Raw genomic sequence first — 105,686 nt, 5'->3', positions numbered from 1 at the left:
TTCTATTCTCTTCTAAAAGGCAAAAGGTAAAAACAACAAACAAATCTGCTAAAATCAATTTCAGGCATAAAATTATTTTGTAAGTGCAAATGAAATTAAAACAATGATACTTATATCAATCTCAGGAAAGATATTTTTTATTCCCAAATTAATTAGGAGCAACCTTTTTTAAATTCAATTTTATGATTATTATTATTATTATTATTATTATTATTATTATTATTATTATTATTTTACCAAAGCCTTTTCAGTGACCACTTCCGCTCCTTCACCGGACGTGACGCACTAAAGTAAACAGGAGATGTCAGTACACAAAAGTTAACAATACACCATCGAAACTGAGCCGTTTTGAAACAACTATATTTGGTATTTTCTTCATATTGCCTAACACCTTTATGACCGCTGCTGGCTGCGACGTTATTGAAGATAAAACGAGTGAGTTAATGTTTTTGAACTCCTGTCAGTCAGCCTCCGGGAGCTAACGGCTAACAACGCTGCTCGCAGTTATCCGCCTTATGTTTCCGTCTCTCCCGTTCAATATGACTCTATCTGTTCTGACTGGACTGGTTGATGTATTCAGCTTGCAAGATAAATATATTGAGACATTTTTTAATGTCAGTTTGAACTGTTTGCACTGCAGCTGTTAGCTGCCTTGCCTAGCATCCCTTCATTGATCAGCTGTTTCTACCTTAATTCTCTCTCGCCTGTGTTTCACAATAGTAATACAATCTTTTACTTGCTGGGAATGTTTATTCCCACTGGAATTAATCCATTCTGTTGATTTCATCCGAGCAGGTTTTAACGGGACAGCATTGACGCTCTTCTGCAATGTTCACAGACATGGATTATGAACTGGAGGAGGACAAGTTGTGAGTCACAGTTGTGCTTCCCTAGTTTAATAACTCATTCATTTATTTATGTGTGTTTACTATTTGTGAACCAGTGACGAATCAAAGCATGGTAAAACGTCACTAAATTCTCTAAAGTAGCTGTGGAAAGTGTGAAACTGCAACTGGATAATAATTTCTTAGGAAGACATGACCAGCTAAACACTGCAATGCTCAGATTATTGTATTTATTTATTTATTTTTAATTCTTAACAGAGGGATACCAACGGTACCGGGTACTGTGAACCTGAAGAAAGATGCCAATAACCTCATTGGGATCAGCATTGGTGGTGGAGCACAGTACTGTCCCTGCCTCTACATTGTCCAGGTGGGAATATCGTCATTTATAAGGTTTCATTGTTGTTTGTTGTGTACTTTATGGCCATTGTTTTCACCCAATAATTTATCTGTGGAATTTTTGGAGCACTCAAAGAAAACCCACAAAAGCACCAGGAGAGCATTCACACTTCACACGGTGTGCGTGACCGCACTACGATAGCTCTGATGTCTCTTAATTTGCTCTTTAACAAGAATAAATATATTTCCTCAGTTTCTCTGTCTGTCATCAGTACATAATGTGGCAGTTGTTTTCTCACAGGTCTTCGATAACACCCCAGCAGCTTTGGACGGCACGCTGGCGGCAGGCGATGAAATCACGGGTGTGAATGGGAAAACGGTGAAGGGGAAAACCAAGGTGGAGGTGGCCAAGATGATTCAAGCTGTCCAGGTAGGTACGCTCTGAGATTGTAGGCATAGAATGCAGATATAAATTCGTCTAAATCTGGGCTCAATTGCATTCTTAGTTCTTGATTCGATTAAAACAGCAAACACTATCAAAGCCATGTTGATGTGGTAAATTAGATGTTTTACTGGAATGATATTCCACTTTTTGCTTGATCTTTTGGCTTGAAGATGATCTGATTCTTTCATTAATCCCATTAGGACCGGACATACAATGTTTATTGGCTGCAGTTGTTTTGATTTCCTGAAACAAAAGTCAGAGTAGAAACTAAAAATATCTGAAGTTACAAAATTTGGGAAAAAGAAATCTCACCTCGTTTCTGCAGCTGTTTCAGTGAATAACCCAGCAGGTCACGACTAACCCGGGCTGGCCAGCGGTCTGACTGTCTGATTGTACCGTCTTGTCAAACAGTGCCAAAGAGGCCCGGACAATAGCCCCCATAGCTTTTGGTGTCACGTCACCGACGTGCAGCGGCTGTGTTGTTTCTGACATCTTTTGTTCACGCCTCAAAAATGCAATGACTTCCTGCCTGCTGGAATAAAGACGGGGTCAGTTTAGGTATTAAAGGGATTAGAGTGTGTTCAGTGGAAATACTGCCTGTAGATTTCACCTTCAGCGCCATTAAGTTTCAGCATTCTTTATTTTAACACATAAATTATGAGTATTTTTTAAATTTTTATACAAACAAGTAAAACATGTGGGGTTGTTTTTTTTAAAGATGTTTCTTTATTTTAATCATTCTGGTGATTTTATTTGGTTGTGAATTGTTGGATCTCTGGGTTTGTTGTTTTACAGGGAGAAGCAGTAATTCACTACAACAAACTGCAGGCTGACCCAAAGCAGGGAAAGTCTCTGGATATAGGTACCTCTCTCACTTTCCATACGTTCGTCCTGGGCTGCAGTTCAATTCAGTTCAGACAATTTTATGGGCAAATTTTTTTTGTAGTCGCTATTTTTATAACCTTCATCACAGATGGTCACAAATCACCTAAAATGTTCCGGTTAAAGTAGGAATATTGCATTTTAGGGTGTTAGGATTGGTGAAAAAATCTGTATTAAATTTTTTTTTTAAAGCTTTTTCATTTACTATAGTGTAATATTTTTCTTCAATAATTATAACATCTCATATTCAGTGTCAATGAGTGAGTTAAATAAATGTTTGGTGTTTCAGTGCTGAAAAAGGTGAAACATCGCCTGGTGGAGAACATGAGCTCTGGCACAGCAGATGCACTTGGACTCAGTCGAGCCATTTTATGTAACGGTGAGCTCATTAATCTAATCAATGCAAGGTTATCTGCAAGGATGAATTGAGTTTTTCTTCATGTAAACTCGTCATTTTACTTTAAAGACGGACTGGTTAAAAGACTGGAAGAGTTGGAGAAAACAGCAGAACTCTACAAAGGTAAAACAATAACCCAAAGAGACTTGTCATTTTCTCCCAGAAGTGTTTTATGTAAATGTCAGTAATTCTAGTTTAGTGTCAAAACCCTGAATGTCGTCATTAAAGGTCATATTTAGTATCTGAGAACTTTTACAGATACAAAGGAATCTGCTGTTTCAATCTGTTTGAGGTAGTCTCTCATCAACCTTCCATTTTCTTTCAGGGCTGATGGAGCACACGAAGAGACTACTCCGAGCTTTCTTTGAGCTTTCTCAAACGCACAGAGGTCAGTAACTTTACTAGAAAGTTTGAAAAAAAATAAAATAAATGTCTGTTTGCATTTTACCACACTTCCATCTTGACTCAACAGTTGAATATGTCGAGATGTTTTCTGCAGATTTCTATTCTAACATTTGTTCTTGACATGTGTGCTGGAGTTTTGAAGCCTGAAGAAACGAGACGTATTGGAAATTTAACTTGCCAATGAATTCCTTTAACAAACAAGAGTTTCAGGAGTGTTTGTAAAAAAAAACACCCTGTGCAGCCGGGCAACTTCTACATTCAGCATTTGACACCCACAGTTCTGCTGCTCATCCCACAAATGCACATGTCTTACGATTATTGCATAATTTAAAATGGAAAAAAAAAGGATTTCCAATAGTATAAAAGTCCGGATAAGAAGAATTATTTCAACAAATATAAGTTCCTTTTTGTGTTTTTGTAATATGTACAAACTCTCTTTCCTAGTTCTTTTACTCCATTATTCAAAGCTTTACATCAAGATTTAAGAGGCTATATGAACTACTGTACACAACTAAATTAAATTAAAACGAGTTTCATCAGTAGTGTGTGTTCTGTGCACGCAGTTTCCTTTTCCACTCTTTGCCTGAAGCTTGTACTGAGTAGTTTTTCGATGCTTCTCAGCCTTTGGCGATGTCTTTTCCGTCATCGGCGTTCGAGAGCCTCAGGCTGCAGCCAGCGAGGCGTTTGTGAAGTTTGCCGATGCCCACCGCAACATCGAGAAATACGGCATTCAGCTGCTGAAGACCATCAAACCTGTGAGTGAAATTTACCTCCGACTCATTTCACCGAGAATCTCTGTCTTTGATATCTGTATTTCTGTGGTATCTAAGTCAATAGTGACACGTTTTGTTGTGACGTCACATATGTTGTTGTGCAGATGCTCCACGATCTGAACACGTACCTTCACAAGGCCATACCGGACACAAAGCTCACCATCCGCAAGTACCTGGACGTGAAGTTTGAATATCTGGTGAGGCTGCAGCAGCGTGTGGATTTTTCTGGTTCACTGGTGGACTCAGCAGTTTATCAGGGCTACTGTCTGTCAGCAGAATAACAACTTGGTTATTTGTCTTTCAGTCTTACTGCCTGAAGGTGAAGGAAATGGACGATGAGGAATACACCAGCATTGTGAGTCACGAATCAAATCTGTATATGAATCTGTTTCTTCAGTCAATTTGTTACTTTTATACTCGCACTACATGAATATTTCCTCCCTCAGGCAATGGGAGAGCCTCTGTACCGCGTCAGTACCGGTAACTACGAGTACCGTCTGGTGCTCCGGTGTCGGCAGGAGGCTCGAGCTCGCTTCGCCAAAATGAGGAAAGACGTTCTGGAGAAGATCGAGCTGCTGGATCAGAAACATGGTCTGTCTAATATGTGTTGCTCTTCTACTCAGTCTTATTCATTTTTAGTAGTTTGAACGGAGCTTCTAACTGCCTGACGTTACGTTTCCTCTCTCCGCTTCGCCTCCAGTTCAGGACATCGTGTTCCAGCTGCAGCGCTTCGTCTCAGGCATGTCCCACTACTACGACGAGTGCTACGCCGTGCTGAAGGAGGCGGACGTCTTCCCCATCGAAGTCGACCTCTCCCGCACCATGATCAACTACAGCAGCCAGTCGTTCTCGTACGCCGACGACGAGGACGACGAGGACGGAGGGGAAGGAGGAGGAGGAGGCGGCGTTGGCGGAGAGGAAGGAGGGAGCAGCGCAGACAGACAAGCCGAGAACGGCGCCGAGAAACTGATCGACGACGAATGAGAGTGTGGCGTGTTGTTTAAGTTGTTGAAATCAATTGCATTTATTGTCAACACAGCCATCTTTGTGTTGGTATAACAGCTGAAACATTCTCTAAAATATGGTTTATAATTTCTGCTGCTATGAAGCTGAATGCTGGTCTTGGTGGAGTTTTTTTTTTTTTTTACTTTTCTTTTCTTTTCTTTTCTTTTCTTGGGAATATGTCAAATCTACTGCTTTGTGGTTATTTAAATGAATCATTTTACTTTTAGCCGTCTATAAAAAAGAACAAGTCTTGCTTACAGATGTCACTGTTACATAAAGTCATTCCTAAATCAGTAAGAAGACCCAAAGAAACCTATGGAGCATCTTTAATTTAATATAAGAGCTGTAAAATGGGTTTTACTGCTACAGAGAAGGATATATAAGCATACATGGTGTGCCTTCTTTACTCTTTGTATAATGAAGTTGGATTGGTCTTTTATGTTATTCTCTTAGCATAGTACATTATAAATGTTATATGAAGATGTTGACGGTGGAGACTGAGATAATTATAACAACACGGTTTTGCATTTTCACTTTAGTTGTTTATGAAAGAGAAACCTTCATTTTATCAGGCTAACCATACCATACAGTTTCAGGTTATAAATGGTAGTTTTATAGCAATACTGCCTTTCTCACCACTCGACACCATACTAATTCCAGCTGTGGTGTTCATCTCGAAGATGCTGGTTTGATGCAAATACTACATGTATACCCACAAGGGAAATAATCCAAATTCTATATTATTGTGGTATTTGTCTGTTTAACTTAATTTATACTTGTTGTCCATAAATATTTAAAAGTTTGAAGGAGCAGAGCTTATTCTGTTTAACTGTAACTATTTTATGAGGGTTTTTGTCAAATCATCCACTGGAGGGCAGCAACGCATCACATTCCACTTGAATGCAGGACTCGGTGCACTTTGTTGAATGATTTATTTATTTTTTTCTGAATTACATGAAATGGTAATGAAAGGGGTCTACTGCGTGTGTTTATTTCTTTCAGTTTCTAATTCTGCTGCAATTTGAGTTTGATCCATTTATCCTCAAACAGACACTTGATTTATTAAATAAAAAGGTTTGTACTGTGAATAAAAGAAGAATGAATAACCAGAAATATATTTGTCTTCATTGAAATAATAAATATTACTTTTCTTAGTATTCAAATCATATTTACAACATATTGTTGTGCCTTTAAGAAGGCGAGACATCACGTTTACCTCTCGCATAGCCCCAGTGGCCTAATGGATAAGGCACTGGCCTCCTAAGCCAGGGATTGTGGGTTCGAGTCCCATCTGGGGTGAAACTTTTTTTTTTTTTCTCCCAGTTTTGACTAGAAACCACGTTTTCTTAAGAAAAAAACCAAAACACACTAGAACCGGGAAACGACAGAACACTGAAGATTTTAGCGTGTTCTCCAAGTGTCGGCGTATGTATTTTACTTGCTCCACTTTCCTTCGTCGCGCAGCCAATCAGGGAGCGCTCCGCTCTCTCTCGTGACTCTCCTTGTAGCTTTTCCCTCTGCCACTCAACAACACCTCATTTCTTCCTCCTATGCTCTACTTTTACCAATTCCCTGCTCACTGCTGCAATAGTTTGCACTACCTGCATGGTCGCAGGTATGACTTTTCTCAAGAGTCTATTTGCTGTTTTCCTATTCAGCGTGGTTGCGACCTTCGCCTCTGCTCAAAGTAAGTAGGTCGAGTTGGTGAAGTCTTGGGAATTACTGTAATGCTCATATAAGATGGGCCTCAAAAGTGCTGCATGAAGGAGTTTTTATCAGATCGCGTGTTAGTTATTTAAAGACTGCTTTATCTGGATATATATTTTGTCCATCCATTAGATCCTGTCACAGATTTTACTTTCACTTTGTTTCTCATTGTATCTCCACCAACCGACTAATCATATTGGATACTTAGGTGAGACTATTGTAAAATACCTAAATGTCGTTTTATCTTTAATCTTGGGTTCGGTACTTATAGTATATTAGTTTTTTGTTGTTGTTGTTGTTGTTGTTATTCTTATGTCATTAATAGTATCTATATGAATTGCTTTGCCAATTCCAAGAAGCTCATTGTTCATGTTGGAATCTGTCAATGCAAACACTGCACAAGCTTTGGCATGTGTGAAAAAGAGAGAGCACAACTGTGTACAATTTGCAAGGTAATCATATACACATGACTTTATGGCCATTTCTCATTGCAATTCTCAGATTTATCAACAGTGCGTTGTGCCACATTCACATCCATTCAGCTCACATGATTCATCAGGCCTTGGATTTGTAGTTTATTGTTAGATTGTTGGATATTTTATTTGCGCATTTTTGGGTTTCTTTGTTAACATGTTTGAGCATTTTTTAAATAAATTTTCTGTTCCTTGTGGTATTTGCATGACAGATCAAAGGTGAATATGTTGTTTACTCAGCATGCAACAGCACATGGGCAATCAAGATTAACAAAAGTGGATCAGAACTCAGAAATATTCATATGTTATCTACCTCAAATGATTGCTCGGCAGCTTTAGTTAGTTGGCACCTGATTCAATCAAAATGCCTGAAGATGTCAATGATTTAATCTTAGATAGACTTTAGACTTTATTGTCTGCTCCAAGCAGTGACAGACATTTATCTTTGACAAGGACCCAAACAATACAATACAAAACAAATAAGACACAAGTACGGACAAAAAGGAAATGTTAAACAGAAACAGGAAACAGTAGCCGATTTAAAAATGAATATATGTACAGTCCAGTTTCTTATTTCATTTTCTTTAGAGTGGTCATTGCAAGTGTGAGTATCATTTTACAACTGCAGTATTAATTGACCTCACAGTTTACGTGCAATAAAAAGAAAGAAGCAATTACAGAGATGCACCAAGATGGTCCCAGGCAGTTAGTATTTTCTATTATCGGGCTGATAAATATTGCTGGTATTCTTGTGTCTTTAGAGCCACTAATTCAATTCAATTCAGTTCAATTTCTGTGTCCTCATTTTTGACTTTGTGTCTCTTTACAACTGTGATTTTCTCAGAGTTGACGGCAGCAACTGTGTATTGGGATGCGCAACACAAAACTGTCCTGCTGAAGGAGGGCGTGCTGGAGGTGGAGGGCGACGCTTACGGCTACCTGAACAACACCCTGTCCACGACAGGCTGGAGCATCTTAGAGATCCGTGCTGGATATGGAAAAACCCCTGAAGCTGATGATATCACTTTCTTTCTGGCTGGTTACATAGAAGGTTTCCTCACTGCACAGTAGGTGTAAAAAAACTGTGAAATCAAAGAAAGATAGATAATAAATTTAACAGTTTGTAACATGGTAAAAACATAAATGCAAGTCTTATTCTCTTAATTCATTCATCCAGTTGTCACACTTTCGGTTCCTCTGAAGGCAAATGATGGACCACTTCGCCAACATGTACCCGCAGCTGATTCACGACCCGAAGGTCCTCGGCCCGGTGCAGAATTTCATGACGTGAGTCGGTTCCCTTTTCCATGGAAAACTTTAAAATCACAGCAGCAGCATTGTCCATGATAGAAATCACACAACACTCTTAGTGTCTTTCATTTCCGCTTCCTTCCTTTTTTTTTAAACCATGATGCATCAGTTCAAATAGCAGAACTAACCACATTGAACGATTTGTGTTTTTTTTTTACTTACGATTTTACAAAGAATTGGAGAAAGTCAATGTATTCTTGTGTATCTCAGTTTCAGGCTTTGTTTTTTGTGTATAAAGTGAATAAGTAAACGGGATGTGTCGCTTCAGGAAACAGGACTCGTGGGTCAGACAGCAGGTGAAACTCAACCAGAGCTCCGATCCACTGTGGAAGCACGCCGGCTTCATCGTGGCTCAGATGGACGGATTACAGGCCGGAGTGGCAGATTGGGCCAAAAAACAGGGAAAAAAGGTCAAATCCTCGCAAGAAACATAACAGCAGTCACAAAATAGTCTGAACATAGTGTAACTCCATGTTGTTGCTGTTGCTGTTGAGTTTGACTGCAGTAATCTTGTTTTATTTTTCCGTTCACCGGCTGTTTATCTGCTCTCCTTCCCAACAGCCGCTGTCGCAGTTTGCCATCCAGTTCCTAAACGCCGTGGGAGACCTGCTGGATCTGATCCCAGCCATCGTCCGAGAATCCAACCCTCCGCTCAGAGACTTCAAGCGTCCAGGGATGGGGCACTGCTCCGCGCTCATCAAGGTCCGAGACCAAAACCTGTTTGTGCCGATCAGGGTTCAGAGCTCGACATAGGGAACGAGAGCAGCACGCTGAGGGAGGGATGTAGAAGAGCAATTTCAAAGATCTACTGCGAGGAAAATGAGCAATGCATCACTAACTTCAGCTGCAAACACATTGAAGATGTGAGACGTGAAAGAAGCTCTTGATGATGAATGAAAGATGAATTTTCTGTCTCCAAATGTTCACAAGAAAATCCACGTTAAAAGTTAATAATCCAGATATTAATTAAGATTTCTTTATCAAGTTTATATTTTCCTCCTGCCACAGGATTGTCATGTTAAGTCGAGTTTTTTTCATCCACCTTGTGGTGGCGGGTTTATCCTCCTCAGATGCTGCCGGGCTTCGAGAACCTCCTGTTCGCTCACTCCAGCTGGTACACCTACGCTGCCACCATGCGGATCTACAAGCACTGGGACTTTCGTGTCACTGAGCCCCACACGGCGACTGGAAAACTGTCTTTCAGCAGCTACCCAGGTGTGACAACAGTGGCTGCACAGACAATGTGCATTGACTTGAGTGCAATCGCAAAACGGGAGCTTGACACTGTCCAAAGTCCAAACCTTCATCAGTTGTGTCTTTCAGTACCGAGACTTATCTCTTCTCTTATCCTCACTGTTTTCTTGTGTCTTCAGGCTTCCTGGTGTCCCTGGACGACTTCTACCTCCTGGGCAGCGGTCTGATGATGACCCAGACAACCAACAACGTCTTCAACTCCTCCCTTTTCGACACCATCACACCCAACAGCCTGCTGGCGTGGCAGAGAGTCAGGTTGGCTCACAGTTTGGCACACACCGGCGCAGAATGGGCCAAAACCTTCTCCATGCACAACTCTGGTGAGTGGAACCATTAATGTACAGCACCGCAGCCTCCTCGCTGTGGAGGAAATATCAAACGCACCGTCAGTGTTTTTTCAACCAGATGAATCCATCTTCCCCCCGTCCACATGTCGAAGTGCCCTTGAGCAAGACACTGAACCCCTTTAAACCTAAAACCCATGGAAAGCACCCAGCACACTGCTGTTGTTTCAGTTCCTGAATATATTTTCACTGTTTCCCTGTACATGTTGCACTTGCTCTTATTTACTTCCTCAATATACTCATGAGTTTGAGTATAATCTGGTACCTCAAAGACTCAGATGTGATTATCAAACTAGAGAAGTGTCGTTGCAGTTTGTCCTACGGGCCTTTCTCAATTTTGTTATTACATTTCACGAGATGAAAAAAGAAAGCGACTATAGCACGTCACACACACACACACAAAAATGTTGGTTACTTCACAACTGCAGTTAGATCATACACACGCTCTAAGTTGAAAAATTGACTGAATAAGGTCAATGTCCTATTGCAAATTAGAAGCAAAGTAAAAAAAAAAAATTTGATTGAAAGCCATTTAGTCCACAGATCACTGTGCCTTTTCACCAACTCACCACTTCTTCCTCCATCTCCCCGTCAAGAGGCAGTTTTGTGGATCATCAGGCGATATTGCTGGATTGTTTTTGAGACATATGTCTGATGTTAGGTGCAATGAAATATAAATACACATTGAACTGAATGTCATTAACTGGCTTTAGGCACCTACAACAACCAGTACATGTTGTTGGACCGGAGCAAAGTGAAGCTGGGTCACAGCATTGACGACGGTGCGCTGACCGTGGTGGAGCAGATCCCAGGTTTGGTGGAGTATTCCGACCAGACGCAAGCTCTGCGCAGAGGTAACGGTTCGATGTCTTCCTACCCGCCGATATCCACCGTATCAGTTAGTTTGTATCGCAGCCCTTGTGGCTACAGCTGCAGCGTACACATGGCCTGTTTGTTTACTTGTGTGTTCAAGGACTGGGCTCACGTTTATTAAGAGGTTACACACCCTGATAGACGATGACTAGAGTTGTGTGCTTAAAGGTGGAGACAAGAAAATTCACAGTTAACCTAATATGCTCTGGATTGTAGCTTTAGTCTCCCAAACACCAAGAAAGACAGGTATAACAGCGACATTTTAATAAGAGTACATTCAAAATAATACCGCTTCAATGAGTTGTGTTTAATGTTTATTCAATTTTCCGAGTGGATTGACTGAACATGATCTTGGAACACAAGATTCACCAGTGTTGAAGAAAACGTAACAATTCAATAGGGACTTTAGAGCACTAAGATGTATTTTCTAGAATCGTCTTTCTTTGTTTTAGGTTATATCCTCAATTATCATTGGTGCAGAAATACTTTTAATACGTGAGTTTTTTAGGTTGTGCTGTCCACTCTTCATTTGAACAGGCTATTGGCCGTCCTACAACGTCCCTTTCCACCCGAAGATCTACCTTCTGAGTGGTTATGGAGAAATGTGGAAGGAGCACGGCGATGACTTCTCGTACGATCTCTGTCCCAGAGCCAAGATCTTCCGGCGTGACCAGGGAGACGTCAAAGACCTGGACTCCCTCAAGCGCATTATGAGATTCAACGGTTAGCGCGCGTTAAGCGATCGACAGATCGACATATTTTGTTTCACCTTTGCAGGGAACTTCTTCCCAACACATAATGTATAACGCCTGTTGAGATGCACAAGTATTCCTAATGCCAGCGTGCAGTCCTTTCATGTTGGGGTTGTTATATCTTATGACGCGATATCGGTTTCTTGTTTTCAGACTACAAGAAAGATCCGTACTCCCAAGGTGACCCCTGCAAGACTATTTGCTGCCGTGATGATCTGAAATCAGAGCGGCCTTCGCCAGGAGGATGCTACGACACTAAGGTAGTCCTTGTTTACTCCGTTAAATAAAGTAAATAAAAAAATAATAAAAAACAGCTTTAATGCAAAAGCAGCCAAATCCCTAATGAGCTATTATTCCTTTTATTAATTTATATTTCGCAGCGTCAGCTGCAAAATATATTCTATTCAGTCATTTAGCGTCTTAAAATCCTTCCTCTTTTGTACGTTGTTTTCCTTCCAGGTGACAGACTTTCACATGGCTGGGGACTTCCGTGCGGAGGCGGTGAACGGGCCGACGACGCAGGACGGCCTCCCGCCGTTTGTTTGGGACCGATTCATTAACATCACTCACCAGGGCCTGCCGAAGTTCTACAACTTCTCCTTTGTGACGATGGAGCCTCTTCTCTTTGCACCATGAACTGTGTGTGCATTTGGGCCTAAAGAAAAAAAAAGACTGGCTTATTGTTTTAATTCATTTTGACTGAAAAAAATACGATTTTATCAAAGATTTTATCAAACATATTTTACTCAGGGTGTCGTCATGATTTATGTTGAGTACAAGAATTGGATTGTGTGGTCCTTTGTGCCTTTTAACGCTGACAGCCACTTTATGGTTTAATAAAATGCAAAAATCAATCCACAAAATCAGTGTGCGTGCCATTGTACAGAATTACTAGTTTTTGTGTGTGTGTTTGAAATGAAAGCGATCGGTGCAACGTCATCCTCAGGGCTCTAAATCTTCTCTGGTGGTGTAATTTTCAGTGCATGTGCTTCTTGAATTGTGCAAAATAAAAATATGTGGTTTGTTTTTATTACAGTTATTGTCGTAACTTTTCTTTCATCGTGAAATTATTCAGCCTATCGTTGAAGGATTAAACATGTTTCAGTAATATTCAGCTAATTCTTCTTTATGTGGACACATCCAGGTCTCCCGAAAGGCAAATCATGAGGTTCGAAGCTGATGTGTCAAGGTTACATACATTCACAGACAGGAAAATTATAATTATAGTTAATTTTGTGAGTATATATTCAGAGTTTCAATGTAAGTATGTGTTATGCATCAGTAAATCATAGTGCTCACCTCCTGGGAGTGATTTCATCTTCCAGTGAGGATGTAACGATGCACTGCCATCTTATGGCCAGATGGAGGACACTTATTATTTATAAATTTGGGATCATGTGATTATTGTGGTGAAAGGGAGAAAGCAATGATCCCATACTGCATGTCTGTCAGAAGTCCTTTAAAGGAGGCAGGCAGCTTTAAAAAGCCTTTGATTTCCATTGAATAAAGTGATTTAAACACGTGAGAATGAAATCTCGCCTCCCTTCATTCTTTTTCAAATTTCCTTTTCACAAAATGTTGATCAAAGACATTGACACTGCAGGCACCTTCTAGAGTTTCCCTGTGGAAACAAGTTGGACATAAATTTGAAATAAATTAATATTCAGGGAGAAGAATTAGAGGCAAATTAGTCAAAAACAGAAAGAGAGAGATGAAGAGAGAGAGAGAGAGATACTGAGAAGGAGGCGAGACAAGAAGCTGAATTGCTTAATTGGAGTCACTCCATCGACATTACAGACCAACTCTTGTGTTTTTCGTCAAGCCAGTTTTTTCTTTCACTGAGTGTTCGTCTGCTCGACCAGCTGGCCAGCTCTTGGAGAAACTTCCAGAGGAAGGTAAGTAGGTTTATTTTATATCAAATACATTAGTATAGTGATGGGGGGGGGGGGGCAAAGGACCAAAAAATATTATTTTGGTAATGCACAGAAGACTTAAAGAGAAACATAAATAAATTATAAAGTTTTCATAAAAATGATTCTGTAATGTGAACAGAAGTGACTTTTAAAACCAAAAACATGAACACCATTGTTTTTTTTTAAACAAATGCCAACAGCAGATGAGGATCTATCTGTCTCATTGAAAATGTTTTTAATTTAATATGACAATTTTCATTGAGAGTGTTGACCGTCATTTCTGTGGCTTATTGTGCTGAACTGTGAGAGCTTATTATTTGCTTGTTACTATTATGTCACAATAATAACAATTATTGTTTTTAAATGTTTTCTTTAAGATATACTTTCAAGATTTTGTGGTGACAACAGAAGCATACGGTTATGTATATGACCTAAACATATATCAGTCGCTTGTTTAAAAAGACCTTGAAACGAAAGTTGACATTTTCTTACATTAGTTCATTGGACATCTGGAATCCGGGCTTATCTTAATAAAATCGTTTCAATCAAACGCTAAAGACGTGAACCTTGAACATATTCTGTAGTGTTACATTTATTAAATTGTTATATACAGTGCTCATACTCATAGTCAAGATATTTCAATCACAAGACGGCTCTCGTTGCAGATCTGCCATCTTTTAGACGCAATTCGAGTATTGAATGACATACAGAGCGGCAGCCACGTGGGAATGATTGGATCGGATGGGACAAATTTGATTCTCAAAAATCGTGTTTCACTGACTGCTAATCACAAGAATGCCGAGATTAAGTTTTGAACGGAGACTAAGTGCCTTCACGTGAAAGCAGATGGGCTTGGTTAGCAGCCATTACGGCGGCGGGCCTGCGCTGCTGCTCCGTCCAGGGGGTATTGTCTCGTACAGAGGTAAAATCTGGATGCCATTCATGCTCGCCATATTAGCACACAAAGAGACCCGTGTCTCTGCCATAAATCACATAATCAAATTACTGACTCCGCTAATGTGAGAAAGGTTGGGCATCATGTGGAGAAAACATAAAGAGAAGATGAGAAAGTGAACGACTTGTGTCTTATGTGAAATACTGTAAATTGTTTTTCACGTGCTCTCGATAACGCCAAATATCCGCGACCGATACTTTCTTCTTTCTTATCCTCCTTCTCTATCAAGAGTCTCTCTATTTGACAGGATGAGCCTTCTCAGCTACCCTGTTCCCGATCTAGACGCCACCTTACAGGAAGTGGGTCGTGTTCTGCAGCTCACCCTGGGACCCGACCTTTACCCAGAGTTCAAAGCTGCGCTGCACCAACAGCGGGGGCTTCTTGAAGAGGCCCAGCAGAAATTTACAAGCCACGCTGAGGGCCAGGAGAACTGGGTGACCAACCAGTTCAAGAGAGGCTTGTTGTCTTGTGCGGACCCCTTGCCCACCTCCACAGCCCTCCCCGTTGTTCTTCTCCCATCGAAGACAGAGAAATGCTCGCAGCTTGGAAGGGCCGCCGCTCTGCTCTGGGCAGCGGCAAGGCTGTACAGCGAGCCTCTCTTGCTGGAGGGCGACGTTCCGATGGAGCACACACAGCAGTCCGAAGTATTTGCTGCCAGCCGCATTCCTGGCAAAGGTCAAGATGAAATTAAGGTGAGAACACTGACAAGAGCGGAATGTTTTCTTCAATTTGAGTCAATTTGGTTAACCTCTGTTTGATCGAGGGTGAATCCTGAATGATCCTCTTTGATCTCTCATTCATTTGAAACTTCTTCAAATCTCTAACGCTCTCTTAACTAGGTCTACCCAGACAGCCTCCATGCTGTCATTACCTGTGCTGCCGGAGTGTTCCCTGTTGACATCCTGTGGCGTCCGAGCACCGGAGGGCCGGTTTCTGCTCGATCGTTCATCGACATCCACAACCAGCTGGCTCAGGTGATGGATCAGCCCAATGCAGAAAAAAACAACGATCCGTCTGCCATTTGTTGTCTCTCGGCCCTGGAGCGCAACACCTGGGCTGATATTCGGGAAAAGATCCTCGAGCGCGGAGGAGCGGCAGTAACATCACTGGGGCTGATGGAGAGCGCCGTGTTGACCCTCTGTCTGGAAGACTGCGACGCCCCCGCTGAGCTGGCCGACGTCCTGAACGCCGTGAGGCTGGGGGGCAGAGGTGACGGTCCATATCTGAGATACTACGATAAGGTACATCGCTCTCATACACAAATACTAAACCCAACCACAGTAGGAGCAGGTTAACGATCATTTTACAACAGGTTTTTCTCAAAAAAACATCTCATAATTTCCATTGGTTCAATGTGAATTAAAGTTTTTTATTTTATTTTATTTTATTTATTTATTTATTTTATCTTTCAATGTGAATTTTAAACGCCACTGCACGGACAAATACAGTCTACAAGACATTGTAACATGATCTAGATTGTTTCATTCAATGAATTCATGGACTATGTAAGAAATAGATCAATCAGTAATCAGTTTTTTATATACGTATTCATTTCACAAAGTTATTTCCCCCAATACAATACAAAATTCATTGAATTAACAGCCAGGTACTGTAAGTATATATATATATATATATATATATATATATATATATATATATATAAAGCTTTTTACAACATTTATTTTCTGTTTGTTTTTGACAGGTGGTGAACCTGGTGGTGTTCAAAGACAGCACGGCTGGGATGGTGTTTGAGCACAGCGCTGTGGATGGGATGGTCGCCGCGCTTGTGACTGAACGCATGTACCATCTATCTGAGACTGCTGATATAAATCTAGTCCAGAAGGACAAAGAAAATATGACCAAGTGGGCCACCGTAAACAATGTTACCTCTGCTTGCCCGAGTCCTTTACCTTTCCCTTTGCAAGGAGAACATTTGCCCCAACAGGGGCGGGATCTGAAAGAAACACATCCAGTTCTCACCTTTGATGTGTCTTCCTATCCTGATGTCTTTTCTACGCTCAGGAGCCAGAGGGGCCTGTATGATGCCTGGGTTAACTTCTCCTTGCAGCTCTCCCTCAGACAGACTCTCGGAGAATCTGCCGCTTGTCACATGCTAGTCACACCGACCCACATGCGCCACTACAAACATGGTCGCTGTGATCCTACATACTCACTTACCACACAGTCTCATAAGTTAGTAGGGGCCCTGGCATCCTGCTTTAGTCCAGGGAACACAATCCAGTACACTACTGACCTACTGCGGTTGTTCCATGTGGCCTTTTTGGAGCATAAAAACCTCATAAAAAAGACCAAAAATGGTCAAGGTGTTGGTCCCCACCTCGCTGCCCTGCGTCAATCTTTGCCATCTGACAGTCCACTGAAAACGTTCCTCGACCCGTTTGGATGTCCATCAGTGTATCTCACAGGCACGGATCTGATGGAGGGTGTGGAATGTGGTGTAGGAAATGTCTATGCTCAAAATCAGCTGGCTGTGAGCTATCTGGGAAAGAAAGACAAGGTCCGCATTGTTCTGAACGGAAAAGGCAGCTTTGTTCTTACGCTGGAGAAGCTTAAAGAAAATCTCCAGGTAAATCTAAAGTTAGTGATGCTTCTTGCTGTACGATATGCCATTGCAAGCCAAATGGGCGCCCTGGAGTGTTTACTCCAACAAGGTGAAATGGAGAAAATGAATGGAGAGATGGTTTACTGCCCAGAGAGCCCATTCGATGGCAGATGTGCTGATGACTCTTCCTCGAACCAAAACCTGGACTACATGCTCATAATTCATGGTGGTGCTGGAGAGGACATGATGCTGAATCCCAAAGTGATAGAGGTCATTGAGTTTGCTTTACAAACAGCCTTGACCCTTGGGTCCCAAGTGCTCCAGCAAGGTGGGAAAAGTCTGGATGCAGTTCAGCGATCAGTGGAGGCTCTAGAGGACTGCTTCCTGTTTAATGCAGGTAAAGGTTCTGTGTTAAACAAGGATGGTAAAAATGAAATGGAGGCAACCATTGTAGATGGTACTACAGCCAGGTCCGGATCGGTTGCTTGTGTGCAAAGAATTAAGAATCCCATAAAGGCAGCCAGATGTGTCATGGAGAACAGCTCACATTCACTGATGGTGGGAGATGGAGCTGAGGAATTTCTGCTGGAGTTGGAGAAGAAGGAGAAACCCGTTGGGGCTGAATATTTCTACACTGAACTACGTCACAAAGAGCTAATTGCAAAACTTAGTGGTGGAAGTACTTCAACAAACAATCACCCACAAACAGTTGGTGCTGTGGCGGTGGATTGTTTTAATAGCTTGGCTGCTGCATCCTCCACAGGTGGATTGGTAGGAAAGCTGAAGGGACGAGTTGGGGATACAGCAGTAGTAGGAGCAGGAATATATGCAGATGACAATCTAGCTATTACCTGCTCTGGAGACGGAGATGTTTTTCTGAGGAACACAGTTGCACAGAAAATAGCAAGTTTGTACTATCTCAAAGGTCACAGCCTCAGGCAAGCATGTAGGGAAGTGATGAATGAAAATCTGAAAGGGGTCTGTGCAGGTGTTATTGCTGTGGACACTAAAGGTGATGCAGTCATAGAAACGAATGCTGGTGTGATGTCTGTCGCCTCAGTGCTTAAAGGCATTTCCCGAGTTGAGGTCCTCAGACCTCTCAATGACATCTCTAATGTCATTTGGGAAACAGATGAACTGGTTGCATATCTAGATCCCAATCCCTGGATCCCTGGGTCCACCATTCTGACAAGAAAGACGCTGAGTGGTCTAAGCAGCATCTTCCAGTTGGCTTCTCCTGATTTTGTTGCTCTGCTTAAAGCTGCAAGAGCTGTGTCAAAATTACTTTGTGAGAGGCTCGGGGTGCAACGCTGTGCTTTGGTCTTCAATCCATTGCCTGACGAGCCAGCTCAAATCAGACTCCTCCCGCTTCATGGCCTTGAGCCAAAGTGGCAACCCCATCTTGCTGGAGATGAGGAATTCCATGCCTACAATCCTGGCTACTGCACCTCAAAAAGTGGCCAACGCTGGAGTGATGAAGCACTGACCCAAATACAGGCCAAGATCAGAACTGCATTGCCAACATCCAATGCACCCTATTGCTTTGACTTCTTTGGGGACCCCTCAGATGAGAACCTGTTCAGTCGTATTGTGCGCGGCGAGCAGAAACAGTGGAGGGTGTGGGAAGACAACAGGCATGTGGCTTTCCTCACACCGTACCCAAATAGTCCTGGACTAACAGTGGTTGTGCCACGCAAACCACTGACTAGTGACATATTCAAACTGGACGAGTCTGACTTCACAGCACTGATCTTAGCCACCTACAAAGTTGCACGACTGCTTGAAGAGGGAATGAAAGCTTTGGATGTTGCCTTGATCTTTGAGGGCTTTGAGATTGATTATGCGCATGCCAAGCTGATGCCACTGGTATCTTCACCTGATGGCACTAAACCTGCCAAGCTGGAGTTAGAATGTGTTGACAGCTACCCTGGATACGTGTCATCCCTGAATGGCCCAGCAGCTGAACCCGAAGCTCTCAAAAACATCCACTTGAAAATCACCCAGTGCAGGTCTCCTCATTCATGGGAAGACCCACAATCTCACCCGAGACTTGCTATCAAGAGCCAGTGGTACCGGAACCTGTTTCAGATACAGAACACCCTTTTCCACAGTACAGTGGATTATTTCAAGAGTTCCTGCCAGTACTCCTATGCTCTGACCCCACTCACCACAGACACAATCTCCTCCCCAATGGGCCTGGGATCTGACTCCGAACCTGTTTCTGTGAGCCTACTGGGACAGGATGTCTACCTGGCTGACTCCATGCAATTTGTTCTTGAATACTTTCTGCGCTTCCAGGACAATCTCCCTGGTGCGTATTACATATCTCCCAGCTTTCGGGGAGAAGATCCTGATGCCACGCATTTGAACCAGTTCTACCATGTTGAGTGTGAGTTGTTGGGTGACATGGACCGAGCAATTTCCGTGGCAGAGGGATACTTGGCTCATCTCACCAAGTCTATGTTGAAGAATCACTCAGAAATAATCCTGAACACTGCCGGGACACTGACACATGTCACTGCTCTGTTGGGCAAACTGGGTGGAAAAACCACGCTACCGAAAGTCTCTCTAGACCAGGCCGTTCCCATGATGCCCTCTGCTGATTGCTTAGAGTGGGTACAAGATGGCCAGCCGCACTTTGGCAGAAAGCTAACTCGCAAAGGAGAACACGTTTTAATGGAGAGATATGGGGGTGCTGTTTGGCTGACTGAGATGGACCACCTCGGCGTCCCCTTCTACCAGGCATACGTGGAAGGCAGTGGGCGAAGCAAAGCCAAAGCTGCTGACCTTTTACTGGGGTTGGGTGAGACAGTTGGTCTCGGTGAACGCCATTCGATGCCTGAAATGGTGCAAGAGGCCCTCAGACACCACGCCGTGCCAGAGCAGTCCTACAAATGGTACATTAACATGCGCCAGGTGAAACCGCTTCTCACCAGCGGTTGGGGCATGGGCACAGAGCGCTACCTGTGTTGGCTGCTTCAGCACAATGATGTCAGAGACATACAGATCATACCCAGGATGAAAGGTGTGAAGTACATGCCTTGATGGAATGCTATGGACAACGAACTACAAACTCTGATCAATCTTGGGGTTCCTTACAATTCTTTAAACGTATATATCCATGAAATGACAAAATGGTTCTTTTGTAACGGATTGATTAATTTTTCTAGTAAATTTTCACCAACTCCTCATTAATAAAGTACCTAGAACCTTGAACCTTGAAATATTGCAGTATGCTATAGACATTTATCAAACAAAAACAAAAACAACCACAAAAAAATGTCAAAGGTGGCACAATATACAGGTCAATACAGGACAATTATGACTGTTCAAAAAAATGTTCTTGGTTTTTTTAATGACTGTTCATAGAAAATGTGATTCATGCGTGGTTTCATTTTTATTGTTTTAGTTTTACAATATTTTCTTTCCACCCTTAATGGTTAAAGTGAAAACAACACAAGAAGTAAAGCAAAGTTTATTCTGACTTATGTTTATTTCTTCGTTTCTAGAATAAAGGTGATTATTTGTGTGGAGCAAAGCATTCTTTGCAGGGCATAAATAACTTGGTTTTAAGATCCTTTTTTAATCCTAACATGTTGTATTCAGTTATACAAGTATTTTTTTTTTCTCACATTTTCTATCTATATTTCATTTTTACTACAGTCATAGGGTCATATAGATATTGTTTCTTTGCTGTTTTAACTATGCAAAAAATGTGACAACGCCAAAAGAGTTTTTAAAAAGTCTAATGATACCTGTTCTCAGCAGATGTAAATTTGAATCATATCACAACACTGTGTGAGATCAACTGTCATGTTCACTCAATAAATGTTTTATGGTGTAACAGAAAAAAACATCTCTTTGTTGTTTGTTTGTTGTTGTTGTTTTTAAATACATTTAGTATTCATACATTATCTATTACTGTTGAAATGATAAAATAAAAAAATACCTCAAAATGTATCCCAAAAGTGACTTAATGTTTTGTTTTGTTTTTCTTAGGACCTTAAAGTCACAATTAGGTCCCCATAAACAGAAACGTGGGACCACTTCCCGCCAGACCCAGAAGTTCCAATTCTTTTTAATCAATTGTCACACAGTCAAACTCATATAGATCCCTTTATGAAAAGCAAAATGCATTAAATTAAACTGTAACTCTGATAAGAAAAGAAAAACCTGATTATCTGTTAGTTGGGCTTTGGCTTCCAGAGGTAAATCATTGTTTACAGTTGGAAAAGATCAGCTACTCAAAACAAAACAGATTTAATACTTTTTTTTTTAAATATATTTCGCAACAGTTCATTGACTATATGCAAAACTTTCAATATTCCATGATTGAATGAGTCATTAGTGGTTGCCCTCCTCCGCTACTCCACAAACCAGTTTGTCTTTGTTTATGATTTGTGTTTCTGTCCACATAATAAAAATGCCAACCATATGTAAAATATTCGAGAAAAAAAAGAAAAGAAAAAAAGAATAAAAGCCACCTAAAAAAATGTATTTTTAAAAATAATCATGACTTTATTCTCAGAAATCTGACTTTTAAATCAAAACTGAGATTTTGCTTTGCACACATCTCTTTTTCTAGGTGGCCCCAGTGCTTTTGTTTTTTTAAAGGTACAATAATTTCTTAATTTTTTAAATTGACCCTAATTTTAATTTTAATTTTTCTTTTTGTTTTGCCCCACGTCCACTTACCCGCTTTTTAATAAGAATAAGAATAAGAATAAGAATAAGAATAAGAATAAGAATAAGAATAAGAATAAGAATAAGAATAAGAATAAGAATATGTATATGCCGAAAACGATCACACAAATCGGACCCGGAAGTGATACATACGTCAATGGTTTCATTTCCGGGTGTCACTGTGGTACCTGACCCCGGCTGGAGCTGGGCTGTTTTCTGATCTCAGCACTAAATCTTTGGCCTCCTTTCTGAAACGTATGGGGTTTATTTTACGTTTATATGTTTCTTCTATTTGTGTCACTGTTTCTCTGCTGTTTTAATTATCATGTCTACTCCGCAAAGATGTCTTAAAGTAAGGTCAGCGCCTTCTGAGGCTAACAGCTAGTTAGCTCGTTCAGGAGATGTGTGACTCTCCGTCGAGCCAGCCATTTTCTACAGAGCACTGAACCACGTCGGTTTACATAGTTGTTTTTTAGACATTGTCAGTGAAATTGTCTCTTTAGCGTGCTGTGGGTTGAAGTAAAAGACGATCCACGACATTTAACCGTGATTTTTGTTAATGTGTTCTATAGTAAGGGGTTCCCACTGCACCACATGTGTACCCAACAACACACTGCGGAAGGATCGGCTCATTTTCTTCCCTTTAAATGTGACCTTCATCTCCTACCTATAGGTTTTCAAGATAGAAATGACACACATGCAGTTCATGTGACAATGGATTAACCTGCCAGTCTCTTGTGTAGATTGTAGCAACAATGTCAACACGCCCTAAGAGATTCTTGTTTGACTGGCTTGTTTCATTCCTCCAGATAATGTGTTGTTACAGTAATAATCCTCTGTAACTAAGTATGATTGGTTTGTTTATGTTTGAGCTGTACGTTCTCATAAGAGCTGCACAGTTTTAGTTAAAAATGCCATGTGTTTGACTTGAGATAAACAAACACTGGAGTATATGGTGTGCTTTGGAATTTGCACTTCCAGATATCCGTGCTCTTTATTTTTTTCTAATCAATTGCAACTGTCCTGCATTTTGTGTGTGCGCGTGCGTGTGTGATCCCTTATCCGCTTGCAGCAAGAAAAATAAGATTTGGTCTCAAAACAGTCTAGTGTACTCAGGCTCTATCTGATTGACCACAGGGGATGACATGCATGAATGAAAACATATAATTCATTCCAGTTCAGCCCATCGTATGTATACTGTGAATGTTTTAATGCAATGACAACAGTGTTTTGATATATCCAGTTGTGTTTATTTGGTTATTTAGCACAATATTACGACTCTTAGCTGTCTTAAGGAGCTTTACACTCCTAGTCACAGTAATGCTCACACTCACACTAATGGTGATGGCTATCGTGCATGTCACCCACACGCCATTAGGAGCAACCCGATCTTGGTCTTAAACCTTACAAAGGAATATATGATCCAGTCTTCCATTTTCTTGATGCTTTAATTACTCAATAAGCACAGATATATCATATAAGTGCTGTGTCATCCTGAGAGGTGCTTTTACTCTGGTGGAATAACATCAATCCATCCGTCTCAAAGCTTTGGTTTTCTTTCCTTTTGCCCAGTTGTCAGGGTGTACCCCCTCCTCATGTGCGATCCCTGATGGGCAGCTGGTCTCGCAGCGCTGTGCTGGAGCTCTACAGGGCGTTGCTCCGTGCAGGGCGTCATCTTCAGTACACAGACCGCAATTACTACCGTCGGGCTGTGGCACGCGAGTTCCGGCGCTGCCAGGCCCTGACGGTGCCCGAGGACAAAGAGGACGCGTTGAAGAGGGGGCAGTTCTTCCTCAGCAGCCGACTCGGTGGGCTTATGTAGGAGGAAGGGCTCAGCGGGCCGTCCGGTGGTGGGTTAAAGGTCGTTTGGAGGTGTATGTCCCAGGTGGGTCTTCAAATGAGTCTAATGTTATTAGACTTGAGCTATTCCTTAGAGGATGACGTGGAGGAGTCAATGCTTGTTTTGTGCTTTTCCAACAGTCACATTGGTTACTAAACACATGTTGAAGCCTCTGGGCTCAGCAGTGTGCTCTTCCACTCAATTTCTTCTTTGTCTCTTTTCAGTTGAAGGATGGCGGGGGTGAACGGAGACCGTAAAGGAAAGAAGGACGACAATGGGATCGGAACAGCCATTGACTTCATGCTCTCCAATGCCAAGCTTGTGCTGGGAGTGGGAGGGGCAGCCATGCTTGGCATTGCAACACTCGCTATGAAAAGAGTACGTATAAAGACATGAGTCGCTGTATTTTTCAGGCACGATGAAAGCTAAAATAGGCAAACTTTGTGCAGATGTATGATCGTGCCGTAAGCGCTCCCACCAGCCCCACCAAGATGGAGCAGACGGGGAAGAGGAGCTGGGAGGAGCCGGCCTGGATGGGCTCGTCACCGAGGGTGTTGAATCACAACATAAAGTCCACAGTGAGCCGCTCGATGCAGAATTTACCCACTTCTGCACACACCTTTGAACCAGGTAACTAAAACATACTACTCAGTGAAATGATTTACATTTTGAATGTTTTTTTTTCCACTTTTGCCATGACACTATTTGGTGTTGTTAAACAGTTTTAAAGGTTATACTCTTTCAGACATCTGGATTTTTTTTATCTGTTAACAGACGGTCTGCTTGGAGGATTCTTGCTCTTCCTTTACAGTGGGTGTCGGCTTTTTGTAGTGTAGATACCCCACTGCTTAGCATTAGTGAAATATGATTTAGTTGAACCTTAATGTCTTAGCCGATACTTTATAACAGGGGTGTCAAACTCATTTTTCTTCCAGGGCCGGGCCATTAAATAATGGCATTATAATGTATAGACAACTAGAACTCTGAATTCTGTCTTTGTTTGAGTGCAACAAAGTATTAATCCATCAAATTTAAGAAACTATCCTTTTATAACACGACAAACTGAAATTTGAATAAAAGAAATTCCATTTCTACAATATTCTGCCTCAGTTCACCGTGTGCTTTACAATTTACAGATCAGAGTGGATTTTTATTTCACTATTTACATCTTCAATGGCGTGAAACATTCAGCCTCATGTCGCTAGAACTCAAAAATGTAATAAGACCAGTCCAAGTGTCTGCAACCTGTGGTTCTTCAGCCCCTCTGTAGGAGTTCCCCGAATCCTCCAGAAAATTCTATGTAAATGATCATTTTTCTTTTCTTTTTATTATTTTATGAATATGGCACATTGTTCTTCTAAAATAGTCTAATCTGCTGACTAAAAACTGTTAAATAAGACAAAACTGCTAAAAACAGGTGGAATTACAGAAAACAGATAAAATGGCAAAAACTGTTCTATTAGGAAATGCTCAGCAGCTAAAATAGTCAAGATGCTTAAAAAATCTGCTAAATTGTAACAATTAAATTTTGTGAATTACATTTTTTTGTTTTTTCTTCATCGCAGATCTTAAGCATGTTTTGCGGCTCAAAATCTAGAAACTTCTTTAATGTAGACACGTCAACATCTGTGCATTAATCCTGATCAGCTGGACGGACTCGCCACGTAAGACAAACTAAAGAGGAAAGAAAATAAGTTAAACCCGTGTGCCAAATCAATTTATTGCAGGTGATGTCATAATTTCCTCTTGCGAGCCTAATTAGAGTCTCTGGCCGTATGTTTGACACCCCTGCTGTAGAAAACCCTGTCGATGTTACTTTTTAAAACCTGATAAGTTCAGAACCCTAAAGCTCCTAAACTACTTGTATCTTTTGAACTCCTCGATGCTTTTGTTTGTCGTCAGACTGCCTGCGGAGGGCCGTGGGTCGATCTGCTGTGGGAGCGAGCGGTGCCACTCAGTCGGACATGCTGCGGGCCCGAATGCGTCTGTCTCTGCAAGAACACCTGTGGGACTTTTACCAAAATAACGTGGACATCCCTGCGGAGGAGCAGGCGGTGGCCAGGAGGGCGGCGCTGGACATCTGTGCGGAGCTGAGAGTGTTTCTTCATGCCAAGTTGCCCGACATGCCCCTCAGAGAGATGTACCTCAGTGGGAGTCTGTATGACGACCTTCAGGTAGCAGGTTTCACCCATTTTAGTTTTCTCTTCCTCGTAAAGAAATAGAAACTGACAAATAGTGATTTTTTCTCTCTTTCTATTCTCAGGTGGTGACAGCTGACCACGCCCAGTTGATGGTGCCTCTTATCCTGGAGAAGAATCTGTGGTCGTCCGTCCCGGGCGAAGACACCATCATGAATGTCCCAGGGTTCTGGCTTATCCGCAGAGAGAACCTGGAATATTTTCCACGGAACAGCAGCTACTGGGACCGCTGCATGGTGGGAGGTTACCTCTCCCCGAAGTCAGTCCTGGAGGTTTTCGACAAGCTCGTCGCCGGCTCCATCAACTGGCCCGCCATCGGGAGCGTCCTCGATTACATCATCCGCCCCGTCGTCCCCTCAGAAACCCTGACCCTGGAGGTGCAGTACGAGACGGACCGCAAGCTGTACGTGGACTTCCTGCCTCTGCTCGTGATGGAGGACGGGACCTCGCTGATCGCCAAGCCGCACCGGCTCGCCGCCGAGCGCCACGAAAACCTGTGGCGGCAGAGCTTCCGCGTGGCCGAGACGGCGAAACTGCGCGCGCTAGATCAGGAGGACGGAGGCTGCCGTTGCGCCTGCCTTAAAGTGGCCAAGGCCATGTGCAAGCTCAACCCCGCCCTTCACCGGCTCAACAGCAGCCAGCTCACCAACACCATCCTGTTGCTCAGTGAAAAAGAAGGCGACTGGACACAGGAGGCGCTGGCGGACCGCTTCCTCCAGCTGCTGCGAGCACTAGTGGGACACCTAGAGGCCGGGAGGCTGCCGTGTGCCCTCAGTCCTAAAGTCAACCTGTTCTGTGAGCTTACGGAGCAGGAAGTGGACGAGCTGGGGTACACGCTCTACTCCGCCCTCTCAGACCCAGAGGGCCTCCTGAGAACTGCACTACCACAGCCCTCCAATCTCTGACGTGGTGCACCGCTCAGAAACATCAACTCTGATCGGGGTTACCGAAACAAAAACGCATCATCTGCATGAAAATATCCTCTCTGTCAACACACACACACACACACACACACACACACACACACACACACACACACACACACACACACACACACACACACACACACACACACACACACACACACACACACACACACACACACACACACACACACACACACACACACACACACACACACACACACACACACACACACACACACACACACACAGACAGTCTTGAGTCTTCATGCCTCAGTTGGAACATCAGTGAAATCACCCAAATACGACTTTTAATCTCAGACATAAGCGTCAGTGTGTCCGAGCTACCTGGAGCCAGTGTATTAATGAAGTTACGAGTCGGAAAGATTTTTACCGTCCCGTCAATTAAAATGGACAGAGTCGCCTCGTTTGGTGAGATCCATACATAAAGTGAAATCTGCCACATTTGAATTCCTCTTAGAGAGTTTGAGAAAATCTGATGCAGTTCAGGGTTGTCGGTGCTGTCGGTGCTGACGGTGCTGCGGTGCTGGGTCCACTCCACTGCACCAAGAGCCACGTAAAGCTGATTGTGTGTGTACGCCAAGCTAAGTGTTAATACATCTGCAATCAGGACTCAACATCTTTGAATTGCACGGGTGACCCAAGTGTCTCTTCATTCCCTCTTTTTTTTTATATATATATATATATATATATATATATATATATATATATATATATACCTGAAAGTGCTTCATTTCTGCGAGAAATCTTCATTAATACAGTGGCTGAGTGTATAATGTTCGCGTTACATGTTACCAGGGTGGAAATGAAAACAAATGTGTGTTTGGAATGTCTGCAACTTGCATGTGCCGCCTACTCTGGAAAACAAACCCATGAATTTACACCGACCTGAAAGTTCATGAGTGTTTCTGATTTCAGATGAATTGACCTGATGTAAAGTGAAACATCTACTATAAACATGCTCGCATACCGTATGAGGGGAAAAGGTGTTTGGTTTGATGAAATTCCACCTTAAGCAAGAGCGACATTCTAGAAAATCTATGTGACGTTTTAAATACAAGAGCTGCTCTTTGTGTTCGGTTAAGAAACTCATCTAAATACTCTTATTGCTTTTGTGCACAGGTCTGGCGCGCTCATCCTATTTATTTTTTTATTTCTCAAACCTGCTCTATGACAGGAGCTTCAAACCAAATGTTTTTGAGTTCAGCTGGTTCGAAGCCTCGGAGCACGACGCTGTGAGAACACGGTCGTCTCCTGGTATTCTGCTTTAATTTCCTGTTTGGATCCTGGTTGAGTTGAGTTAATGCCTTTTATATAAACACAATCATCACGATTGGGCCTGGATCTCTGTAGCTATGACTCTGCAGTTGCACAGACCCGCTGGTACGAATCGGCAGGAGCGTTCCGTTGTCCTCTTTGTTGTATTATTTCCCAGTATTAGTAGCTGTGAGAGTGGAGCCTCTTGCGACCTTGTTTGAGGCTATTTTAACCCCGATTAACTGGCAGTCCGAGTAGCCAGACATGGATTATCCTGAATCACACCGAGCAAAACGGCGAGTCCTGTTTGCACCCCGCTGTCTTTTTGGCTGGGTGATCTATGGCGGCGTTAACGATGAACGGGCTGCTCCTGCCCGTCAGATCTCCAGTGTTTGATAACGAAATTGGAGGCGCTTGTCACTATTACATCGTGACCTAATCAGTGGGATCCACGCACAGATCCTCACTTGTGTCGCAGCGGGCGTCTCTCCGGTAAATTTTCAAAACTCACCCCCTTGATGTTGGTATGGGAAATAATGGCGTGGTTGCTTTTGTTGTCACTTCTTAGCCTTAGAATATCAAAATGCAGTGACCTGGAGCGAGTGTCCCCTCGATGCCCCGCCCACTGTGTGTATAGTGTACATACACAGAGGGATTTGGGTCGTGTGTAGCTGCGTTGTGCGTTCGGTTAAAAAAAAGAAATCATCCAAATAATAATGGAAAAAACAGGTGAATATTTTTGTATTTATTGTACATTTGTAACCAAAAAAAAAGAGCTGATTATTTATTTGCACTGACGTAGTTCAACATGCACTTGTTGCGCTTCACGACGTGCTTCGTCCGTTTCCGCGCATTTCAAGTGTCTTCCTTTGCAGACCTGATTCACGCCACACATTACTTCTGCGCTAACGTAAGGGGAGTCACCGTGCCACATTTGTTTGTTTGTCGTCGTAAAAGAAAAGAGACCCAAAGTAGATCACTACCTCTACCTTGTGGAGTGCAGACGAGCCATACGCTGTGTTGCATGCTATGTACTCTTCTTTTTTCTTTTTCTTTTTTTTTACTTCAGCTCCGGAGTTGGAACAGTGCAGCACTTTGTAATACTTCATAAATAAATAAATGTTGAAACTATATTGTCGTGTTATTTGTGAGCACTCTTAATAAGCCTGTCCACCTAATAAAGATAAAAAATAATTGGGAAACATTTATTCATTGTAATTTCATTCCAGTCAAATTCACATTTGGAATGTGACAAGAAATGTGTCTTTACGGTGTACAAAATCTAGCAATGCTTTTCATTTGCTAGGAATTAACCCCCAAAAAATCCACTGAAATTGTCAAAAGACCAAATTGAAGCACATGCAATGCATAATAATCCTGCCATAAACAATATGAAATGTTAAAGCTGCACAATTACAAAGACAAAAACAAAAGCAGGACAAACAGTCCCTTTGTTCAGTGGCAGACCACATTAAAAACAAAAATCATTATTATTATAAGCCTGGGTTAAATATTCAAACAAATTTAGGAATTCTGAAAGTCATCGAGTGCAACAGAGACATTCTGCTCAGCGTGACTCTTAACTCGATAAGAGAAGCGTTTGATTCAGCGGTCAGTGGTGTACTTGGCGGGGGCGAATCCCACCCGGTCAGCGTTCCTGTCGAACACAGTGTAGTACCTCCCGATAAACACATCCCCCAGGATCCACAGGGGTCCCGCGGGAGGGGGGATATCCATGGCCATGAAGCCTGAAATGCAAATAGTTGTTCCCATCTGAGACTCCTGCACAGGAGTAAAAAAGAAAAGTTAGAAAAAGTAACCTTATTTATCTGAATTAGATAATTGGACGTAACATCTGCAGTTTTTAAACAAATGATTTGAGACACACACAAAAAGACCCAACATATTTCTCCTGCTCTTCCTGTAGATCACTGCCAAATATCTGAAGACTCATTCTGCCATCAAGGGCGTTTCCATATTCAGCATCTAATTGATGCTTTTACCTCTACAACCACCACAGTGCAACCGAACAGCACAATACAACCACACTACAGTACAACCACACCTGTGAGACCAGCCTGTTTTCACATGTTTGACTTGACGCCGCAGGCACGTAATGAATATTCAGCTCATTAATGTTAATATATGCCTCCTTCTCTTTGAAATGTTTCAGTGATGGATTCCCACTGGATGTCTCAGATCTATGTGATTTTAACTCAATAATTAGAGATTTACTCTGATTAATAAAAAAATTTATCGCAGGAAGAGATAAAAACCCGTCTCATTTTCACGATGATTGAATCTATTTCAATGCAGAGTGGACAAAACACATAAATCCCAGAAGAGAGAAACACTCATACAAGAAGATTTACTCCTGCTGCACAAGGTTTTGCTTCCAGTTGTAAAATTTAGTTGGATGTCAAACTTCCTTTATTTTACACAATTAAATTCTTTCTTATAAATGTTGGATCTTTGGCAATGAATGACTTATTAATAGATTTGACTCTCTGACTTTAGTAAGACACAACAAACACCTGAGAGATTTATTGTTATTTAAATTTATCTGGCATTTTTTTACATCATTACATTTATTATATTGATTTTTCTTTTTACAAAACCTTCACATTTTATGAGTCTCAAGCCAGAATTAATAATACTTGTACTCTCTAGTGTGCATTTTAACAACATTTATTTTAATCCTGTTTCCTCGCCCCCCCTGATTTCATGGTATCTTCAAACTGCATGAGAAAACATAGAAGATTTTACATCTTTATTCAAACTGAATGAATACCTTCATTATATAGTCCTCTCCAGTCAGGTTAAACATCCGCCCCCCAATGTTGAAAGAAATCACAGGCAGAGATGGGATCTTCTTACAGTCGATAAAGTACTAGTGGGAACAGGAATGATTCAAAGTAATTCTCTTTCAGTGCAAAAAGAAAACGATGATTGTCTTGTTTTAAACCAGCTTATTTGAACTGTACCTCTCCCATCAGGAGAGGCAGCGCTCCGATGGCTTTCTGCAGCGCTCGGATTTCCTCCGATGGCCCCACGATGAGCGACGTCCCCGTGTCGACGATGGCCTGGCAGCTGGATTTGCACAGGGTCAGCTGGTTGCCGACGGCAACCCTGCGGGGGATGTTAAGAGACGGAGCCGCAAAGGTTCAACCAAGAGACACGAGACGTTGCTGCAGGCACCCTCTTGGTTAAAATGAGACTTTGAGGTTTGGACTTTAGTCAGAGGAATGAAAGTGTGCCGTTTCCATCTTATGAGGTTTAACAATAGTACGTCTCTTTCTTACCCGTCCATATTAATCTGCCAGTAGGCCTTGCGTGTCACATTAACATAGTGCAGGTCTCCGGTGTAGTACTGTGAGTCTGTCCCACCCAACATCAGCTCTCCACCCACTGCGGCCGTCGGGTCCCTTAGATAGTTTCAGAGAAAAACACAAAATACTTAACTGGAGCATCAAAAGGTGAAACTTTTTACAACATTAAAACCATCACAAAGTTTAGTGATAATAGAATTCAGTATGTATTTCACATTGAAAACCTTGTAAAGATATTTCTGAGCGATTCCTGACCCCATATAGTCTCACTGATCAAGGAGAAGAATCAGCCCACAAAGCCGTAAATGCTTTACAGTGGTTTGGGAAGGGCGTATAATTCAACAGACTATTATCTTATACCTCTATATTCTACTTTGGATAGATGGAGGAGTAATCCAATGTTTGCTTTTGACAAATATGTGGCATAGATTAAGACGTATACCAATATCAAGCCCACTGAAAGTATTTTCAATTCCACTGCATCTCTGTTGTCTTGTTTTTTGTTCATTGTACAAACCTGCTTATGTAGAAAGAGAAGATGTTCTGGGGCAGCAGCTTGGCAGCCATGGCCGTGTCAAACACCGGGGTGACATCAGCGACGGATATGGAGGGGTAGGCCATGCCCAGCACGCCATCGAACCGCGCAATGGCGAACGTGATGCCGGGCTGCTTCACCGCCTCACCGAACTGCTGGCCGGGCACAGGCAGGCCGGCGATCTGCAAGTAGGGACAATCTGAAGTGAATCTCATAATGAAATAATTGAAACGGCGTGATCAGCACCACGGAGGAATGCGGTTGAACAAAGAGCTGTGTGACCGGGGGTGTGTGTGTGGGGGGGTTCTTGAACTCACGGAGACAGTGTCCTCGCTGATGAAGCCAGACAAGCTGCCTCGGCCGTACCGGATCGAGAACTCGGTGCCGTTCTGAACATACGTGCTCGACTTCTTGGAGTTGTACCGATGGTGGACCCCTGATGAGAAAAGACTTTTAGTGAGACTAAAAACTGAAAAAAAAGGATAAAAAGGCAATAACATTTAAAGCGACATATTAGTTTTTAACCTTTGAATCATATTTGCTCATAAAATGCTCAAAAACTTTTGCTTATCTATTAAGACTGTGGGTAATCCCCAAATACCACGGAGTATGACCAATACATACCTGTATTGCTTTCTAAAGTGGGCTAATTATAAGTAAAATTACATCATTTATTTAGGGTTAGAGAGGCTGAAAGAGCATTTAACAAAAAATACTGCTTAATTAAATTAATGTAAATCAGTTTTTGATTAAATCCACTCTGGTGATAAATTAAACGTTTTAAAGTACGATAAATACCAAATTAACCGTGTTTAATTTTGACAGAATTCAATGAAATGATGAATAATTTGGTTTTCAGTTGCCATAATGTGGAAATTTAATTAAGTGAGTAAAGTGTGATATCTTTGTAGGAATGGTTTGTAATGCTTTTTTTTCTTCTTTTTTTTACCCCCCACAAAGCTCCTTTCACAACACGGTAAGAAACTCACAGCAAGCCAAATCGAAGAAGGAGCAGTGAATGGAGGGGACCCAGAGGTTGGAGGAACCAGTGTCAAACAGCACAGTGAAGTCCTGCGGGGGCGTGCCAATGCTGATCACGCCGTAGTATTGGGCCTAAGAAAAAACATGGATGAGTGCAATTCCTTATTCATCTGCATCAGCACAGCAACGAATGGCATGCTTTTGTTTACGCAAACTGAGTGTTGACAGAATTGGAAGGGTGTAACTCGTATGTCGCCTGTAGGTGTGTCGGCATTCAGCGTGCAGCATCACGCCTAAATAAAAAGGAATCTGGTGATACCGGTGACATCGAGACAGAGACGGAAGTGGAGCTACTTCTCAGCATGAACAAGGAAATAATGAGTGATCCAATGTTTCGAGTTCAAAATCAGGAGCTTTGTTTCTACATCATTTATAGTGATTTAGAATTCAGATAAGATAAGATCCTGCTGATGCAGGGCCAACATAGTAAAACATGATAGATATTGAAACATGAGAAAGTGAAAAGGGACTAATGAGAAGAGTAACACGAATAATAAATTTACAATGTACACATTATTCATTCAAGAAATTTTTTTATAGATCTTAAAATATTACAGTATCATAAAATGTAAACACACACACATGAAACAATGAGGCGGAAAACACCACAATAGTGCTAATTCTTCACTAAAACATAAAGAGTCATATTTGTTTAATAACCTGCCACATTGTTGGCTCAGTTTGCAACCAGTTAAGGAAGTAAGACATCAAAAAACTGACATGGCAGTGACAGGAACTGATACTTCAGTATATTCTTTTATTTGCATGTATTATTTTATTCCAGCTTAATCAAAATGTACCTTATATAATCTATTTCAGTACTTTTAAACTCATCTACTTCTATTGACCAAGTCTACAAATTTGAATTAATATTCAAAGCCATTATAACCCATTAACATTGTTGCTAGTAAGTTTATTATTTCATTGAAAATCTATTATATCTATATAATGTACATACATTCTCGTTAAAATAAGGTATATGCTTTAAAACATAGATTTTATGCAAGTGAATTGAATCGAATGCCTCATATTTCTATGTTAAGATTTTTGCTCGTGAATGTTTGGTTTTGAGAAAACGTAGACATTTTTATCATGTTTACTCGAAGCCACAACAAAGAAAAACTTATTAAGTTATTATAACACTACTTTACTGTTCCGGTTCTCTCAAGAGGAAATTGGGCTGCATGTGCCCCCTCCTCAATGTATTATCACCCCTGATATAATCCAATGATTGGTGGGGTGATTTCTATCTCTGCCAGGGGTTAAAGTGTCTTTTGCCATGTTACTGGAACCACCCTTTTTTTTTTTTTTAAATCAATGGTAAATAAACTACTGGTACAACTTGTAACAGGAGTTGTACTCTTTTCCGTCCACCTCTGGGAGTCTCCACTGATATCGTGTGAAGACGATAAAAAAAATGAAATGGTAACTTTTGACTCTTTTGCTGGCGTACATACATCCATGAAGTTGGTGAGCCTCTCCACGGGCAGTTTGGGGGAGGGCGCGCTGTCATGAGGTCCGGTGCGCGCGGCCAAAGTCCGCAACTCCTCCAGAGACAACCCGCTGTCGCTCATCAAACGGCGCAGGCTTCTGGTTTTATGAAGCGGAACTCTGCAAAGATAAAAAGAAAAACAAAAAAACAAAACCCAAATCATTAAAGTAAATATTTAGGGTAACTGTACTCGTGCGTCATGCGCTCCAAGTGGAGGGCTTCTTCCTGGTACGGCGCAAAATACGCATGCAATAAGTGCACAAGTCCATGCCATTTACCTGTTCACTGAGTTATAAATGTCATTAAGTGAGAACAGGTGGGTCTTTTAACGACAAAAAAACATTTGACAGTTAAATTGAGAGGAAGAAAATGAACGTAACAAGTTGCAGCGACACCACCTGATGCGCTTTGGTTACCTTATGATGGCGGCGGACTGAGCGACCAGCAGCGCTCCGAGGATGCACAGGAAATATAGTCGTGACATTTTAATGCCCGCTTAAAAACATTTAAAAAAAACAAACTAATTTTGACAACGACCAGCAGTTTAACTGATTTTGGGAGATGTCTGCTTTCATTCGGGTTTTTCCGCTATGTGGCTCTGTGATTGGAGGAGAATGATCATTCATGTCGTCCTCATTGGTGGAAGACTGTGTCCATCATGCTGCATTATAAAGCGGTGGACTGGCAGCCTGAAGGGGTCACGGGTTGAAATGTGACTGTAGGAATGAGAGATAGGGCACAAACTGAGGGACTGTGAAACCTCAGCTGAGTAAACTGTTCAGGAGCAGGAAAAATTCCTCAAACTGTGATGAATACCTTCTATCGGAAGTGGAGTTTCTTTTTTCTTTTTCTTTTTGGCAGAAGTACTTACATTCTGAAGTGAACGTTTAAATACTATTAAAACATATGGAGGCATTGACTAATCCCAGCTAACAATTTGCGGGGGCAGGTAGACCCGGGACAGGTCGCCGGAAAACTGTCTGGCACATTTCTCAAAGGATTTGCTTCTGCTACAGTCGCTTGCCTCACCTCGATCATATGCTGTACCAAATTAAATATGTATCTCATGTCTTTTAATGCGACCGCGCTGACCTGTGGCGCATCCATATTCACTTCTGTGAACAGCGCGCTCGCTGTGACATCACGCCTTCTTCTGCACATGTGGGTCACTTTGGGTCACACTAACACGACAATTTACAAGCACCGATTAATTTCCTCTCATGTGCATGTCTTTAGATTGTATCAGGAAGCTGGATTACCATGATAAATACCCCATGCACACAGGGAGAACATGCCATCTCCACAGAGAATCCTGTGCAGGGTGTCCTCATCCTTTGGTGAACCAGATCACACAATAACTGACTTGGATTATGTTCTCAAGCATGTAGTCGGTTAAGATATACAGCTGGTCATCAAACGTCTGAGACACACCGATGACAAATCACATAGGCAGGCAGCTGCAAACAAAGCATAAACATCCTTATCCAGCCTGTTGGACAACTTTTTCGGTGAACACCCATTAACTCGAAGATACAGACACTGACAATGACTAACATGTGATGAAAGGAAAATTCAGTCCCATGTTATTGCTGCAGAAGACAAGAAAAACTTTGTCCCCTCACGGCACGTTTGATAAACACTGGAGAGTTGGTCACCGCTCATTTATGGTGTGATAATTAGAGGTCTGGCGACTCTTCAAGACACGAGTGTCAATCAGTGTAATTTCCAGCAGACTGACGATAGTTTGTGTTTCCACCCGTCTCTGTGTGCTCATTTGAAAATTAAGCAGAAGGAGAATCCACCCACATGGTTTTCTTGTCCGTCTCTGAAAAAAAAAAAAAAAAATCTCACTCCTTTAGGACCTCGTTGGGTTGTCTGACAGAGAAAAGAATGAGAGGGAGGAGTCGAGTCGGCACCTTTGACACCTGTGCGCTGAGAGAGACTCAGGTATGTCGACCCGTGGGAGATCCTTTGAGCGGTCTCCGCCGCCACGCTCATAGTCAACACCAGCAGAGAACACAGCAGATTCAAAACCAGAGGATGACGGTAAGAACAACTTCTTCCTCTTGTTTGTGACCATATGAGAAACGTGTGTTCATGTATTAGACTCCTCAACCTGATACAGAAAGCATGACACTCCATTTTTCTAAATATTCTGTTATTTAAACTATTGGCTCCTCTGCCGCCTCGATCTCATTCTTATATTTTAGAACCGATTTGCAGAGTTTGATGAAGTGGGCACAATATCTGAACCTGTGTAGTTGATCTTATAACTGACGTTCGGGGCACCACTGAAAAGGAAGTAGATTAAAACAAATTTTATTGTGAAACTAGCGTGCCTTCCCAAAAATATGAAACTGGACAAACCAGTGATGTGACTGGATCAACATGGAATCACATGGTGGCTTTCTGGAAATCATGGCACAATCTCAGTCTACAAACAAAATACTTGTCCACTGATTAAAATTTTAACTGTTCTGACTGGACAGATATATATTCATTGCTTTATTATTGTGGCACATTTCCCACACAAAGGACTGAGAATGTGTTCGTAATACAATTCCAACCACATTTCAGCTGGTTGTTAAAGGATTTCCTCCGTTTGGTACAGTCATGGTTTCTTTTCTTTGAGAGCCAAGGAGGAGTTCTATCACTACCAGGCACAGAACAAACCAACCCACTTGGTGTGTCGCCCTGGAGAAGGACAAACAAAGATGATTTATGGGTTCGACATGGACGTCAGCGTGCGTCTGTATCAACATACTTTCGCAAAGATTCCGATTTGTGACGATTGTTAGACTTCTATTGGTTGAATTGAAAAGTAACATGCAGGTGATATGATGGGATGGGCCATACGTGTTTTAGTTGACCAACTAACAAACAGCAATTTAATTCAAATGTCACTTTTGTCACTTTGAGTGGTGAGATGATAATGTGAGATTTGCTGTGCAAACGAAATTAAAAATGACGTGAAAATGTCTGTTTACATGAAAGCTCCAGGGCTGCAGGACACACAGCCTTTAACACCCTCTCCCTCTGTTTGTTGACACAGATTTTAAATACATCAGTCTAATAAAGACCTGGGTAGAAGATTTTATTATTTACAATTGACTTCCGAGATAACTCTTACATAACCACACGTTTTGCATAATATTCACAGAGACTGTAAAGAGGGCAGTCATTAAATAACACGGATGTTGTTGAGGCATTTTCAAAACGTCGCCACAGTCTTACTCCTGTTGTTTTTAATGTCAATATGATTATATTGTGTTTATATGAAAGAAATCAAACATGTTGTTTACTTCTATATTTACATGTCATTTAAATGTGTCTTCTTATTTTTTTTTTTGCTCATACAATCTGGTTGTCACATCTACAATATATTGTGCTACTTGCATAATTGGTTTTAGTTCATATTTTCAAGCATGCAAGGTGACTTCTATCCACTTACTGAGGGTACTTCAAACTCCAAAAAAGAGGAACCTTGGCTCTGCTTTGAGACACTTGATAGCCTTATAAATTTGATATTCAAAGTATTCCTCCTCTATATGAATAGAAAACAAACTTGTGTAACAAATAAAGTATTACATCATCATTAATCTTAAAACCCAAAAGAACATGTTAAGAGGATTCTCAAGAGCTACACAACGTGCAGCTTGAAACTGTAAAACCATCATATTTAAGCTTGAACAGTCAAATTACAAGCTGTTTCTCTTGGAATATCGAGCTGCTGAGTATGATTTTGGAATAAACTTGCTATTTTAGGAAGAAACAGCTTGTAATGTCACTATTCATGCTTTAATACGATAGATAGATAAAGTGTGTAATCGAGTCCACCTTCCATGTGTGCCAGATTTGCCTACAGTGCTTTGAGCCTCTTATTTGTCCTGATGCCGATTGAGCAACTGATTGTGTGTTATTCTTTTCAGCCCGCTCTAATGGAGGAAAACAAGCCAGACGGTAATACTGAGTCGGTTCCCAGGTCAAAGTTTCTATCGGAAAACCAGTGCAGTGATGGCAACAATAACACGGCAGACTCCTCAGACATAACTGACTCTATTAGAAATGCTCCGGTAAGCTGAGCAGCTGGGAAAGTTTGTCTCTCATGGTAGCTGTTTTTAATCGTATACTTTTATGTGAAATTACAGTTGTTTTTTTCTTTTGTAACTAGACCTCTGAGAGTAATGAGGACCAAACAGAGCAGAGGGGGTCTCCTCCTGTCCGTCTACCTCCCCGGCCACCGGCTCCCAGTGCAGAAGCTGGTAAAAGAAACAGCATTTATGAGAGATCAAACCCAGTCGTGAAGGTGCGTGAAAGGTTTAGGTTCCTTTTTTGTTTTCTTGAACAAACTTAATCACTGAACGAGTGGTCTCTGATCCCTCTCATTGGGAGCGTAATAGAGCTGCTGCTAAGGCATCACATCATATGTAGTGAACTGACGTATTATTCTGTGCAAAGTGCCAGTCAGTTTACATGCACGCTTAGTAGATGCTCAACAAAACCATAGAAACAGGGCGTTTGCATTGATTTATAAACCCCGTGGAGCAACTGTACAGGGTGTAAAAAGTTGTCATGTCAGGGCACAATAAAATTATCCTTGAAGTAATGAATAACACTCTGAAGGTCAATTGTTGTACGACCAGTTCTATGGCCAGAATTTTGATTTCTTTCCTTGTTTCAACCCTAAAGCCATCTGAGGCCTCTGGAATCAACGGGACGATGACGCTTACTGCCAGCAGCTCAGAGGAAAGCTTTTCGTCCATCTATAAAGACCTGGATGAAATGATGGTAAAACTGACAATGGTTCATATGAAAGCATGTTATTGAGTGCATTTTTTTTAAGTGCCCTGCATGTTATCCAATTATTAAATCTCTTATTCTCTCAACTGATCTTGTTTTTATTCTATTCAGGCTGCTCTAAGGGAAGAAACCCAACTGGAGCTTAAATCTCAGGCTGTTCCTCACCAGAGTGACGGCAACAACAACATGGCCGACTCCTCAAAGACAACAGTCGCTGCAAAGAATTCTATGGTGAGCGGAGCAGCCTGAACACTCAGGATGTCTCTCATGGTAGCTGATTTTATTTGCATTCTTTTATATGAATTTACAGTGCTTTGTTTTTTTCTAGACCTCTGAAAGTATTGAGGACCAAACAGAGCAGAGGGGGCTTCCTCCTGGCCGTCCACCTCCCAGGCCACCGGCTCCCAGTGCAGAAGCTGTTAAAAGAAACAGCGTTTATAGAAGATCAAACCCAGCCGTGAAGGTATACGAATGGTTTACTCAACTAATCTTAAATTAAGACACTTTGGTGGACTTACAGTACTTTGTTCTTTTGTACCCAGAGCTCTGAAAGTAATGAGGACCAACCAGAGCAGAGGGGGCTTCATCCTGTCCGTCTCCCTCCCAGACCAACGGCTCCCAGTGCAGGAGCTGTTGGAAGAAACAGTTTTAATGGGGGATCAAATAGTTATCCATCTGTGATGGTGTGTGAATGGTTTACTCAACTATTAGCTTTGTTAGTTTGTAATGATGTGTTTATTTGAACTCTGAGCTTTTACAGTGCTGTCGATGGTAAACATTTCTCACACAGAAGAACAGAATCGTTGCATATGATATGAAAATGATGACGCTGACTAAGAATTTAAGTTTGTAACCCCCCTACTAGTTTCTGTCTGTTTTATGGGTATAATTTGTCTTTCTGTCGCTGCTTCAACCCTAAAGCCATCAGTAGCTACTGGAACCAACAGGACGATGACGCTTAATTCCAACCGTTCAGAGGAAAGCTTTTCGTCCATCTATAAAGACCTGGATGAAATGACGGTAAAACGGACAATAGTCCGTATGACAACATGAACTTGAGCGTATTTCTGATGTGCATGCTGATATCTGCATCAGATTTTGTTTTATTCTTTTCAGGCTGCTCCAACGGAACAAACCCAAGCGGAGGTTAAAGCTCAGTCTGTTCCTCACCAGGGTGATGTCACCAACAACATGGCCGACTCCTCAGACAGAACTGACGAAATAACAGATTCTACAGTAAGCTGAGCAGTCGGAACACGTGGAATGTTTTGTCACTCATTTATATAGATTCACATAACTTTGTTCTTTTATAACTAGACCTCTGAGAGTGATAAGGACCCAACAGAGCAGAGGGGGCTTTGTCCTGTCCGTCTACCTCCCAGACCACCGGCTCCCACTGCAGAGGCTTTTAAAAGAAGCACGATTTATGGGAGATCAAACCCAGCAGTGAAGGTATGTGAATGGTTTTCTCATCTATTAGCTTCATGTATTCATTTAAGATGGCAATTTGTATGTTGACATTTTATTTGACTAATCTTAAATACAGGCACTTTGGTGAATACACGTCACTATTTTCTTGAACAAACACAATAACTAAACAACTGACAGCAAAAGTAAAAAGCCTGAATATTTCTTTCATTCAAATGTCACATTTGTCAGTTTGCACTGCAAGTTAATAGCTTTTTCTAAGATTTCTAACATGTGTTGGGTTTCTGCCTGTTAAAAGCAGCTAGAAATGACTGTGTTGTATGTGGTGCTGTATAAGTCTGATGTGCAATGTATGTGCACAAGATTAAAGAAAAAAAAAAAAAAGTTTATTGACATGTGCCAAATCAGACAAAATGCTGCTCTGGTCCCTGATACTTCTCTTTGCGAGTGTAATGGAGCCACAAACATTAATAGAGACTCACATAGGGCAGCCTCTTGGGCACTATGTCACGCGCAGCGAAGACACAAAAATATTCTGTGTAAAGTCAATTTACAAACACCCTGAAAGGTTTTCTGACAAACAATGAAAACAGTACATGTAAATTCAACCATAAACCCCTGGGCACACCCTGTGAAGGATGTGAGAGGTTGACATGTCAGGGGAAAAAAAGATGTTTGGATATCTATGTGTCAATCAGATCATTTACTTTTATTCTTTTCAGGCTGCTCTGATGAAAGAAGCCCAACCGGAGCTTAAATCTCAGGCTGTTCCTCACCGGAGTGACGGCAACAACAACATGGCCGACTCCTCAGAGATAGCAGTCGCCGCAAAAAACGTAACAGTAAGCTGAGCAGCCTGAACGCTTGGGAATGTTTGTCTCTCATGGTAGCTGATTTTTTATTCTTATTGTTTTAAATAGATTCACAATACTTTTTTTTTCTTTTCTAGACCTCTGAAAGTAATGAGGACCGAACAGAGCAGAGGCTGCTTCATCTTGTCCGTCCTCCTCTCAGGCCACCGGCTCCCAGTGAAGAAGCTGTTAAAAGAAACAGCATTAGTAGGAGATCAAACCCAGCCGTGAAGGTATACAAGTGGTTTACTTGACTTTTCTTCATGTATTCCTGAGTATTCATGTTGAATTTGACTTGATAGAATATGTCAGTTTTGAAACCTTTCACAACTATTTGCCATTCATACATTCTGTATTATTTACACTCATCTGAATGTTTAAGTGCTTTCTTTCTCTGTTTTCACCTGCTAAAGCCCACAGCTCTCACCTCTGGGCAATTATTGCTTGATCGCCGTTCTGGCCCCGAGCGTCCTCTTCCTCCTCAGCGCCCCCCTCTTCCCCCGATTTATTGTGACAGACTGCGGCTGGAAACCCCATATCCTGATGTAAAGTTTATACTCAACAGTTATGAACAGATTAAAACGGTGCTGTTACACTTCTCTGAGATATCCGTGGACTCAGTTCAAAGATTTCTGAGCTGAAATGGAATAACAATACATAAATCACATTTTTCCCCCCACTGCGTTTTTAAGTTTGTTAATTTTATTTATTTATTTTTAACAGAAAGACACAGATGCATCTCAACAAAGCAGATCTTCTTCTGCGAGCTCCATGGAACAAGCTCCTATCTATTCATGTCTTTATGAAGATGCATTGACTTACAGTGCAAATGTAGGTTTCTGAAAGCCATCTCAGTATCAATCCTATTGATATCAGATAATATGTTTTAGCCTTGATGTTCTGTTGCAGCTCCATTCTGTAACCATAAAGCAAAAGTATGACTGCTTGTACCTTTCAGGCCGTGACCAGTCCCGTGCTCCAGCAGCCAGACCTCTTTGACTCTCCCTTGGGGAGTGAACTTTCGCCTCCACGGGTATGAATGCCACTGTAGATCTAATTTACAGGTGATGAAGCTCTCTGGGACATGAGCCAAAAACAGCAACTTAGAGGTGCAGAAAATACAGGGAGTGAACTGGCCTTCAAGGAAAATCTCAGAAAAATTGACTTAAATCATTTATGACTGTATTCAGCACTGTTTTGTCAGCACAGTTTATAGGTGTCTTCAAAAGATCAGAACTTGGGACATTTTGTCAACAAGTCATACGCCTGCCTTCGAATGACAATAGGCGCCAGCTTCCACACCCAAGACCGTATTATGCTGTGTCATAACTATAAAATGCCGTGCTTCCAAATTGAATATTAGCGCAAGTATGTTTCGGATTGTAGTCAGTGATTGTAACATAGAAAATGTTTTTAAAGCAAAACCATGATTAGAACTGAAACGGAACCTATGATGGCGGGTGGTGGATTTTTTTTGTTTTGTTTTGGGGTTTTTTTTTCCATTCAAACACGTCATTCCCTCTGAAATAAGAAGTAGAAAACATTGGTAACGTCACAGGGATGTCGAGCTCAGATAATCCAAATAATCTGAGCACTTTACTGGTGACAGAAGCAGGCAACTTCTAAAAGATGTGCTGCACAACTGGCCAGCAGCTTGTTGAAGAATTTGGCCACCATTCATACTTACCACAGAACAACACGGGTTAGACAGGATATAACCTCCCTACTATTATGGCAAAGGTGATTGAGTAAGATTAACCACGGTGGCACAAGACGAAAAACCTGTAGGATTTCTCAGCTGTCAATAAAGTAAATGGTAAGAATCAAGAACCTCAAATTTCACATGATCACCTTCATTGAGAAGCTTGATTTATCAGAAATACTTTTCTTTGTCTTGTAGATCAGACCACCAAGACCACCTTCGTTCAACCCGCAGTTCTCATTACCTTCAGAGGGCTCTGACTCACTGTACTGTGAGATCGAGTCACCGACCTACGTGGAAATACTCCCAGATGAATCAGAAGAGATGGTGAGAGGGACACCGCAACACACACACACACACACACACACACACACACACACACACACACACACACACACACACACACACACACACACACACACACACACACACACACACACACACACACACACACACACACACATACACACAGACGCAATCACATTTTCAAGTACCAACTGAGGGATTAGATTATAAACCAGACACATGTGTTGTTAATGTGTTTCTACTCGGTTTCTAATAAAATATATGTATATTTTCAGCACATTACTTCTCTGCTGACATGGTTGAGAAAAACGTCAAGTAAGTACATTTTTATTATTTCTATAGTGTGAAAGAAAGAAACACAAATAATGGGTGTTGTTTTTTTAATTGTCCCTTTTGCTAATCATCAGCAATTATCAAGAAATTCTTTCTTATGCAATTTCTATTACAAACACATCTTTTTTTAAGTAACCTGAGTAACATTACAGAAATAATGTTTCTTTGTTGTCATTTCGACAGAAAAAGATTCCATGTCTCCGTCACTGTATGGCCTCAGCATAGATGAAGAAATGAGGTAAGAAAAAAAAAAGTTAACAATTGCAATAATTCATCTTAACTGAGAAGTAGGCCATTTTATTGTGTGGTGGTTAGCACACTTAATTCAAGAAACTGTACCAATTTTTTTATGGGATGTTTTTCCAGGCTCAAATACAGCGCATCAGGATTGGTACATTTTATTGAGCCTGATAAAGATACATCACACAAATGACCTTAATGTGGACAAAAGATAGTAGGGTAAACTTTTTAAGAAACTAAATGTCACGGCATTGGTTACATGTTATTTTTTTTCTTCTTCTTTGGCCCTGTTCAGATCATTTAACCAGAGAGCCGTGAATGTGACGAAGGCCCTGCATCTTTACAACTATCTCATGATAAAGCGCAAAGACAACTTGAAGAAAATCATCTCAGAGTTCATGTTCATTTGTGGGACCCTCGACAAGATCCAGAAGAAGAATAAGACTATGAGCATTGCTGGAGGCACCACAGGTGCCGTTGGAGGGATGACCGCAGTGATGGGAATAGCCTTGGCTCCCGCAACCATCGGCGCCTCACTAGTTGCGACCCTTGTTGGCGCTGGTATGGTCGCTTCTGCTGGAGCAATGGGCGCTCACGCAGCAAAAGCCAACAAGAAGATTGTGGACAGGGTGACTGTCGAGAAACTTCTGCACAACTACAAGGTGAATATTGTCGACCTGGAACTTTGTCTGCACTTCATCCTGGTGGGGATGAATGAGCTGCGACGACATGACATTGCCAGGCTGAACAGGGCAGGAGCAGAACCGGAAGCGGTGAAGATGGCGCATCAGTCGGAGGCCGTTTTCCGGTACAACACAAAAAACAATAGGGGAACGTCCACACCGAACACGTCGGAGAAACTGCTTCTTGCTTTTGCCAAGGAAATGGATCAGTATTTCTCAAAGAAGGATGTGACGCTGAGGAAGTCGACCAAGAGCAAGTTTTCGGGCAGAATTTGCCTGCTGGCTGAAAACCTGCAGGATGAAGTGAATTACCTGAATGACATGTGGGGGATATTTTCCAACTGATTCAAAGCACTCTGAGTGCTTGTGTCTTTGTGTGTGTGTGTGTGTGTGCGTGCCTGCGTGTGTGTGAGAAAGATTTTTTTACATTTTTTTATATCCGTTGATGAGAAAATACATTCTTATTTAATCTTTGATGTTACATTTATATAACTGTATGACAGTATTCAAAGTTGTAGTTCTCCTTCTTATGATTTTAATACAAATAAATGAATTATTGTAAAACAATCCCATGCGGAAAAACATGTCTTCTCTTCTCGCGTGGAATTCGTGGAATGCGGAACCCAAACACTGGCGGAGTGATAATAATGCGAGTCGTCGCGGAAGGATACAGCCACTCCTTTTTGTTTTTTTCGGTCTATAGTCTCGCCGCGCCACAACATGCGCCATTTTCCCTCCTGAGGAGCAAGCAGACCAACAAGTTACAGCATTGTCGGACGTCGCTCGATTCGCCGAAATGGCAGTGTGAAAGTGTGCCGCGACCCAGCAGCAACCCTCAAAACAGTGCATCCAGCCAGTGCACTGAGTCACTTCTAATTCAGCCAACATGTCGTAAGTATTGCTTTATGAATGGTTAGAATGTGGCAACTGTCGGGCCTCCGTGTAACGCCCACCTACCATAATCTTACAATGCCTTAGATTTTTATGTTTTCCGTCAATTTGGGACAGAAAACCATCGATTTTTTTTTTCGACTTTTTTTTTTATACAAAAAAACTAATTTAAGCAGTCATTGAAGTGACGTCACACGCGACATGAAGTGAAACGTTACACTTCGGTTCGCTACATTGTATCTCTTTAAACGTTCTATTGTTTCTCTACATTATATCTATTTTAACGTTATAAAGTAACAAGCCATGTTAGAATGTCACTTCAAACGTCGACGTGGCACTCCTGCGTTTCCGCACGAGGGTCAAGATGGCGACTGTGGGCGAGTGGAGAACAAAAGTGCATTTTTTTTTTTTTATTGGGGAGGGAGGGAGGGAGGGAGGAATGGCAGACTCTTTGACCTCATTAGTCTGACGTCAGAGTCACAAGGCTGGCAGCAGGGAGGAAACCACGTGATGTGCAGCAGGTGCACTGCAGCCATGGGGGCAGTGTTGTTCCACCATGAGAAGATTAGCTTTGAGATCCATAGGCAACAATACAGCATCTATTTGGGAACAACTGTAACACACTTTGAATCACTGATTCCATTTTTGAAATGTTGATGATGGTTTTCACCCTTTGTTTTTTTTTTCCTTGGGTGCAGGTCCTTCGTGGAAACCCTCAGCACTGCTGCTTTCGACAGCATAAAAGAGTTCGCCGCCTCCCTGACGTCGTCGCACACTCCGTTCGTGACCAACAACAGCCACTATGACCATGACGATGACAAGCTCACAGTTTGGCCTGGAAGACATGGAGGCCATCCTCTGGGGGCCTTCCTCTCCCATGGCTGATGCCCTGGACTCCCAGATTTTCCACCCTGATAGAGAAGATCAACAGAACATAGGAGGAACCTCAATTGAGGGGGACACAGCTCCTGTGTCGCCCCTCACCTCCTCATCGCTGTCCTCTTCCTCCTCTCCCCCACCCTTCTATTCTCCTCCGCCCTCGCCGCCGGCCGCCCTCCTCCATGGGGACAAAGTTGGGTCTGAGTCTGACCTGCTCTCCCTTTCGTGGTTAGGTGACCCGGGTCAGCTGAGATACAGCCAGACACTGGCTGGTGACAGCAAAGGTAATGATAAAACACCAACTGAACATACTGGATATTATAGCAGGTTTAGTCTCAGTTAAATCTAATGGATGTTTTGTTTGTTTGTTTCCTCCCCAAAGACATGCTCAGTGACCTCGACTGGATGGCTGAGAGGATGGATCTAAGTGAGTTTGACCTGGACTCTCTGATTGGCTCCTGTAGTCCTCCCGCTGAGTCCCCTGCCTCTCCAGAAGACCTACTGGCCTCCCTAGATTGCCCCATGGAGCTTGAATCTCTCCCACTACCACCTCTCTCAACGCCTGAGTTCCCAAGCCTTTCCTCTGATTCTCTCACAGTCGAACCCCCTCCCTCCCCAGACACAGTCTGCTCTGATCCTGCTGTTCCAGAGCATGAATCATTCATTGATGGGCAAGAGGTTCCTTCCTCTCCTCTGTGTGTCCCGGAGCCACAAGAGGAGCTGGAAATCAAATCTGAGCCTGCTTCTCCAGATCCTCCGCCCCCTGTGGTCGACTCCCCGGTCTACACTCTGGACCTGGGCAGTGAAGTGGACGTGTCGGAGACTGAGGTGAAGCCAGTGGTGGCGGCCGTGGTCCCTCAGCTCCCGAGGATCGTGCTGTCCCTGTCACCAACTCGCATCGTCCTTGTGCTTGCCCCTAAAAATAAAATTGGGCTCACAGCTGCACCGGAGGTCATTCGATGCTCCCCAGCAGCGTCTCCCCCACAAGTGTCCTCCAGAAGCAGACCATACCCAGACCCCAAAGCCAGTCCACCCTCTCCAGCACCAACCTGTTTCAAAGTCAAGGCCCCCCGAGGGGCAGAGAGGGCGGCTCTGAGGATGCCAAAAGACAAAAAGACGAAGAAGATGGAGCAGAATAAAACGGCTGCTACACGTTACCGGCAGAAGAAAAGAGCAGAACATGATGCGATCTCTGAAGAGTATGCAGTGCTGGAGAGGAAGAATGTGGAGTTAACCGAGAAGGCCGAGTCTATGGCCAGGGAGATCGAGTATCTGAAAGAGCTAATGGAGGAGGTCCGCAAGACGAGGCTCCAGAAAGGCCTGACTCCTGACCCCTAGTGGAGGGAGAGAGCTGTAGCAATAGAACGATGATGTAACAAAGTGAGCAGACCAGCTTCTATTTCTGAAATGCAAACGTGTATCAGTATAATATCTTTTCTGCCACACAGCATGTCTTGGATGTACTATCCCACAAAACAAGTGTTTGTCTGACCTCTTCATGCATCTGACTGGTATTAAGTAGAATACTTGTGTTAGGTTTTAGTTACATATAACAAAGTATTTTGCATTCAGTATATGAATGTCTGATGTCTTGTAATTTGTTTTATATATATGGACCTCCAATAACCTTAAAGTTTTAAAATGTGTATATCCAGAATATCTGTATTATCAAGCTCCTAATAAAGTCTAGAACCAAACTGCTGCTGAGCTTTTTCTTGTGTTGATTAGTAATAAAGCTTTATTAGATGGATGTAGTAATAGTAAATTAAACACTATACGTCTTGAAGGGAGAATATAAGACACAATCACAAAAATATCTAATTGGGACAAGTATGAACTGACGGTATTGTGTGGAACCCATCAGATTCACAATGAGGTGGTTGCAAATAATTCAAACAATTAACAGCTTAATATGGACGTGGTCAGGCTTCTCGAGATTTTCACGGTGTTATTGGGGAGAGGATAATGGAGTCCGCCTGACATGCATGCTGTAGATACATGAGTATTCAATCAGACAGTCATGTGATTTTAACAATCTCTTGCGTGCAGAGGAAACAAAGCTATTTTGTCACAGTTGATTAATAACCTGAGATCCTGGAAGAGGGTACAAGAGCACACAATTACCACAGATTTGGGGAGGGGACGGAGGGGGAAAGACTGCTGACCTACGCACAGTTTGAATAATATTACCAAACTAAAGTGTGAGCATTCATCCTCTGACAGATCCTTGGTGGGCATGCTGCAATTGGACCGGGCTTTAGTCCAGATGGCTCAGGGGCAATCCATCCCCCTCTGGAGCCCCGCCAAAGTCAAAATGGTGCAGAGCTAATAGGCAAGAGCATTTTCTTCAGAGCAGAAAGAAAAGGGTGAATACCACCTATCTTGATGACCCCATTTTCTAGCATAATAAGTCCCAGAACACTTAGTAAAAAGAGTAAACTTTTTTTTTTTTTGTACTGCATTGTGGATTGTGTGGATGGTATTCTAGGGCAGGGATGTTAAACATTCAGCTTGTGGACCAAAACCAACTCACCAGAGGGTTCAATCCAACATTTGAAATGACATCGCAAATAATAGAGACTGAATTAAATAATCATCTGCAAAAGCTATTTCAAAATTTGTTGACCAGATTGGTAGTATTGTAGTAAGATTGTCAGAACTCAACCTAACACATGATTGCAGTAAGTTACTGCAGTCCAATCTGAGAAGCAATAGTGATCAGTTCTCATGAGAGAAGAACATTTCAGCTTGTTTGTCACTGATTATGTAAAGTCTATTAGGCATGAACATTTTCAGGATATACTTGTACTTGGCCCAGTTGAAACTCCAGAAATAAAAAGATTTTTTTTTGACGTCCCATGTTCGAGGTTCATTGCTTGTTACGGTGCCACCTACTGTTAAAACCAAGCATTACTGCTTTCTCGAAGACAGGAGTGTCAAACATACTGTAAGTAAGGCCCGTGGGCCATGTCTTTTTTGACAGTGTTACACCCAATCCATGCTTAGAAGCAATAGCCAACAAAATAATGTGAAAGCCCAAAAAAAATACACAACAATATATCCATGTATTTTATTGTTGTCTTATGATGAACAAAGTACTGATGATGCGATCACCATATAAGGACTACACAGTAAGTAAAGTCACTTTGGCTACAGTGAAGTGGTAGAACTTACACAGTGCAAAATGCCTCGCTAAGAGCTTCCAGTGGAACATATTTTATTACTCTGTAAATGTACACCATTTATACAACATATTCACAGGGACTCAAAGACTCCGGATGAACGCCGGAAACATCCTCATATCAAATTTTTAAAGTCATGCTTGTCACATTAAGTGCTGCGGTAGCCTACATCACTAGATGAAGCACAGAGTCGGTAAAACGTAGAGGGAGTGGCGTCTGTTTTTTTCTTTTTTCCGTTGGCTACATCGTTGGTAGAAAATATCATTTTACAGCATGGCAGTGGTATCGGTCGCATATTATGAATGCTCTCAGTGGCACGTAACAGAGCGTGGGTTCTCTTGCCCCCACCCCTCGCATTTTCTCTTTTATTTTTTGCAGCTGTAAAGGTGGCGGGAGGTGATGTTGTATCTGAAATTCACATGTTCAAGCAAGAGTCAGAGGGATAAAGAAGTGTTTGCCTTCAACTCAATAGGCACTCATGTATCTGCATGCGGTGTCTTTAACATGCCTCTGACAGCGGAGTATATATATATATGTAAATAGTTATCTTTTTTCTCTCTCTTTTTTTTTGGGGTTGAAAACATCACTATTGTTGTCAGGAACTGATGTTCAGAGGATGTAGAAAAAGTTTACAGGAGGTAAAAAGCCCCGCGTGAGCTCCAATGGTTCATGAGGTTATGTTGTTTCTGTAGCATGCGAAAGCCTGATGTAGCCGATTGGATGCCATCCTGCAGCAGCAGGGCTGCACTGACGCGTCGATGCTGAGGCACGTAGCTGAGTCTACCTTTGTCAAAGAATACGGCGGTTGCATGACCATAAAACAGCGAAGCAGAGCCAGCGCAGGCTGCTCCGCAGGGATCTGACACTGCACGCGCAATTTCAAATGCAGCCTACCCCCCCCCCCCCCCCCCCCCCCCCCCCTCTATTCAAGCTACGTTTGAGTGTGATTGCACCAGCAGATGGATTTAATGATTTTTTATTTTTTTTTCTCCTCTCGCACAAACCAAAGTGCAAAGACTGACTCTCTCAAAGTTCCCGATAGCCAAAGCAAATACCCTCGGATTGAATTGATATGTGACTCACAAATTCCGTTTTAGCAATTGCATCAATCAGCATGTCTGTAAATGTGCCAGATTTTTGCCCTGGAGGAATCAATTCAATTCCCTGAGCCGAAACCAAATCAAATTTCTAATGCGGAGAACTTTGATATCTCTCATGCGAAGGATAAGAAAATAAACCCCGTGTTTCACATCTGAACTCTTCCAGCACTGACAAACAACTCAAGGCTGTGTGCACTTTTCTGCACTCGTTTGCAAACATTCTGGCACACTGCTCATGATACAGCCATTTCCTTTCACTCGATCCACGAACAACCACGTTCACCGAATTTGCAGCCGACATGTTCTAAACCCTTAAATCTGACAATTGTTTGGTTTGGATTTCACTGGATGTAAAACAAGGCTTCTCAGTGTGGCCTCGGTAAGCAGCAGCTGATGTCTGTGGACATGCTCATGACCTCCACAGTTATTGAGCTATAGTCATTTAAGATGAGTGGTTTTTCCTCCTTGTGGATTTGAGGAGCCTCTTCTAAGTCTCTGAATACGTGAGTATTCATTCACCATTGGTCCAGGCGGAGTAAACGTTAGTTGGCGTAACAGTGAGCTTGGTCTTTTTGAAGTCTCACAACAGAGCTGCTCTTCACGAGACTCCTCTCTCCAAACGCTTTTGTTGTCCCTGAAACTGTTCGGCGCTAGAGAGCGATATCAAGATGAGGTTTAAGTTGCATGAGGTGATGTCTGGGACCTTCAAAGACTCAGAATGAGGAGGAAAAAGAAGGACGACTTTTCTTCTTTATTGCGATCGGGTCACTGAAGCTGGCATCCCCGGCAGTCGTCCTCCGGCTCGGTGTTGTCAGAAGAGTACGAACTTTCCTCGCTCACTGTGAAAAGCAACAAAATAATATGAGTTTGTGACATTTTTTCAGATGAAATAACCAAATCATAGCCCTGTAAGTAAGTCTGCGGGCAGGATTGTTTTTAATGCAAATAACTGTGCACAATCTATATTTCAGCGAAGGAGTGTGACTTACACCACTCTGTCTGTATCGGGAGGAAGGCCTTGTCACCGTTCTCTCTGATCATCTCCTCGATCTTATCCAGCAGGACAGACACACTCCGGTCCTTTCCGGGCGTCTTACTGTCCAGGACGTGGTAATAGTTCCCGCAGTACTCCAGCAGTCTCTGCAGCTCCCTCCCTCCACGGAGGATGTGCTCTTCGATGGGCGTGCGTCCCAGCCAGTCGCCGCAGCTGAACAGCACCATGGTGTGGAGGCAGGCGCTGTCCCCGAACAGAGTCTCTATGTGAGCCAGTAGCGTCCGCCTCTTCCTGGCCGTGAGGGACGACACCACGGGCAACACGAGCAGCAGGGTGTGGGGGCCCGGCCGGAGGAGGGCAGCGCCGCGCTGCGACTCCTGCCGGATGCGCTTCGGGGTTCGTCTGACCGAAAACCAGTCCCAGCCCGGGGTGTCGACGATGGTGACCCGGCGGCCGGACACCAGCGCCTGCCTCCTGAGGCACAGCTCCGTCTCCTGGCCCGACTCAAAGTAGCGACGGCCCAGGATGCAGTTCCCCACGGAGCTTTTCCCGACGCCCTTCCAGCCCAACAGGAGCAACCTCAACTCTGTTGAGAACCAGATCGTTAAAAACAACCTGAACAAAACTTTTAAAACTAAACTGGTTTATTATTATTTTTTCTTCCTCTTGGGAACAGCATGATGACATGTGCACTCATTTCCCCTCCTTCTCTGCATGACTCACTCACTTACACACTCCAGCACACACACACACACACACACACACACACACACACACACACACGGGCGCACGCAGCATGCTCGTATACCTCTGGGAGGTCCTCCGATCATCTGCTCCCTCTGCCGAGCGTGCTCCTCCATCCTCATCCTCTCCTCCTCCAGAGCCCTCCTGGCCTGTTCCTCCTCCAGTAAAATCAACTCATTCACCTCAAAGTACCATCCTGCAGGACAGCAACTGTAAATTATTCACTGAGGCATTTCAAGACAGCTTGGAAACACAAATGGTGAATTGATTAATAATGTAATGGTGATATTATAAAAGCTGGAAGAGTATGTGGGGCATGAAACAAATGACATTTCAGAAAATAACCACAAACCTTGGTTGTCAGTTATCATTTCTTCCACCTTTTCCATCAGCTCAGGTACCTGCGTGTTGTCCTCGGTCTCTTTCCGTGTGTTATCAAAGGCATGGTACCTGCAGGAGAAAAACACTTGAACTAAATTTAGGAATATATTTTGCATTTATACATTAAGGTCAGGAAGCAGATTTATTATATTTTCTCCAGGCCTGTAGGAAGATTAAGAATATTAAACATAGTGACAATGTTTCAGCTTAGGCTTGAGATTGAGAGTTAAGTAGAAAATCATGAGCTAAAATTAGCTGATCTCTGCTTTGCTACTTTGACTGTTCAGGAGAAAAACACAAACGTGAGATTTAGAAAAAGGCAATTCGAGTGGTTTTGCACTTTCTTCACATCCTGGACACAAAATGGGATATTATGAATATCTTTCTATCTTTCCAATTGTTCCTCCACGGAACTGTCACTTGAATGAAGAAGTGAAGCCAATTTAACAGACGTCTGCAGTATTTGCCCCGACTTGCATCTCTTTAACAATTCCTGCACTGTTTCCACTTTTATTGCCTTTACACGTTTCACCAGAAGTCTTAATACATGCGACATCGCTTGAAACACCATCACATTATGCCAGATGGTATAACAGAATCAAAAAATGCCCTCATCAGCTGAAAAAATAGCTGCCACTGATGCAGTTTCCCCACGTTTGTACAGAAAGAGGTGAAAACCTATTCTGCACTTTCTGTCCAACACCGTAATGGTAAACAAGCGAAGGCCTCCTCCAGAAAAGGCATTTCATTACAGAAAATGGTCTCAATTAAATAGCATCAAATAATTCTCAGTGGAATAGGCACACGTTATGTTTATATGAGATGCAGCCTAGGATTTCTTTAGTTGGATTGAGAGCTTCTGATACTGATATATTCTTGCAATAATGCAGAGGTTTAACAACAAATGTATTATTATTATTATCATTATTATTATTATTATTATTAATACAATAATAATAATAATAATTCCAATCTGCTTTGTTTTTACTTATGTGTGAAATATAAAATGAAAAAAATATATATATTACTGCAAGTGGCTCGTTTTGAGAGGTAAAAGGTTTAAGAAATTCCTTCTATGACTTGCAGTTTTTGAGAAAAACAAGCCTCGTAATCAAAGTTATTTGACCGTGATCTATTGCGAAACAAGGCCCTCAAATCCAAGAGGAACTGAATACATTGAGATTGATTAGCGGAAACCGTGCCAACAAAGTTGTACACAAACTAGACAAACCAGAACGGACCTTTGAGAAATCAGAGACAAATTAATTTTTTTTTTTAAAGTTATTGTACCTGCTTCCGCACCGCTCTACTAGCCACTGCAGGGCCTCTCCGGTGTTTGCTATGTGTTCCTCAATAAAAACCCCTTTGGTCAGCTTGTCCACGCCGGTGAAAAGGACCATGGAATACCTCCAGGTCCCTCCACCCAGCGCCCCCAGCTGCTCCTCCGCAGCCCTCCTGTGAGTGTCAGTGAAAGGCTGAGTGACCGACACCACCAGCAGGATGGCGTGGGGTCCGGGAGGGCAGAGGATGGCTCCCATGCACGGCCCCTCGCTGTCGAGGCTTGGCGGGGGCCGCTGCGGCGTGTCTGACTCGGCTCCGGCGTTGTCGTTCTCGTCAGCTTCGGTGCTGTCCTCCGGGTCGGCCGGGATGACCCAAGGCGGTGTGTCAACCACTGTGACCCGCCGGCCGTAGATCTCCGTCTGGCCCACGTTACTGTGGGTGGTTTCGGTCCCGGCGTCGAAGATCTCGTCCCCCAGGATGCTGTTGGCGGTGGAGGTCTTTCCAGACTGGGGCCCGCCCAAGATCAGTAGTCTGCGCTCGGGGGGGTGGCGGCTCCTGGGATCCCCTGCTGTAAAACACATCGATCAGACAATGACTTTCACACACTTTTCTTGACTTATGTTCTAAATTCTGAACATTCTGTCTTGTAGAAGCACCTTTCTGTGTGGAGTTTGCATGTTCTCCCCGTGTGTGCGTGGGTTTCCTCCGGGAGCTCCGGTTTCCTTCCACAGTCCAAAAACATGCATGTGAGGTTAATTGGTGACATTAAATTGTCCATAGGTGTGAACGTGAGCGTGTGCGGCTGTCTGTCTCTCTGTGTTTTTCCCTGTGATGGAATGGAGTGTTCAGGGTGTAGCGACCCTGCTCTCACTCATATTTGCTGGGATTGTCTCCACCACCCTGCACAAGATAAAACAGTGTAGAAGATGGATGGATGGATGGATGGATGGATGGATTGTTTATCCTCTTTTTCTGACTGTTAAATTTGCATCTTTCATATTTTCCCAAAGGCATGCATTCGTCTGTAACCAGCTGTAACATCATGAGCCCTGAATAACACTTATTAGCCCGGGACAAAAGCACCTTTTAACGTGCGCAATATCTCAGGAACAAAGTGAACATGGTGTCCTCAGGGAGTTGGAGGCGGCACAAAAGAAATAACGTAAGAGTCTTTGACCAAAGACCATATTACCAAGTGTACTCTATGACAAGGTAATGGAAGTGTCACTGAAGTGTGTGGAGGGTGAAGGCCTGAAGCTCAAAAGACGTTGAGGTTGCTTTTGGTTGAGAACCCCCTCACAGTGCGTCAGTTTTCATTGTATCTTGAAATACTTAGGCGCAGACAGGCTTTTTCATGGTCATGGTACATGGAACAGCTAATGGATCAAAATTTGATGTTTATCTCCAGAAAGTATGAAGCTGCGTTCAGTTGAGAAACCCTGCTTCTTTTTAAACTTTCAAATGTGTCATGACTTCATCACTGGTGTCAGTCACACGCATGCTTTCATATAATTAGTGTTCCCTGACCACAGTGGTCTCTTCCGACTGGATAATGCACTCAGACATGTCGGCTTGCGGGGATGCAGATAAGATTGTATGTGGTTATCTGTGTGTCTGTGTTTGCTCTGTCGTGGACGGGTGAATTTGGAATGTACCCCACCTCCATCCACACTCAGCCGGGATCGGCTCCAGCCCCTCGTAACCCTGAATTGGATGAAGCAACTTTCAAATTCACCACAACATACACCCAGCAAAGCCTCTGGGATGTGCTGCATACACAAGTTGGATGAGTGGAGCCTCTTCCTCAATATTCTCAGGACTTAAAGGACTTACTTCAAAGGTGTCAGTGCTCGGAGCTTGTCTGATGTAACAGTGGGATTTATTCAGTATTAGACTCTGCTTTACCTTTGACTGATTAGTGTATATGTCATTTTCTCTATTTTCCTCCGACTTCTACTCTCACTCTTTGGATTTCGAAGCCCCCTTCTGCTCATCTGAGCCCCTCGCTACCTCACACCGCTTCTCATTTCACTGCTTTCTCTTTCATTCATATCTTTATCCTCCTCCTGGTCCACTGACTCCCCTCCCAGCATGCCACCTCTTTTGTGTTCTCTGTCCCTCTCCTTTCGCGAAAATTGGGTCAGAGTGAAGGAACCTTGGACTCCTTATAGACAGAATAGCATGAGGACAAAATATGATAGAGTGTGAGAAAACAGTAGAGGAGGACACGCATGTTTTGATCACAGAGGAGCATCAGCATTCAGAGGACGGCAAGGTGGAGTGATGCATGCTGCGTGAGGATGACGCGAGGGGCGAGCATGGAGGCAGGGAGGGAGGTTTATTGATGAATCCCTGTTACTGACTGACTGCTGAGACTTTTCCATGTGTGTGGCTAATCACAGAAAGTTGACACAAGCAACAGTTTCTCCCTATTGTGGTGGGTTTCGTACAAACATGAACCTGCCCGGGCAGTTCACCCCTCCGAGGTTCCTGTGATGAGGTGGACATGGATGATGCTGTGTGGTGTGCAGCCAAGGATTGAAAAAAAAACAAGAAAAAAGAAAAAAGAAAAAAAACAACAACAACTCACTTACCAGTGTCAGAGGCAGAGGACACAGCAGCCATCTTGTGTGTAGAACCTCTGGCTTCCTCCTCCTCCGCCGCCCCCCTCCTCCTTCTCCTTCTCGCCTCCACGGTGGCTTCCTTTTCGTGCTCCTTCAGAGAGAGGCAGGTCCTGAGTGGCGTGCGAAATCCTGGCAGCTGGAATGATTCTTCTCTTTCACTCTAACCCTCATTCTACTGCAGTGGAACTCACTTCTGCCTTCACTCCTGTGTGTGCCCCTGCCTCCCTCTCATACCTCCTGTGCCATTCAGCCCCCCTCTATCTCCCCCCTCTCTCTCTCACACACACCCACACACTCTCTCTCTTTTTGATGTAATCTATATATTCTCCACACCCCCTCTGACACACTCTCTCCTCTTTTCCAACCTTTGCTATGTAGCTTCTCTCCACCTTTCCTCGTCTCGCAGCAATAATCTCTTTGGTATTATCTATCTGTCCGAGCGGAGGGAGAAGATTGTGCAAAGCAGGAGGCTGGAAGCCAGATCCACCCCTGCAGTAGCTTCAGCTCCGGGAAGATGTCTGGTCATTTTCTGAGGCAAAAACAGAGGAAGCTGTTCCTCCCACTCGCCTTGTATCACACAGCGGCAGCAGCAGCAGCACTAACAGCAGCAGGGTGGCACTGTATGCAGACTGCAGTCAGGACAGATAGAAAGATGGATAGACAGAGATTGGAGAGAGAGAGAGAGAGAGAGAGAGAGAGAGAGAGAGAGAGAGAGAGAGAGAGAGAGAGAGAGAGAGAGAGAGAGAGAGGAAGAGAGAGTGGGAGAGAGAGGGAGGAGGAGGAGAGAGAGATCATTCTGTTCTGTTTACAGCTGGCTGTATTCCCCAGCTGCTGCTGCATCATACACAGGCACAACTATTTATATGATGCCTGCATGCAAAGATACATTATGGGGGGGGGGGGGGGGGGGGGGTGCACACTGCGTGAATACATTTAAATATTGATTCAAGACATGAAGCCACAGATTATATAATACAGAAAAAGCTCCTATAAATAGCCGATGACTGTAAGACGATATGTGTCTTGTGCTGTCACCCTCAGTTTGCACTTCTTATGAAGGATACATGATGCGGAGGAGAGAAAAACAGTCATCCTGATGTGTGAGGTCACATTTTGGCTCCTGAACAGATTCATTATGGCCACTTGCGAGATGCGTTCACGGACCATTTGGAAATCACGTAAAAAGAAAAATGCATAAAATTGCACAGACTTTTTGCCCAAAGTACGGACACGGTGAAAACAGTGTGCACTCTGTTGCAGCATTTTAGTGGCTAACACATTAGCATCGAGCTAATACGTGATACTGATGTTTTTGCAGTAGCCTCCTTCCCAGCGTTCGCACACCTCCTGCCGTACAGCCACTGAAAAGGTCGTAAAAGCAGTCCATGTGACGCTACGAGCCGGTGTTTCGGATTAACTGGTTTACCTGTTATCTGGTGGACCGACTTCCTGTAGCGTGCGAATAGAGGTAAATGTAAAAAACCCGACAGCTATTCTGGCGAACGCCTTTTATTCCACATTTACAATAAAGTTTTGAAGCGTTGTCCCTTTTGAGAGTCTTGCTTCAGCATCCTCTGTTTATTGCTGCAACCACTGACGCTAAAGGAAGTCGGTCATCAGTTAGCAAGGAAACCAGTTAATCCGAAACACCGGTTCGAGTTGCGACTTGGGCGCTCGTGAGTGTAGGGGAAGGTGTCTCCTCTCTGAAGTTTCTGTCCCTGCAGGACCCAGAGCCTTGTCCCACAACCATGGAGGGAGCCGACGAGTACATGAAGTATCGCTCGCCGCTGGTTTCCAGATATGCCAGCAAGGAAATGGCCTACAACTTCAGCGACAGGAAGAAATTCACCACCTGGAGGAAGCTGTGGATTTACCTGGCCAAAGCTGAGAAGGTCTGACACCCTGCACGTGTCGCGTGCATTTCATTGTTTGTTTCTAATATTCACACTCCAAACCTTATGTGTAAAGCTTTTTGAAACGGATTGTTCCCCCCCTGACCTTTCGAGAGTCCCTATCAAGTTTCCTGCTCTAAATATAGCGGCGTTATAAGAAGCAGCAGTGTCTGCAGGGCTCGAAAGGTCTTCAGTGTGCAGAGGAGCAGTAATAAAGCTTCACCAGTGTGGGACTGACTTTTCTCAAGATCCACATGACTTTACACGAGTTACCTTTTAGCCAGATAATGCAAGATGAGCTCCTCAAGGAAACTACAGTTGACTGCATGTTTTGTTTTGTTTCCTGAAAGGGCTGAACAGCATATTGGTATAATACTATAATGATAAATTGTTTGTTACCCCATCTTCTGTCTTTATCTATAATGAGTCATTATATACACGTTATGATGATATTTTCCTCGAAATTCCCATTATTTATCATGACAATATTGATCTATTTTTGCACTAAAATACTTGTACCCTTGCAGAAGTTGGGTGACAGGCTTGCTTGTCCAGTATTTGTGTATAACCTAAAGTAAAACTTTGATAAGACGACATAATATAATCCTTTATTTGTTCCACAATGGGGAAATTTGCATTGTTGCAGCAGCAAATGTCTAGTAATAAAAGAGAAGCAAAAGAATGTGAACAATATTAAGTATTGAAAACAACAACATCATAACTGTCAGTATTTTACGTTCTTGCATGATGTTAGTAGTGACTGAAAATATACCAGAGATTGTGTTATCAGTGCACAGAATAACAGATTTGTATATATTGTATAATTGACTAAATGAATGAGTCGCTTCACGTGAACTCTTGCATGCACGTGCACACCAATCAGACCCAATCAGAGTTGGTCTTTATACTTTTCCTGCAAACCGACCTTGGGCTTAAGATTTGAGAAAAGCAGCGAGTGCATCAACAACACGAGACCATTGCACAAAGTTTAGTCGTAATGATGTTTCCAAAACTGGCTGTGCTGTTCATTTTCATGCCCTGCATGGCCTTGGCTATGTATGATCATATTTTCCCTTTACACTTTATAAGGCATCGATGCGAGTCTGTTGTGTTCAGGAGTAAGTGGCAAGTTTGAAAGTTTCTTCCATTGGTCTTATCTGAACTCTGTTAATCTCCCTCAAGACAATTTGCTACCAAGCATTGGCGTTTGTACGTCTACATTTGAAATAGTATTTGAAAGTGCTCGTTATAATAAACTTAGAGAAATAAGGCAGTGAAGCTATTGTCTTGAGCAGGGTTAATTCAATCATTTCAAACGGAAGTCTCATTAATCACATGACTCCTGAGTACTGATGGGAAGGGAAAACAAAACGTCCCAATCTAATCAGGATGGCCAGTGTGTTTTCACGAGGGGATCACGAGACGTTTACAAGGTCACTATTTGTTCTCCGCTCACCCCCCCAAAAAAAATACTTGATAGTTTTACTGTGTTTGCAAAGAGCTACACTTTAGATTAATAAAATAATCCAAAGCAATATTTAAATAATCACATGTCAGCCAGTTAAATTTGAAAAAAGAGCTTTTCTAGTACAAATGTAAAGTGCAATACAAATAAAAGATATTAATATTATTAAATACATTCAGTAGCTTACTTTGTACTGCTAAGAATTGTATTTTTTATGTACCGATAATCGTCATTAACCCTAAATAATCTCTCCTGCTTTATCAGTGAAATATTAGAATTATTATTAACACGCTATTGAAAGTGGTTGAGTGTCCAGCACAGCTGAAATTACATAAAAGTGGACAATGCATCTCTATTATTTATTATACAACAACAAATTAAATCGACTAATGGTAAATCCAGCCTGAAAACATGATGCCTTCTTTTTAATATTAGGACATTTCATCCCTCCGTACTAATAATACGGCGCAATTGGCCAGTAATCAAGCGAAGGACAGTATAACTGTTGTTGAGTTTGCAACCTTTTTTTTTTTACTTGAATAAGTTGTAACTTCTGAAATTTTCTTGTAGTGTCCCTCCTGCTTTTTCTGACCGTGTCCCTGTTTGTTTTTGTCTCGGCCAGGCTTTGGGTCTGCCCATCACCGACTCTCAGATCGTGGAGATGGAGAGCCACGCGGAGGACATCGACTTCGCCATGGCGGCCGAGGAAGAGCGTAAGCTCAGGCACGACGTCATGGCTCACGTCCACACCTTCGCTCACTGCTGCCCCGGCGCCGCCCCCATCATCCACCTGGGAGCGACCTCGTGCTACGTGGGAGACAACACTGTAAAACATCTTCGTTTATTCGCATGGCAGCGGCGCGGCTATTCCTCATGAAATGATTTGCAGAGTGAGCTGAGTGGATTTCATCTTCCTCCCCAGGATCTCATTATGCTGCGCGATGGCTTCGACATCCTCTTGCCTAAGGTGAGGCTCAGCTGTCTGAGAGAAAACACACACGCCCATCCAGTTGTGCTTCTGTTAAACGAGTGGAAATCAGAGCGGCTCTGTATTTTGTGTAAGCCCCAGCTGTTACGTAACAAGTCAGCAATCTCGAACTAATCTGCACAGTGATTTAATTAGCACAGTTTTCACACCGCGCGGAGATTAAAAATCAAACATACATTTTGCATTTCGCACTTGTTCTATTCAATAGAGTTGACAGAGTTTGGTTTGTTCCTCCGCAGCTGGCGAGAGTCATTGACAGGCTGTCGAACTTTGCAGAGAAATACGCTGATCTCCCCACGCTTGGCTTCACACATTACCAGTGAGTTTCAATTCAGTCACACCTCTATATCCTCAATATTTGCACTCTCTCGTCACAATATTAGGTACAACTTCTACATCATCACAAATATGTTATTTTAAACTGAACTGAGGCGATTGTGTGAATTCATTGAGTGTATTTTGGTGTTCTCAAACTATTTTGTGATGATCATGACTCAGCAAGATGGTGCGTCATCCCGCTGGAAGCGGGATGATGCTTTACATTGGAGTTCACCAGCAGCACCCTGGAGGCACGATGGAGCCACAATGTCATTAGATTCTTTTCAAATTCTGACTTTAAAGGTACTGGAGTGTTGCTGCACAAATCGAGACTCATTAAACCAAAATCTAACTATAATTTGATTCACACATTCACAATGTGGCTTTAGTTTCTAGTTCGTATTTGACAGAGGGGGCAAAGGGTGTCATCTTCTGCTACTGCAGTTACTATAAACAAATGTATACATATATAATATATATACTTTATTGATTCCTCTTGGAGAATTATCTGCTTTGAACGCCATCAAACCTTTTATCCCAGAGACGGCTTGTGTGTAAATATGAGAGCAGATCAGAGGTTTGTGAAACACAAGACAACCGTACTGAAAAATAAAGTCACTTAAATTACAGATTTTCTTCACTACCTTATAGTTTGTTTTGTCTAGCAAACATCCAGAGATTCTCCACAAATATATAAAATTTTTACATTTTTGCCTCCTTCCCACGTTTTGCCCAGGCCTGCCCAGCTGACCACGGTCGGTAAGCGAGCCTGTCTGTGGCTGCAGGACTTAGCCATGGATATGAGGAACCTGCAGCGAGCTCGGGATGATCTTCGTTTCCGCGGGGTCAAGGGGACCACTGGAACCCAGGCCAGCTTCCTGCAGCTTTTTCAAGGGGACCATGACAAGGTACAAAGGATCAGATATTAAATCAGCTTTTGGTGGCTGTTCTGTGAGCAGAATACATCTTTGACGGGTGATTTCCTGCCACCAGGTGGAGGAACTGGACAGGATGGTAACTGAAATGGCTGGTTTCAAAAAGTAAGCTCCTCTTTCTCACAATTCAAAATGGAAGAGTTGTGCAGTTTAAATGAACAATAAAATGATTGTCTCACTGCAGCTGCTACAAAATAAGGATGACTGTATTCACCAAGCTGAAGAAACTTTGTCGGGAGGTGTTTTAATGTTATTCTGCTGCTCCCCAGGGCCTACCTGGTGACTGGACAGACGTACAGTCGTAAGGTGGACGTGGACTGTCTGTCCAGTCTCGCCAGTTTAGGAGCGACTGTTCACAAGGTAAAGTCTCAGAGCCGAACTCATGTTGATAAATGCCTCCATCTAGTGGTATTTACTGGAAACTGGTTGATGTTTTTACTCTTGAAAGAAACGAGTCCCTTCCCAACTGTTTTGTTTCAGATCTGTACCGACATCCGTCTGCTGGCGAACCTGAAAGAGATCGAGGAGCCGTTTGAGAAGGAGCAAATCGGTTTGTTGGGCTCCACACAGCTGGATTTCAACCCCACATTCAGAAATGTACAGTAACAAACCGTCTCCCCGCTCCCCATGCAGGGTCCAGCGCCATGCCCTACAAGAGGAACCCCATGCGGGCAGAGCGCTGCTGTAGCTTGGCTCGACACCTGGTGGCGCTGATGGCTGACCCGCTGCAGACGGCGGCTGTCCAGTGGCTGGAGAGGACACTGGACGACAGCGCCAACAGGTCACTCATAATGTCGTGTAACTCCGAGTAGACTCGGTGTAAAGGCACTTGTGTCAGAATACAATTTGCACTATGCAGTGGAGTTTTATTTCTCTTACTTCTTTCTCGTGTGCAGGAGGATCTCGCTCCCCGAGTCCTTCCTGACCGCAGACATCATCCTCAGCACTTTGCAGAACATCACAGAGGGTCTGGTGGTCTACCCCAAAGTCATTGAGAGGCACATCCGCCACGAGCTGCCCTTCATGGCCACAGAGAACATCATCATGGCGATGGTGAAGGCTGGAGGGAACAGACAGGTAGAAAAAAGCCCAACAGTGTGCGAAGACTTGTGAAGAGTCCAGCAGGATTTTTTAATTTTTTTTTGTTGGTTCAGCTTCAAGCGATTGTTCTTGTTTTCAGGACTGCCACGAGAAGATCCGCGTTCTCTCTCAGGAGGCAGCAGCCGTGGTCAAACAGGAGGGCGGTGACAATGACCTGCTGGCTCGAGTCCAGCGAGACCCCTACTTTGCACCCATCCTGGGGCAGCTGGATGCTCTGCTGGACCCCAAGACCTTCATCGGCCGTGCCCCACAGCAGGTAGAGTACCAAGAACAGCCTCATGGTTAACCAGCTTCTCTGCCTCAAGTGGGGTAATTTTTCATTTTAAAACTTTCTTTCTAACCTTTTCTCTTTCCTTCAGGTGACCAGGTTCTTGACTGAAGAAGTACGCCCCCTGCTGGAGCCCTATAAGGCCAAGATGGACGTCAAGATTGAGCTGGAGCTTTAACACTGAGACGCACACATGGTACAGATGTTTGGCCTCTGTGAATAATGTGCTATACCTCAATAAAGAAACTGCTGCAATCATTTCTCTGTATCATTGTTTCATCATTTCTACCTTCAGCATTCAAAACCACAACTGCTAAACTGAGCTAAAATAAAGCAGATTTACAGTTGATTTAGATAATGTCGCAAAACGGTTTTATAATTTAATGATGCTACTCTGAACGGGGTAAAGCATTATTTAAGATAGTTTGATGGGTGATTAAGAACAGCCACAGTTATAAAAGCTAATTTTGGCTTCAAATAGAAATGTTTACAATCTAATAGGATCCAATACATACGTTTAGTCCAAATCTGACAATCTCGAGCAGAATTTCTCTTTTTTTATTGGCATAAAGGTGTAATTTGTAGCAGAACTATTTTACTGGATCACATTGGATTGTGCAAGTGCGGCTAAGGGGCATTGTAAATATAATGTCAATGGTCTAAATGTCACATATCTAGAAGTAAATTCATTTTCATTTATAAATTAGTCATTACTGTGTAAAATAAAGATACAGATAATATGTTGTTGAAAAATTGGATTGAGAGAAATTTGCTTCTCTTCTTTTATTTTGTCTAAATGTTGCTTAAAGTCAATCATGAATAAGTAATAAGTAATGTAATCCTGTCTCTTCCTCCCCAACTGCATCTGGACTCATCTGGACAGACCGGCCTGCACTGTGAGAGTCTCTGACTTCCGGAGTTCCTCCAGCACCATGAGGCCAGCTCTGCTGGGTGAGAAGCTGTTGATACAGGCGGACTGCCACTGAAGGTATGTAATGACAATATCTAAATATGGCACCAGACTCTATAACTCTTACTATAAATAAGCTTTTCTTTACAGTCAAGATCTGAACATACACAATATATTTACCAACCATTAAGCCTTCTACATATTAATATTCACTTGTATGATATCTTACTTGATATTTTAAAATTGTGTTCTGTTCTGTTCAAGCAGTTTGTAGTGCTAACACATGGGGGCACCATTGAACAGTAACTGAACATATTGCTTTTCTCTATAAAGCTATTATCTGTAAGATGGAAAAAGTTTTTTTTGCTTTTCAATGACCTCTTAATATCTAGATATAAAGAGGTTTACACAAACACTAGTTGTAGTGAGATCCTTGATCATTTTTGCAGGGTTTTAGGCCACCATGGGTTCTCTTTTATGTTTGCAGAATCTAGAAGATGATGAGACGAGATGATTTAGCTATCTGTCATCAGATACCGCAGGAGTAGATATGACTAACTCTTACAAACCGCTTCCTAAACGAACCCCCATCCGACACAGTCATTGCCTCCATAATTTATTCTTGTCAAATAAACAAGTGGTATTCTTCTCCTGATGTGACATTTTGGACTCGGTAACTTGGTTTTAATCTCAACGATGTGAAATGAAGTCATGATTCTAGCATCCAAAGTGAATGCCAGGAAAAGTTTGTTCTCCTTCTGCCTCAGTTGCCACCTGTCAGCTGGTTTAATACAATGGAGGATGGGGGCAGAAAGGGAGGATGGTGGTATAAAGGAAATGTTGGGTTAGCAAGAGGAAGGAAAGAGCTTTATGATATAATGTATATGGAGAGACTTGTATTCATGTGCTGCAGTGTTTTCTTGTTTTTTTTCAACCAAAGTTTGACTTGATAGTTTGTTTTTATGCAACGTGATACTTTTCTCCAGTAAGCCTGAGGAGGAGCGCCTGACCAGCAGGGACGCTGCAGAGCGGTGTTGGCAGAGGATCATCTCAGTGATGGGAAAATGCAGCCCTGGTGCTGTGCCAGAATGTTTTTGGAAGATGCCTCCAGTTTAGGCAGAGGTTTTACATTCAGCACAATTTGTCAGGGCTATTTGAGATGGGCAAAACAATGAAGCTCTCTCAGCCGCGCTGACAGTGGGAGCGGCCCCAGGCTTGGCTCCAGCGTGCAAACTCTCTCTCTCTCTCTCTCTCTCATCCAACTCGTGTGTTTATTTAAACGCATCGCTTGGTTGTGATCAACAATTTTTTAAATTTCTTCTTTTTTATTTTTTTCACTGAATCACTGGGGATGTGCTTGAGATGGGAATATTGGGCCTCTGTAGTCCCACTGTGTCCTGACAGCATTCTTTCACATACTCCTCGCTGTGTGATAACCAGAGGGGGGCTTTGATGAGCGGGCACAGTGGATCAGACGGACGGCTTGGAATTTCTATGGGAATTTCTCAAGTGCTGCTCGTAAGCAGTGTTCCTGCTGCCTACACTTGTCATTAAACAATACTGTCTCAGGTCCTGAACATATTTACTGCTGCTGATTTAGGCCTGTTTGCCCACTCTCTGGACTTTTTATACCTTCACTGAAGTTTCTCCAGAAACTGCAGAAAGAAAAGTACCAAGCTCATCTCAGATGCTGGGAATATTTCATGTTATTTCTAAGGCAAGTGCCGTCAGTGACCTCAAGCGTTGAATAAAACAGCAGCCCATACCGAGGAATTCAGAAGAACTTTGGCGCCAAGGCACCATTAACCCTGCTGTTTTCATTAGTGAGTATAAAAGGGGTCCGATAAAGTAATATACCTCATAAAATCACCAGTAGCGACGTGCAAAGAGCGGGAGGCCCTTGATGTAAATGTCAGAAAAAGGTCTAGATCCTCTGTTATAGTTCGGGAGAACATGGTTGGAGCGACGCCCACCGTGTTGGTTTTGACTTTGAGTCAAGAAGGAGGTAATAGCAGACATGCTTTCTTCTCTATATACTGTAATCTCTCCCAACACCTGCTCAGGCTCTTGTCTTTCTTATCCCTTCAACAGCTTTTAAGCAGAAACAAAAGCACTGCTTTCCTATCATGCAGAGGAGCAGTCGCCTCCAAGTCCGCTATCAGACATCGTGTGGCAGCTGTGCAGCCGCTCGGTTTCTCTACGACGGTGCGACCTGTCAGCTCTTATCATCGGAGAGCCAAATCCTGTTCATTTCACAATGAAAGGCCGCTCTATCTGCAGGACGGCAGGATCTGCCCGAGCTGAGAGCTCAGTGGGGACGGGTGATGGTCATGGTGTTAGTGACGGACACAGAAGAAAGATGCGATTGTACAGAAGTGTGAAAACTAGATCAAGATCCAGATCAAGGGACGCAGAGACAGACAGGAGAGTCCCAGCAAGATGGAGTGAGTGATAGCAGAGAGAGAGAATGGGGGGGGTGAGTGGGCACCAGCAGCCGTGATCTCACCCTCCGCTCCTCGCTTTGGCGCGGGCCTCCAGAAAACTGCCCTTTCGCTGAAAAATGCCAAGTGCACCACATTCCACGGGCCACACAAAGGCCCTCCCTCGTCTCAGCTGCACAGGCACAATCAGACAAGGGATAATTATATAATTGGGCTGGCGGGTGCAGACAGAGACCCTCAGATGGTGTGTTGGTGTGTGCCGTATTATGTTACCGGACAATAAGAGTTTGGCGTTATCAGAGGAGGCAGCAGAATGTGTGTGTGTGTGGGGAGGGGGGGGGGGGGGGGGGGGGGGGGGGGGGGGGGGCTCCAGCTGTGGCACTCTGGAACAGATTGTCATGATAGAGAATAACGGGTCAATGCAGTGACCTTCAGATGTGGTGGGACCGGGATTCAGGGTATGCCATGTGTTATGTGAGGAGGTGGGGACTTTTTTTGGGGGCTTCACCGTGCAAATTTTTTAATCTGGCCGAGGTTAAGGAACACAGACAGCAAAGAAAATAAACTGTTTTCATGTATTTGAGAGTGGTAATTTAGTTTATTTAAACTCATTATAATCTTTCTGATAATATTAAACACTGAACTTGGTATTCAGATTTTACGCAATACACAGATCTCTTAACTTTAAGCACAATTTAGTAGATATATTTTTTTGAACAAGTAGTACAATTAGATGACAGAGAAGTGGCCCGATGGGTATCACTTGCCCCTGTTGGGGGAATCTCTGCACTAAATGTCAAGTGCAATTTACAACTCAGCAGATAAGACCACCTCTGCCCCCTCGTCAAAGCAGGATCCACTCTCCCAGACGAGAATCAAGCCAGTGTCTCTCCCTGCTGGCCACCGGCCAAAAATCTCCCCTCGCACCACGGCCTTGGCTTTGGGTGTGTCTCCAGTCGCACGGGACGGCACAGAATGGACTATTGTTGATCGCACAAGACAGAGAGCCATGGGAAGGAGGAGGGGTGGTAGCGAATGGGAGGTGGGGGGGGGGGATTAGCTTTTAACGAGCTAGCGAAACAGGCACATGGACAATGAAGCATGGCTCCCCTCCCACTTACATGTGTGTACTGATGCACAACCACTGGATATGCGTCCACACACAAACACAGATATAGAACCCTTTTCCTTTTTTGGCCTTTTGAGAGTTGTACCATGCACACAAAGTATTGACCTGGAGAACAATGTGGAACATCAGACACTCCATCTGATAGGTCATGAAACATTTACTAGGCCTTGTAAAACTTTTCAAAAGGTGGAGTTCAAAACTAACATTCATTCTAATAAAATACATGATTGTAAGAGGTTTGAAAGTCACACACCTATGTATAAGGATAAACCCGCCTGGCCAACCAAATCCTTTTATCTTACGCTTCATTGCTTCGGGTCCCGACAGCAATTAATAACAAGATTTTAGTTCAATATAAATCAAGATTTGCTGCAAATTCGCTCTTTGTTTTTTGCAGTTTGTTCGAAAACTGGTTCGGTGTCACTCCAATGAATCCAACACAATGGGAACCAGTTAGCTTAGCTTAGCATGACGAGCGAAAGCGTGCTTCCTGGTTCTGCTACGCAGGCAAACATTTCACCAGCACGGCGCGCTGAAGCTCACTAGTTAACAAGTCGCATCTTGTTGGTTTAAGCCGCACAAAACACTGAAGTGGAGAAATGACATCAGAAAGCGGTATCACTTGGGAGTTATTTGCGAGGGAGTTTTTTGGCTGGCGGCAGTGGTTTGTTTCCTTTCTTCTTCCTCTTTCTGGTTGCTTCCCACACTGTGAATAATGGGTATGACTATTTCAAACCTCATACTACTCTAACTGTATGTGCTGATTTGGTTAAGGTGTATCATCCATAGTCTTGCCAAAGATGCTGTAATACTGTTCACCCCCCCCCCCCCCAAAAAAAAACCCAGAGATGTCCACAACGCTTGTTGTGTTTCACAATGCAAGTGACAGGAACACACATTATTTTCGTTTTAAACATTGACGGATGATTTTCAAGCAGCTGATTATTGCTCTACTTTTATCCACCGTACACAGTTGATGACAGATGAAAGTAAAACAACTTAATTTGGTCCAAAAAATTATGCAATTTTACACGATATGTTAGAGATATATTGTGATATTGAACAAAAATGGAAGAATCTACTCCTCAAAAGAAGTAATATATAATATACGTTTATGACAACCTTTTTGTAATTTTTCAGGTGTTTAACATGTAGTAATTACAGGAATTATGAAAAAAAACAAACAGATTCTCATCAAGTAATGTAATGTTACTAGAAGAGATTGATCAAGCCAATGTTCTGACTTTAATGTATAGCTGCACTCTGCTATCACATCAATAAACAAATGACATAACTACTCTTAAAAGCATAGCCTGAACAATTAAGAATTCCAAACATGCAGAGAAAGTTGTGCTTTTCTTTCTATTTACATTCTGTTTACATTTAATCGCTCCGTTACACATGCAGTTTGTTTACTGGAAATATGATCAGATGATAGAAAACTGTAAGAAAGCAGATCAAACCCCCACGAAGAATGTCTTGTCTCACCTAAACACAGACGAGTGTTTGCCTTAAACATCAGCAAACAGTCATTAGCACTTATGGGGCTCCAACTGTCTGTCCTTTGTTGAGATTACTGCTTTTGAAGAAGAAGAAGAAGAAAAAAACAGCTCTTCATATGTTTGAAAGTTTCCAGTTACACAGTCTCATCCAGCTTTGGACAAGATCTGCACATGTAATCCTTTGCTGAACAACTATATTTGGCTTTGGACGTTTCTGAGACGGTGAGAAACTAGAAGGAGTAGAAATTGCTGCTGTTAACAAGGTCTTGTGTTTTTAATAATTCTGTTTTTAGAAGTTGGCAATAAGATATGATGCTTTGTTTGTCCCCAGAGGGTCGCCTTGCTTGGGACCAACATTTTCCACAGGGAAAGAAAAAAGCAGTTTGGTAGAGGGAATGTTCAGAATGAAAATGAAGAAGAAGAAGAAAAAAGAAGCCTATTAATTGCAAAGCATGCCGTGTTATTTTAAAGCGACATTACCAAATGGTTGATTTATGTTCAGTGGTGCCTGTAATGATGAATGATGAACTATCAAATGACAAATTAGTCACATCAGTGGGCTCAAACATTGGCTGAGATCACAATCTCATGATGCACACCGCCGTTTGCCCACTCATTGTACAACCCAGCCAGACCTCACGGGTCACATGCAGACTGTGACATAAAAAAATAAACCACCACCCAAAACCATAAAAGGAAAGGAGAAAGTTTATCCTGAAATTGTCAAAGATCCACCTCTCAACATGCTGAAATTCTGCAGGATGGCAGGTGAGCTTGCCAAAAACCGCAGTCGAATGTCTTGACCTTTTTGTTTCGTAGCAAGACTCGCTGTTGTGATGCGACAGAAGATACAGGCATTATGTAAGACCGTGACATTCTGTGGCAGCCCGTGACCTGCGCCGGTCCTTCACATCGTTGGAGATCAGTCAGACGTTGCTCAGACGGACCCTCGGAGGTTGGCGCCACTGGTGGGCTGAATTGATGTCTTAATGCATCAGTGTGAAGGCTCGCCGTGGGCTCCTTCCCTGTGATGTCCAACAACAATGCCGGTCATTATCAATACCACACAATACAAGATACAGTAGATTGACATTTCCTCTTCGGTCAGTAATGGCGTTGATGAAAGTCCCCCACCTCTTAAAAAATGTTTTTGCTCATTGTTGCCTGATGATTTCTGTGCGCAGTTGTGATCTAAAGACGGTTTTCTCGTACGTGTGCTGAAAGAGGAAACTTTTCTTTGCACTTTAATCCAACAAATGCAATCTAACTGTGAGCGTGTAGGTTGCAATGGAGAATCTTATTTAATACAAATTGGCACACTTGCCTGACAGCTTTGCTTCCAGATCCTTTTTCATGTAGAGTTTGCATGTTCTTCCTGCCAGGAGAGGAACATCCATTGGGCCATTGGTGCAAAGTGAAGTCACTGTGTGAATTTGCAACCTGCCATTTAGTAAGGAAGTAACACTCTAATCTGAACGTAGTTTCATCAGAAAGTATAGGCCTGGATGAGTCTAGACTCACTTTGAAGATATTTCTGTTTGTTTCCCACAGTAACAGACTCATATGTCACACAATGTGGTGTTTGACTTTTGTAAAATAGTCTGAATCTTGTTTTGCATCACTTCAGTGGCTTAAGATGGCGAGAACCTTTTTGAAAGGCTAATTACCTGCACTGAACGAACAGATTCCTAACATAAAGCCATTGAATATCCATGTTGAGAAGGGAAAATGAAGAAGTCCTTTGTAGCCTGTATGTAAAGACCCCCCCAAATACTTTTAAAAGATGTATTGATAAACTATAATTGATCAAAAGTAAAATTACTGCTGACTCTAAAACATATAAAGAAGAATTTATTGCAGAGATGACTGTACTGAATCGAAGTTGCTAAAGTAAAAAATAGATGATGGCATTTGTGCATAATATGCAATAACTTTTTTTGCAATGGAAGAGACATGCACATAATATTGTTCTTTTTTTTAGTTGTTAATTGTTTATTGTCCATACTTTCATCTGTGGGACCTGAATTTAAGCTTTGCCTATAATTTCTTAACTCTAAGCTACTAAGTTTGTTTGATACATTTTCCCAAATTGTTTTAACAAATATTTTAAACTATGTGAGAATTTAACTGCTTCCCTTGAGGAGTTTGCATGTTCTCCCTGTGTGTGTGTGTGTGTGTGTGTGTGTGTGTGTGTGTGTGCGCGTGTGTGTGTGTGTGTGTTTACTCCATGTATTAAAATGTTCTCAAACAGTCCAAAAACAGTCCTGAGGGATAGTGGCCGTCTGTCCAGGGTGTATACCCGCAGTCAACACAGCATCACCCTGAATTATCATCGAAGATAATATATAATATATATAAATGAGTGGATAATGTGTTCACTAATTGTAAAAAAGACATTGCGGTGCGGTAGCTTTTTGTCTCTGACACATTAATTCAGTGGTTATAGAGCCATGCTATATCCTCTTGAACCTCATAGACACATATTTCTAACTAAATTCAAGTCGACATGAAAGCAAACATCCAGTTTATAGTTGTTTTTTTGCAGTAAAATTAATAATGCATGCAACAAAACCACAAAATTATTTTGGTTTGGTTCCCGGAATGCAGACTCTAAATATTTTGTATAATTGTACATAAGATCTAATGACATGCTTTCTTTTATCTTCCTTGTGGCCACAAGGCGGGAGTTTATGAAACTGGCACCTCACCAGAGATCTCTGATGAACCCGACGTCCAAGCCAAGGCTGGACCAGGCCATGGGAAACTTGACGTCAAAGAAGTTCACCCTCCAAAATAATGTAACCTTTTTTTCCCCCTCCCCTCTCCGGTCTGGCCTGCATTTTCATATTTCACTGGTATTTCCGGATGGCTCCCACATTTGCAAAATAAAGGCCATCAGAGTAATCATTATAATGTTGAACAATAATAACTGGGGGAACTCAATGAAAGCCTGGAGAGGCTTGTTGACCTTTCAGAGCTAAACTGGTCCTGGCTTCTGTCTGTGCACCGCTGAGCCCATTGTGTTCCCAGACCTTATCATTGTGTTGCAGTTTCCTCTCCCCGCTGCGTGTGTGGACACATGTGCACGCGCGAGAGTGAGTGTACGACTTGATGCCTGTGCGTGTGTCCCATCTCTGTGTGTGTGTGCATGTGTGTGTCCTTTCTAGCGACAAGAGGTGGCGCATGACAAAGGTACAGAGATTGAGAGATACGCGCCGGTTCACACTTGCGGGGACACAAAAAACACACGTGCACAAAGGCGTGTTTGAGACACGTGGATCCAAAGGACAGCAGGTCTTTACTTTTCTTAAAGTTTGATAAAGCTGTATTATTAATAGAATGGAGTCGTCGTTGTTAGTTCGTGTCTGTCCCATTGCTGTGGGGAAGTGGGATTCATCTTCACCGCTGAATTAGATCAATAAGCCTCGATGAGCAACTCGGATTTGGGACGATGAGCAGCCGGTGTGCCTTGTATTCAGTTTTAGTGTAAACGGAATCACACTTTTCGGATCAAAAATCCAAACATTAATTCTTTTCACATGACTCTTCATGATACCGATCGTATTGATGGTTTGAGTTTGAATTCTGCACAGTGGTGTAGTGGTTTGTGTATGTGCCTCACAGTGAGAAGACCCCGGTTTGATTCTGGGCTCAGGCTCTTCTTGTGTCGAGCAGGAATCTGCAAATCCCTTCAAATAAGCTTTTTGTTTTTTCAATAAATAAAAAGCCACAAAATAGGTTTAATCACAAAGAAAATCATAAAGTTTATAAAGTTATTCATGTAGTTTTGCTAAATGTACATTCATGACGTTTCATGTACAGTACAGAGTTAATTTAGCTGTTTTTAGCTTTTGAAACCATTTTTAGCAGTTTTAACAAGTTTAGCCTATTTTAACTGATTCAGGTAGTTTTATTATTTTAGACATGTTGACTTTTCAGTATTTCTTTTCTAGTCATCTTAGCCATTTTACCCATTTGACCTCTTTTTGGTTCTCTTTTGACTGTTTCAAACATTATATGGCTGTTTTTCTTTCTTTTTTTAATTTTTAACCAAACACTCCTTTTTTTCTGGTTTTGAGCAGTGTTGGCTCTGGAGCTGTAGGTTGCAGCCCCCTGCTGCAGAGTGCTTGTTCAAACTGTACAGTATGTGTGCAGGTTTTCTCTGAGTACTTCTGTTTCCTGTCATAGTCTTAAACCGTGTGGGCTAAACAGTGACTATGAATGGCGTCTGTTTCTGTGCGTTGGTCCTGTGATGGCCGACTTGTTCAAGAGGCAGTCTGACTCTAACCCTCTTGGTTTTACTTAGATTAATTACATATAAACAAATAAGGCTTTATTTTTTTGATTGTAACTACAGACGAGGGTAGAGAGTATGGCTTTGGAAACAGATCTATGGCCTCATGAACCGCATGCACGCACGGGCACGCACACACACACACTTGCACACAAAGGTTATGGAACAGTAGGAATTTCTTTCTGTGGCATCATATCTCAGTCATTGCTCTTGCTAAATGCCACGGAGGGAAGGAGGATTTTAACAGTGAGGCCCATTCATAAAAGTTAATAGCTGACGATAGCTGCAAAGTATTAGTACAACTCAGGAATGAGTGATGGATTTGGCTTCGCCGGAGCACCCATGAGGGAAAAAGAGAGGGACAAAGGTATACAGAAAGAATGAAGGGTAAAAAAAAAAAAAAAGCCCCAATGAAAGAACGGCTGCATCCACCTGTTGCCACCTCAGAGCGCTTCTCGTTTCTGGCCCTCTGGGGGGACTTGGCGTAGGAGGGAGACGTCCTGTGATGTGACGTAAAGGCTCTGTTCTCCCAGACAATACACCCACACCTCCGGGGCTTCCCCTGCCCCGACAACAGGGGGAGCTGTTGTGTCCTGGTGGTATGTGCGCTGTGACTCATTGCCTCCTTTCTCCCACGCAGGACACACACACACACACACATACACAGCTGTCAGCCAGAACTCCATAGTGATACACAGATACAAACATGGTGATCACTGGTCATAGAGCGCTGGGTCTGAATGTCGTGTCAGTATGAACCCATGAAGCTGTTGCCAAGATCTTAACACAGATCTGACCTGTGTAACATCTCAGGGCTCATCGACTCAATGGCAGTACTGATACAATTTGCAAAGAGTGAGACGAAATAACAGACAGGCAATATTTGTCTCTCTCTACATAATATGTTTACCATATTAATTACTGTTTACAAGTGTTTGTGTTATTTCGGGTAAACATCTAAAAATAAGGCTGTGTTCACATGGGCAATAATGCCGGCTGCTTGTCTGGACTAAAGTAGAAAAAGTAAATGAAGATTGCTCTTTAGCCCGATTTGTTTTGTGCTCAAAAAGTTCTTGGGACAAACTCTAACAAAAGCTATATATATATATATATATATATATATATATATATATATATATTGCTTTTACCCAGATGTGTCCACTGTTCACATTCTGCCTGTCTAAAAAAAAAAGAAAGAAAGGAGTTGGCAATAAAATCCAGTATTTTATTGTATTTCAGTATAAAGTATGTATTTAAATTGATAGCATGGTACTTTATGTGTGATGTAAGTTGAATAAACTTTGAGGTATCATTCCAAGTATTGTATCATCCTAGGATAGTAGAAACTATATGAAGGAGCTAAACGATGCTCAAATATTGTGTACAATTGAAAGTGTGAATCAATTCCCTTGAATGCAGCCTTTCTAACTTTATGACCCTGTTTAAACGACAACGTGAAAATGCATCGTTTTTGTTTCAGAAAAATTTCGCGTTTACATTCCAATATTTGGAAAACGATGTCCGGTTTACAGGGAAGTGGTACAAACGCTGAAAACGAAGTAGTTTTCATGTAGGACCACTAGTGGGTGCTGTTGTTACACAGACATATGTATGGACAGACGACGAACTCGGATTGCTATTCCAGTTGACTCTCAACTCTAAAACTATCAAGCCTCAGGAGAATATGGACTGGGAGTCCATTGCCGCCATTATTGCTATCGTCCATCTACTGCAGAAGAACAGAGTTGGAGTGTTTTCAAAAGGTTCCACCTTGGGAGCCGTTTTCGAAAAGTTGCATTTTCATTGGCTTTGAGCACCGTTGTCGTGTAAACACTTGAACACATTATGGCTCAACGTTTCATGTAGCTGAAGTATGTTTGTCTCCTTCCAGGTGTTGCATCAGGAAGTCCTAGAAACTTCTACCATAACCTTGACGGACTTCAACCTTTAATGTGTGGCAGTTTATTAATGACATTGTGTCAGTATTGAGACTGTGAGACCATTGAGTGTGTGGCAAACTCAGATTAGACAGTCGTGAGGAAGCCCTGGGGGTTGATAATCTTCTGGTAATTTTAGAATTTTCTAAACATCACAGATAGTTTCTCAGTTACGGTTATGAGGAGTACGAAAAATTACGCTGATCTCAGCTGTTTTTTTTTCTTGGCAAGGTACACCTCACATATCGCTGAGTATAGTTTTGAAACCAGGCCCTGTTGATAATGAATGATGATAATCATGAAAGTTTCATGCTCAAGAGATTCACTATTGTTTATAATTGATGGTCAATATTTAATATAAAAACAGCGGCGAACCACCGAATCATTTTATGCCACATAATTAACTCTCATGAGGATATTCGCCTCAATAATGATACAATTGAAAAAATTTTTTATCGCAGCACACCCACCACATTCATTATTCATCATTATCATCATAATCAGACATCATTATCGGATGTCAGGGAGTCCATACATCCTGACATCCGGCCCTTGGTTGGGGTTTAAACCGGTTCCTTACAGTGGGACGCTGCCAGGATCTATAGCTGATCTGCTGATGTTGGAGCAGATAAGCGAGTATCTACAACAAACTACCTCTGGCCATCAAAGCTATCCTTCTATTGTTCCCCCACGCAGAGGAAGCACGGTTTGTTGTGTTTTTGTTGGATGAAGGAGAAAGAGCGAGAGAGCTGGAAAAAGGCGGTATACGTGTGCGCGGTGCGTGTGTGACGTACTTTGTGTGTGCGTAAATGTGCTTGTTTGCTTTTGGCGAGTGTGATTTATGTCTGCAATTATGTACGTCTGCGAGTGGAGTGTCCCCCGACTGTGTTGTGTGTGTGTGTGTGTGTGTGTGCGTGCCGATCGGTGTGTTGTGGGGATAGACTGTACATAAAGACTGGGGAAAGCCATCGGCATGAGTGTACCTGAGTCGGAGCGGAAGAGGAGCTTTAGTGGCTCTTTGCTGGAGCGGAACAGGGAGCCCTGCAGGAAAACACCTGGGAGCGGAGGGAGAACAAACAAACCCGGAGGAGGGAAGAGGAAGACGAGGCAAAGGAGAGGCAGGATGAGGAGGGGAATTAAACAGGGAGACCCTTAGAGAGAGAGAGAGAGAGAGAGAGAGAGAGAGAGTGCAACCGGTGTAGTCGTCTCTCTGGAGGAAGGTTGCAGTTCCGGTTGGAAAGTCACTGTCCCATCATTGTGAGTCAAACACAAAAACTTTCAACACCCACATGTGGCTTTGAATAACACTTAAGTAACATTTTTAGATATGAGATAGTAGTTTAGAAAGTACAAACTTTTACCTATCTCTTTTATTAAAGGGCTCATATTATGCTAAATTGACTTTCGACTGGTTTTCCAACAGTACTAATCGTCCCCGTACCTGGAATGACGTCCCAGAAGTGAAGAAAGTCTGTCCTCTCTCTCCCTGGCTTGTTTCAGGTTTTAAAAAGTGTGTTGCTCCAACAAGCCAATCAGAAATCAAACCCTATATAGTGTCATCAGGGGTTTAGCCAATCTCAATCAAGGCAGGTCTTCCCTTTGACTCCTCCCACAATGAGGCAGCTCTGCTCTGGCACATGGCACCACGAGAGGAAGTACTTCCTCCTCTTCCCAAGATGGGCATGTGTGGGCAGAGCCAGTCCAGCTCACACAGACACAGCAGATTCTGAATGCAGCTCCTATGATCCAATATTGAAATGGCTTAAAATCTAGGAAAAGCTGGATTTGGGGCAATAATCTTTTTAATTTTTGACTGAGACCCATGTGAAAGTGTTGAAAAGACAGATAATATGACCCTTTCAATACTTTACAAGCATGTATAGTTATTTATAAATTCATTAATATTAAACAAGGCCTTCCAGACACATTTCACAAGTTTTTCCTGTTACCTTCAGACATTCACTCCGACCCAATGAGTAAACATAGACTTGCAGCTGCCACTTTGTCCAACCTTCAAACATCAAGTTTCTATCATATTTTGTGAGAACAACACTCTGGAATTCTCTGACTTTATTACTTAAGGCTAAATTATTTAATCTAAATACACACGGTTGTGTTTCAACATTTTTTGCCTTTTCATAATTTTTTAAGTTGGAAAATAAATTATGAATAAAAAGGAAGAGGTGGGAGATACATTTAAAATATTTCAAAACACATTTTACATTACATTCACATCATAAATAGCTACAGTGGTACTGTAATGGGTGTAAAAAGGATTATGGACAAACTCACAGTAAATTTGAAGATAAAAGTTGCAGGTCATCCCAGACTTGTAGTTTTCTGTTGATTCAAAAAGTAGTTAATTATGATAATTATATGGAATAAAGAAAAAAATGCATTACATACAAAAAATAAGATTGCATTAATAAAGTGTCACAGAAATAATTTAGATTTCATTAATTATTTTTGCTGCTGTGGCCATATCTAAAGTTTATTTTTTTTTCCATGAATTTTTCCACTTTAGCCATTTTATTTATCTTGGCTATTTTAGCCTCCAACTGTTTATCTTCACTGTACGATTCTCGATGGTTGGAGCAGTTTTAGCCATTTCAGCCTTTTTTTTCTTTACTTTTTGTCTTTGTTCTTTATTTTTCGTTACTTTTATCTTTGACTTCTTTTCTCTTTTTCTTTTTTCCCCCCTATTTTTCCTTTTTTCCCTTTTTTTGCTTTTTCCTTCTTTTTTTCTTTTCCTCAAAGATAAAATGTGCGGCGTGAGACTTTTGCTTGGTGTCAAAGTTGCTCTCAGTGAAAGGGTGAATGTGATGAGACTAATCAAGCGTTATATCTTAAAGTGTAGTTTCCATTTATTTGGTACAGTGTGACTTGAAGGATGATGATCAGGATTTACAAAACATTTATTTTTCCCCAACCTCAACGTGATTCCAAAAACCTTCTGATAATCCACGTGCTTGGCTCTGATATCACTTGTTACTTTATTTAAATTTTTTTACTCCTTTTTATTCATCAGCAGCACCAGCTTCCCTACATAATCTACATTAAAATACTCGTACAAAAGGAGTGCCAGAGTTTAAGTTCTGTCTTGTGTTTTTGTGTGAAATTCTGACTTTCTCTGGTTTCGGGCTCCTTCATTTCCCCTCCTCGTGCTTGACTGCCATTTCCCGCCCTGATGTCTTTCACCTGTGCCTGAGTGTGTGATTGTCATCACCTGGTGGCTTTAGTATATAACAGGCTTTTCCTGTTTGCTCTGGTTGTTGGTCTGTCTGCATGTCTGTGTTCCGCTGTCTCTGTGTGGCTTACATGTAGCAAAACTGGTGATATTTTGATGCGTTTGGGCCTTTTGTTTACATGTAAACAAAGCTACAAATCCCAGAGAAAGATTATATTTGAAAACTCCGGCAAAAGTCTACCTCCTTCCCTGTTTGTTTGGATAACACTCCATTACGCCTTTTATCTTGTCACCTGAGTTTGAGAATAAAATGAGTTTCGCCATCAACAATGGCAGGGTTTGGCATTCTGAGTCCTCGTCTCCTGGCCCAAATGTAACGAGTCGCTTTTTCAGGAATGTGTCATTCAAAATCTGTGATCTTTTGTAATTCTTTTAATTCAAAATTTCTTAATTCATATGAGTCATAACACTGACTGTAATACAAAGTAATGAGTTTTCACTCCTTTCTTTTCTAACACCAGTAACAGTGATAACTTCAGTTTTACTGCCATTCAAATGTTTAAATAAGGAACAAAAAACCTGATTGTGACAAAGTAATGCACTCTCCAGCTGGCCCTACCAAAAGAAAACAAGGCGCTGTGCACAGAGGGGCTGGTTTGTTGTAGGTTTCCAGACATCACATCCTTGACACAGTTCCCTGGCTGCCATGCAGCTGAACCGGGCCACTCCAAAGTTTCTTCCCACTCTGTCTCTGCAGATGGCATTGTTTTCAGACACAATTTTCATTGTATCTGGAGTAGGAGGGGATGGAAATCACTGCTACTGCAGACGCCAAGCAGTTTTGTCCCCGCCGACCCTCATCGCCAGTCGGGAGTCAGCTGCCGGTCTTCTTGCATGCCAGCCAACCCCGTGCCCCCCCTAACCCCCCCCCCCCCCCCCCGCCCCACCCCCCCGTCTTCAGGGAGGTAAAGCCTGGATTTCCCCATTTCCACTCTCCCTAGCTCTTTAACAACTAACGCTTGGCTCTCACCCTCTCATTTAACACCACTCCTCATTTCCTCTCCTCCCCTGTTAAACCATTAGGTCTTTTTATTCGAGCTTCATCCTCCCACTTTCCTCTGTGCCTACCTGTGTCCCGCATCAACCTACCCAGCTATTGTGATCCTCTATCACCAAAATAAAATACTTCACTTTTTTTTTTTTTTTTTGTCCCAGACCTTTTTAATTGCTTTGCCCTTAATTTTACGTCCTCCCACCCAGAGAGAAAGTACCTGCACTGGATGCTCATCATGTCTGTTCTCTTCACTTCACATGTCCTCCCCATATTAAAATTGAATAAGTGGTTATAATATAATAAGCAGCTTCTGGAGAGATGTTTAAGGCATTTTCATGCACTGTGGTATTTTGCCGAGCGTTCCCGCTGCCGTCTGGACCTGTCTGATTGGTCGCTTTGATTACAGGCTCCCCTCGGCTCAAACTTCCTTCCACACAGTGGGAGCAGTTACACTGGGTGTATAGACGGTGCACAGAACTGATATGTTGATGGTTGTTTCAAGGCATATGCATGCTGGGAAAGCAGGTTTGCCCTTGACACCTGTGTAACTCATGGTACTTGAAGTGATTTTTTTTTCAACTGGCTAAACAACAAAGGAAAGCACTTTCACATCACAATGGTGTCTAGAAAATACAATTTAAGACTTGCAGGGTGTAAAGAGATGTACAACTTCACTTCATTCACATTTTTGGGAACTGGGGGTTGTCTTTTAGGTTTCGCTATATTCCTTGTTTTTATTTTCTATTTTTCTTCTTCTTTTTTTTTTACAGTCCCCGGGGCTCACTTTATGACAGCAACATCAACCGTTTTGAATTGGCTATTTCAGAAAGTCAGAGAACAATGTCCTGTCCTTTGTGTCAGGATGTGAACATGTATAACCTACACAAAGGACAGCTGGAAGTTGAGGCCCAGCGGTTGAGAAAAGTGAAGTCATCCAAGACCAAGTGCGGTCGATGAGAAGTCAGTCATGGAGGTATGAATACAGAGGAATTTGAGATCTTCATTAAAAGCCTCACTTTTTTTGTTTTAGTCACATATTTCCCCTCACTTTAAAAAACATTAAAATAAGTAATCAGCACTCCCTCGTGACTTATACTATAATCCTAAGTCTGAATCTTGCTCTTGTCTAAACCCAAACCTCTCCTTGATTTATTTATTTTTATTATTTTTTGCTGCTAAAAGTCTAGCAGGTCTCCACAACGTGACTGTGAAAAAAAGTTTGTCTTGACAGCCTGAGTGATTCCAGTAAACACACAAATAAACATGCAGGAGTTGGGATTTCTGAAAGGAAAAGCAGATGATGGAATATGACACACTCGGTACACCATCATCAGGAAGCAACCTTGTAAACAGGAACGACTGGGAGGCGGCTCGGCGTGCTTTATGTCGTAAAAACTCGAGCCGGAGCAGATTCATTTTTAGATCGACCGTTAAGAATATTCCTGTATTCCTTACCTCCCCTTCCTTTCTATTTCTGATATGTGGTAAATCACCTTTTTGTATTTCTGTCTGATCTATTTGCTCCGTCACATCCTTGAAATTCAGACTGTATTCATCCGCCAAGTTAGTATATATGGTGACATATGTTAAAGAATGTTATGGAACATTGGTGGTGTTTTTGTTGAGACTTATAACAAGGAAGTTGTGGCTTTTTGCATGTTTCTTCCCACAGTCGGGAAACATTTGTTTGAGCCTAATTGGTGAAAAGGTGTGACTCTTTCTCTCTGCGTTTACCTCTTGTTGGACTCGTGAACTGTCCAGGATGCACCCTGCCTTCCCCCTTTGTTGGCTGGGATCGGCTCCAGTGCACCTCGGCCCTGAATTGAATAAAGCGGTAGAGAAGATTGATGGATGGGTAGTTGTATTGAACAGTAGGATGGATGCTGCTTTTTAAAAAAACAACTATAAACAACCTCTTAGGAACTTTTTCAAACGTACCCTTAAGCGGAATCTAAGAGTCACATTCAAAGTGCCTCACATTTAAGTAAATGAGAATAATGGTGCACAATAAAGTATATGCAATATTTTACATTAATGTAGTGAAAAGATTTGTTTTTGTTCATTTTTAAAGGTATAAATTGGGAACATTTTTGTATTTTGGTCAATGTGACACGAGTTTTACAACAATAGTGTTGATATACGTATTCTCAATACAGGCCTTTAATATCTTTTCGATATTGTGTACATGTTTAAATTACCTGTACTTCAGTGAGTGCCCCGTTAAGAGTTATCGCGTATGTGTGATGTTGGTTCTGCCTGTCATTATGTGTGCTTCTTATCCCTCAAAATTCCACTTTGTGGCCCCTTAGAACAATAAATGGGCTCAAGGCTTCACGATGAGCTTTGACATCAAGACAAAGGCTGCTCAAGGTATTTGATCATTATTGCTCGGTGGATTTTTAAATAATTTTCAATTGTTTCATATGGCCTTCTTAACCCTGTTGGGACTAAGAAGAGGTTGTATTATATTTTATTTAAAGCTCTTAGAGAGAGCGAGAGAGTTTGTTATTGTGCACAGCGATATTAATTAAAGTGCCGTTAACAGCCTGTTAGGCGGACGTGGTTTTCATTAGAGGCGTCCCGGTGCAGCCAGTCCCCTGTGAACCGGGATAGGGAGGGGAGCCTGGCAGAGGAATGCTGTTGTATACAGCCTCTTGGAGCTGAACAAAACCAGGCATTCCTCATGGAGGTGTTTATACTCTGCAGCATGGTGTGGTCCATCCTCGCTGGATCTCCGTGTGTCTTCACAATGTCATCGTCAGCAGAATGATCGTCCAACAAAAATAAAGCAAATTTGTAATAGAAATGCTATGAATAGTTTGGTTTGGCCTCTTGTAGAAGGTGGGGAAAAAAAATCCAACCATTTTCAGGAAAGACGAGAAAATCAGTTTTCAATTCGTCGGACTTTTCCTACATATATTTAATTAAATCAATTTACATAAACATGTCTGTGGAGATTAGATATTTTTTCAAAAAATCCATTGCTCTAATAAAGAAAACACGCCACAGGCATTGACTCCTTCCTTCTCAACACATCCAGAAAACTTTCCTTTAATAAAGTCAATATGTCATGTTGATTTTGAATCTGACTAAACGGCATTGAACTGCATGTTCATACTTTATCACACAATTTTATTACATGAGAAAGTCGACAGCAGCTCCGCGGTGAAGCACATGCACGTTCACATGTCCGTGCAAAGAGAGAGTTATGGAGGGTTAGATATCCCCTCAGAACATGATGGTACGGCCATGTGGGGTCAAAAATCTGCCTTTTAAACTGACCTCAACTACTGCGGGAACACGCAGGCTTACATTAGAGTCAAGGATGCCATCTGGAAGACTCCACATCAGCTGTTATGTCAGAGTTATATGCCTGTAAATTAACCTCACTTGCAGCAGCAGGGTTTCAGACATCAGAGGGCCTGATGTTGGCCTGGGTCCAGAGGATCTCTCAACCTTTTGTAAGACAGCAAATGACTAACTCTGTCCATTCTCTTCTTGAGATGAAGCACGCATCCAGGTCCAAGCTTCCTCCTCTACTCAAACGTGCAACGTTTTTAACTTTCAATCTATTTTGATGCTTCTGGCCCATCTTAGTGTCTTCCTGACTTTCTCCTGCGCCCCTTCTCTTTCCTTTCCTGTATCTCCTTTCTTTCTCCATCCTTGATTCAATGGAATGCATTCCAGCAATTCTTCACTGTCACTCACTCTCTCTCCCATTCAGACTCATTCGTTAGCTGCTGTTGACAGGTCTTTGCAGAGACATGAGCTGCCATAATTCTGCCGAGCCGCGCTCAGCTCATTCCTGCTTGGTTGATGATGCAAAATATGAAAGAAAGGCAACCTAAGGCATCTCATTTTGTAATAAATCCTATCTACATTGAATAAAAAATTATTTATAATTCACTGTTTTGCCCAAAGACTTGGAATTTGTTTTGTTTCATTAATTTCCAGCCTGTGCTGATGTGAAAAGCTATTACTCACGGAAAGCACATAAAAACTGACAGATTTACATGCTTACATCTTTATGCTGCACTTAAATCCACACTATTTAATCTTCAATCTTATTCCGCCACATTCCTGCCTCAGGGATGGGGGAAACCTGAGAACGTCAACGAGCGGTCATACTTGAGGCTCAAGGGGCCAGCTAATGACTTCCCATTAGTCTGCAGGGTCTACATGATCCTGCATTATCTCAAAGACACGCGTTGCAGAGAGTCTATCCCCGCAACTAATCGGGGGTCAGCCATCTCCCCTCTTGACTGTGATGCATGTGACAGCAGCCACAAGTGCACCTCCGCACACGCATGCACGAGCGTGCAACCACACAGCACACGCTGGAACGCAAACCACCAACCCGCTCTGCACAGCACAATACCGTTGATTCATGTTTTTCGTGCAGAAAAAGGTGACTGAAGGGGTGGCGGGGTGTTCCAACTCGCCGATTACTCCGTCAAATTAACCACCGAGGCTCTTTGGCCAGCGAGAGGAAGAAATGCACAAAATCAAATGCCATCATTGTTCAAATAGAAGATTAGTTCAGGGTTCTGTGACCCTCTCCGGATTTTCTGAAAAGCTCTTAAATTTTTGAGCGAGTGCTGTCATTTCTCACTCAATTGTTTGAACACAGAGGGCCCTCTGTCCTCTGCTCATGGTCAAAAATGGTGGCTGGCTTTGGACAGTCGACGTGTGTGTGTGTGTGTGTGTGTGTGTGTGTGTGTGTGTGTGTGTGTGTGTGTGTGTGTGTGTGTGTGTGTGTGTGTGTGTGTGTGTGTGTGTGTGTGTGTGTGTGTGTGTGTGTGTGTGTGTGTGTGTGTGTGTGTGTGTGTGTGTGTGTGTGTGTGTGTGGGTGTGTGTGTGTGTGTGTGCGAGAGAGCCAACATTACAGTGGGTGTGAACTGTTCTACACAACAGTGTTTCCACATGTGCGAATGCCGTTCATGTGCGTTTTCATTCCGTCTGTGTGGGTGCTCATAGAAAAGTGGATTTGCATGCCTGCATCCGCTTTGTACAGTGTCAGCTCGACTGAAGGGCTACTGTCCCTGCAAGTCCTGTACAGTATATGTCTGTATTGGCAACTTTTGCAAGAACACTTCCCCACATGGGACATTAGAACCAACTTCCACCTCCTTGTCTGCTTATAGACTATGGAGTGAATGAAAGTTAACCACCACTGTTGTCATTGTACTAATAAAGACATTTAATTTGATTACCGCAACAAAGGGATTTAAGTAGGAATAGTCGGCACAGTGGATCATCTGCATCGATCTCACCTTATCACCCGACCCCTCACATGATGGACAATGCCTCATAAATGATTTGGTTCCTGGGTTAACGTCCAGGCCTTGCAACACAAGCTTTACAATTTGGCTTCAGTAGGTGCAGTTGGGTACAACTACACCATATATCTAACATACTCCCACCATTCTATTTTCTATATTACTTTATCCAGCTTGGGAAGAGAGGGCACTTGAGTCACTTCCAGCTTCCGATGGACACGTTTACACCCACTAGACGTTTAGAGTCACCAAATAACCTCGAGTGTGTGTATTTGGTCATTGGAAGGAAACTGCACTACTCAAAGAAAACCCATGAGAACACGCAAACTACGAAGAAAGGCAGAATCCTGGAAGGTAATATTCCTACTGTGAGGAAAATGTTAGCCACTACACGACTGTACTCCCACTACAGTGTATGAAACTAAAATATGGGTTTTGGTTCACACAAGAAGAATTACCTTGAGATTACAAGGTGGTTGTTTCCTCATTCAATAAATGCATTTTCTTTCATGATTTTCTTAACTTTTTGTTATATTTTAGTGCCTGTCAGACATCAAATGTACTTATTTATCGACAAATGTGACTTTATTTTTTTTTTTAACCTTTTGTCAAAAATGATTTCAAAATTAGGAATTAGTTGTTAATGCACACAATGATGATGGAATTGCTCTTAAAAAGAAGAGTAAAGATGAGGTGAAAATAAACAATTTTAAAATGAAAGGAAGAGTTAAAAAGTATTCTTAACAAACCGTAACTCATAGATGCACGCATAGACACTAGGATTCGATCAGAGTGATGGACAACCTCCTGTCAGTGAGATGTTAGTCACACAGGTGCAGATGTGCAGACGAAACCATAGAAATCTGTGACTGCCGATCTTGGTGGGAAAATCCCTACCTCAAGTCAAGAACCTGCTTCCCCCTCCTCCTCCTCCTCCTCCTCCTCCTCCTCCTCCTCCTCCTCCTTCCCTTTCTACTTTAGAGACTAAACACGCCACATCTTCGAGCTTTCTTTTTAGGAGGCAATCCCTGTGAAATATTAATGACAACAATGAACCTTTTTTTTTTTTGCCTTAAGGTGACTGTGATTGTAGTATTAGTAGTGATTGGGATCAGCACGGTCATTTGATTAACCTTATGTATTGAAGCCCAAAAAAGGTGCGATGCCTGAATTTCAAGCACAACACTCCTTTTCTTAGTTGGAACAGGACTGTATGAATGAATGAGGTCAGTGTTCACATCCTTTGACATGCCATACGATCGTTTTTCCATATGCCGCCGCAGCTTCCCTCAGTGTCCTTAATGCTGCGCCGGTCCGGCGTTTAAGTCACAATTGTTACCTCGTACTGCAAGAGGCCATGGCCAAACGTGTGAATATGAAACGGAGTGTAAATATAGCTCCGTAGCTCATGCTGTTTCCTCCATCGACTCTTGTTAGAAAAACAATGGCATCCTATTATTCACCGGACCTGATTGAACTGAGAGAAAAGACTCTGCTAACCGTCGGCACATTCTTTGTAGCCACACTGAATGAATGTTTTCTCATTTTAAAAAAAGCATATGGATTTTCTTTCTCTCTATATTATAAAAACCTTCTTATTCTCTCCCTCACTGGTCGCATAAGATTATACGACTTTTGAAATCTGCATTCTTGGCTGGCTGATGTACTATTTTCAGGCCTGTGTTGTTTGAACATGCAGAGTCACCGTCAGGCATTGTTCAAAAAATGTTCCCTAAACATGAGTGGCCCATCAAAAAGGTCAGGCCTCTGAGAATAACCCCCGTGATATTTAGAAACACCTTTTGTTTCCTGATAGCCCGGCTGATGGTGATGCTGAGGTAATAAGAGGAGTCAGTTGGCATGGCAACAATCCCTCTGACCTCTATGGTAAAATATCTGTTATACAATTGGCTCAATATAGGCTTATCTGCTATTCAAAGATGTTAACATAGTGTAAAGCCTCATTTGTTTAGCATAAGCTCCACGAATTAAAAGTAATAAAACACCTTTTCACATCTATTTTAAGGCTTTTATAGTCATAAACAGCTATTTTAAGTTGCCCGCTGTTGGCAACAGGAGTGCCCCTCTTGATTTGTCCATCTAAGATATCATTGTTGGGTACAACTATAAACGGAAATATTTCTCAGGAGCAATTTTTGGATGGGTCCACCAATAGATCTCTGTGAAGGACGCCAAAGACTTGATCCACTTCCGAACTTAGTCGGATTGGAATTCTGTTATGTTATCATGAATACAATAAAACAGACACACTAAAGAGGAAATGTGACATTTGACTGTTTATTTTTTTTTGTTGACAAATTTAAAGACAAAATGCCAAAAATCACTAGCAATTCCTGTAAAACTTTATAACAAATGGTGTTGCATACTCAAGTTTTTTTATTAACTTGCTGAAGAATATGAATCTGAGGGGTTTTCAAAATGTAGATAAGCATTGCAGAGTTGCAATATAAAGTGGAATATGTGAATTGAAAACTGAATTTTTCCTCAGAAATGCAGCTGCGTCAAAGGAAAGTACATTATATGCTGAAAAAGTCTCGCCATGCATCGGCCCATTCTTCCAACTGGAACCGATCCTGCAGCTGACTCTGGGTGAAGACACAGTTCTCCCTGGACAGGCCGTCTGTCCGTCACAGTGCAAAGAGAGAAACATATACACACCTACACACAAATTAGAGTCTCAAATGAAGTTCAAATGCATTTTTTTGTTTCATGCTTTGTGGGAGAAAACCAGTTACTTTGAGAAGATCCCTGTATGGGGAGAACATGCAAATTCCACATGGAAAGGCCTCTATAACAGTGGTTTGAGTTTTTGGATATCATCAGGCAGAATTAATTGTTCGCAGTGCAAACAACAAGGCTGAACTGGGCTATTAGAAGATAATACATTTGGATTTAGAAAAGTACAAAAAAGAAACTTCCAAGTGAGTCATGACAGTGGTGATTTTGATGTTTATGGCAACTTTCTACATCAGAATGTCTCAACAGGCAAAAAAAGAAGAAGAAATACCAGCAACAATTGGCCGGCCTCATAAATATCTGCATAAATGATTCACGACAGAGGAAACATTGCTGAGTGTGACTGCCTGGAGGCGACTGTTTCATGGACTAATGTCGCGTCTTTGTACAGATGATCACCCATTCTTCAGGCAGGGGGCGGGAGAGAGAGAGAGAGAGAGAGAGAGAGAGAGAGAGAGAGAGAGAGAGAGAGAGAGACTGTGGGGTTGAGCTACAGACTCTTGGTAATATGCTCTTCCCCTCGCCACTGCTGCTGCTGCTGTGTAATCAGGCAGGTCCAGGGCTCAGAGGGCTGAGGCGCACCGAGCCGCGCTGCGCTCTGCACCGAGATAAGACTGGAAGGAGAGGAGCCACAAACTGCACCGTTACTGCCTCAGACCTTCAGCCTCATCACGGTTAATGAAGAGGAACACAAATAAGTGGAGAAAAAAAAAAAGAAGTTGATTGTTCATTTTAGCCTTTGATTTCTTTTATTTGACACATTTTTTGGAGACGCTTTGGAATAATTTCTACTTTTCTCATGTGTCACTTGGATATATCAATTTTTTTTAATCTTTATTTGAATTAATAGACAAACTTAAACTTTGGGAGTTTATCATCACCCCGGGATTATTTGCTCCAACCCAGACTTATTTGAAGTTTGGTGCAGAAGAAGCGCGTCCCTCTCTCTCTCTCTTGCGCCGAGGACGCGCGCAGTGCTGAGGAGAGAGGCTCCCTCGCGCTTCCATAAATGCCCGGTCCGTCGAAGAGGCTCGAGGCTGGGCAGCAAGATGAGCTCGTGGGTACAGCTGCTGCTCCTCGCGTTGCTGGCGACGTTTCTGCGGTTTGGCGGAGCCGAGGTGAGGTTATCGATCAGGTGGTGACGCCGATCCACAGTTTGACTGCGCTCATGGCACCATTGCATTGGAAATGCCACTCCAGCATTGGCAGGTGGACCAAGGATCAAGTCTCAGACTTGAAGGGCTCCAGGCTTAATTGGTTCTTAAATAAGTTCGTATAAACATATTGGTTATCTTGATGATAGATTTGTATAGTAGCTGAGGAGTTCTAGTAATTCTTTGAGTGTTTTCTTGATTAAAAAAAGAGTAACTATATCACAGTGTTCAGCCTTTTAGTCAGAATAAAGTAATACACGGTCTAAATGCTATAAAACATGTGCAACATACATGTCATTAAAGAAGTCAAAAGCACAAAAACGTTATGAAAAATAACAAAGTCATCTAACTTTTTGGCTTCTGGCTTGGAAAGTCACACCTGGTGTAAATTCAGGGAAAGAGAAAGAACACTGTTATCTGGACTCATGCAACATAAAGACGTAACACCAGTGACTTTTCATTTACAGGGGTGTCAAACTCATTTTAGTTCTGTGGTCAAAAACAGCCCAATTTCATCTTGAATGTGTAAAATAGTGCCATAATAACCATGAAATAAAGGGTTTTTTACTCTGTTGTTGTTCAGTGTATACATAATGAAAATATCTATATTTTAACAAAACCAAAGAATTACTACTGAAAATGATGACACGCTCAACATAAAGTCCATTTTAATGATACTTTCTAGTGCAAAATACAGTGAAATGTCCAAAAAACCTCCTATAGCTGTTACATTATGCATGTTTTTACTTTGCATTTCTGCAATGAGCCAGCTTGCTTTCATGGCAGCATCACTGATATCTCAGCTCGGGTCTCAGTCTCATGTTGTCTCTGCTACTCTTAAGAAATTGTAAAAGAGTTTATGTTTGAAATTTTTCATAATTTGCTTGGCAGTTTAGTGGCCCAGCTTGGCGCTTCCAGCAGGCTGGTTTTGGCCCACAAGCCTGATGTTTGACACCCCTGATCTACAACATATGCACATGTAACTACTGTCCATTTAAGGTATCAGATTACCAAGGAACAGGTAGTAAAACTCTTATTTTATGTACCATTGTACCAAAGCCACATTCTTCTGTATGGTAAACCTGGCCAGGCCTCCTTTGAGAGAGAGATCTTTGTTCTCAAAGGGACTTACCGTATCAAATAAAGCTTTAAACAATTGGAAATAGACAATATATAATTGTCACTGCAGTTTATCGTTCCATTGTTAATCTATAGGAGCATGTATTAACAAAATCCTGAAACTATGGGACGTGACTGAAGAAACTCGGCCGGCATGTTTCTTTACACCAGTGGTATCTGTGTTACGAAATGTGAAATTACAAACATAATTAGGTCCAAGCTGAAATATTTTCTTCACACAAATTTGTTGTGAATCGCTTCTTGACATCATTAAAGAAACACCCTATTAGTCCATGATTTTTTTAAAAATATTCAGTTATAATATGTTCTATAAAGTTGAATAGTGGGCGAACACCTCCACTCGACCGGATGCACCAGACCAAGACTTGCTAATGCAAAGCATCATATGCAGTTTTCATCCTTTCATTTTGGAAGCTTTTACATAAAAAAAAGAAAATAGTTATTCCTGACATTAACTGACATTTTAAGTGAAAGCCCGGGGGCAGACACATGCAGAGCTCGTCCATCCGTGGGTGATGTGCCAGGAAACGGTGAGCTGCCATGGACGGCTCCTCCACAGCTGTGCGCTCCACGTGGTTAAGCGATGCATTCATGAATACTGGTCCAGATGTTGAGTGCAGCCATGAGTCGGTCACCCAGGACAAGATCATGCAGTTACACCGTGCTGCACAGCGTTCAGGGGCTGTTGCTCTGGAGTCTATCAGTGTTCCAGTAATTACAGTCAGACGCTGTCAGTGATGTTCTCACCTCGATTTTAACAACTTTGTATTATACAATGACATTTTCTTGAAACCGTGAATGTGAGTAAAGATATGTGAATGCACGGCAGATGGATGAAGTTTGGTGATCTCCTGAGGTCAAACAGGAAGGCTAACCTCACGCAAGGCCTTCTCGAGGTCAAGTGAGACTTGACCTGCACAACGTTTTGATCATCTTTTGACAAACTCTCCTCTTTTTGACGGATATAAAGTCACATTTTATCAGTATTTTCTGCTTCGACGCAGATTTGAATCAGTGTCTCAGAGCCAGACGATTCATATCAGTGACTTCTAAAAGTAAAATGGGTTAAAAACACAGTCAATCGTGGGAAGTGGAGGTTTAAACAAGTGGAAAAGCAACACAATGCCGCTTCGACTGAGGCCAGTGGAGCCTGAACCACTTCTGGACAGTTTGAAGTAAAAACAATGAGGGAAGACAACAAAATGCAGACTGTTTCTTAAAGTGATACACTCTTAATGACTGTACATAAAACATAAGAAGGCTTCACTCAGACTTTCATTCACTAAATCGTTTGCAGTTTGTGCCATCCATAGTCTGCCAGTACTATGACTGCCCCACATAAAGCAGATCTTCACTCAAACTTTGCCGTGATGAATGACTTTAAAATCCTGTCATCATGCTGCCTTGTCATTTCACAGCTGCTGTAGGCTCCACATGTGAAAGAAAACTCAGGTTTGACAGTCAAGGTGTTTCAGAGGGGAGAAAGTTACAGGAGCTTTGAGGTATACAAGCAGGAATTCCCCATGTTTAGAGATTAAAGCAAAGCAGCTGGAAAATCACAGACATGATGTCCTTTTTTTTTTTTTTCAAAAGAAATGGTTTAATCAACATCTAGTCTTCAGTCGTCTTCTATAGAAAATGCCTCAAAAATGTCATGTTATAATGAGCGTATACATTCAGCCAAAGACCACCAAGGAGGAATCTCATGCTGAGCCAACTTAAAGTCATAATTATCCCCCGAACTGCATCAGGCGTCTTTCCAAATCAAGCCGTTAAAAAAAATGACAGTGGAATTAATTAAACTCACAATTGTTTGCACATTCCTGCGTCGTGCACGTGCAGGCACACTACCGGGGACTGCATGTGAAGCCTCGCACATGTGCTGCGGCTGCCGGCAGCAAACTCGACCCCTTAATTATGTACGATTAGATGTTCCTTCTCTGCTTTGCTGCAGCCGCTGCCTGTACCTGGCATTGCTCAATGGGACTGCTGGGTCTCTGGTGGTGGGGGGGGGGGGGCATGAGGTGATCAATGGTGGCATGATTGAAAATGTTTATTTTGTTTGCTTTCAGGCCATTAAAAACAATGTATGATAGTTCAAATTCACAGTTAGTCATACGTGTTTTTTTATTTTTAGTTTTTTTAAGAAAGTGTATTAAATGACCAGTGGAGGAGTTTTACAGTCTGTTCTGACAGCTGTTAAGAGCAAAAAGCCGCATCAGGAAAAAACCTGTGATTCAGACAGACTAGCTTTTCTAGATGCAGCTGGATGAAGAAATAAATATGATCCTACACAGATATTATGCTCTTGTTAAAGTTGATTTAAAATAGTAATTATCTAGATATATTACATAAAGAATACCCACATCATTATGTGTTTGCATCTGTCGGCCCAGTTTGCGTCTGTTTTATTTATCAGAACTGAAGTGTTTATTTAGTATTTCCTGCCAAGGCACAAATTATCATGACAGCAGGCTCCATTGTGAACAAAAGACACATCCTATAATTAACATCAGAGACAATTAGACAAACCGGGCAGGTTTGCTCCGCCGGCGAAGGCGGGAAACCGTCCTGATGACTCCTCGGGGCCGTCGGCAGCTCCGTGGCAGAGATGCAGGAGTAATAATATAAAGAAAACTTAACAATGGGGGAATTTCAGCGGCAGTGAGAAAGCACATGCTGCTTCCTTCGGGCAGAACCTGCCTGCTTCTGGGATTCATTCTAGTCTAAGGAACATGAATGAAAGGATGCAGATAGTTGGGATACCTATGAGTTGCCATTTTAAACATTTCAGTTGTTCTGGTGAGATCATTTCAATGGATGACGAACCTCTTCGTGAGGAAGTGCCTCGACCCACGTCTGATCCTTGTCCATTTTAACCCCTCTTTAAACCATCTATTATTTCTTCTTTTTTCCTTCCAAATGCACCTCCCTCCTCTCATCCTCTCTGTATCACTCCTTCCCCCACTTCCTGACTCCTTCCTTGCTCCTTTGACCCCTAAATGTTAGCAGATGAGAAGACACAACGCCAATAGTCATTCACCCTGCTCTTAGTGGCCATTGTGTGTCTGCTCTGGTCAATCCCCCCCGCCCCCCTCCCCCCCCCATCCCCCCCCATCGCTGTCTTTCTACCCATTAAGGGCGTGTGGGGGGTTAAACCCACACTCATTGCAGAGCATCACAAAGTGGGGCTGCTGCTTGCTTCTCACTTTGATACTGTTGAAATGTGGTCAAATCTGTTGTGCTGGCAGGGAAAGTGACACTTAATGTAGATAAAAGTTATTTTAAAAAATCAGTACATATAGGATCGTAGAAAGTAGAGAAATATGCAAATATATCAGACATTTAAAAAAATATTTCCATATGAAATCACTTTTTTGTTTTTTCATCAAGTTATAAATCAATATTTAGAGGAAGACATGATTGCAGGTAGCACTTGTTGAAAGGCTGCTGCAGAAGGTCATGCATTAGTAATTGGTAACATCACGCTTGTTTAGTATTTAACTCATACACTGTTATTGTGCTCCTGCAGTGGGAAAACCTCAAACAGTTATTCTTATAAATCTGCTCTGCTTTAAAAAAAAAAAAAAAGCTCAAATGAGTCATGATCTTTTCCAGCTCTCTTGTCATGGTGTTCAAATATAGAATAATATTGTATCCTGGGCGCTCCTCTGTAACTGCAGATGTATTTGTGTGTTTCAGGGGGACGCTCTGCCTGCAGCCCTGATGGAGCTGGTTAGAAACAGCCCCATCTCCTCGATAGAGGACCTCCAGCTGCTGCTGCTCACTGACTCCGTAGGTAAAGAACAAAACTTACTCCGACTACTCTGAATGCTGCTATGAATGGTAATGGTCTGTTACCTTTATATGTTGAGTTTGTGTGATTTCCATTCAATACAGTACACATTACCAGTTTGTTTAAAAAAAACAACACTAATTACCCAAAGGTACATTTCAAAACATTCTCCATAAATAGGAAGAAGACGCTGTACAGTTGTCGAGGTTGTGGTGATGAAGAAGATAATGCTGTGCACTTTAGATTTTTGTTTTGTTGTTGTTGATTTAAGACACTTAAATTGTGAATATTCAAAACATTCATACATGTTCCACTTCAACCCTTTTAATAGTCATGGAGTCGGGGAGACACAGAGAAACAGGCAGCCACACACTGACTCACGTCTCCGGGCAATTTCAAGTTACTAATTCACCACAAATTCCGTGCTAACCACTACACCATTACATTTTCGAGTTATAATGAAAGATGAAAGTGTAAAATCTGCCTAAAATAAGCTGAATTATCCCCCTCCCTCCCTCCCTCCCTCCCTCCCTCTGTGGCATTATCTCTCCCTCTGCATGCAAACTTTAACACGCCCACATGCGAGCGCTTGAGCTCCTGTTTTATCTCATTAAGTGCAGAGCAGAGGGCACTGGGAAGTGTTTAAGTACATTAAACAGAACTCCATGCCACACACACACACACACACACACACACACACACACACACACACACCACACACACACACTTTATGTTTTCGGTGTGTTCACATAAGTCAGATGACGTGTGTGTGTTTATTGTTTTGTCTCAGATGAGGAAGAGGGGACTTCTGCAGCCAATGGAGGTCACAGACTCCCGAGGAGCCTTGGTTAGTGCACACACACTCACACACACACACACACACACACACACACACACACACACACACACACACACACACACACACACACACACACGCTTTGTCATACATCACAAGACACCCCTGTTATTTCCTTCACGCAGTTCATCCGAACTTTTAAAAAAAAACTAAAAAAGGAATGAATTCAACAGTTTCGTGCCGACGTGCAGAATTCCTGATTTTCTTCATCTTTGCAGAAGCACTCCATCCTCATTAGCGGAGGACCGGGGGGGTTCGGTCAGCTCTCCCGAGACTTGATTAATGTGACGGGGATGGTTTTTGTGACGTCGTAAAATCCTACCCATTAACCTTTTTTTTTTTTTTTTTTTGTTGCTCGTGATGATAAAGCAGACGTCTGAATTATGAGACATCCATCTACTGCAGTCAGGGTGACTTTGCTGGTTTTGGGCTTCAATTAGGAGGCGCTAATGGCCCAACATTGATTTTAGTGTGGAGCATACTGAACAACTTGTGCATGTCCTTATTCGCCAATTGTTAAAAAAAAAAGGAGACTGGAGAGTAAACTTTTACTGGTGTGAATAAGAGTTGAATACTTCATGTGCATGTGCAATACAAAATTCATACACTTAATCCAAGAAGTGCAAGTATATGTCCTTATTTGAAAGAGAAACTTGTGTTTTCCTGTCACTTAGATAATTGTGCAAACAGGTGTAGATGAGATGAGATGTCTTGGCTTAAGGCTGGTTCAGGTGGTGCCTCCAAACCTATAAACACAGACAAGTGGGTTTTTTTTTTTAGTGTCCAAAAGTATGAGGAAGTGCAAAATCCCTTCCACATTTAATGTACTTTATTACAAATCCTTTTAAAAATTCAACCTTAACTCACCCTTCTCACAAGGAATAGCTTCAGATTTATCAGTATTAATGGTCTCACCTTGACTGCAATAGCTTAGCTGGTTGTTAACGCTTTATCTTTTGCATTAGTGTGATGCTAATTTGACTAAAACAGTAAGTCCACCCACAGACAGATAAAAGAATTCAATACTTTTATCAAAAAACTGCAGGTAATATCTCTTTCTCCCTCATTTTTACACTGATTGAATTTTGGTTTTGGACAGTTTTGGCCTCTGGAAGTGAAAGCATTCGTCTTTAGAAGCGTGTGGCACCCTGAATACATCGTTCTCATGCTGGTTCTTCCATTAATACATATCGTTGGTCACATGTCATCCTTCAGATGCCCAGCCAGCCCAGCAGGCTCTGTGTAAAGTTCGCACGGAGGTGGTGGAGGTCACCAGGGCCATGCTGGATCGCAGCAACGCCAACTTCTTACTGTGGCCGCCGTGCGTCGAGGTGCAGCGCTGCTCCGGCTGCTGCAACACCAAAAGTTTGCAGTGTGTCCCGGTGGTCACGCACACGAGATACTTGCAGGTGAACGACGGTGTACACGCTGTCACATACGCGTCGCTCGCGTCTTCCATTGGCTCGTCGTGACCCTCGCCGTGCTCTCCACCTCCCTGCAGGTCATGAAGATCGAGTACATCAGCAAAAGGCCCACCTATGCCAAAGCGGTGGTGTCGGTGGTGGATCACGTGGAGTGCAGATGTCAGCCTGCTCCTCGAGCTCCGGCGCCGAAGAAAAAGTCCTCTCGCAGACAACACAACCACCTGCATCGGAACCAGACGCACAGCCAAGGACATTCACAGGGGCAGGTGAAAGGACGTTTCGCAGACTTGAACCTCCCTCAGTGCTGCGCAGCATGCGCCTACTTTAACTATTAGCGCTGCGTTTTTAGTCTGGATGAAAACTGTGACCGAAAGTGAAAAATCTAGCATTGCTTTGTTTGTGGTGACACTGAAAACAAACTCTCACAGTGTGTTTAAATGGCAGCGGTCTGAAGATCAGCGGTTAAATAAAACAATGCACAATGCAAAGGCAGTATAACAACAGTAGCACAAGAAATAGCAACTAAAGGATCGGTGTCTGCAGCCTTTATGACCAAAAGAGCTCTTTTTCTCACTTTTCACCAAATCAAATTTAATTGGACTCGCAAAACACATTTACCTTAAAAATTTGTCTGATGTTGCATTTTTGAAATTTCAATCACAATTTTTTCAGCCTTTTTTCAAAATGTTTTGACATTTGAGCTTTTTGGCTCTTTATTAGTCATCATGCTTTGTAGTTTTGTTTTTTCTTTCTAAATGTTTTTAGCAGTTTTCGATTTCTTGTGGTTTTAGCTAATTCTCCCCGTTTTAGGTATTTTTTAAAGCCTTATTTTAGTCTACAGTTAAGAGTCCTTTTGAAAATGTTTGTAAATATTTATTTGCACACAATTTAATGAAAGCTTCAAGGTGCTGCTACAGAGGGCCTAAAGAGCCACAGGTTGCAGACCCCTACTCTGTCATTTAATTATTTGAAAAAATTAAATGACACAAACTTTTATTCGAGTTCTTGTAGACTGTATTTGTAGCATCCATCTTATTCAAATCTCTTGCCCAGCAAAGATGAGAAATGACATCAAAGTTGTGATTTTCATCAGTAAAACTATTTTTTTGTATAGAAAATAAAAGTTGTAATCACTAACATTTATCACCGTTATCTAGAGTGGTATTGCTGGCTTGGTACTGGTCGTCATTCACTGTCAGGACAATTCTTTAAAAAAAAGCCATATCAGCTTTTATTTAAAGTCTTTAATGATTGTTCACTATTTTCTTTGCAGATTATTTTCACAGTACAGATGGGGTAGATCAAAAAACATGTAGTAATCTTTACCTATCTACCTTGTTTGTGTGATTTTTATTTCCGGACCAAGCTGAAGTGCATGTTGTTTTATATCACCATCAAGGTCAAAGTGCACTCCAAAGACGAGCTCCATCAGTGGGATGAGCTGAAGCACAACCAGAGGATCCACCTGGAAGACCTCCTGGAGCAGCACTGGAGCCCCAGAGGAGACACCTTCACCCAGCTGGAAGAGGGTTACAGTCTCACTGAGGACGGCACGTCTCTGTCCGAAGACGCTGGGCTCTTCGCTCCACACTGGGCTCACAACTCCACCAGTTCTCCAGGGACAACTGAGGGACGGGACAATGTGGAGAGGAAAGAAGTTTCCTCAGTGGATCATGTTGGAACTGGGGTAAAGTCGGTGGACGATGCTGCTGGGTCACTGCTCAACAGCACCGGAGGTGAAGTTCACGGGAGAAATGAAGACGCACAGACACACATATCACATACGAGTGGCGTCTCTCAGCACGTCACGCCAAATCCTCCTGTCCAGTTCGGTCCTACCGAGAAGCTCGGCGCCAGGTTCAGACCCACGAAGGAGCCAAACCCGGATCCTCCGGGGCAGGCGAGGCGGAGAGAGAACGAGACTCCGGAGGAGAGGATATTACAGATCGAGGAGGCGAAACTGGAGGAGGAAAAAAAAGAGCTTCTACTTCTTCACAAGAGGCTGGACCAAGAGAAGGAGCTGCTGAGACAGGAGCAGATGAAACGAGAGGAGGAGGAGAGGCAGAGGGAGGAGGAGGTAGAGAGCCAACATCACCTGCATGGCAAACATCATCATCGAACGACGACACAGAGACCAGGTAATGCAGAAATACCTCGAGGTAAAACTCATTGATTTCTACATTTCCACGACATGTTAAAACTGTGTTGATGAAAACGTTCCAGAAACAACAACATCAACAAAAAGCACGCCGCGTCAGCCGTCGGCTCCAGCGGGCCCCAAACCTCCAGCTCGTCCGAAACAAACGCGGCGGAGGATGAGGAAGCACCGCAAACGGATCAGCAAGGCAGCAATGAGAGCGATGCTCATGTAGAGCGACGAAGAAACCCAGGTGAGTTTATATGGCGTTACAGCGTTGAAGTGAACGTTCAATCCACATACAGGTACATTAAAAAAACAAAAGGTAACTGTTGATTCAAAACAGATAGACTTAAATGTATTTAAGTCAGGGTTGTTGAGTAAATCGTTTTGAAAAAGGGTTATGTTTTTGCTAAATGTTTTGCAATTAGCACCAAAAGTTACTACAATCTCAACAGAAAGTCCATTTTAATGATACTTTCTGGTGTAAAAGTGTCCAAAAAAAACAACAGCAAAAAAACAAACACCTTTAACTGTTGCATCTTGCATCCTTTTGCATGCATATTTTTTTAAGAAACTCGCCCTGACAGCATGGCTTTGAGTCTCAGTCTTGGGTTTTGTCTGATACTCTTAAGAAAACTGTAAAAAAGAACAAAAAAACATTATTTTATTTTTTTTTTGAAATTTGATTGCATGGTTTGGCGTCTGGATCTGAGCCTCTTGCTTGGTTTTGGCCCACGAGCCTTCTGTTTGACACCCGATCTCTTCACTGTGATTGTTATGACATGTGATTATTGAGTCAATACTGACTACTACTGATCATATTGTAATTATATATATGTAATGTTGATTTCCTAGCATGTAATCTAAAAATAAACCAGGCTTACAATAAGTTTTGAACTGAATTATGGGAAAGTTTCTTTGCGATGTCTCTGTTTTTATGCAGTTTCATGTATTAAGTCTCTTTATTTCCTCCCTCAAGGACACAAAGTGAACATGGTGCATTGTGGGGATTATCCAGAGGTGCGGCCCAGCGATTCTCTTCCTATAAGTATTTATTCATTTGTCAGTAACCTGCTCGTCCTGCGAGATCTCCTCAGTAACACTACTAATGACTGTCTGGTGAACCTGTAACTACACCTGGATGGAGTAAGGATGGAGTAAGGGAGGAGGAAGAGAAAAGACAAAGGAATATGAATTCAAGGCGGACCTTTATTTTTTTTCACGAGAACGCTTGCCTCTACGACGGATGATGGTATAAAGAGAGAAGTTGCGCCCGGAGACTGACCGACTGTGCCAGAGTGCGCAGCGCCGGAGGACTGAAGCTGCACCGCTGTAGGACTGTGGAGGACCGTGCAATTTCAAAACTCAAATTGGAACCTTTTATTTTGATATCAGCAGAGCGAAACTGCACTTAAACGTTGGAGAAAAGCAAGACTTTATGAGTTTGTAGTTTGCTGAATCTGTGACAACCACAGTCAGATCGGATGAGGAAGAACCTTTGGTGGGGGAAAAAAAAATTAAAGATTAACACAAATTGGATAATATTCTAGACAATCATCCATGGACTGCAACGACAGGGGGATTTGTATTTGATATCATTTATCAGTTCATTAAAACAATGGTTTTTCTTAACCATATTTAATTATATTTAACTCATTGCAAACACTGGAATTACATACAAAAGCATAATTTCTTTTTTCTTTTTTTTTTTTTCTTTTTTAAAAGGATTTTCTACTTTAAATCTCATGGCAGGTATCCCAAAAAAAAAAAAAAAAAAAAAGACTGTGTGCTATGTTTCTTATTTATTTATCTCGACTGTTACTGTGGATTAACTCTCTGTACAAACACTGCAAACAAGATGTTGCTGAGATCCAGGAAGCACGAACAGATGCACCGACTGGGTGGTTTAACGTGTGTTTTTCAAAAGATCAAAACCTTCTTTTACCTCCTGGTATCACGCGGTGTTCAGCCTGTATGTCAGAAGTGTGTGTGTGTGTGTGTGCATGTGTGTGTGTTTGTTTTGTAAGTGTGTCTGTGAGGGTTTTGTGCCACGCCCACACATGTCATGTGTCTTGATAACATATTTGTTTGTGTTTTTCTTTGATAGAGGGATAGAGTCTCTTCCGCCAATCAGACTTTGGTAAAAAAAAAAACCAAAAAACAAACTAATTCTTTTTACACTCACAAGCTTTTTTTAATATAAAAGCCCCCAACTGTATGTTTCACTAAACTACAGCACATTTATTTAGATTTAATTGACTGGAAATTTAAATTTGTCAAAACGAGTGCAAAAAAGTGTTTTTTGTGTTCTTTCTGTCTCCAATAGTATCAAGTTACAACATTCTGCCGACGCTAGTTTGTCTTGAATAATTCATAACCTGCCAAACATCTTAAGTTATTGAAAAACATGGCTTGTTTTTTTAAAAAAGTTTTTTATGTTCTTTATGTCGATTCACAACTGTTACTTAATTTTGTTTGTTTCACGACGAGATGTGATGGAAAAGGAGACGTTTTGTGATAACATTGCCACATAATGCTATTTTCATATGGGTATAAGAAGCTTATGTGCTTAAATCGACTTTGGTTTGTGTTTTTATTGCTTTTTTTTTTTTTTCTTCTTTTTGACCAATTTGTCTTTTTAACAAATGCCAACACCCAACAATGTAAATTCGACAACATGTATAATATACAGGTGCATCGAAAAAAAAAATTGGAATATCTTTTAAAAACTTCAATTGTTGTAAAAACAATCACAACTATTGAACAAACTAGATCATTGGTGTCGAATTCAAGTTGATCTTGACTGTGGCGTTCCAATAAAAGGATGGCATAATAATCCAGAAACAACAACCAGATTTCTTTTTCCTTTGATTTTGTATATAGAAGTATGAGAACATCATGAAACAGACTATATTTAATTAAATATCTTTTAATCATAACCACAACCTTTGAGCCTGTATTTGAAAAACAAACCCAATCCCACATAAAGTTTAAGTTGAGCACCTTGATTGTTGGTAACTTGCAGCCGTCTGGTTTTATCCTTTCAGAATCATAATTGGAGAGTTTAAAGAAGTAACAAGTCCATTTTAAGAAATTTAAGGGTTAAAAAATACAGATATTTGGGTTCAAATGAAGGGAGGAAAAATACATATTTATGTGCACCGTTTATACAGCAGCTGAAGAAGTCAAAACTCGTGCATGAACTCCGTGAATCATCTGATGTTGCCGTCAGACATGAGGGACAACGACGAAGGTTTGACGGGTGAGAATGAGGCTGAAGCTCATCTGGCTGTTTTGCTACGTATGGATTTACTAACGTGTTGGCGTCACCTGATCACATTTACCCAGTTTGTAGATTTGCATCTCAAAACACAGAGAATACAAGGGGAAAGGCTATTTCTGACCACAATTTATTTTGAAGGAACTTCCATCACACAGAAAATAGCACATTTCAAGTACTTGTTTCAGTTTTGAAAGGATGAACCTTTTCATGAGATACGCCTGTGTTCAGGTATTTTTGTTGGCCAACAGAGAAGCCACCTGTTTGTATGGACGAATCCCGCACAGTTATTGTATTTGTCTAAAGCAGTGGACAAAGGATTGACATGTCTCATTTTGTGATCTAAGCATGCACATTCTATATATTTTTAAATCATTTATTATTATTTTTTTCTGTCTTGGAATGACGTTTAGCCACATGCTGGGTGTTTTTTTGGTCTTAACCCTTAAGAATCCTCTCTTATAACAACACAATTGCATGTGTTTTAATACAGTGCACATTCATCACATAGTCTCACTAAATTCCCACTCTGTCAGTTTTACCTAATCGCTGAGTGTTTGCTGCGTTCGACCTGACAGATTGAGGAGCACAGGGAATGTGGAGGGTTGATGCACTGCTGGTGAACTCTGGCAACCTACTGTCTTTGTGGTTGGTTTTTCACAAGGACCCACTTGACTCTTTGCTGCAGAAACTCCCCTTTAACTCAGCAGCCAGGTACATAGCGGTGTTTGTGAATAGTCAGGCCAAGAGGTTCTTCATGTGAGGGATGACTTTGACTCATTATTAATGCAAATGCGTTGAGATTTATTGTGATTACATGTAATAAAGGTGGTTTTATTCTTGACACAATATGCATGAGTCACCCGACTGGATCTCACGTGTAATGCTTCGAAAAGAGCTTTCCTCTTATTACCTCCCTGCATGTGAGGCCCTGGAGTCAGTGAGTGTTCGGTTCTTCATTCATTACTTCCAGCTGCTCAACGGGCAGCCTCACACCGGCGTACTACTTTTAAACAACAGGTCTTCTCTAAATTCAGCATCGGAGTGGGATGCTTGTCTTTTCGCGGGTGCAGCTTCCCACCCCCTGCAGACTTCAAACAAAACCCGGGAGGAGATGTGCATGCAGGCCTGTTGATTGTGACAAACACACACACACACACACACACACACACACACACACACACACACACACACACACACACACACACACACACACACACACACACACACACACACACACACACACACACACACACACACACACACACACACACACAGTCACTTTAATACACCCACAGGCAGCGAGGCAGTGGCGGGGGTGTTTCTGAGAGACCGATGACTGTGACTTAAGACACAGGACAGTTCACAGCTGACCGACTGACCTTAAAGGACGACACGGCTTGTTGGGCTGCAACAACATGGTTACCTAACCAGCAAACAGCCACCGGAACTATATAATGACCCATGATGCTCCGATTCAAATGTAGATCAACTGAACAAAAGTCCGAACAGCTCACTTATTGTCATTATTCAGTTAAATTGGAGGGGATTGTATCTTATCAGACCTGAAATCAAATTTTACTCTAATCTTAATCACCCCTATATGTGTTTATTTATACCAAAGACTGGCCAGCGTTTTGTAGAGTGGAGTTTTGGTTGTGGTTATTGCAAATTTCTTGGCAATTATCATACGCAAGGGGATTTAGTGATTAAAGTTGGATTGTGTGAGACTGAGTGGTCGGACATAAAGTTTACCTCTGGGAATGAGTTTCCATACAAGCTCCAATCCTGTTTGACCTTTTTATTTCTTCCTTTTTTGTCTCATCAGATGAAGAAACAGCTTTCCTCCAGGTCTTATAAATGTTGAAAAAAAAAAAAAAGTGCTAAAACCTGAGGAACAATTCCTTTTACACACCGTCTGTCCAGGCTGCATCAGAAGACATAACTTTGTCGTAAATAGTCTTTGTTTCTGTGGCCTGGATTCCCCCCAATGTCCAGTGGTGAGGAAACCAGAGGCCTTTGAACAGGAGGTTACACAAGCATCCGTGTGACGCCACGCACTCGCTACACCTTCCAGGCCTTTTATTTTCCTGTTTTTATGTACGACACAGGACGAGGACACGCTGTACACAGACGACCGCGCTCAGCTACTTTGTCACCGATACGAACTCCGGTCCAAAACAACAAACTTCTGGTTTCATCTCTTCCTCTTTACATTTTAACTGAGGGGATGGAAAACTTGCATCTTATGACTCACTCATTGTCTTTCACTCACACAGCCAAGGGCAAACATCTGTGCAATTCACCACTATTGGGGGCATTGTGACTCAGTCTCTGGATGTCAAACTGCCCCTTAATCTCATCAGGAAGTCGTACCTAGCGATGGGTTGAAAACACAGGAAGTTGATATCGGCGTGCCTTGAATTCCAGCATTGTGTTCTTGCTGCAGAGACAAGACCGAGTAATACACTAATCTCCCAAGCACACTATCTTCTCGATTATGCATGTGCCACGGTTTGCGGTTGTGTCGCGGCGTCGCGCATTGCAGCACGCCAAACACAAATAGTGTGTTTTAAACACTCGCACATGCTTCAAAAAAACAAACAAAAAAACCAGACGAAGCCTCCTCACGCTAAACAGATGTGAAGATAAATGGAGAAAATAAACAAGGCAGTTTGTGCCCTTGTGTGTCGTCTGGGTATTTGTAGTCTTGTGGGGAAATCTGTTGCATAATTGGAACACGTCTTTCCAATGGGGACAAAAGCAAACCTGGGTAATGTAAATCGATAAACGTCGAGGTGAGAAAAACACTGGGAGGTCGGGAGAGGACGGTTTTTAGGGCGTAGGATTTATTTTTTCGAACGAGTTCAATTCAAGGTCATGTCTTCTGAAATGGAGGGAAAGAAACAAGACATCAGCTCAGAATGAGTCTGTTTCACACTTTAGTAGTCATCAGCTTAAGATTCAGACTTCATACGTTATGTCGTCTCTAATATATGCAGTTGCCATTGTTATCAAAATTAAGTTGGTGCATGTGGGGAAAACTTGCAACTACGCAATTGATCCAACCTGCAATGTAAAGATGGACACCTGTTATTGACATCTGTAACTTATTAAGCGTTCAGGTAGTTTAAGTACACTGGAGAGTACTGAAGACCTCATGTTTCTAAAACTCATGTTGTCTTTTAGTGTCTGATTTGTTTTAGACCACGAGCAGCATGTTGTTATTGTGGTTGGCACTGATGCCTCATTGCAAAAAAAACCCAGTTTTGATTAGAGTGAAATGGAGTTGTTCAGAATACTCATCACTTAATCCCAAAGCGGGTAGATTTAGCACTTGGAAGCAGGTTCAGAGGCTCAATGGTGAATTTTGGTCATGCAGGATGTATGGGTTTAAGCATGAAGCACAGCTTCTTGATCTGTATTGGAACTTTTTTTTAAACATTCAGTCCAAGTTGAGCTAAA

General features: G+C 42.3%; 9 protein-coding genes across 13 annotated transcripts; 7 read left to right on the top strand and 2 right to left on the bottom strand.

Moving 5' to 3' along the window:
- Positions 1–273: 273 nt before the first annotated feature.
- On the top strand, positions 274–6,201 carry pick1 (protein interacting with prkca 1). Its single transcript, XM_080487755.1, has 13 exons — positions 274–435; positions 796–869; positions 1,104–1,215; positions 1,486–1,614; positions 2,425–2,491; positions 2,801–2,890; positions 2,978–3,031; positions 3,234–3,296; positions 3,935–4,068; positions 4,191–4,283; positions 4,391–4,441; positions 4,533–4,677; positions 4,787–6,201. The coding sequence occupies exons 2-13, from the start codon at positions 829–831 to the stop codon at positions 5,068–5,070; spliced, it is 1,263 nt and encodes a 420-aa protein (XP_080343881.1). The 5' UTR covers positions 274–435; positions 796–828; the 3' UTR covers positions 5,071–6,201.
- An 86-nt stretch (positions 6,202–6,287) lies between these two features.
- Positions 6,288–12,840, top strand: LOC308124629 (phospholipase B-like 1). 2 transcript variants are annotated; one of them, XM_080487739.1, is made up of 11 exons: positions 6,288–6,778; positions 8,116–8,338; positions 8,475–8,558; positions 8,851–8,992; positions 9,144–9,284; positions 9,653–9,797; positions 9,956–10,156; positions 10,894–11,034; positions 11,591–11,776; positions 11,959–12,065; positions 12,265–12,840. In XM_080487739.1, exons 1-11 carry the CDS (start codon positions 6,697–6,699, stop codon positions 12,439–12,441), a joined length of 1,629 nt encoding a protein of 542 aa, XP_080343865.1. In that variant the 5' UTR covers positions 6,288–6,696; the 3' UTR covers positions 12,442–12,840. The 2 variants fall into 2 exon arrangements, with proteins under 2 accessions (XP_080343865.1, XP_080343866.1); XM_080487740.1 differs by lacking the exon at positions 6,288–6,778 and adding an exon at positions 6,825–7,006.
- Positions 12,841–23,672: 10,832 nt separating this feature from the next.
- On the top strand, positions 23,673–27,124 carry mief1 (mitochondrial elongation factor 1). The gene is made up of 5 exons (XM_080487748.1): positions 23,673–23,804; positions 23,984–24,137; positions 24,209–24,389; positions 25,662–25,933; positions 26,023–27,124. The coding sequence occupies exons 2-5, from the start codon at positions 23,991–23,993 to the stop codon at positions 26,860–26,862; spliced, it is 1,440 nt and encodes a 479-aa protein (XP_080343874.1). The 5' UTR covers positions 23,673–23,804; positions 23,984–23,990; the 3' UTR covers positions 26,863–27,124.
- Positions 27,125–28,870: 1,746 nt separating this feature from the next.
- napsa (napsin A aspartic peptidase) lies at positions 28,871–35,238 on the bottom strand. The gene is made up of 9 exons (XM_080487756.1): positions 34,972–35,238; positions 34,521–34,674; positions 33,012–33,135; positions 32,340–32,458; positions 32,005–32,204; positions 31,461–31,583; positions 31,143–31,287; positions 30,950–31,048; positions 28,871–29,940 (listed from the first exon to the last, which is right to left on the bottom strand). The coding sequence occupies exons 1-9, from the start codon at positions 35,037–35,039 to the stop codon at positions 29,764–29,766; spliced, it is 1,209 nt and encodes a 402-aa protein (XP_080343882.1). The 5' UTR covers positions 35,040–35,238; the 3' UTR covers positions 28,871–29,763.
- Positions 35,239–36,490: 1,252 nt separating this feature from the next.
- Positions 36,491–45,458, top strand: LOC308124622 (uncharacterized protein). 3 transcript variants are annotated; one of them, XM_080487720.1, is made up of 19 exons: positions 36,491–36,601; positions 38,485–38,628; positions 38,727–38,861; positions 39,245–39,343; positions 39,467–39,586; positions 39,684–39,818; positions 39,898–40,038; positions 40,277–40,375; positions 40,472–40,591; positions 40,673–40,807; positions 41,506–41,625; positions 41,733–41,867; positions 42,048–42,179; positions 42,358–42,465; positions 42,593–42,667; positions 43,535–43,663; positions 43,918–43,957; positions 44,159–44,213; positions 44,511–45,458. In XM_080487720.1, the coding sequence occupies exons 1-19, from the start codon at positions 36,596–36,598 to the stop codon at positions 45,241–45,243; spliced, it is 2,661 nt and encodes an 886-aa protein (XP_080343846.1). In that variant the 5' UTR covers positions 36,491–36,595; the 3' UTR covers positions 45,244–45,458. The 3 variants fall into 3 exon arrangements, with proteins under 3 accessions (XP_080343846.1, XP_080343847.1, XP_080343845.1); XM_080487721.1 differs by having other exon boundaries at positions 36,496–36,601; positions 41,506–41,619; XM_080487719.1 differs by having other exon boundaries at positions 36,496–36,601; positions 40,451–40,591.
- On the top strand, positions 45,337–48,370 carry atf4b (activating transcription factor 4b). The gene is made up of 3 exons (XM_080487749.1): positions 45,337–45,789; positions 46,488–46,952; positions 47,051–48,370. Exons 2-3 carry the CDS (start codon positions 46,592–46,594, stop codon positions 48,004–48,006), a joined length of 1,317 nt encoding a protein of 438 aa, XP_080343875.1. The 5' UTR covers positions 45,337–45,789; positions 46,488–46,591; the 3' UTR covers positions 48,007–48,370.
- Positions 48,371–50,420: 2,050 nt separating this feature from the next.
- LOC308124630 (GTPase IMAP family member 8) lies at positions 50,421–57,211 on the bottom strand. 2 transcript variants are annotated; one of them, XM_080487741.1, is made up of 7 exons: positions 56,945–57,211; positions 55,007–55,072; positions 54,360–54,918; positions 53,041–53,138; positions 52,753–52,884; positions 51,940–52,530; positions 50,421–51,789 (listed from the first exon to the last, which is right to left on the bottom strand). In XM_080487741.1, exons 1-7 carry the CDS (start codon positions 56,973–56,975, stop codon positions 51,716–51,718), a joined length of 1,551 nt encoding a protein of 516 aa, XP_080343867.1. In that variant the 5' UTR covers positions 56,976–57,211; the 3' UTR covers positions 50,421–51,715. The 2 variants fall into 2 exon arrangements, with proteins under 2 accessions (XP_080343867.1, XP_080343868.1); XM_080487742.1 differs by lacking the exon at positions 55,007–55,072 and having other exon boundaries at positions 50,427–51,789; positions 56,945–57,190.
- A 1,368-nt stretch (positions 57,212–58,579) lies between these two features.
- Positions 58,580–64,208, top strand: adsl (adenylosuccinate lyase). The gene is made up of 12 exons (XM_080487747.1): positions 58,580–58,866; positions 60,954–61,157; positions 61,254–61,298; positions 61,559–61,638; positions 62,374–62,545; positions 62,631–62,677; positions 62,842–62,932; positions 63,053–63,122; positions 63,206–63,353; positions 63,469–63,649; positions 63,753–63,929; positions 64,033–64,208. Exons 1-12 carry the CDS (start codon positions 58,723–58,725, stop codon positions 64,117–64,119), a joined length of 1,446 nt encoding a protein of 481 aa, XP_080343873.1. The 5' UTR covers positions 58,580–58,722; the 3' UTR covers positions 64,120–64,208.
- A 24,748-nt stretch (positions 64,209–88,956) lies between these two features.
- pdgfbb (platelet-derived growth factor beta polypeptide b) lies at positions 88,957–101,717 on the top strand. Its single transcript, XM_080487746.1, has 8 exons — positions 88,957–89,549; positions 94,428–94,524; positions 95,312–95,368; positions 96,593–96,786; positions 96,879–97,067; positions 98,201–98,939; positions 99,025–99,191; positions 99,921–101,717. Exons 1-7 carry the CDS (start codon positions 89,481–89,483, stop codon positions 99,171–99,173), a joined length of 1,494 nt encoding a protein of 497 aa, XP_080343872.1. The 5' UTR covers positions 88,957–89,480; the 3' UTR covers positions 99,174–99,191; positions 99,921–101,717.
- The last annotated feature ends 3,969 nt before the right edge of the window (positions 101,718–105,686 follow it).

Source organism: Lipophrys pholis, assembly GCF_963383615.2.
Source record: "Lipophrys pholis genome assembly, chromosome: 19".
Lineage (NCBI taxonomy): Eukaryota > Metazoa > Chordata > Actinopteri > Blenniiformes > Blenniidae > Lipophrys > Lipophrys pholis.
This window is presented reverse-complemented; position numbering and strand designations above follow the sequence as displayed.

Bases quoted from the DNA above. Each gene is read 5' to 3' on its own strand.
- pick1 (XM_080487755.1), top strand. From the start codon at position 829: ATGTTCACAGACATGGATTATGAACTGGAGGAGGACAAGTT. The intron at 2,891-2,977 runs GTGAGCTCATTA...TTTACTTTAAAG, and splicing joins TCGAGCCATTTTATGTAACG to ACGGACTGGTTAAAAGACTG. The intron at 3,032-3,233 runs GTAAAACAATAA...ATTTTCTTTCAG, and splicing joins AACAGCAGAACTCTACAAAG to GGCTGATGGAGCACACGAAG.
- pdgfbb (XM_080487746.1), top strand. From the start codon at position 89,481: ATGAGCTCGTGGGTACAGCTGCTGCTCCTCGCGTTGCTGGCGACGTTT. The intron at 94,525-95,311 runs GTAAAGAACAAA...GTTTTGTCTCAG, and splicing joins GCTGCTCACTGACTCCGTAG to ATGAGGAAGAGGGGACTTCT. The intron at 98,940-99,024 runs GTAATGCAGAAA...AAAACGTTCCAG, and splicing joins AACGACGACACAGAGACCAG to AAACAACAACATCAACAAAA.
- atf4b (XM_080487749.1), top strand. From the start codon at position 46,592: ATGACCATGACGATGACAAGCTCACAGTTTGGCCTGGAAGACATGGAG. The intron at 46,953-47,050 runs GTAATGATAAAA...TCCTCCCCAAAG, and splicing joins ACTGGCTGGTGACAGCAAAG to ACATGCTCAGTGACCTCGAC.
- LOC308124630 (XM_080487741.1), bottom strand. From the start codon at position 56,975: ATGGCTGCTGTGTCCTCTGCCTCTGACACTG. The intron at 55,073-56,944 runs GTAAGTGAGTTG...GGACTGTGGAAG, and splicing joins GTCCTCTGCCTCTGACACTG to GAAACCGGAGCTCCCGGAGG. The intron at 53,139-54,359 runs GTACAATAACTT...TTTCTCCTGCAG, and splicing joins GTAGAGCGGTGCGGAAGCAG to GTACCATGCCTTTGATAACA.
- napsa (XM_080487756.1), bottom strand. From the start codon at position 35,039: ATGTCACGACTATATTTCCTGTGCATCCTCGGAGCGCTGCTGGTCGCT. The intron at 31,584-32,004 runs GTTTGTACAATG...AAACTATCTAAG, and splicing joins TTCTCTTTCTACATAAGCAG to GGACCCGACGGCCGCAGTGG. The intron at 31,049-31,142 runs GTACAGTTCAAA...TGTTCCCACTAG, and splicing joins TGCCTCTCCTGATGGGAGAG to TACTTTATCGACTGTAAGAA.
- LOC308124622 (XM_080487719.1), top strand. The intron at 40,376-40,450 runs GTAAAACGGACA...TATCTGCATCAG, and splicing joins AAGACCTGGATGAAATGACG to ATTTTGTTTTATTCTTTTCA. The intron at 42,466-42,592 runs GTAGGTTTCTGA...TGTACCTTTCAG, and splicing joins CATTGACTTACAGTGCAAAT to GCCGTGACCAGTCCCGTGCT.
- mief1 (XM_080487748.1), top strand. From the start codon at position 23,991: ATGGCGGGGGTGAACGGAGACCGTAAAGGAAAGAAGGACGACAATGGG. The intron at 24,138-24,208 runs GTACGTATAAAG...AACTTTGTGCAG, and splicing joins CAACACTCGCTATGAAAAGA to ATGTATGATCGTGCCGTAAG. The intron at 24,390-25,661 runs GTAACTAAAACA...GTTTGTCGTCAG, and splicing joins TGCACACACCTTTGAACCAG to ACTGCCTGCGGAGGGCCGTG.
- LOC308124629 (XM_080487739.1), top strand. From the start codon at position 6,697: ATGGTCGCAGGTATGACTTTTCTCAAGAGTCTATTTGCTGTTTTCCTA. The intron at 8,559-8,850 runs GTGAGTCGGTTC...GTGTCGCTTCAG, and splicing joins CCGGTGCAGAATTTCATGAC to GAAACAGGACTCGTGGGTCA. The intron at 12,066-12,264 runs GTAGTCCTTGTT...TTTTCCTTCCAG, and splicing joins GAGGATGCTACGACACTAAG to GTGACAGACTTTCACATGGC.
- adsl (XM_080487747.1), top strand. From the start codon at position 58,723: ATGGAGGGAGCCGACGAGTACATGAAGTATCGCTCGCCGCTGGTTTCC. The intron at 62,678-62,841 runs GTAAGCTCCTCT...GCTGCTCCCCAG, and splicing joins GAAATGGCTGGTTTCAAAAA to GGCCTACCTGGTGACTGGAC. The intron at 63,354-63,468 runs GTCACTCATAAT...TCTCGTGTGCAG, and splicing joins CTGGACGACAGCGCCAACAG to GAGGATCTCGCTCCCCGAGT.